Genomic DNA, 144,179 nt, shown 5'->3' on the forward strand with positions numbered 1-144,179 from the left:
TTTGCACAATCTCAAGAGCTCTCCTGACAACTTGAGGGCACGCCTTTAGAATAGGAGTGAATCATCTGCGAACATTTTGGCCAGTAGCTGGTCGTTGCCCGGTAATGCCAGACCTTGAATCTCTCCCCGTGCAACACTGGCTTCAAGCATCGTAATGAGAGGATGCGACCCAATGGCAAAAATCAAGGGGGGCAGGGGACATCCTTGCTTAATAGACCTTTCAACCTCAAAAGAGCCCACAATTATGTCATTAAACAGGAACTCTGATTGGCTGTCAACGCCTAGTGTGCGTATGAGGTGACAAAGGCGAGGCCCAAAGCCCAGAGCTCCCATGACTTCTTCTATATAGGACCATTCTATCCTATCATAGGCTTTGTCGAGGTCCAATTGCAGCAAGATGCATTCTTGCTTGGAGAAGGATGCATACTCTATTCCTATCATTGCTGTTAAGATATTGTCATATATAGATCTCCCTTTAATGAACCCGTGTTGATGGGGAGAGATGATCCGACTCAAGAGGGGGCAAGTCTGAGAGCTATCACCTTGGCAATAATTTTGTATGATATTGACATCATCGTAATGGGACGCCAATGTTTAAGTTGAGAGCAACATCTGTTTGGGGATGGGCTTGATAAGTCTTCTCTTAACACTTGCATCCAACGACTCTTTGGAAATAGCTTGATTGGCCATCTGTGTGGCTGGACCCTTGAGATCATCCCAAAATTCCCTGAAGAATTCAGCCGTCAGCCCATCCCAATCGGGGGACTTTTCATGCCCCCCCACACCGTCAATGTCTTATTTATCATTTCGTCAGCCAACCTAACCATCCATCTTGAATTATTTGAGGTTTCTCCTTGATGTTTTTATCAACTCAATTCAGCTTTTTTGGTGCCTTATCTGTCTTTTGTTTCATTTTGTATTCTCATTGTCTTTTTCTTTTTTGCAAAACTCACAATTGTGAGTGATTATATTATAAAGTCACCAAAATATTACAAATCAGTCACCAAAATATTACAAATCAGTCTCAAGCTCATGTCGAGCCTTGAGAGACAAAGGGTTATATCCAAGCTCAGTTACAAGTACCTACTACTACAAACAACCCAATCCTTTACACTCGATCGGATGGCGAGGTTCGTCCTAAGCCAATTATTCAAGATATACCTTTTACTTACCACATATATTGTTGCCTTGCTTTCTTGTACAATCTCTAAGAAACCACCCACAGAGAGGTTGCTATCAAAGACACGTCAGTTTCTGGCCTTCTAGATATTACCGAGAAAACAAATCTAACAATTTGAGTACAAATTAGAAGTGCAGAGTTTCAAAACTGTTTGCCACCAAGGCACAAATCCCTTTTGAAAAACCCAATACTCCATGTCCTTTGTATCCATTTTCACATCTTTCCTACAAGGACTCTAATAGCTAGGAATTCCACAAAGAGGTGGCAGAGGTCTTCACTAGACGCACCCTACACCCTAAACATCTATCGGGCCCGATACCACGCGCTTGAATCTTGACGCCCGTCGGCAAGGGCCCCCAAAGTACCTTCCATAGAAATATCTTCATAAACTAAGGCCATTGTGGATTCCAAATGTTCTTTGTGATCTCTACCCATCAAGCCTCCGACCGTTGCTTCTTCCACTGCTTGTTAAGCGAGGCAGACCAATTAGTCTCATGGATTAACACATGGTAGATTCCCTTGGTATGGGGTCTAGAAAATCGGCTATTCATGGGCCATTTCCAAGCCTTCCACTCAAAAGTAGATTCACAGATCGGCATCAACACATTGTCTAGGCCTTCTACAACCCTGTTGACTAGTACATTGTCTAGGACTTCTACATCCATGTTGACTAGTATTTTCTCAGTGTCATTGAGTTGAAACTGGGTAGCCACCTAATCCGAGGATTTCCAGCACTTGCTATTTCTATCCCAAAAGTGTCTCAGTCGTTGAAGTCCCTTATTGTTCATCCTTCTTGCAATTTCTCTCCAATAAGGATTTAGTATGACCCCAGCAGCTTTACACAGCCAGGGTGACCAGTGCGAGATGGAGTTCTGGAAGTATCTGGTTAATTCACCCCATTCCAGTGGCCATGTAGCTCTATTGCACTTTTGCACCAGCTCTCAAAGAGATGAGTTGGCTTTCTTTGATATCAAGATTGTGATTGACCCTTCCATCTATGTTGCTCTATAGGTGCCTCACTTGCTTGCATCTATATCTAAGTTTTGTGCACACGCATGATAATAGTGTACAACATCACCTTATCACAACAGCACATAAGTAGATTAGTATGATAAGGTGCACACTACTTGTTCATTACGCTTTCATGTCATTTGTACCTTAAAATGTGATAGAAATGAAAGAAAAATAAGGTTGCTCAGTTGTTTATTTTTGCAATTTTTTTTCCCATTATGCTAAACTGAAGAACGTGGTACAAAAGTTAGGCTATGGCATGAAATCATGAACGTCATTGACCTCTCTCTCCCTCTCTCCCCAAATTACAAAAACATGTTCCTCTTTGAGAGAGCAGACTGTATTCAAACATTTATATGCTTAAACTTATTCCCTTACACACAATCTATACCATAACAATCATTTGGCTTAGCTCATAATCCCTTAAATGTGAGATCAAACATTGAAGCAGTGTAGGAGAGCCTCTTTTTGTATACACATTATGTCCCTTGAAAATTTGAGAGTAGGAGCATCACACAGTACTTACGTGCTCAGCTTTTGAAAATTTGGGAGTAGGAGCATTATAACCTACTTAAGTGCTCAACTTTTGATCACATCAAACTTGGTTTTCTTACATTTTTAGCTCGGACCATGGCCTACATTTCTTTCTCTCCTACAAACTTCATGGATTCAATTTGTCAATTGCCACCATTATATCCATAGTCTTCAAGACCCACAAGTCATCTCCCCTTTCCCATAAAGTTATTTTGTCTTAATTCTCTTTTTATGACTCTACTTGTGGCCATATGCACCAGCACAGATTTTTAAAGGTAATAATAAGAGGATTTGGAAGCGATATTCATCAAATGGACAAGTTGTTTTTATTGCGATTGTGGACACCAATGTTTGTCAAATTTTAGGATAAGCAACACTTGCAATCAATTTCTTTTGAATTTTTTGTAACAACGTTTTGGAAATAGAGATTATTCTCTCTCTCTCTCTCTCTCTCTCTCTCTCTCTCTCTCCTCCCCCCCCCCCCCCGCCCCCCCTTCCTCTTTTTGCACGATTTTTTCGTTGCTCAAGAATATTTGCTCACCATTTGGTAAGACTCAATTTTGTGCAGTCCTTGATTTTTGTGCAATCTCCTTGGAGACACACACACACACACACACACACACACACACACAAAGAGAGAGAGAGAGAGAGAGAGAGAGAGAGAGAGAGAGACACGAATCCAATTGAGAGATTTTTGCAATCTACTTTGATTCCTCCACTACCCGTTATTAGATGGCTTTAAGAAGACCATTGTTTCTATGTCAAGAAACCAATAACAAGATTTTTAGTTTGAAAAATCAAGTTTCCACTATCTTGATTTTTAGCTAAATAAAAAGAAGTGAACTCTATGGCCTTTGCCGCCAAAAACACTTTTCCACACACCCAAGGAAGGACTCTATCTTGGGGGGGGGGAGGCGGGGGGTTGGGGGTATTTTCTACCTAATTTTAGAGCGTTGAGTGTTCTCAACTAAGAATAGTTAGTACATTACAAAGATTATGCTTGTATAATATAATTTAAGTGTTTTCTCTTGTTTCGTTAAAAGAAACCATACATGATAGGATTTACTTTAAAAATTTCCCTTGGGCTTTGCATTTTAATAATACCACACATTATTAAAGCTTGCTATGATTAAAAATAGTTTTTATTCTTTTTTTGAAGATTTTGTTTAAAAAGGGGCCTTTTTTATTGTTAGTTAAACTTGCTAAAAACTAATTGTGGTCATTGATGGAGAAAAAGCTAACTAGAGATATTTATTAAAAGCGCCTTGTGAAACCATGTTCCATCCACTATGTAGAAAGGGTAATATACTTTTATTGGTCGAAATAAAAGTTTGAAGGAATAAATTGGTTAATAGTCGAGTACAATGATGCTAAAGGGTTGACTTGTCACTCTTATTTTGAACAAAAGAAGATAAATATGTAAGTGCTTCCTTTCAACACAAGCAAGCGTGCCTAAAGATATATAATCGTGTATAGTAGCAGTGTTTCTTGTCTTACATCCTCATCCCCACCGCTCCTAGTGGTGTTCGGGAAAGTCATTTTGGATTGCATAAAGCATTCGTAAAAGGTTTTGTTTTGGGAGCAATTGTGGACCATTGGATAAAGCTTGTCGAGTAAGTTTGTACCCATGTCTTTTTAATAGGAATCTTGAAAGATCCCTTGAGCTTAGGAGAAAGGGAAAAGGAGAGGGCAAACTTTTCCTTCGAAAATGACTAAAATACTCCTCTAATTTGTGAAAGTTTTGAAAATACCCCTCAAACCGCATTTTCTTGCGGGAGTGCGAGATTGGAATCGTCGACGACACTGGCCACTTTCGGTTCGCTCGTGGATATGCCATTATCTCTACCACCTCTTTCAATGCCGACAATGGTAATGCCATCATTAAGTTCAATCTCACCATGCCTTTCATCTTTTTGGCAAGAACAACCAGAGTCACTTTCATGAAAGAACAAGGTTAAACAGGAAAAGAAAGGATGCGGTTTGATACGCTCTCTACTGGTTAGGGTTACAATGCGAGGGAGTCAAGGGGGGCTTCAACTCAGCATCACCTCATGGTAGGCTTGGGATCGCCATTGCATGTGCAACAAAGCAAGCATCATTCGTAGTAACAAAATCAGAGCAAGAGGAGCTCGGGTCGCAGACGAGAGAGAGAGAGAGAGAGAGAGAGAGAGAGAGAGAGAGAGAGAGTTGCGCCTTTTTTGTTTTCCCTCATCAGTCGCTTAAGATTTTCCTTTGGATTCGCCTGCCAAGAGCCTCAACACAAAGTTGGGAAGAGCTCAAGGCTCACAGTCTTCTTAATTATCATATTTCTTGTTTGTTAATCAACGCGTTTTTTACCCACCCCCAAGTGCTCGTAAAAAAAAAAAGACCTTAGCTTTGGCTGCAAATAACGATTATTAACTCTTTGAGTTAATAATTGTTGTTTTTGTTCAGCTTTTCTGTTGTTGCAACCCTCTCAAAGGTAGTTAAAGCGGCGGTCTTTGCGTTCTCTGCGATTTACGGGGCCCGTGACTGTCGCTCACCCCTGGTATGACGAATGAAGTTGAAGATATGATTCTGGAAGAGGACATCCTTCAGTTTTCAAAAAGGCTCGGGGAACGGAAAGGGAAAGCGAGAGATGAAACCATTCCTATGGAAGAGGTGATACATGGTGTTACATTGGCAAAGGGCCCGAACATGGGGGAGAACAAAGCTCTGTCGACAAACCGTGCCAGCTACACACAACAGAAAGAAAAAATGGAGGGCCTCACTGGACAAGAGGCTAATTTCGAGGTCATAACCCTCAAGGCATGTGAACCGCAGGGAGCGATCTGTACAAATCAAATCAAGGCAGTTAACTCATTTGCGTCCCTTCGGCTAGGCGTCTCATTTGCAAGCCTCGTGAAGGGTCCTGATTCTAAGGACGACGATAAAGGCAAAACTGAGGAGCAGTAGGTAGTAAATGCTGGGAAAATTTAATGAATGCCAAGCTCCAACTTGAACAAGAGCTCAAAGAGATCAACAGCCAGTTGGAGCACGGCCCGAGCAACAACAAAAGAACTTGTTCACAATCCGAATGCAGTGACTTATTAGAAACCGGGCTAGCGGATAGAGCTTACACTGCGTCAAAGAAATCTCTGCCACATCAGGTGGAAATCGCAAAGGCTGTCACTGTCGCAATTTCACCAGCACTAATAAAAAAACAACTGGCGATTCAAGCGAAACTCACGCTTGTATTTGGATTCAATGGAAGAGTTCCAAACACGTTTGAGCTGACGCAATGGTCCAAGGACCACAAATTCTGGGAAATACAGGAGTAGTTGAAAGCACCGCTTACCTAGCAAGGGTTTTTGTTCGTTAAGATTCAAGGAGGTCTCAGATGTGTCAAAAATCCTTGATAAAGGACCCCTAGTATTTAACAGGACAATTGTGTGTGTAATACCATGGGAACCAGTGTTTGACTCGGCAGAATCCCTTCAAGAGATCCATCCCGTTTGGGTTGAGTTTGCAGGACTGCCGAGCTAGCTTTGGGATAACATTAGGTTGCTCACCAGCCAGTTGGGCACCCCTTGTTCGTTCCCAACAAAAGGGGTCAAGGTAGGTCCTCTAACAGGGTTTGTATAGGATGGAATATTGCCAAGCCACCTCCTAAAAGCATGGTGATCAATGTTGGAGCTAGGCTGGTAACTATTCCTCTAAATTTTGGGACTTACTTTGGTGCATGCTTTGAATGTGACAATTTTGGACACTTTGCCAAAGATTGCCCCACGAAAGCTGTTAAGAAGTGCGTCCCCTTGATGCCGAGCTCTAAAGAAGTGCACGTCAATGAGACCACTGGAGAGGAAACTACTATGGAGGGTATGGAACAACAAAGAAAGAGTAACATAATGGAAAGAGTGGAGGAGGGAAAAGAGGATGGAATGAGAAATAATGCTTCCCCCAATCTGCAGGCCAAGTCCAAGGTAAAACAACACCTCACAATGAAAATCTCCAAGGGCCCATGTAAGGATAACACAATCGTCTTCCAAGCTTCCTCGGCGAAACTGATGGTAGTGTCAACTAGTTCTACTGTACATGTCCCTGGATTGAAAAGGGTCAAAAGAGTGAAGGCTATGGCAAGAGAATCCTCATCATGGAGGGTTATCAGAACCTCAAAAGGAAAAGCCGCCTCCCCCACCGCCGATAAGCTTCAGGGTGGACGGGCGCCCTTCCGGTTCACAATCCTTTCGCAGTGCTCCAAGTTATGGAGCACGGGGTGGCAGGGGAACCCCCTGACTCTCCTACAATCAAAGACACAGAAACTGGGCATGGGTCACATGTAGAGGAATTCGTCCCTCTTTCTCATAGTAATGGAAGTCCTTGTTTTGCAATCATGGAATGTAAAAGGCCTAAAGACCCCAAAGAAACACGGCCTTTTTTGGGATGAAATAAGAAAGAATAAGGACATCAATTTCTGGGCCATCCAAGAACATCATCTGGATGCTCGCAACAAAAGAAAACAGGCAATGGGATCAAAGCTAGCCTTCTACGGAGAAGGAGTGAACGATTTCATTGGTGTTCTCTCTGTTGTGGACAAGAACTTGGAGCCCAAGGTAATACTTAATCACCCCTCTGGGAGACTCCTAGGAATAAGAGTCACCTGGAGAGATCAACTTATAACCATTGTAAACATTTATGGACCAAACAACACCAAGGATAGGGCCAAGTTATGGATGCATCTTAGGGATTTCCCCTTGGAAGGAGAATGGCTTCTAATGGGAGACTTCAATATGATAGAAAAGAGAAAGGATAGAACAGGTACCACCAATCTGCTCTCAGGCTCTGAAAAAAATAAATGGATGGAACTTTGTGAGAAATGGGCTTTGTTGGACTTATGGGAGTTAGGCCCTGGAACAACACGCCCGGCTTCACATACACAAGCCTCCAATATGCCGGTACAGCCTCTCGTCTCGATAGATGCTACTACTCTCATCAAGTTGATTGGATCCCGTCTCTTGTTGAGATGCAAGTTATAACAACAAAAAGCTTTTCAGACCATCTTCCCATACACTTGGAACTCAAGAAGGCCAAGGGGGACGAGAAGACCCCCAATGGAAGTAAAAAGCTTCTGGTGATGGGAGCTCACTTGTTCAGAGACCCATTGTTTAGAAGTCTTGCAATGAAAGCCTTGTGCAAACTCAATAAAGATATCAATCTAGAAAAACCTGGATGCTGGGACCGCTTTGCTTGGAGTATTCAAAAAGTGATCAAAACTTCCGTACCTCGAGTGAAAGGGGCCCGTGAGGACAAAGCAAAGCAGCTCGAGGAGGAGGTTAATCATCTTACTTCAAAAAAAGCCTCTGGTCTTGCCTCCGACAACAACAACAAACGATGGCTTGAAGCTAAAGCCAGTCTTGCGGAGCAACAACTCGAGCAGGTTAAAAGGGCAAGATTGAGATCCAGGGAAATCTTTCTTGAGCCCGAATGCGCTAATCAAGCACATTTCTTTAGATCCTGTAAAATCAAGAAAAATCGAGGCTCAATTCACTCACTCATAGATGAGGAGGGGCGCACCACGCAGGACACGGATGATATGGCCCGAATGATGATGGATCATTTATGTCAAATCATTGGCCAACCTGAGACCAGTTCTCAAGAAGTGGATGCGGCCAGAGCAATTATACTCGAGAGTGTCAAAAAGAAAATTGACCAACCCGAGGCCTCTTGCCTTGAGTTAGCCTTCTCTGAAGAAGAGTGCACGCAAGCATTACAATCACTTGGCAAAGAGAAGTCCCCTGGTTGGGATGGTTTGACCACTGAATTATTCAGAGAGTTTTGGGAATATCTCAAGGGCCCGATCACGTATATGGCTAACCAAGCACTTTTCAAGGGACGGATGGATCCCTCTGTGACAAGAGGGCTCATTAAACCCATCCCAAAACATGTATGTTGTTCTCATGTCAAGCACTGGCGCCCCATCTCAATGATGTCAGTTGCTTATAAAGTCATCACCAAAGCGGTTGCTCTTAGAATGGCTCCCCTACTGGACAGGGTTATCTCTCCCCATCAGCACGAGTTTATTAAGGGAAGGTTGATTTATGACAACATTTTGGCAGCAATGGTTGGCATTGAGTATGCTGCCTTCTCAAAACAGGAATGCATCTTGCTTCAGCTTGATTTAGACAAGGCATATGATAGAATTGTATGGTCTTTCATTGACGATGTCATGAAAACTCTAGGTTTTGGTCTGCGCCTCTGTCGTTTTATACACAATCTGGGTGCAGGTGGTCACTTTGAACTCCTATTCAATGGAAGAATAGTAGGCACCTTTGAAGCCAAAAGATCGATCAAACAAGGTTGTCGCTTGGCCCCACTCCTTTTTGCCGTTGGTTCACACCCCCTCTTAACAATGCTCGAAGCAGCTGCTACACAAGGTGATATTCAAGGATTGGTTTTGCAAGGCAATGACCAACTCCTAGCCAAAATGTTCGCAGATGACTCCCTCCTTTTCCTAAAAGCCTACCCCTAGGTCACCTCAAGAAGGCATTAGAGATCGTGCGCACTTTTGCCGTGGCTTCAGGTTCGAAGTGCAATATTGAGAAGTCAAGACTGATCTCTCTTACGAAAGATGACACATTTGACCCATCAGACTGGTCAAGGGAGGTCGTCACTAAAGGAAAGATGTTTGGACATTTGGTTGCCCCCTTGGGAGTAGATGTTTCTCACAAACAACGATTTCAGTGGGTCTTGGAGAAGGTAAAAAAAAAAAGAAAAGGTGGGAGTTTGTGTTGCTGCCCTTCCCAAGCCGAATAAAAGTGATCAACTCATTCATGCTCCCTTACATTGCCTGCACCAGTCCTCTCCTCAAAATAGCAAGATGCAACTGGAAGGAGTTCTTGAAACCTGTTAAGATATTCTTATGGAAGAACAACACCAAAGTCTCGTCACCATGGCAGTGGGCAAAATGGGAATTGATTGCTCGTCCGACTTCCCAAGGCCGCCTCGGAATCCACAACCCAATCATGCATGTCCAAGCCTTCTGTGCCAAGTTTGTGGTTGCTTTAGCAAAGCAAGATCAAGCCTGGGCTATCATGACCAAGGATATGATTGACAAATCAAAGCTTTGCTCTAAAGGAGGATAGTGGAAAGAGATCAAGATGCACGATAAACTCTTAGCACCTGCATGGGCTACTTTGAAATTGGGGGGGTTAACGAGAGAGCTGGTTCAAAAATGCAACTGTGCCACTACGGTCTTGGAATGGGGGGAACTAACCAGGTACTTTCAGAACTCCACTACGCACTGGTCCATTTGGCTGTCAAACGCAACTGCTGTTAATCTAAACCTTTACTGGAGGGAAATAGCAAGAGAGCTAAACAATAAAGGCCTCCAACGACCAATCCACTTCTGGGATGAAACCAACAAGCACTAGAAATCTTCTGAAGATTTAGTCGATCAACTTCAGCTAAATGGCATGGAGAATATGCTTGTCTGTAGAGTTCTTGAAGGCCTGAACAACGGTCTAATGCCAATTCAAGACTCTACGTTTGAGTGGAAAGCATGGAAATGGCCCAAAGATAGTTCTTTTTTCAAACCCCAAACTAAGATCATATATTAGGAGCTCATGCACAAGGACAACTGGTTTACCCCCTTAAACAAACAGTGGAAGATACGGTGGACAGAAGCTCGGTGGACTAAGGTCACCTTAAACATTTGGAAGCCACAGTGGCCCCACTTCATGAAGGTGTTGGAAGGTGCTTTGGGGAGCCTTGCCAACGGGCGTCAAGATTCAGGCACGAGGTATAGGATTCGATAGATGCTCTGGCTGCTGGGGGGCTAGTGAAGACCTTTCACACCTTTTTATGGAATGTCCAACCATAAGAGGTTTGGCAGGGAAGGTGTGCAAATGGATTCAAAGAACGTGGAAAATTGGTTTCTTCAAGAAGGATCTTTCTCTTGGAGGAAAACGCTTTCGGAGTCCTACCCTTCTTATCAGTACCCAAATTGTTAGATTTTGCTTCTTCTACAATATCTGGAAGGTTAGGAACTGATGTGTCTTAATGAAGTTGCTGTGGCCAGTTTCTCAGTAATTATTCAAGAAAGCAAAGAATTGATATATACAATAAGTAAAGCCTTTATGATTGTAAAGTCTGATGTAATATCCGCCTCTCAAGGCTCGGCCTGGGCTTGAGATTGATCTGTAATTTTTTGTTCTCTTTCTAATACAGTCACTCACAATTGTGAGTTTTGCCAAAAAAAAAAGTTCAATCTCACCGCCTTTTCATTTTCCACCTCGCCCCTTCTCTCTCTCTCTCTCTCTCTCTCTCTCTCTCTCTCTCTCTCTCTCTCTCTCTCGATTTGTTAAAAGCTTCTCTTTCGCTCTCTAGATTGGTCATTCTCTTACTAGAATGTTGTGGTTCTTTCTAGGAAAATTTCCCAAAATACCGCTCCTCACTCTAATTTGTGGAAATCCCAAAATATCCTTCAAATTTCTAAAATTCCCAAAATAATTTCTACCATGGCAAGTTTTGAGCGCAATGCATAAGAGGAGGCAGACAATGCAGGTAGAAGGAGACACAGTGCCAAGGGGAGGTCGGATTCGGTTTCCAACTGCCAGTGAGTGGGGCTAGTTGAATTCAGGCAAGGCAAGTCATAGCACGTGAGACAAGGAGCCAACTAGAGACGAGGAGTGGCCTATTGCTCGAGGTTGGGTTAGGTTTTGAGTGATTGGGAGATTTACACAAGTTTTAGTGCAATTATCGGCGGAAGCTTCAAATTTTGGCCTAAAAACCGAGAGAATTTGAAGTTTTCCCTGCAGAACAATGTTTCTATTAAGGGAAAATCACCAAAATACCCCTCAAATCCTTAATATTTTGTCGTAAATTCCCAAAATTCTCTTGAAATTTTTCAAAATTTCCAAAATACCCCAGGTCGTGAAATTAAAATTCTCCAAAGACAAATAACATGCTAAGCACTAAAAAATGGGTCTCTATTGTGAAAAAGGAATAAAGTTCAAAAAATCTTTGATACAAGGCTCCGAGTGGCGACAGGTGGCCGTATTTTTTGGAGAAAGATCTACCTGTCTTGAGTCTTCTGTCTGTCTGTCTTATGTGTTCTGTCGACAAGGAGTCCATCAACAAGGGGCTCGTGTGCAAGAGGATAGGAATGTGCTGCATCGAGGGGGACAAACCTAGGGGCTAGGGGGTTGGGAGGAGCTTGCAGGTGCTCGAGGCTTGATGCACCCAACAACTCGTTGCAAACTTGTAGAGCAAGGCCTGATGGAGTGAGAAGGGATGGGGTTGAGTGCATGAGGAAGAAGGGATTGCATGGCACCACAAAGAGCATACAATCGGCGATGGGATGTCAGCCTTTGAGAAACTCTTCTCTTGCAAAAAATGAGGAAAGGATCCATCTAGATTCCACTTATTGCAAGGGGACCCATTAGGATTAGTGTCACATACCAACAAACTTTCTTTTTTAAATATATGCACTTTCTTGTAGGCCCTTGATATTTGTGTGCCTCTCTCTTTAAAGAATCACACAAATAATTTACTCTTTCACCTTTTTGGCTCGCTAAAGGCCTTAGTATCCATATGGGTGAAGGTCTTTTAAATTTGTTTGCTCTACATGTGTTCTTTTAAAAATTGAAAAGAATGAAGCTATTTCCTTTCAAATGCTATTTCCCAAAGATACTTTTACTTCTTTTGACATGCTGAAATAGACTAAAGAGCAAAGTATTAAAGAGTCTTCAAGAGTTCAAGAGGAGTTTGATTCATATAAGATCTGAAGTATTGATTCAAAATTTTTTTATACTCACTTATGACGAGTCCTTTTACTTAGGAACTTCACCAAGATTCATTTTATTAATTTATTCAATTGAGTTATTATTATCTATGCTTATCAAATCTATTTTTTTAAATGATAACAATAATATATTCTTTTGTTTTAGTTTTTAACGTGTTTTTTTGTTATTTATATTTTTTTCATTTTATTTTGTTTTCAAATAATAATGTATAATGTGCATCTTTCACCTTATTAATTAAGTAGAGTTTTTTAATGATATATAGACTATTCAAGAATATGGTTGGGTTCATGAGAGCCGATGAAAGACATTAAAAAAGAAATGTGCCTTCACCATAAATTGACACAAAAAGAGATTATACTTCTCTCAATCCATAAAAAAATTAGCAAGCCTTCTCCCCCTCCAAAGAGCAGTTCTATCATCTACTTTTCAACACTAAACGTGGATTGTTGTGATTGAATTGAATCCAACAACTACATACCCAACAAATACATACTCAACAACACTAACACTACACTATAACTCACTGGACGTCAAAATCATACAGAATAAATTTGATAGAGCTACTTACGTCCCTTGTGAATGAAGAGGAAAGAGTGCGACGTTTTTTCCGTCGCCTCTTGTAAATTTAGCTTGTGTATGTATAATGAATAATATAATATATATTTTTATTTCATTTTATTTTGTTTTCAAATAATAATGTGCAATGTACATCTTTCACCTCATTATTTGAGTGGGTCCTTTTTTAATATATAAACCATTTGTGATTATATATGTATAATGGATAATATAATTTTATATTAAAACACAATAAAAATTTAATGTGATTGTAAACACTCATTTAAACTTACTTTTCATAAATCTGATTCCTCTCTTGACTTAGCACTAGGCCTTCGTGCCTCTTCATGTTGTTTTTCTCAATTTGTTACAATGCTTTCAAATGTTTATTTAATCATAATTTTTTATGCTTTTGAAATATATCTTACTTTAAATAGTTCATTGTTAAAATTGTGTTAAAAAACATTATATTTTAGTGTTATACCAAATATTTTAAAATATTAGTTCTTGTTTTGTCTCTCTTCCTCTCTCTAATGGCTCTGCGCTTTTCACATGGAATCTATGGGATCCGATGTCCGTCACCACCTTTTCCAAACAAAAAGTCAAGCTACCACTCCCCTGTTCCCCCGCCCTCCGCGTGTGTCGCCCTTCGTCCTGTCACCGTTCCCCTGCAATCCTTCGGTGGACACCCTTCCAGACCTGCATTGCACACGCACAGAACACTTGCCCTCATCCCACATCGTTGTCTCTCTCAGACAGGGCTGGCAGATGTGAGCTCGAGGTAGGGACGAAGGGGCAGGATCCTACTAGCCGGCATGCTCGTGTAATTTCTCAGCAGCTCTGCCCAACGCAGTCGAGGCTAGTCCAACACGTCTCATAGAAGCTGCCCAACGCAGTCGAGGCTACTCCAACACACACCATCTTCTATCGATTGAAGTATCCTGACCCTGCAAAGCTTTTGAAAGCAGACCAAGACCGCCTCCGACCATAGCTGAGGATCATTTCTTGGCCTTGCTCGGGTACTTCAGCTCCCTTTGCTTCACACACCTACACACACACATCGCCTCGCGCTACGTGTTTGCCTCTGCCAGGTCTCTTCCCATTATCGAACTAACAATATACTCTCTCTCTCTCTCTCTCTCTCTCTCTCTCTCTCTCTCTCTCTCTCTCTCTCTCTCTCTGTGCTCCACGTACCCGCTTCAAAAAAATATCTCTTCATCTCGTCCTCCCTTCCCAGGCTCATAATCCAACCAAAATTTCCAAAATTCCCAAAACACCCCTTCCTTTGAGATTCAAGTTCTCCACAGATAAAACATTTTCTAGCTCTCCATAAGAGGGCTCACTGTCTATCAATACAAGATGCTGAATCTAGAAAGTGAGTTGGTTATGCAGGCTTAGCAGATAAATTGCTTCATTATATTTAGACAAATTGCATGCTAAGCGCGGATCTCAATTGTCAAAAAGGAAAAAAGATTAGAAAATCAGAAGGGTATTTTGTTTGCTAACAAGAGAGAGAAATTTCCAGATGGCACTGCTTGCCTCCCTGCACGTGGAAAGATCTTTACTTATGACAAAAATCTGTTCTTTTTCCTTTTCCCCCAAAGCTAGGTATCTTGCGAGAGTCCCCTCAATGAGACATGCGTGCAAACCTATTAGCCTTGTATAAACCATAGTGAGCTTTCACTTTGTTTTCTAAGTGGTTGATTTTCCTCTTCTTTGTGAAGATACAAACCAGAAATACTAGTAGAAAATTTCAAATTTCAAAATTCCTTTGTTTTTGAAAATTTTCATTTTTTGGTTTTTGAGATTCTTTACAACCTCCTTTTTTTGAGACATTTTGTTGTTGGATCATTTTCAAGTAAATTGAAACAAATTCAATCATGTTCATATTCTAAGTACTTTATTAAATAATCTCAAAATCAGAATAAACTTTCTACCATGAGGCCTTTTATATCCGAATCGTAGCAATGGATTATAGCATTTTATGAAGTATTTCACAAAGGGGATATTCTAGCATTGATCCTTAATTAGTGCATGAAAACTTTCCATGATTAATCTCGGATTGCAATTCAGTGTACAATGTATCTTACCTCACAAGTCACATAAATCAAAACCAAACCCTTAGCATAATTCTTCTTGTTGAAAAAGGGATAACCAAGAGTATAAATGGAGTCTTGCCTCAATCAAAAAATATCTGTTTTGGACTTCTCTTTTAATTGCAGCCAAGAAGTTTTCATATGGAAGATTTGAAAATCTCATGATGGACATAGACTAGGTATAAATTGCCTGAGGTTTGGACAAATAGGGAAACAATGGTTGTTTGGCACATGATGATAATGTTTCTTTGGTACAAAGTTGGGTATCAATTAGATCATAGTATATCTGTCGTGAGGCTACTATGTAGAGGGTATCAAGGTGTTCAAAATTGACCATTTGCTGGCACAGCGTGACAATGGGAGTCATGAGATAAAATTCACATATGCATGAGAGAGAATATGTATATATGCATGTATGTGGCTTAGTGGTAAGGGTGAGGGGTTCTAAGTGCACCTACTATGGTTCAACCCCTAAGACATGCGGGTGTGGGTGAGTGGACGCAATCCCGTAAAACTAGTCGAAGGGAAGCTTTGAAAGGCTTTAAAAAAAAAACTTACCTTAAAAAAAAAAGTAATAACATATTCTTTTGTTTTAGTTTGTTAATAGGTCTCTTTATTTTATTGTTTTTATTTTACTTTTTTTCCATTTTATTTTGCTTTAAAATGCTAATGTGAGTCTTTTACCTTGTTGTTTAAGTGTGACTTTTCATCCTTTTTTTTTGGGGGGGGGTGCAAAACTCACAATTGTGAGTGATTGTATTATGAAGTCACCAATAGATATACAAATCAGCCTTAAGCTCAGGCCTAGCCTTGAGGGACTGAGGGTTACAATCGAGCTTAGTTACAAGTACCTAGTAGTTTACTATTGCGCAGGGCACGCTCGGATGGCGAGGGTTGCCCTAAGCCAACCATCACAAGTATACCTTTTACTTACTACATATATCATCTCCTTGCTTTCTTGTACAATCTCTGAGACACGACAACTTGTGGCCTTCCAGATATTATTGAAGAAACTTGAGTACAAATCAGAAGAGCAGAACTTTGAAATTGTCTACCACCAAGGCACAATTCTCTCTTGAAAAACCCTATCTTCCACGTCCTTTGTATCCATATGCACATCTTTCCTGCAAGGCCTCTACGGGCATTCCATGAAAAGGTTGCCAAGGTCTTCACTAGCCAATCTACACCTTCAACATCTATTAGGTCCGATACCACGCGCTTGAATCTTGATGCATGTTGGCAAGGCTCCCCAAAGTACCTTCCAAAGAAATATCTTCATAAACTGAGGCAATTGTGGATTCCAGATGTTCCTGACCTCTATCCATAGAGCCTCCAACCATTACTTCTTCCACTGCTTGTTTAAAGGGGCGAACCAATCAGCCTCATGAATTAACTTTTGGTAAATACCCTTGCTATGTGGTTTAGCGAATCGGCTACTCATGGGCCATTTTCAAGCTTTCCACTCAAGAGTAGATTCACACATCGGCAAGGTCGAGGCCTTTTGCAACCCTGTTGACAAGTAGCTTCTTAGTGCCATTGAGTTGAAACTCGGCAACCACCTGGTCAACGGGGTTTCCAACAGTTTCTATTTATATCCCAAAAGTGGCTCAGCCATTGAAGTTCTTTATTATTTATCCTTCTTGCAATTTCTCTCCAAAAAGGGTTCAACATAACCCCAACACTTTTAAACAACCAAGGGGACGAGTGCGAGATAGAGTTCTAGAAGTATCTGGTTAATTCACCCCATTCCAGTGCCCTTGTTGCTCTATTGCACTTTTGCACCAGCTCTCCTGTGATGCCACTCATTCTTAAGCTAGCCCACCTCAGGGCTAAAAGTTTGTCGTGCACCTCGATCCCTTTCCATTGACCAAGTTCAGAGCAAAGCTTTGTAAATGATTGGGCTATTTGCAATAGTATGCTCTAGGTAATTGTAACTATGCTCGGATGTAACCCTATGTCCCTCAAGGCTTGACCTAAGCTTGAGACTGATTTACATATCTATTAGTGACTTTATAGTACAATCACTCACAATTTATAGTATAATCGCTCAAAATTGTGAGTTTTGAAAGAAAAAAAAGGATTTGAAGGAGGTCTCTCTATTCTTTCAAAGACATGCATTGGGAAGTAGTTTTCTTTCACCTTTAGAATGATGTAATATCTATAATTCTATACTATATATTATGGAGCTTAAAAAGTTCAAGGAAGGAAAGGGTCTCCACATGTCACTCATTGCTTCACTTCAAAGAGAACTTCACTTCAAAGAGAACCTTGCAAAACATCTAATGTAAACTGTGAAACTAAAGAGGTGAGATTTATAATACAAAAGTAAAGGGTAAGTCTGTAAGAAATGAAAAGCCTTTTGACAGTGTAAACTCAAAGAATTTTTACTCTACATAGATTGCACAAATCCAAATGCACATAGGAAAAAAGGGTAATTTTGGTGGAGGGGACTATGGGCCCTGCTCGTGATGCGATCACGATACTTCTTTCCATATGCTCTTATGCTCTTGTTTGGTAGGGATTCTTTCTCTTTCTCTTTCTCTGTCTCTTTCCCTATCTCTATCTCTTTCTCACTCTATTTCTCTCTCTCTCTCTCCCCTCTCTCTAATTATCTCTCTCTCTTTCTCTATCCCTCTCTCTCTCTCTCTCTCTCTCTCTCTCTCTCTCTCTCTCTCTCTTAATCCATTCCCTAACAAATCTGTCATACACATTCATTTGCAAAACAATTGTACCATACACATTCATTTGCAAACAAAGCTTACATATTACAACAACGTGCAAGAAGATTGCATCTACGTCACTAAGCAACCTACACCAAATGAATGAGGTCTCTCGCTCTCTCTCTCTCTCTCTCTCTCTCTCTCTCTCTCTCTCTCTCGCTTTGTTTCTTTATTTATGCATGTAAATGTGTGTGTGTGTGTATGTGTGTGCGTGTTTATATATATGTGTGTGTGTGTGTGTGTGTGGAGTAGAATACAATAGAGAAAGTTGGAGGGAGAGATGTTTTGTGATTACCTTAAGTTGTAGAAAGGTTTTCCGTTAGGTTGAGCGTCCAAAGACAATCGCGGTAAACCTCCTTCTATGACTCCGTCGCAAACAACCAAAAGTCCTCCTCGAACCCTAACTTATAATGTGTGTGTGCGTGCGTGTTGTTGTGTTTGTGTGAGGGAGAAGGTGGAGAGAGATGGACAAGGGAGAGAGAGAGTGAGGGTGTGGGAGGTGGAGTAGGTAGGAGGGAGTTTGGAGTAGGCATGATGGCAGAGAGGAGGAGGGCAGATTATGTCACAAAAACGCGGCTTACTCTACCCTCCTTCCTTTTTTAGGCGCCAATCATTACTGCGACTATTACCGTCGTTATTACCGCGTCCATTATCGTAGATATTATCGTGCAATGCGGATACAAATGTATTCGAGGTAGCAGAGGAGGGGGGGGGGGGATAAAAACTACCCCCTCTACCCTTAGATATAGTTGTATTGAGCACTCATAGAAAATTGGGTAAGATTTGGATCTTTAAAGTAAAAATTATGGCCAGATTTATAAAGTTAGTCTGTAGACACAAAACTATTGACAAACTGAGCAAAGTTTTATCCGAACTTGGTGAAACTTGGCTAGGGAGCTTAAGTTGAGTTTCTTAACGTGTTTGTATCAACATTTTGGCAAAAAATTGTAAAAAATCCCAGAAGTAAATAATCACAATTATTTACATCTGCTTTAGAATTGAACATTTTTGCACAATTGAGTTGACACGGGGTTAACCGCACCGCACTCTAGCTCACCAGAGGCTAATGATGGCCGGCTCTCGAAGCCGCCCACTGCAAGAACCAACCCCAACCGGAAGCTTAATAGTAATGCAAAATAAAGAAAAAACATTTTTTTCCTCTCTTCCTTGCATGCGCCACCTCCCCTCCCTTGCTCGCGCGTGTGCAGTGGGCGCTGTTCCCCCCTTTCAGTTAGGGGAGAGTTCGAGGCCCTATGATCTAACATTGGATGTGACAGAGCAAGGACCAAAGAGTACATGACTACAACTGCTACATCTTGCACCAAAGGTAAGGTGGCAATTGTCTAAAATGGTAAGTACAAGGCACTCCAAAGCAAAGGTGATCGGAGCAATATCAGGTTGCAACATGGTTGACATCCTTCCAGTCGCGTCGATGTCAACATAAAGGGTAAGAGGGTTGGAAACACCTACATTGACGGTGGCACACAAATCTGTGTGATGAGTGAAGCTATGATGCTTCGGTTAGTGTTCGAGGTTGACCGGCCTTCTCCATGCAAGGCAAAGATGGCGAACAACACAAAAGTAAAATGTGCGGGTGTAGTAAGTGCCGTGAAGGTAAAAGCCTTCAACACTGAGGTAGAAGTAGATATTTTTGTGATGCCAACTAAGGGGGAGGGCTATCAATTGATCTTGAAAAGGCCATGTTTGATGTCCATGAAGGCGAAGAAGGATTGGGGCACCGGTCTTCTACGCATGACTGGTAAGAAGGGGGAAACAATCTACTATGACATGAGGACTGGCAAGCAGAGATAGATAGACCTAGAGACATCAGCAGATGAAACCACTAGTGAGTCTTCCACTTCTGAGGAGGAGACCACCTCCACCGATGAGAGTGACAGCTCCATCGATGTGATGGGCATTGTCATGAAGGATCTACAAAGGGCAACCACAACTGGCGACCCATCACCAGAAGGTCAAAGAAACTGTGAGGAAAATAAATCACCTGGCCTAGGAGAGGGTAGGTTGAAAATTATGCTGTCTATGGAATTAACAAGTGAAAAGAAGGATAAATTTTTGCAAATGTTGATGGGATTCCCTGACCTTTTCATTGACAACTTGAAAGAATCACAGGTATTGCAGTGGTGGAGCATCACATTAAGTTGAAGGAAGGGGTAAAGCCAATTGTGCAAAACTACAATGGTTGGGAGTCATACAAGAAAAGGTGCTCCTTGCCGAGGTAAGGAAGCTACTAGAAGCAAGGTTCATTTACCCTGTGGAAACCTAGAGTGGGTGTCACCGTAGTGGTGACTCCTAAGAAGAATGGTAAGTGGAGGGTCTGCTAGACTACAAACCACTAAATGCAACCACAAAGAGGGGCCATTTCCCTCTCCCTTTCTTGGATGAAATTTTGAATGAAAGAGCTGGTTTTGACTGCTACACAGTATGTAACGGGTATTCCGGCTCTTTTTAAATACGTATAGCCTTTGAAGATCAACTAAAAACCAATTTCATTACACCATGGGGTTGTTTTGCTTATAGAGTTATACCATTTGGTCTCACAAATGCACCTGCCACATTCCAGAGATATGCCACATATGTCTTTCAACTGTTCTTTGGAACATCCATAAGAATGTTCATTGATGATTTTTGTATATATAGCCCTCGCATCTCACTCTTAGAAAAAGTGATTGAGGGTTTAGCAAGGCTGCAAAGCCTAGGAGGGCAATTAAATGTAGACAAGTGCCACATTGGGGAAAGTAGAGTCATTCTTTTAGGCCATGAAATTTCAGCTAAAGGTATCAATGCTGATCCAAGTAAGGTGTCTACACTCATTGCACTTCCTTCACCAACAACCACAGGTCAACTAGTCTCTTTTCTACAAAAGGTGAGGTACTTGAGTAGATTCATACATCTACTATCACAACTTGTTCTATCACTGCAACACCTCACACAACGATCTACTTTCACATGGGACAAGGACAAGGAGAGCGAGCATCACTACAATAAGGTAAAGGAGGTCTTAGCCACCCTACCAACTATCTCACTGCCTAAGTGGGACGAAAAGTTCTATGTCACCTCAAGTGTGGGTGATGACTCCTTGGGGATAGTGATACTCCAAAAGGACACAACAACATCTTCATGAGGCCAGTCTACTTCTCTAATCGCATGATGACAACGGCAGAGAAAGGTTTCACCCATGCGGAACACCTAGTCCTAGCTCTTAGATTTGCAACTACAAAGTTTTGATCATATTTGTTGCCTATGCAACTTGTAATCTTAACCATGGATGAAATGTTTCCCTATGTGGTACAACACATGGATGTTTCTACTAGAATTACTAAATGGCTAATTTGTCTGCAAGAGTTTGACTACACGGTACAGGTGGAAAGCACGAGAAGGGCAAGCTTGGGGGGACTCATGACCTACCAACACTTTGAGAAAAAGATTAAAAAGTCTAGAGGGGAGGGAATTGAACCACTTCTAGAGTCACCGATGATAGAAAGAGGAAACTCTCTCTACTTTAATGGAGCCTACAAGCGAACATCCGACTAATCAACTGCAGAAATAGTGGTCTTTGATGACAAAGGTATCAAGTTATTTTCGCTTGGCCATTTGTTACAATCACATTGGCCATTTGTTACAATCACATTCTAACGATAAAGTTGAGTATGCAGCACTGACAAAGGTATCAAGGTATTTTCGCTTGGCCATTTGTTACAATCACATTCTAACGACAAAGTTGAGTATGCAGCACTGACAAAGGGGTTACAATGGTGCATCTCACAAGGGGTAAAATGCCTTAATGTATTTGGGGATGCTCTACTTTTGGTAAGGCAAGTAAATGGAGCATGGACATGTAAGAATCCTAGCTTGAGGACTCACTTAAGTTGTGTAAAAACTTTGTTGGGTAAGTTTGAAGCGATTCAATTACACCACATTCCAAGGGATCAAAACCATGAAGTTGACACCTTAGCAAGTGAAAGACTGCAAGAAATGGTAAATCTAAAGATCCCTCTATTTCAAGGTAGTGACACCTTACCCAACATAATGTATTTCTTGGAAACCGGGGAATGTCTACCAGATCTGACAAAAGGGCAAAAGCAATGGCTCACCAGGAAGGCCACAAGGTATCAACTTATCAATGATTTTCTGCATTGTAAGGGTAAGGATTAAGTACTCAGGAAGGTCCCTCTCTCTAAAAAAATTTATGAGATAATTTCCAGTTGTCATGATGGTGTTTGTGGCGGTCACTTTGCCCTAGATATAGCAAGCAAGAAAATCTTACAGGATGGTTTTGTATGGCCTAGCCTCAATCGTGATGTACACCACTAGTGTAAGACATGTAAGTTGTGTCAAGAGCCAGCACAACCAGGTCACTCATGCCTGAACCACAGACGCCCATCCTTTCATATGGGCCATTTGAAAAATGGGGTATAGATGCCGTAGGACCATTGCCTAGGGCCAACTCCGAAAAGTTCTATATCATCATGGGAGTCAACTATATGACTAGATGGGCGGAAGCTACAAACTTTACTGGGATCATAGCTGTGGAGGTAGCCAAGTTTGTCTATGAACACATTTGTTGCAGGTTTGGCACACCATTAGAAATCATCTCTGATAGAGGGCCAGGTTTCAGGGCAAACTTGGTAGGGGAGTTAATGCAAAAACTAGGCGTTACAAGGAGGCACCCCACACCATATTACCCTCAACGTAATGGCCTAGTTGAAAAAGTGAATGGAATGATTTGTAAAATCATCACCAAGCAGGTTAATAATCATCCTGGGGATTGGGATAATTATCTACTCCCAGCTTTGTGGGCCTATCAAACCTCATTCTGAACATCTTTAATGGGATTCATCCCATATCATTTGGTATTTGGTAAGGAGGCCATCTTACCTATTGAGGTGCAACTAGCAAGTCTCAGAATAATGGCGAGCCAACTTCAACAACCCAACATGCATTTGAGAGATCACATCCTTGACTTGGAACGACTATAGCTGGATAGAGAGGACGCAATCAATCATTATGCGGCACACAAGTAGAACATAGATGGCTTAGTTTCAATCAACATCTTCGGCACAAAGATTTAAAGAAGGGCATGTTGGTACTCCTCTATGACAATCGCTTCGACACACACAAGGATAAGAAGATACTCTGATGGGAAGGCCATTTTATCATCAGGAAGAAATATGCCAATTGGAGTTACCAGCTCATGGAAGCTGATGGTAAGCTTCATAAGACTAGAGTTAATGGATAGTGGCTTAAACTTTATTTTCTACGATTTGATCAAACTCCACCTATCGACATTCCTGATGGGGATACACCATCAACCTCCACCTCTGATGACAATGACCAAATAAGTGAGTTAGAGGCATAAATGCCCTAACCTTTTGGGGGAGGGCTAATGACACGGGGTTAATTGCACCACAATCTAGCTCACCCAGAGGCTAATAATGGCTGGATTTCAAAGCCACGGCTTCAAGAACCAACCCCAATCGGAAGCTTAATAATAATGCAAAATAAAGAAAAAAACATTTTTTCCTCTCTTCCCTGTAGGCGCCACCTCCCCTCCCTTGCTTGCGTGCGTTCAGTGGGCCGTCGTACCCCCCATGACACCACTCCCCCCCTCTCTCCTCCCTTATCACCATCCCTTCCTCTCCATCTCGTTTGTTTGCAAGCCGCCAAAATATCTTCCTCATCCATTATTCAGCCCTCTCCCTCTCTCACCGACTCCCTCCCCCTCTCCCTCCCTCCTCACTCACACTCTCCCTCTCTCTTCTGTCCTGTGCCAAAATAAGCCCATACGGCGCATAAAAATACATAAATAAATATATCTCTCTCTCCCCCTCCCTCGTTCGTCAACCCGGACGGGGGGGACCATCATGCATGGGTGCATCTCTCTCTCTCTCTCTCTCTCTCTCTCTCTCTCTCTCTCTGCCTTGCCCACATGCTCCCTAACCCACTCCCTCTCTCCCGCTCCCATTGACACGCTCTCCCTCTCTCTCTCTTGTCCTATGTCTGCACCATCCCACAGGGCGCACAACGCAGAAAACTCTCTCACTCTCATTACTTACTTACACACACACACACACACACACACACACACACACACACACACACACACACACACACACACACACACACACACACACACACACACACACACACACACACACACACACACACACACACACACACACACACACACACACACACTCACATTGTTCCCCCCCCCGCACACACACACCCTCACTCCATCTCTCACTCACGCTCTCTCCGTCTCTCGTTCTCTGAGTAATGGGCAAAAAAAAAAACCTCTTATACTCTCGTTCCCACACATAGATTTGCTGACACACTTACCCACATACACACACACACACACACACACACACACACACACACACACACACAATCCCATATACTATAAACACACACACCCACATGCTTTACGCACACACAACAGCTCTTACACACATAAAAATGCACAACTTACACACTCACACACACACCAAACGATCACATGCACATACACAAACAAGCACACGCACACCATACACACACACAAGAAGGAAAAAAACAAAGGAACTCGACATCGACGAAGAACACGACGCGGAACCAGCATCAAATTGAAGATTGACACCGAAGGCATGCCCCAGCCGGCCTCGAAAGTGACGAACGTGTGGCATCTTGGCATCGACAAAACATCGGCGACGGCAGAAGCATACTCCATCCCTTTTCGACGACTTTGCCCCATTGGTAGCACCCTTGTAAAAAAGCCCTTAACTAAGTTACCCTAAGTCTAGCTATGGCCAACACTTGTACATTCAGCTACCCCTACCCCACTCACTATGTCTCATTCCCTCTCTCTCCTCTCCTCACCTTCTCTCTCCTACTCAATAGAATAAGAAGAGGCTCCATTGAAGCACGTCCCGCAATCACATGGCACACTCCACTCTCTCTCACCCCACTTGTAAGAAGGTCACTATATAAGGATGGTGAGCTCTCCACTCAAAAGAAGGAGAACACCAATACAGAGAATCACAACATCACCATAGCCATGACATCATGCACACACTACACAAGCATGATAGACAAGTGGTAGTTTTGGGAAGGTTGGCACTCTAAGCACATGGAATTAGGAGCACTGGATGCTAGCACCATGGAATATGGGTTTAGACACACATCTAATTCATGAGAAATCTTTTGATTAGCCCAAGACGTACCTTGAAGCTCAAGTAGCTTGTAATCTTGTTACAGAACTACATCAATAGAAAGGACCTCTTTGCCATCAAGACCTGTGTGTTTGTATTGCATCATGTGGTAGAAGTCGAGTAAAAGCATTCACTCCTTGGGTGAAAGCTTCTTCTCTATGGAAGCTCTTGGGTCTGGGTTTATAGCTAACTTTCCATGACGATGGTCCAAAAATCCAACGGTCATGACTCAAGGGGACTCCCAGGTGTGGGTAGTATGTTTGTGTGTCGATTTGGGACTTCTCATAATAGGGAATGATGAGAAGAGGGTAGTCTCTCTCTCTCTCTCTCTCTCTCTCTCTCTCTCTCTCTCTCTCTCTCTCTCCACACACACACTCTCTCTCTCATAGTCAGGATTTAGAAGAATGTGGTTTGGGTGTGTTGTTCTAGAGTGACAAGTTTGAGGCTATGATACACGTCCTAGCCGTGCTTATGCTAGGTGGTGCCCCTTTAAAGTTATAGGATAGCACACCTTAGGTGCTACCTCCCCCCCCTGAGATGGTGCTTGGGGATTTCAGGCCATGTGTGGTGTAGAGGCCACCCCACCTGGCACGTCATTTTTGAGCATCAGAGTATACCACAAGGTCAAGCATATCAAGTAGACTCCACAAATAAAATTTGGTAAAATTTGGATCACAAAAGTGAGACTTAAGCCAGATTCTTGAAAACTAAGTCCGTAGACACTAAACAACTGTTGATAACTTGGAAAAATCTTGTTCAATTTTAATAAAACTTGTCCAGAGACTAGCACGAGGTGTTTATATGGCAAAACAAGCCTAAAAAGTGAAAAAAACTAAGAAAAGTAAATAATTAGATTATTTACTTTTGAGCCCAAGAGACAAGATTTTGGACTTTTGAGCTTGTACAATAGAGCAACATAATACTAGGCCATTGGTCAAGTTTGGGTTCCATCGGATCCAAATTAGTACATGTTAGCTCAGTTTTCATGTTGCAGATTATTCCTTTAGCTCTTTGTGAAGGTAGAATCTGAAAGTCTCAATTGCTGACTCACTTAGCTCAGATTGAAGTGATATACAATAGACCAATCACAATAGATAACAAAAATTGTATAGTCTTTAAGAAAATTGCTAACTTGGTCGAAACTGACACAGGAACCAAGTTGCAGGCAAAGAATTGAGAGCTTGACAGGAGTTGCATTCAAGTCAAGTGGAAAAGCGGATAACAATTCAATCCGACGATAAATACTTTATCCAGGGCTTAACAAGTCTATATGAACCTTAGATCTGGTCGTATACTAGCAAATAAAGGCATATTTGGAGAGACCGCTAGTAGGGTATCCACCGAAGAGAGTGTGAATCAAGGTGATCACTTGGGCACTATCTTTGAAGAAGTCTCAGACACTTATTTAGACTCAACATCTGAAATGTCTTCCTATTTGACTCAATCAAGAACCGAAACAACAATGCAATATAAGCACATACTCACCTTTTATAAGACTAATGGACATGGAGCTCATGTTTACTTGGATCCTAATGAGGAGTATGCCATTCGCATTGATGACAATGACATAGAGTTTGAAGAAGAAATCAGAGCAAAAAAAAAAGGAAACATGTATATGGATAAAGAGAGGACTCAGTATATAAAGGTTCAAAATCTTGATGTGATAGACAAATGGGGGTTTGAAGTGAATACCATAATTCCAGATATGGCAGCAAAAGAAGGTCCACCGAATATAGAATTCAAAGGATATGATCAAGTTTGATCTGAAAACTTTGAAACGGCTTAGCATGGATAATCCTAGGATTGGAGTCTATTGTTGGGAGGATAGGAATGTCAAGGATATTTTATGGACCTCTCATGCGAAATCAGGGCAATTAACACCCATGAAGATCATCTATATCTTCAAAATCAAAGATAAAGGTTCAACAAATCTACCAACTTACCTATTTAGGAATTGTTATAACAATAACTTTGTTATGATGAGAAAGTAAACAGACCAAATACCAAGGGTACTCTATAAGAGATTAGATATTGGGCCAAGGACTAGAAACTATTCCAAGAGAGGAACTCCATGAGAACCTACTTCATCACGAAGAAAACTGAGTGACATTAAAGCCAATCTAGGACTACATGAGTCACTATTTCCAACAGATTGGTTTGGCAGGTCCTAAAAGTAAGTGGCCAAACTTGTGCTCTTTTACAAAATACAAAGAGAAAATCTCTTATAAATTAAAAAAAAAGAGCTTTTCTCTAAGTAGTTGAGTAAAAACCAATACTTTCTCTCTCTAGTGGCTGTCAGTTTCTCCCCCCCTCTCTCCTAAAAAGGGGTCCCTTCAAAAACGTGATGATCATTCCCTCCCTCTCTCTCTACTGTACCATCTCTCACTTCACTTTCAGTTTTCCCTCCCAAAAGCTCTGCTTCTCTTTCCTTCCTTTCAGTTTTCCCTCCCAAAAGCTTTGCAGCAGAAGTTTGAACCTTCTTTCCCACCTCAAGCTTACTTCATTCTCCTCAAGCTGAAGTTCTCCATTTCTCCATGAGCCTCACTAAACACCTCTACCTAAAGCTGAAGATCTGCTGCATATTCTTCTACTAGATTATCCCTCTTTCTTTCCTCAATAGGTTTCCTGCTCCTTCTCCATTGCTCTCTCTAGAGAGGATCTACTTTCCTCTCAAGATTTGCAACATTATCTTCCCAATTAAGCCAACAAGCAGGTGGAGCAGTATAGAAGTAAGTGGCATCCTTCGTCTGATGTACCATCAAGAATCTTGCTCGATACAACTGAGAACATGGATGTGCAATCTCTAATCATAAGCGTTTGTCTGCAGGTTGTGCCACTATTCTCCATGGCATCATCGGGTACTCAACGACCTAGGAGTGTCATTGACTCCATGTCATGCAGCAATGTACAAGACGATAGTGGATGTTGGGTGACGATGGAGTTCAAACGATTGATGTGGGTGACAATGCAGCCGAGCTCAAGAGGTGCACACAAGGTCTCAAGGAGACACATGGCTTCTCGAGCACACCATTGGAAGGGAAGGATTATGGAGTTCAAGCAAACCCATGATGGCAAGCGTCTTGCAAGGGTGCAACATGTGTATGTTGCTTCACAACTGAAGCTAGAGATAACAATGGCTCCATCGAGGTTTCCTGCAAACTGTAGTTTCACTCCTCTATCAATTTTTTAGATTGTATATTTTGTATTTGTGTTGTCTATATTGCTTTGATGTCTATAAGGCTTTCATTGCTTGTTCATGTTTGCAGATGTATTCCCATCTGGTTTTGTAGAGTGGGAGCCAATAGAGTCCTTCATAGGAACTTTTGAGGCCATCCATGTTGACCTTGGGAAGCTGCTCTATGCTGGTTGTCCATCCATGGAGCTTGTCTCACGGGGACATTTTTTTATATAACCATGCTTATGTAACGCCTAGGCAAACTGGGTATGGTCATCTTTCTCTAGTTCATCCACCAACCTTGTAGAGTATAAAATGGCCTAAGCCTCATAGTGCCTTGATCACAACAACCAAAGGAGAATCGAGGCGGATGTGTATTCAACAATGAAGTGCACCTACGGTTTCCATAAAGCTTCCCTAACTTGGTTTATGTCCCTTCATGTGTTCGTGTTTATCTTTCGACTGCAGAGTGTTCACAAATGACCAACAATGTGGACTTACAAAGGGAAAAGTGCGATCGACAGTTTCCTTGTAGTTGGATGGCAGACTAAGGTGGTCAACCACCAAGGAGATACAATCAAGTGCTCTGTAGTTGCTGAGAATGTGGTGTGTAGTTACCATATTGCAAAGCACAGCTTGTCAATTGTCTTTCCCTACAGAAGATGGAAGCTGACGAAGGGAGAATGGGAGGCACTAGACTCTGATGTTTCTCCTAGAGAATCAATTTATCTGCAAATATACCTCCACAATAATGCAATGCATGACATCTCGGTGAATAACGACTGGAATGTCATTCACCTTCGTGAGTATCTTAATCTTAGATATACCTTGCCCAATCAATATGTTTTTTTAATAAATGAAAAGGTTGTTCGTTCCAGAAAAGAGAAGAGCTTTCTGTGTGAAAACATTGGTTTTTCGCGATGTATTAATGTAAAAGCTTGTAACTTAAATGATTTTGCTCCCTTTAATACATATGGCGTTTTGAATCTTTGTCTCATTTTTTAATTTGTTCAAGATTAAGTTTGAAATATGCAAGTTTTTTCGTTTCGACCTTGAAGACTTTCAATGTTGGTGTCTTTCAATGCTTGTCGCGTGATTTTGTTTATAACTATAGTTTTAAGTTAATTTGATGTTAATTTTAAGTGCTTTAAAAAAGTGACATTGAGTATAAAAGTCACTTTGTAGGTTTTAAACTTCATTTCTCACATTCACAAGACACAAGCTTCCAGCTCTCTTTCCATCTTCTTTGCGAACAGACCCATGGAAACATCTTCTGATGTACTTCTCACACAATTATAGAAGATAGGACTTGCAGATCGCGCACATGAACTAGTCAGTGTGTTTGAGGAGACGATCGACATGCATGCCACTGCTAACCTTCATGTAGAGGGATTCCAGAGCTTTCTTGACTACATGATGGAGCACATGGAAGAATATGCAATAGTCTTTGAGGGATCCAACATGGCGTGGTTGCCAGTGAATTTTCTCAAACACCTCTATGTGGCTGACAAAAACTTTCGCTATCGCTTGTTGAGGTTTATAAAAGGGCTTACTGAGCGGGACTACAGGATAGAGGATGAGGATGGCCTCATAGACTTGGGCATGGGGTGCATAGGCACCCAATTCATCTCTTGGGACATGGTTCTGGTATTGCTTGTGCTTGAGAGCATGGAGAAGGGAAAATCAAAGGAAAAGGCCGACCAAAAACCTCCTGTAACCATTGTGGAGGAATCAAATGAATTTGTTGAAGAGGTTGATGAGCAGGCTGAAGCATCTATGGAACTTGTCCTCTTGCAAGATCCCAGCTCCACTAAGGAGGAAGGTGGGATGATAGAGGGAGACGAGGTGCAGGAAGAAGCTCTTGACCTCTAAATTCTCACTTTGCATGCAGTGGTGGTGGATGGTCGTCACTTCTTGTTCCTTGATGACATTGCAAAGACACTAGGACTCATAGAAGATGAGTCACTCTCACTGCTCGCTATCTATGTGGGCATGAAAGATCCCAGTGGAAGGCAAGAGAAGGTCAACTTTCAAATTGAATTTGAAGACCAAGGTCTCCCACCAAGCCTCTCATTCCTCCCTAGTGAAAACAAACAAAATTTGGTACAAACACACTTATGGAAATCAAATCATGTGCCTCATTTTATGAAAGCATCCTAAAAAACACTTTTCTTCCACACAAACCGCTGACCATTATGGGCGGTGAAGATCGCTCTAGCATCGACCTTACAAGGAAAACTCTTGAAGACATGGATGAGGAAACTGGGGTATCCACTTTTTAACTTTATCGATAGTAAATTGTTTCCTATAGCAAGTGTTAAACTTGTTTAAAATGTTTTGCAGACCGTATACCATGTTGATAAGTTTGCAATGTGTACTGGAGGTTCACGCAACAATCCTATGGGTAGAGATAGCTCCCTGTGGCACTACCTTGGCCATCTGGGGCCATCCGTTCTTCGAGTTGCACACACAGAGTTCTCCAAGCATGGTTCTGCGGAGCTGCTCAAGTGCAAGGCATTAAGTGCCATCCTTGCTGAAGATTCCCTTACCCTTAATGCTCACAAGAGTATCTTGGTGGATCGAGAGGCCGCATTGTATGCTTTTATAGGAAAGCACCCTGGGTCAGTTCTCTCTCACTGTGCCTTAAGCCTAGGTCAAAGGGTGACAAACCCAGAGGAGATTGTCAAAAATTTTGGTGTCAAGTTGGCCATTCGTCCTATACCAAAATATGTAATTTACAAGAAAACCAACCATTCGCCCTATACAAAAAGATGTAATTTACAAGAAAACCAACCAGCCATGATGTAATATCCAGAGCAATATACAATAATTTTGTCTTCTGTATTTTGTTTGTCACTTCATGTACTTTTTTTTCTATTGCACATATTGGCTAATAAATATTTTTCTTCAACGCGGTCACACCTCCTCGACCATCCAAGCACCCGTCTAACGTGGGACGCCTACCGATGAATATTTTGTGAAACGAAGCCGTTTCGGGTGCGTATAGAGGTCATGGGACGACCAAAAGCTACGAGCGATGACCAACGACGCGGAACGGCGGGCCGCAAAAATATCCTGTGCGCCACGGCGCACATGGGTCAAAACTGCCCCATGCGCACCGTGGCACACAGGGCATTTTTACGGCCCGTTTCGTGTCATTGGTCATCGTCGTGGATTTTGTTCATCCCACGGACTCCGTATGCACCCAAAATGGCTCCATTTCACAAAATATTCATCGGTAGGCATTCCACGTCAGAGGGGTGCTTGGATGGTCGAGGAGGTGAAATCTAACTACTTGATTAATTCAGATACTTCAACAATAGAAAGAACACAATTAACTATTAGAGCTACATCGAATGAGAGAAAATTGATTCGTTTATATTATATCGAAAGATTAAAAATGTGATAAACAGAGGTTACATGGGAAAACTAATTCCTATGGAGGTACCCTTCATTCCTGATATTGAGCGTTAGAGCTAGATCTGTATTTTTTAATGTAACTCGCTTTGCATGTACCATACAAGATACACCATCTTGGAACAACTGCACCAAAATGTCCTCGGCGGCATCCTGTAAAGCCAAAAGAGCTGCATGCTGGATACGTGTAAGTGAACCTGAATATTCATCCATTATTTCTCCTCACCACCAGAGAAAAAGCTGCCTTTGGTATTATCGCCTCCGTGCTCTTTTGATATTTGCGGATCTCGCGTAGAGCAACTGTTCCAGACTTCCATCGCCTTTTCTTCTGCAGTGTTGGCGGTTGTGGAGGAGCCGCTTGTTTGGCCCATTGAGAAGGGTCATTTTTATACTTCTTCCTCCTCTCTTCTTGGGCTTGCTGCTCTTCAGGTGTGAGCTTGTCCTTTTTCTTTTTTGCACATTGTTTTGCTCTTTGAGGAATTTTTGATGGTCTGGAGCTCCCAGCCTTTGCTTGTTGGGCGGCCCGAGCCCTGTCCTCTTCCGCTCTCTTCTCGGCCTTTGCTCATGCTTATAAATTAGCCAAGTGGGCTCTCTCATCCTCGGTTCTATGCCATTCTTCATGATCTCTCTGCCTTCTTTTTTCTTCATGCAATTTCTGTGCTTTTCTATCCACTGCCTCTTTCTTTTCTAACTCTCTCATTCTCTTCCTCCTCTTGGCATCTTGTGCTATCAAAATAGGATCACCGGGTATTACCTTGATCACCCTTTGTTTGATTCACGGAGGAAATTTCCATGGCGTAGTTGCATCTGCTTGAGCTTCAGGTGTTTTCGTTGCTTGATCTCCAGTTGGCTGCCGTTGCTTGATCTTCAGTTGCTGCCGCTGCATGAGCTCCAGGTCCTATTTCTCGTGTTGGTTTGTTAAGAGCTACAAATGCTCCGAGGTCCACTAGAGGTGTGCAATTGCTGTAGTGGTTGGAGATCACCAAAACTCTGGCGCATGGTGTTTTGATCTTTTGTAGTTGAAGGTTGGGGGAGTGGTTGGGTGTTAGGAGCTAGTTCTTGTGGTTGAGGCCGTGGATTTGAAGCGGTGGATTCTGCACGAGGTGCTGGTTGCGGATTTGCAGTGTTATCAATGGCAATGGTGTCATTGTTGTGCGTGGTGGTGTGCTCTTGTGTATCGTCCATGTTGTGCAAGATATGAGTGCGTGTATGTTTGGGCTTGAGAGGATCTTCTAAAATGTGCAAACAAGAAATGAACTTTGAGTTGTGAGTTTTGACTTATATAGTACTTAAACTTTAAAAAAATTTTAAAAACTCAATAAAATCACTAAAAATTAAAAAAGACTCCAAAATAGATGAAACTTGAGCCATGGGACTAATAATTGTCGCCTTTACAAATCACTTTGTATGACAATCATTCATCTCAAGCTAACCAGTTTTTCTATTCTACATTTTAAACTTATTTGTTCTCTTGTCTTTTTTCTCTCTCTCCCTGCTAAAACTCTGTAGAACCAATTGAACATATCGTGAAGGGCATTGCTCTTTTTTCTTCCACCTCCATGTCATGTATTTTTAAAATACACTGCTTTTGCTTGATAGTGTGAATGCTCCATCACTTGGCTGCTCCAAATGCCTAATGAACCATAAATGTTGAGGAAAAAAGCACTATGTCCAAAAAGAACATGCTGAAAAAAAACAAACTTTAGTTTCACATACATATGTATTTTGATTGAAAATATCAATTGTGCAACACACCATGTAATGTGTTATGTGTGTCTCCCCCCAAGCATCCACCATTTGTGCTGTAAAACTATTGATTACAAACTTTAGGGTGGATATCTCATCATAGGTTAGCTTTGCCTTTTCGAGAAGATGAAAAATATCATCAGTAAACTGCCACACACAAGCACGCTTAATTCCTGGGGCTGCTTCATTACCTTTGTAGGTGATAATGTCACACACTTTTTTTCACAACTGAAACTCATTGGGACTTTGGGAGTCTACATAGTTTGAAAGCAAATGCCTAGCTTACACTCACACACATATATATGAACATGAACACACGCATATACGCACACACAAAGAAGGGTGAAAGCATGGTTTGGTGGTACAAAAAAAGGACCTATTTTGCTTCTACTTGGTTGGTACTTCTACATATGTCCACACTTTGGAGGGAACCTTTTTTTTCATCTATTTTAAAGAATGGTAGGAGGAAAATGTGTATGACTTAAACTTTCTGTGAAAGAAAACGTGGGTGGGGCAATAAATAATGCGAGTGGTGTTTTGAAACCGTGCCAAAAGTCCCATCACATTACCGTGCGTTTGTGAGTGGCGCAGTTGCTCAACACATTTTCCAGCTTCCACCTTGCTCTCTTACTACAGCGCCTTCTGCAAACCACTACAGTTGCAGGTAACAAGCTCCCCAGCTACTCACAATCAGGAAGATGAGGACGCCAGTGAGGAAATCAACAGCCAAAGCGTCACCGGACAATGGGAAGAAGAAGAAGAAGAGGACAATGGATGCAAAATCCCCTCAGAACATCGATACCGCAAATACGAGGGCTAGCAAGGGGGCCTCCTTTGTGGAGAGGGAGAAACCTACTGTGTCCGTGGAGACTTCATTTAAGCCTAGGCCTCTTTTTGCCGATGATGAGACTCCACGGTCATCTACAACATCTAAAGGTAGGTGCTATAAGAGCTCTGCGTTTTCTGGTGATTTACCATTTTCTTTTCCATGCATGCAAGCTTCTGCATGTCTTTTATATGATGAGGTCTACATTTGCTTTTTTTGCATGCAGCAAGTACATGTGCATGTTTGGGATTTTCTTAGGAATTTAGGGTTTAGGAAAGTTACAAAGTTACATGGATATGCTGCTCTTTAGATTGCTAACTTGCATGCATGCAAGTGCAAAAAGCAGTATATGTTGTGCATGAGCATAGCACAAAGTTGAAGCTAAGTAGCGCTGTCAGCATAACCAAATTTGGTTAGTACCAAATTTGGTAGTAACCAGTACCAAATTTGATACTAACCACTACCAAATTTGGCTCTGTACACAATTGAATTTTGCAATTGTCACCTGAATGAGATACATTCATTTCATTCCATGTGTTTTGTTTTGCACAACTGAAATGAGGCATATAGGGTGAATAATCAGGTATTTGGACTGCTGGAATGAGGCCATGTCTTTACTTGCGTGTTGTTTCCACATCGTAGGAAAAAACAAGATGGAGGAGTACCCTATCTTGAGAAAGTTCTGCTATATAGCACAAGAGCTTCATGATGAGTATGGATTGAGCATGGAGGGGGTGCTGCCAAAGGATCTTACAGAAGATGACATCCTCGATGACCAGTGGCTCAGTGTATTCAGGAATTCCAGCCAAAAGAAGACAAAGATTTACTTAAATCACGTGCAGCCACGGCTTCAGGATGAATGCAGGTTCCTGTTCCATAAGGTGTACCAAGCCCCACCATCATGTGGGAGATCACTACAAAATTTGCCCTCTGTTTTGCATATGAGAAGTGTCATGGAGCCACAAAGGACCCTGCGGGCCACAGGGTTGCATGGACCAGGTTTGGTGAGAGTGTACTCAACATGTGTTCCTCCCGACCAGGAGGCTTGGAAAAGAAGGTTGAGAATTGGCGAAAGGAAAATGGTGCGTCCCAAGGAGGTCACCCGTCAAATACCAAGAAGCCCCGACTTATGCCAGTCGGTAGTATGCCCCCTACAAAGAAAGTCCCCGTCATGAGGAGAAGACACCTGATGATATTGCAGACCTTGAAGCTATGGTTGGGAGAGTCCCTCGGACATGTGGGGGTAGCCGATAGGCTGAAAGAGCTGACAATGTCTTTGAAGTAGAAGAAGGAAACACTCTTGAGGGCGGAGGGTTCCAATAAACTTGTCAAGCAGATTATGGATGACATCAAGGAATATGAGACCCAGCTGGAAACATTGAGAGAGGCCAACACTGGCGATGACGCAGAAATCAATGTGATAGAAGCTGATTTGGCTGCCAGTCAAAGGATGCTACGCCGATACGAAATCAATGAAGATACATCATTGCTCGACAAGGAGATTCTAGAGCAACAGGTGCTGGTAGTTTTGGGAGTTTTTGGTAGAACTGTTTATGCTTGGATTGGTGGGATTGGTAGTGTTAGGTACCTTTGGTAGAACTGTTTATGCTTGGTTTGGTGGGATTAGTAGTGTTAGGTACCTTTGATAGAACTGTTTATGCTTGGTTTGGTGGGATTGGTAGTGTTAGGTACTTATGGTAGAACTGTTTTTATTCTAGGTAGTTTATGGTTTCCTTCTGTCTTATGGTTTGGTATTTCTGGTACTTTTTGGTAGTTTTGGTACTTTTTGAAAGTGCTGCAAAAGGTGTTATGGTAGTTTTATTATGATAGCTTTGGTAGTTTTGCTAGTTTTGGTACTATTTGAAAGTGCTACAAAAGTGTAATTGGTAGTTTGATTTTGGTAATTTTGGCAGTTTTGGTACTTGAAGGTAGTTTTGGAAAGTGTTTCAAAAAGTGTTTCTTTGGTGGTCTTGGTAGTTTTGGTACTATTTGAAAGTTTGATTTTGGTCGTTTTGGGAGTTTTGGTACTTTTGGTACTTTTAGGTACTATTTGAAAGTGCTACAAAAAGTGGTTTTGTTAGTTTTGGTACTTTTAGGTACTATTTGAAAGTGTTGCAAAAAGTGGCTTTGGTAGTTTGATTTGGTAGTTTTGGTACTTTTAGGTACTATTTGAAAGTGCTGCAAAAAGTGGCTTTGGTACTTTGATTTTGGTAGTTTTGGTACTTTTAGGTACTATTTGAAAGTGCTACAAAAAGCTTGTTTGGTAGTTTGATTTTGGTACTTTTGGTAGTTTTGGTAGTTTTGGTACTTTTAGGTACTATTTGAAAGTGATGCAAAAAGTTTCTTTTGGTAGTTTTGATAAGGTTTGGGTAGTTTAGTTCTGCATTGAGGGTATTTATATGTTTTTGGTGCTATATGATTCCCGAGTTTGGTAGTTTTGGTGGTTTTGGTAGTTTGGGTTCTGTTTGGTAGTACAGTACTTAGAAGTACCAATCTCGGTTTGACTTCTTGGTAGTTTTTGAAACTAATTGGGACTGCTGGTTGTCAACAGGCTGAGTATGACACTCTGGAGAAAATATGGAAGGAAGGTCAAGAGCATACCCTATTTGTGAAGGAGATGTTGTCTGATATCAGGCTTGGAAAGAGGTTCCTGCTATATCCTAGGCCCCACGTTAAGGATTCGGTAAATGTGATCCCGATGTTTGGTATGTGTGTTGCATGCGGTGAGCCCTTGGAGTGCGCACATGTAGTCGGAACCTTCATGCTAGAGTGCCGACACCAGTATCATCCCTTGTGCTTCAGTGCTCTGTTACAAAGTAGGGAATAGTGTGTCAAGCCGGGTTGTAATATGGTAATCTCTGATTTGGCAAAGTCTTGGGCCAGTGGGCTTCAAGTTGTCAAGAGTAAGTATGCGTGCATTTTTGAATACATATGTGCACTTGCAACTCAGTGAGGTTTTCGTACAAGTTAGTATGTGTTGTCTTTCTTTGTGTTTGTAGAGGAGCAGGATGATGCAGTTGCTGACCAACACTCCACAAAGTCGGCTGCAAGTCGAATATGGGACGTGGATGAGGTGACAAGTGAGATATCAGATGTTCTCCATGATTTGAAGCAAGGTAATTCTGTAGGGAAAGACAATGTGACAGGGCAAAGATGTGAGGCAACAGGTGACAGCGAAAGTAAAAGTGAGGAGGAGTCCAAAGATGGTAAAAAAACTAAGGACAAGGAGGAAGATAATGTCCCTGTTGTTGTGGAGCTGGATGCAGAGGAAAGCCAGGATGCTGCCAACATAAAGCTCGATGATGCAACGGCCAAGAAGGGAGAGGAAGAACCCAAAGGGACGGAGGAAGAAGCCACAAAGGGGGGTGTTGGGGAGGGGGTGGAAACCACAAAGGGGAGTGAAGGGGAGGCCAAAGAGGGGTTGAAAGGAAACAAATATTGGAGGGAGGTCGAGGATGAGCAGGAAGAAGTACTTGCGAATGATACTGTTGTGGACAGCACCGACCGGGGCGTTGACTCTACTGCTGCCGATGCTGTTTTGAAGCGGAGAGGTGATTCCCCTTATTCCGCGACCTTGCAGGAACTTTTCGGTTTGCAGAGAAAGAAGCGCAATCGCGCTCGTGATCAATTATCCCGTGCATGCAAACTATAGCCAGTGAGAATCTGTTGTATTCCGCACTATGTGCTTTTTAGTGACTGAGTCAACTTGATTTTTTGGCCTTGAGCTTTATCTGTTCTCTCTATCTAGTTCTGTGTTGGTATGTTACCTTTCGTTACATTACTGTTTCAGTTGTCCTCACTATATGTGCATTAAAGTACCAAATTTGGTACTTTTTGGTACTGTTGAACTTGGGTGCATGCCTATCCACTATTACAGTACCAATTTGGTACTTCTTGAACTTGCTGTTTCGGATAGTCCTTATCACTTGTGCAATACAGAACGAAATTTTCTAGTTTTGGTCCAGTTTTCTGTTTTAGATATGATGTTTGCATTGTGCATTTGTCCCCACTCATTATGTCTGTTGGTGCTGTAGTAAGTTGGTGGCTAGACGAGACACCGACAAGCACATTGCTGCAGCCTAATGTGGCTGCTAGACCCGGGTGGATGATTGTGCTTGATCTTAATGGCCTGCTAATAACCAGCTGCAGTGAAATCCCTGAGGAACTTGAGTGCCTGCCAAAGGAGCACATGCCACAGGTAGTGTTAAGTATGGAGCCTGATTTACCCTTGTAATTTTCTATCGTAAAAGCGCACATTTGTAAGGCCCCCATTATGAGGAGAAGCCATCGTGCGTGAAGGAAAATCACTCACCGGAAACCAAAATTTTGACGGACAAGAATCAGGGGCAATTTTAAAGGCCTCGGGGGCGGAGGCCCCCGATACTTTTTTTTCCGCCGGAATGTTCATTTTCACCGGAATATTATGGCCGGACGGCGGCCAAAAAGTGGTCGGAAAACAACCGGTCGGTTGGCCGGTGGCCGGTAGTCAATGGCCGATGGCCGGTGGTCGGAAGTCAATGGCCGGTGGCCGATGGTCGGAAGTCAATGGCCAGTGGTTGGTGGCCGAATTCAATGGCCGGTGGCTGAATTCAAAAGCAGACTTGTCTTCTCAAGGGCGGCCACGCATGGGCGGATTGGAGGGTCCGATTTGGACTTATTCGCACAAGGGCGGCTACACATGGCTGCCTCTCATAAGAGAGGGCAGCCCTTTTGGCCTATAAAAGGAGGCCATTTATACACACATTTCATAATGTGAAGTTGATGCAACAAGGTGAGTGTGAGGTGGTGAGAGTGAAGCAAGGCGGGAGCTCAATTAAGGGTATAATCCCTTTGTAAACTACTTCTTGTTTTGAAGTACTAAAGCCATTGAGTGGTTGCTTTCCCGTGGACGTAGCCCACATTGGGTGAACCGCGTATATCGTGTGTACTCTCTCTCTCTCTCTACTCTATAATCTCGTGTATATAAATCTGTCTCTCTCCATTAAGTAATCTACTCAATTATCTATTTAGCTACGTCTTTTTCCGCCGGAATATTATGGCCGGACGGCGGCCGAAAAGTGGTCGGAAAACAACCGGTCGGTTGGCCGATGGTCGGAAGTCAATGGCCGATGGCCGGAAGTCAATGGCCGATGGCCGGTGGTCGGAAGTCAATGGCCGGTGGCCGAATTCAAAAGCGGACTTGACTTCTCAAGGGCGGCCACACATGGGCGGATTGGAGGGTCCGATTTGGACTTATTCGCACAAGGGCGGCTACACATGGCTGTCTCTCATAAGAGAGGGCAGCCCTTTTGGCCTATAAAAGGAGGCCATTTATACACACATTTCATAGTGTGAAGTTGATGCAACAAGGTGAGTGTGAGGTGGTGAGAGTGAAGCAAGGCGGGAGCTCCATTAAGGGTATAATCCCTTTGTAAACTACTTTTTGTTTTGAAGTACTAAAGCCATTGAGTGGCTGCTTTCCCGTGGAGGTAGCCCACATTGGGTGAACCACGTATATCGTGTGTACTCTCTCTCTCTCTCTCTCTACTCTATAATCTCGTGTATATAAATCTGTCTCTCTCCATTAAGTAATCTACTCAATTATCTATTTAGCTACGTCTTATTTCCTAACAACTGGTATTAGAGCAAGGTTTGCTCGTAGCTAAATTATCTCAAGGAAAAGGATTCCTTGAATTGAGTGGGAGTTATGGCGGAGGAAGGGAAGCTCAAGATTGAGAAGTTCAACGGCAAAAACTACCAACATTGGAAGATGCAGATTGAAGACTATCTCTACCAGAAGGACCTCTATTTGCCACTAGGCGGTCTTGCGAAGAAGCCCGCAACAATGGCAGATGAAGCATGGATTGTCCTTGATCGAAAGGAAATGGGAACAATCCGGTTAAGCTTGGCGTCAATGGTGGCCTTCAATGTTTCGGAGATGAAGACCACGGAGGACATGATGAAGTCACTTGACAACTTCTATGAGAAACCATCGGCATCCAATAAGGTATTTCTTATGAAGCGCTTGTTCAATCTAAAGATGGCAGAGAATGGTTCAGTTGCAGAACACCTAAATGACTTTAACACAAACATAAGTCAACTTCGATCAGTGAAAATAAATTTCGATGATGAAGTGCGAGCTCTCCTTATACTATCATCTCTACCGGATAGTTGGGACAGCCTTGTGATGGCTGTAAGTAATTCTATCTCTGGCACAAATACTCTTAAGTTTGATGATGCTGTGGGTGTTCTCCTAAGCGAGGAAATGCGAAGGAGAAGTACAGGAGAATCATCAAGTGCTGCACTATCAGTGGAAACAAGAGGAAGGCTTAAGGAGAGGTTCAAAAACCAAAAGGGTCGTGATCGCTCAAGGCGGAGCAAGTCACGCACAAAGTCAGTTCTTGAATGTTGGAACTGCGGCAAGAAGGGCCACGTCAAGAAGGATTGCTGGTCCAAGAAGAAGAAGGAGACAGAGTCTCAAGACAACAAGCCAACATCGGAGGCCAATGTGGCAGGTAAAGTAGAGCAAGATTCTCTAATTCTTTCATTAGACAATGTGTCTAATTCCTGGATAGTAGATTCCGGGGCTTCATTCCATGCGACACCACACAAGCAACATTTCCAAGACTACACCAAAGGTAATTTTGGGTATGTATACTTGGGAGATGATGAAGCTTGTGAGATTGTCGGCAAAGGTACAGTTTCTGTCAAAACTGCTAACGGAAATGAATGGAAGCTTAAAGATGTTAGGCATGTTCCTTCTCTTCGCAAAAATTTGATCTCTATAGGACAATTGGACGATGAAGGTCACAACATTGCATTCGGAAACAAACGGTGGAAGATCTCAAAGGGATCTTTGGTGGTTGCCAAGGGTGAAAAAGTCGGTACACTTTACTTGTGTACTGTTAGCACGCAACCTTCAGCTTGTGCAGCAACTACAGAAGTTGACAGTGCGGTGTGGCAGTACCGACTTGGGCATATGAGTGCCAAAGGAATGCAAATCCTTCAAACAAAGAAGCTTCTACCAGGTCATGAATAATAAGTCCGATGTATTTTCCATATTTGAAAGGTGGAAAGCCTTTGTGGAGAATGAAACAAGTACCAAGGTTAAATGCCTCAGATCCGACAATGGAGGCGAATATTGCAGCCAAGCTTTTGAAAGCTTTTGTGCTAGCAATGGCATTCGGAGGCAAAGGACAACCCCAAGGACACCTCAGCAAAATGGGATTTCGGAAAGGATGAACAAGACAATCATGGAACGAGCACGAAGCATGCGGCTACATGGAGGCCTACTGCTTGAGCTTTGGGCGGAAGCTGTAAGTACGTCTGTGTACTTAATCAATCGGTCACCCTCAACGGCATTGGATGGGGGAGTTCGTGAAGAGGCATGAACAGGTAAACCGGTGAATTATGCATTTGTCAAAGTGTTTGGGTGTGAGGCTTTCATGCACATAGATAGAAGCCTAAGATCAAAGTTAGATGCAAAGTCCAAAAAGTGTTTCTTCATTGGCTATGGAGAAGGAGACTTTGGGTATCACCTATGGAATCCTGAAGATGGTAAAATCTTAAGGAGTAGGGATGTAATTTTTAACGAACAAAATATGTACAAAGATTACTTGGAAAGAAAACAAACAAAAGAAATAGGTGATGAGTACATGGAGCTTGAGGACGGTGAAGACTCAAGGACTGCAAATGGTGACAATGTGCAACAACGTCAACCAAATGAGGAGCCTCAACCTATTCCCCGAAGATCTACAAGAGCAAGTAGACCTCCAGAAAGGTTTGTTCCTTCCTTCAACCATCTCTTGATCTTAGATTCTGGAGAGCCAGAATCATATGAAGAAGCTATGCAACATGAATCCAAAGAAGAATGGACGAAGAGCATGCAAGTGGAGATGGACTCACTACATCGCAACCAAACATGGGAGTTGGTTGAGTTGCCTAAAGGTAAGCGGGCACTTCAAAACAAATGGGTGTACAAGCTAAAGGAAGAAGAAGGTGGGAAGAAAAGGTACAAGTCTAGGCTTGTGGTAAAAGGTTTTTCTCAAAAGAAAGGTATTGACTTCAATGAAATATTTTCTCCTGTTGTAAAAATGAACTCAATTAGGCTTGTCTTAAGCCTTGTGGCTGCTCATGATCTAAATCTCGAGCAAATGGATGTAAATACGGCATTCCCTCACGGTGACTTAGAGGAGGAAATCTACATGCTTCAACCAAAGGGGTATGAAGTAAAAGGTAAGGAGAAAATGGTTTGCAGATTAAAGAAGAGCTTGTATGGTTTAAAGCAAGCATCAAGACAATGGTAGTTGAAGTTTGATCGATGTATGTTGGATCATGGATTCACAAGATGCAACTCGGATCACTGCGTCTACATGGAGAATTTGGGAGATGGGAAATTCATCATCCTAATGTTGTATGTTGATTGCAAGTGCTAACATGTAGGACATCAAAGACCTAAAAGAGGAGCTGTCCAAATCTTTTTCAATGAAAGATTTAGGTGCTGCAAAGAGGATACTTGGTATGAAAATATCAAGGGACAGGACGAAGAAGACAATAAAGCTATCTCAAGAAGATTACATCAAGAAGGTACTAGAAAGGTTTGCAATGCAAAATGCAAAACTAGTTTCTACACCTTTGGCTGGTTATTTTAAACTAACGAAGGATATGTGTCCAAAGACACAAGAGGAGATAGCCTATATGTCTAAAGTTCCATATGCTGCAGCGGTAGGTTCTCTAATGTATGCTATGGTCTGGACAAGGCCAGACATTGCACATGCAGTGGGAGTTGTGAGTAGGTTCATGGACAACTCAGGTAAAGAACATTGGCAAGCTGTGAAGTGGATACTTAGGTATCTAAAAGGGACAACAATAAATGCTTTGTATTTTGGAGGAACTGATATTTTTCTAGAAGGGTATGCTGATGCAGATATAGCAGGTGACAAAGATACTCGAAGGAGCACTACTGGCTATGTGTTCACGGTTGGAGGCACATCAATAAGCTGGGCTTCAAAGCTGCAGAAAGTGGTTTCACTTTCTACCACGGAAGCAGAGTATGTAGCAATGACGGAGGCAAGCAAAGAAATTCTGTGGCTTCACAGATTCTTAGAAGAGCTTGGATTCAAACAAGACAATTGTGTCTTGTACAGTGATAGCCAAAGCGCTATCCATCTTGCGAAGAACTCAGCCTTTCATTCAAGGACAAAGCACATTGAGGTGAGATATCACTTCATACGCACTCTTTTGGAAGAGGGACAACTAAAGCTAGGAAAGGTGCATACAAGTGAAAATCCTGCAGACATGTTTACAAAGGTGGTCAACAAGGAGAAGTTGAGCTTTTGCTCATCTTCAATCGGCATTCAAGGATAAGAAGCCAGAATGGAAAGCAGTCACAGGTTTGGTTTGGAGATCAGTCTCCAAGTGGGAGATTGTTAAGTATGGAGCCTGATTTACCCTTGTAATTTTCTGTGGTAAAAGCGCACATTTGTAAGGCCCCCATTATGAGGAGAAGCCATCGTGCATGAAGGAAAATCACTCACCGGAAACCAAAATTTTCACGGACAAGAATCAGGGGCAACTTTAAAGGCCCTCCGCCCCCGAGACTTTTTTTTTTCGCCGGAATATTCTTTTTTGTCGAAATATTATGGCCGGACGGCGGCCGAAAAGTGGTCGGAAAACAACCGCCCGGTTGGCCGATGGTCGGAAGTCAATGGCCGGTGGCCGAATTCAAAAGCGGACTTGTCTTCTCAAGGGCGGCCACACATGGGCGGATTGGAGGGTCCGATTTGGACTTATTCGCACAAGGGCGGCTACACATGGCTTTCTCTCATAAGAGAGGGCAGCCCTTTTGGCCTATAAAAGGAGGCCATTTATACACACATTTCATAATGTGAAGTTGATGCAACAAGGTGAGTGTGAGGTGGTGAGAGTGAAGCAAGGCGGGAGCTCCATTAAGGGTATAATCCCTTTGTAAACTACTTCTTGTTTTGAAGTACTAAAGCCATTGAGTGGCTGCTTTCCCGTGGACGTAGCCCACATTGGGTGAACCGCGTATATCGTGTGTACTCTCTCTCTCTCTCTACTCTATAATCTCGTGTATATAAATCTGTCTCTCTCCATTAAGTAATCTACTCAATTATCTATTTAGCTACGTCTTATTTCCTAACAGGTAGTCTATCTCCAAAAGGATGTAATTTGTCTTGTAAGGCCGGATGCGGAGCAGTTCATCCTACGGCTTAAACAGAAAGCCAGCCTAGTGTTGTGGTCCTGCAATAGAAGGGAAAAACTGTTACACATGGTGAATGCGTGCTTCCCCAACCATAGAAGGCAAAACTATTTTGCAGGTAAAGCATGCCCGCTTTGAATGTTGCACGACACAAGTTACGCATACCTCTAACCTCATTTTTTGGCATTAGCAGATATTCTCTCCCAAGAGGACTATGAAATATGGCGGCCCCGTATGTTGGAGGTGCCGGTTGTGCCCAAAGACATGGGCGATAAGCCCGTTTTCTTGAAGAAGCTACGGACGCTGTGGGCAAGGCACCCGAAGTACGATGCCAGCAACACTATTCTTGTAGATGATTGTAGATACAAGTCTCTTTAAAATGACTATGAAAACTGTATGGCAATCCGATCATACGATCCGATGGTAGTAGGAACCGATTACCCATTTTACTTGCTGGATTTTGTTTTGCCTTGGTTGCTCGGGTACACTCGCAAAAACCCAGTCTTTGACACTGAAGATAATATTTCTGGGTACATTACTGATTACTTCATACAGATGGAGGGGTACTCCTATAAATTTGATCCCTCGAGGTAGGAGATTGCCATAATCATGTAAATAGTGGAATTTTGTAACCCGATACTATACATAATGGAAAACCACTTTTCTTGTTCAGACTGTCTTGGTATCTTGATCTCTACTGTTGAAACCTCTGACTAATTCTGTTGAAACCTCTTGGAGCTAACCAGGTTGCCCAACATTTTAATTTTTGAGGCAGTTAGCATCTATGTTTGGCATACCTTTCATGTTATCAACATAGTTCTAGACATTGCTCAAGGTGGTCGTATCAAATACGAATAGACAAACTGAAAAATAACAAGAAATAAAGTAAACCATAAGTGATACAACAAGTTCAAGAAGTACCAAATTGGTATTGTAATAGTGGACAGAAGTTCAACAGTACCATAAAGTACCAAATTTGGTACTGTAATAGTGGACAGACGTGTACCCAAGTTCAACAGTACCAAAAAGTAGAGATATAGTGAGGACAACTGAAACAGTAATGTAATGAAAGGTAACATACCAACACAGAACCAGATAGAGCAATAAAGTAAACCATAAGTGATACATCAAGTTCAAGAAGTACCAAATTGGTACTGTAATAGTGGACAGACGTGCACCCAAGTTCAACAGTACCAAAAAGTACCAAATTTGGTACTGTAATAGTGGACAGACGTGCACCCAAGTTCAACAGTACCAAAAAGTACTAAATTTGGTACTGTAATAGTGGACACACGTGCACCCAAGTTCAACAGTACCAAAAAGGACCAAATTTGGTACTTTAATGCACATATAGTGAGGACAACTGAAATAGTAATGTAATGAAAGGTAACATACCAACACAGAACTAGATAGAGAGAACAGATAAATCTCAGGGCCAAAAAATCAAGTTGACTCAGTCACTAAAAATCACATAGTGCGGAATACACTTGGTACTGTTGACTACCAGATTTGGTACTATTGACTACCGGATTTGGTACTATTGACTATCGGATTCAGTTGTTCAATCAGGGCTTCTCATTGCCCTCAAGTAACATGGACGCACCTTCGTCGCTCTCATCATCATGATATGGCATGCTATTGTATATCCTCTCATATACTTCAGTAGACAACTTGTATTGTAAAATTTGACCTAGGGATCCTGCAATAGGCTCCATCAAGAAACGTATGGCCCTAACAAGATGTGAGTAGATCATTACTGAAGATGTGTGATCCAATAGCCGGTATGTATCAGATTTTCCTTCAACTTGGCCATAAAAAAAGCCTTCAACAACCTTCCCTCCTCTAACAATTTTGTTATGCCACTTATCCTTTTGTGCTTTCATCGTTTGGTACAACACTTCTGTGCATTTGATAATGTAGAAGTCTTCGTTTGCCTCAGCTGCTTTCACTGCAAAATTATCCCCTATGGACAACATGCCACTTAACATTTCAGGGCATCCTTCATATAGTGGCATGTTGGAAACTGGGCTCATCGGAATCGATGTTGAATCTCCACCCTCCTCCTCGTCATCTGATTTGTCATCCCTAATTGTATCCCCGGACTCTGGCAATGGTTTGATGCAAATATATTTCCATTCTTCAATGTGCATTCTGTTCCTACATCTTCTCCACAACCCACGCATACACGCATCACAAAAGCATGAAAGTGATCGAAAGCGTATGGCGGTGCGTTTGTCCTGTGAATAGTCATCAGCACAATGAAGTGAGCGGGAACCAATGATGTGCCCATAGTCCCATTGCAGATTGCACTACACTTCATCCGTGCAAATAAGCCAAAAGACTGTTTGCGTATTACACCTCTGAGACTTTTCTCTTGGCTGAAAAGTTGCTTTCAAAAAGTTGACAACATCGGCTGCACACTTCATACGCCAGCCATCTAGTTTCAATTCCTCATGCGTCAAAGTTCTCTTAATGACTGCCCCTGCCCCATCATGCTCACCTTTTCCATGGCCGGATGCAGAGAAGTTATGCATCATGTGCAAGCCTGTCATTTGATAGTACCTGGCCACAAAATAGTAAGTTCTACGGGCCTTGAATTGTGAAGCAGCACCATCTGACCAAATCCAATGTTGTTGCAGAGAATGTCCTCGTTCTTTCAGCCACTTGTCATGCAGCAAGAAACAATGTTGTACAAACAATGTGTCATGCTGCTTGTCATCCGATATGTAGAAGTGTAGCGTCTTCTGTGTACCACCTGCTGCATTTCTTAAATAAGTGATGTGCACAAGTATTGTGACTTGGGTAGACCACCAATGCATTGACTGAATTTCATTCTAAACTTTAAAGGAATAATTCTCTGCAAAGTCAATAACAGATACTACAACGTTGCTAGGAAAATTCTGCAAACAGTCCTTGAATTGTTGGGCTTTCCAGCGGAAAACAAAGTTGTGCCTGATGAAGCCTGTCAAATGGACTAAAAATAGGCTAAGAAAAGTCCCACTTTTCATCTGTTTCACAAAATCAAGTCCTTTCTCTTCTTCTCACTCCCACCTTTGTGAACCTGTCCTGTTCCAACCTCCATGAAAACCTTCATAGACACCTCCTTGCTATCCTCTGCTATCTCATCGAGACAAAATGTCAACCTCCATACTCCACATTGTGAGCAGTCCCCCATCAAGCATTTCTTTGCATGGTATTCACAATTTGGAGGCTTTGGGCACATGATGGATTCCCACATACCGATGATGTGCTGACACACTGCTTGGTTTGCAAAACACGTTCCTCTCTCATCACCTCTACAACAAACGGAGCAAGTGCAAAGGTGACCTTCCCCGTGGTGCCCAAACTTGTTCTACCGCATTTGATTAAGGGCCTCTTTGAAATAGAGCATCTGCATATGAACCACGCAGCAACAAGTATTTTTGTCCTTCAACTTCCGTACAAAGTATGGCTTCAATGCCTCGAAGCATCTAAGAGACACTACCACTGTTGGGGGAGCCTTCTTGAATCTTGGTACAGCTCAACCTATGGCACAAAAACAAAACGATTCAGAAAAAAACCAACTTCATGGTACTGGTAAAATTCCACTACTGCAGTAGTGCCAAAACTGGCTTTAGACAGTTCCGAATATGGTACCGTAGATTTGGTACTATCGGTAGGATTTGGTACTCTATAGATATTATTTGGTACTCTACATATAGGCTTTGGTACTATCAGAAGTGTGGGGTACCCTGTAAATAGACTTTGTTCCTATAGTGGTAGGCTTTGGTACTCTACAGATAGGATCTGGTACTCTTCAGAGAGGATTTGGTACTCTACAGATAGTCTTTGGTGGTATCCGATGAGTTTGGTACTCTACATATAGGCTTTGGTACTATCAGAAGTGTGGGGTCCTATAGTGGTAGCCTTTGGTACTCTACAGATAGGATCTGGTACTCTTCAGAGAGGATTTGGTACTCTACAGATAGTCTTTGGTGGTATCCGATGAGTTTGGTACTCTGTAAATAGACTTTGGTTCTCTATACATATGCATTGGTACTGGATAAATAGGTTTTGGTACTCTGTCGAGAGGGTTTGAAACTCTATGGATAGGCTTTGGCACTTGATCGCTAGGATTTTGTACTCGATATACCGGATTTGGCACTCTATAGATCTGAGTTGGTACTCCATAGATAGGCTTTGGTACTCGATATACCAGATTTGGTACTTTACAAATGTGGTTTGGTACTCCATAGATAGCCTTTGGTACTCGATAGATAGTATTTGGTACTCTACATATAGGCTTTGGTACTATCAGAAGTGTGGGGTACCCTATAAATAGACTTTGGTCCTATAGTGATACGCTTTGGTACTCTACAGAGAATATTTGGTACTCTACAGATAGTCTTTGGTGGTATCCGATGAGTTTGGTACTTTGTAAATAGTTTTTGGTTCTCTATACATAGGCATTGGTACTGGATAAATAGGTATTGGTACTCTATCGAGAGGGTTTGAACTCTATGGATAGGATTTGGCACTCGATAGCTAGGATTTTGTACTCGATATACCGGATTTGGTACTCTATAGATCTGCTTTGGTACTCCATACATAGGCTTTGGTACTCGATACACCGGATTTGGTACTCTACAGATGTGCTTTTGTACTCCATAGATAGCCTTTGGTACTCGATAGATAGGATTTGGTACTCTACATATAGGCTTTCGTACTATCAGAAGTGTGGGGTACCCTGTAAATAGATCCTGGTCCTATAGTGATAGGATTTGGTACTCTACAGAGAGGCTTTGGTGGTATCCGTTGAGTTTGGTACTCTGTAAATAGACTTTGGTTCTCTATACATAGGCATTGGTACTGGATAATTAGGTTTTGGTACTCTATAGAGAGGGTTTTAAACTCTATGGATAGGCTTTGGCACTTGATAGCTAGGATTTGGTACTTTATAGATATTCTTTGGTACTGTAAACACCCTCTGCCGTACAGCAGACTACCAAATTTGGTACTGTCTGGACCAAATAAGCCTTAAGTAGCATCAAACAAGATCCCGGGGCAGTCACTTATCAAAAAACCCCTATATCACGTGTGTTCAAGAGGTAATTAATAATACCTCAATATACATATTATACTTACACCGTGAGCCTATTTAAAAAACCCCCACCCCCCTCTGTATGTATACATTTTTATACATTTTGGACTTTTAATAATCCTCTCCGGTTAACTCACGTGATATCATACACATTCTAAAAAGTGACCGCCCCGGGAACAAGATGTACAATTACTAGAAGATGTTGGTACCTGAGATTCGTCGAGTAGATGTATAGGATGTTTGACGACACTTTTCCTTCCAATTTTCTCATCTTGCATATGTCTTTCTTGTTGGGTGAAACTCTGCTCTCTGATGTCCAAAAGGCATATACCAAATCTCTTGTTTCATTGGTAATAACGGTTCCTCGTGGCAATTGTCTCTCACAAGCACTCAATGGCAACACTTCATCTTCATCTTTATTCTCTAGCCGTGAGCTTGCTGCAGCTATATTCCTTCGATGGATCCCCAGGATACTAGCCATTCTGGATTGGTTTACTGATTGTGAGTTTGAACTATTGTTCAGAATCATTGCCAAAGAGCTTCTCTTTACAAAAAGTTCACTTGCTGAATGAGGGACCTTGATTTGAGTCAAAGTGTTGCGCACACCTGCTACAACAGTGTCTTCGACTTTGCTGAAATTTGATGGTTGCAGCCAGGAAAATGTTTGGTGGTCCAGGAGTTGCTGGAATATTTCCTTCTGCTCATTCTTTGCAATCCCTACTGTTTGCTTGCCCCAACATCGAGCCACCGTTGCAAAAATGTTCTTTCTTGACCCGGCTTCCGGTAATCCAAGAGCAGATGTAGGATGTCTTTCCTTGCTTCTCTGTGCGCGTTTCTTTGCAGCCCAATAATCACGAAGAAAAGTCTGATTACCAGTACATGCAGCTGGAATACTAGTGCTAATGGAATTGATGTGCATCTGCTGAACATTGCTCGGGCCACCTTGTACCTCGTGAAAAGAGAGGAACTGTGCATCACCTTCCATCTCGTCGATAGAGAGGAACTGTGAATCACCTTCTACCTCATTGAAAGAGAGGTCCTGAGCATCACCTTCTATCTCATCGAAAGAAAGGTCCTGAGCATCACCAAGCCAGTAATCTCCTGCGCTACTATCCATTTGCACACAGAGAGAGAGAGAGAGAGAGAGAGAGAGAGAGAGAGAGAGAGAGAGAGAGAGAGAGAGAGAGAGAGAGAGAGAGAGAGAGAGAGAGAGAGAGAGAGAGAGAGAGCTCGAACACAGCAGCTCGGTGGCTAAGGATGGCAAGGAAGGCGAGAAGGTTCAAAATTGAGAGAGACACACAGGGAGAGGAACGTGCGAGGGAGGGAGGGAGAGAGAGAGAGGTGCTGGAGTGAAAGCTCCCAACCGTAACCCCACCCCCTGGCCCCGCCGTCACCCCCCACCTCTTCTTAGGATTGCATGCTTCTAAAGTTAAAAAAACATCCACTTAAAAAAGAAGTTTATTTGCCCTCCCCAACTCCAAAAAAATGCCCATGGTTTTTACACACAAGAATCACCAAGCATATGTTGTGTCAAGGACACTCCTTTTTGTACCACCAAACCATGCTTTGACCCAGAAAATAAAAAAATGAAGGAATCGACGCCAACGAAAAAAAAGAAAAGGAGGCCTCGCCAACACCAAAACAAGAAGTGGCGCCGAAGGCATGCCCCGACCGGCACCAAAAGGAGGTAACACATAGCATCTTGGCTTCTCGCAACAAATACCGATTTTGGTAGCCCTAAACCTCACAACCGACCACCTGAACCATCGACAAAACCCTTGTAAATGTCCTGAACCCCCACTCTTCCCTAATAACCTAGCCATGGCTAGTGGATTGTATAAAAAAAACAAACTCTCCCCCACCCCACTCTTTCCTCTCTCTATCTCTACCTTCTATCTCTCTCTCTCTCTCTCTCTCTCTCTCTCTCTCTCTCTCTCTCTCTCTCTCTTACAAGAGATGCATCTAGACCTTCTACAACGACAAGTGGATATTTGCAAGGACCATTGGGTAAGGACGACCTCTCAAGCCTATATAAAGAGGCCTCCGCTAAGCATAAAGAGACACAAGTGAAGGAGAAATACACTAGCTCCATGCACTCTACATTGTCAACACCACTAATCACATAATGCACCCCAAGCTAAAGAGCTCATGGCATCATGTTGAGTTGCAAGCTTGGGCATGTTAGCGTTGGCAACACCTCTATTTTCCCCATTCTCCACCACACCATGGTTGAGTTACTAGTCACGACCACTCCATGCACATAAGGTAGTCACTACTCTCTCACAAGGCAGCATGAGCACGCTTGGATTGAATGCATCGACACCATGCTAACTTGGGCCACTCTCGATGTTGGTGATTGACGTCATTGGTGGATGCATCGTCTTGATGTTTTCCCTCAACTAACCTTCCCGCTAACTCCAACTTCGCCATGCACCATATGGCGCTCGCATTCCATCATGCATCTCTAGTGCCAAGAGCCAGGTTTGTAACTGTCAAGACCACCATTTGTAAGTATCATCATCGCCAATAAAAGGGTGCAATCTTGTCTTGATCTTTGGGGTCCATTCTCTGTTCTCCTCAGTTTTGTTTTCCCATATTTGCGGGATGTTTCGTCTCTTGTATATCACCTTGCTTGTGCTCCATCATGTGCGGCCTCTACAATCAGTCAGTATGCTCCATTCTGACCTTGTCACAGACCTCCCTCGTGCACACACTCCTAACTGTTGACTAGGCATTTTCTACATGTGGACGTTTCTTGTATCACCATTTCATGTTGGTTACCTAGAGGGCATCTCACTTTTGCTACCCTAGGTCATTTATGTCTACGTCCTAGCCGCACTTATGCTAGGTGGTGCCCCTCTCTACCTATAGGATTACTCCTACCTTGAGATGATGCTTGGGGATGTTCAGGCTATGTCTGGTGTAGAGGCCACCCCATATGGGATGTCATTTCCGGCCATCAGAGCCAAGATTGAAGAACAAGGCAGCATTTGATGGAAAGCATAGATTATGACCACATGCTATCAAAGATGGTGACTGGGTACTTGTCTATGACAATATCTTGGAGAACCAATACTCTGCTATGCGGAAAATGGTGAAACGGTGGTTTGGATCATATGTGGTGCAACATGTTTTTGATAATGCGACATATCAATTATGTGAACTAGATGGTACTATGCTTAAGGTGCCTATTGCATGGAAAAGGATCAAGCTATTCAAGAAGTGAGAAGGCAAGATTGTTCTTGAAGATTCCCATTCAGATCCGCCTCCAGAGGATCATGTTATGTATACATCAGATGATATGTCTGATGATGATTTTAATGAAGCTGATTAAGTGCAATTGGCACAGACCGGAGGCTGTGCACGTTGGGAGGGGGTGAATGTCATGCAGCTCCGCTTCCATGCAAAGAAAGATACCAGAAAAGTGCACGTCAAGTTTGTTTGAAGCTTACATGATTAATGAACAGTGATTAAGGCTTGTTAACAGGTCAAGTTTAATGCTGAATGTATGTCAAATGCGGCTAAAAGGGCCAAAACATGCCTTAATGATGCTTAAAAGTGTTATTATTGAAGTGGGCATGGATGGAATATTGTGACCTAGAGCTGCAGTGCTCGATGTGCTCTATTGGCTTGTCTTTACGGCTCGTTGAATGGAGCTACGGTGAAGAAGTTATGGCAGTTTAAAGTTCAAGTCGATTGCAGATCCGTACCAGATTGGACAACTGCAGCTAAGATGACAGAATTGAAATGAATATATGGGCCTGAAGTGCTCACTCTGAGGAGTGCGTCCGTCTTTTTAGATTAGTGATCGAATTTACGGCTGTCAAGTTATTAACCGTTTAAGATGCACCGGGGGTTGGTTCCGTACCAGTCTGGTCGGCTCGGCCGGAGTGCTATTTGGGAATTTTTGAGGTTTATCCAGGTTTTGGAATGCAATGATTGCGGGAAGTGCCCAACACGGATGCGGTAAGAAGCTTCGGGCTATTTTCAGCAAGCGCGAAGGGAGTGCTCTTAGGCCAAAGCAATCACCTATGCTTGCATCTTGGAGGCGTAATTGTACTAAGAAACTGGTAAGGGCATTAAAATTCTCAATATTGTTAGTCAAGGACTGCTGAAGGAAGTTGTCGTGCTTGGCAATGCTGTGCCTGGCAATGCTTTGCCAATATGAGAGCCAAATGTGATGCCCTTCTAGCCATGGCCAAGGGCCCATTTAACCTAAGGCCGCCCACTATGAAGTGCTAAAGGGACACCCAATACATTTAATTAAAGGGCACTCACCCAATAAGGGAAAAAAGGGTTTTTTTTAGTGTGTAAGCAAAAGAAAACCAAGGAGATCGATGGCGCACAGCAGCAGCCGAGGGCGCAGAGAAGAAAGAAGGAGCTCGTGCTCGCCAGCACGGTCCTCAGATGACTTCGCCGCCGCAGAAGCGAAAACCACTTGGAATCTCCTCGCGCACACGTTTGGTACCGGCGGCACTGATTTTTATGAAGATCAATTTCGACGCCTGCCACATCACCAAGGGGGGTACCCATTAGCGACGTCGCTAATGGGTGCCTAAGCCTTTTTCAGCAAGAGAGAAGCCATGCAAAGTATAAAAAGAAAGAGGGGGCTCTACTTGACTCTCTCTTGTGATTTCTTGGGGCCTCACCTCTTCATTATGGGGAGCTCTCTCTCCGGGAGGATATGCCTAAGCCCTCTAAGCCGAACCTCACCTTCATTAATCAAGCTTAAGCCCAAATTCTTGATATCCTTAAGCCAAGCCAAAGCCTCTAACCTCCATTAGCCATCCTAAACCTACTCTAAGCCCATTAGCCATTCGAATCGGGAAGCAAACCTTCCATAACCCGTACTAATTCTAAGCTAAACCTCCCTAGTGATTCGAATCTCATTGAAACCCAATAATCCTAAACCATTTCTTCTTAATTCTAAGCCGATTCATCCTAATCCTGAACAGATTCATTTCAATCCTAAGCCGTTCTATCATAATCCTAATCCAAAACTTGATAGCTATGGTAATTCTAAGCAGCTCTTATGCAAAACCCTCCCAAAGCCATAGCTGAAGAAAGTTCAGGTTCTCTCTCTCTCTTGACCTCGAAGCAGCAGGAGGGAGCAAAGCAGGTCATTATTGGTTTTCTTGATTAACACCTTGATTAAGCCAGGTTTCATCTTGTAAGGAGCATTAAGCCTCCATTAACGAGTGATTAATCATGGATGCTATTGATTAACTAGTATTAAGCGAATTGATTGTTTTGAGCTCTGTTTCTACTAATTGTGTCTGCTGCACCTCCTTTCCGCACACCTCTCACAGCTAGGGGCCTGGTGCCTTCCCGGCTCACCTTTCGCACATTTATCCCCCGACACCGCGCATGCGCGAGATCACCTTCTTGCCTTCATCATCCAAGATGATGCCGCCATTGAAGTCGACGGAGTAAGACAAGCCCTCTCACAGGTGACGCGTGAACCTGGGTGTCCCGGCAGGGGTCTCTAGCAGCGTGTCGACAGGGGTACGGATGTCAGGTGTCTCCACTAGAGTCTGGGCCACGAATTAGCGAGGAGTGTCGACTGGAGTGACTCCTGGAGAAGTAGCTAGTAGTGTGTAGCAGCTAGGAATGGCCGTCAGTCGTGCAAAACCTGGTGTAGATGGCGATGCCGTGGCTGGTGTGGAGGTGGAGAAAGAAGGGGAGGGTAAAGAGCCTCGTCGAAAACGAGGTGGTGTCGAGGCATCGGTGGTGGAATCCCCACAACAACCGCCACCACCACCACTAGAGCGTCGGTGCCTAGACAAGTGTGAAGATCGTCTCGTCGACACCGAAGCTTCGGAGCACGCTGAATGCTCCGAAGCAGAGGGAGACGTTAAAGGAGTATGAACGCACGATGATGCGCCAGAGCGATGATGCTCCACATACCACTGTCTTTGCTCGGGTGACAAAGAATAAAGAAACTACTCATGATCCATACCTGCATTAAACACAAGAACATTTAAACTTAATATTGAATGAATGGAGAAAAAACATGGACAAGTAGAGAGAGAGAGAGAGAAAGAGAGAGAGGGGACTCATAAAGGGGGAGGAATTCCTGTGTAGAGAGATTTCGTTGAATTTTTGTGAATTTGTAAAAGAATTGCGCTCTGGGTGTGATGGAGACTGAAGCTGCATCACAAAGGTCTGCTCATAGAAGTTGCTTGCCCCACCACTAAATCTAATTGATCGGGTGAAAGAGACGCTGAGAAGCATTAGTAGTGCTTCTTAGTGTCTCTTTCACTAGATCAACTAGATCTAGCGGTGGGATGAGCAACATCTTTATTGAGGAGACCAGCTTCACGATTGTATCTTTAGTCTCTGTTTTTCGAGTGTCGCTCGTAGCAAGCGAGAACCTACTCAACACATAAAGATGTCAACTAGGGATGTCACTGACCCGATTAGGGCATGGAGGCACGCCAAGAGGGTGTCAACCTCTTGTCGAATACCTATGGAATGGTCATCTAAGATCTCTAAGTCCTATGTGTGCGGGAATACCCAAATCTGCCAAGAACCTCCTATGTCACCAAACTAAGCTAAACCTTGGGCTAATGACCTCGGTTTGACACGAAACTCACCGTAGGCAATTTCCTACATGTCCCCAAGCTACCTAGACCCTCAAACCTGAATTCTGCACCCTGGCAGAAAACACGCTTACTGTCTGACAGCAAAATGGAAGTTGTCGGAAACGGTCCTAGATGGTCTCTACAGCTGCATCTAAGGGAGAGCTACCCTACTCTATGGTTGGTTTCACTGAAATCTACCCTAAACTCCCTAAAACTCACCTGTAAGTCCGTAGGTCGATGCTCTTGAAGTAGCGTCTCGTGGCAAATGGTTGGCGTTGAATTGAAGAGCTCGATGAGTTGAACGCGCCTGTGGTCTCGGTTCTGCAATGCGACTCGTGAAGCACAAGATAGCAATCAAAGACGATGCACACACAAAAATAGATAAGCTGCCCGCGCAGAGAGTTTTTCTAACTCATAAAATCCATCCCTACAAAACCCTTCATTTTGACCTTTATACTTAGGTCTTGTGGGAGGAGGGTTTCCCATAGATACATGGCTCAATAATCAATTGTGTGCTTGAGTTGGGAATCAGTACAACTTGGAAGCCCATGGCCCTAGAAGATAAACCCTTTACATTTGAATAGCAAAAATATTACGAGCTCGACTTCAGAGCAGAAAATTAATACAAAAAGGTGGGGATTTGACTTGATGTAGTGGTGGCCGCTATCCACCGTTGCTGAGCTGCAACACTCCCCCCCTCCTAAACCAAGTCGTCCTCGACATGGGGTTGTTGTAGAGTGTGTTAAGCGCTTTGCGTTGTCAGGAGTTTTTTGGAGCAAGGGATTGCGCATATGTACATATACATGCATGGTGCATCAAATAAAGGATTGCCCATTTTCCTTAGCCAGGTGGTTACGTGGGGCCCACACGTGTACAAGTAGGACAGCATGTACATAGTGCATCGATTTTCACTATCACCAGTACCAGTATGTTTTTTCTACAATAATGAGGAGTTTATAGCGTGTAAAACTTCTCGAGGAAGCTATCCGCGGGCCGACGACATGAGGTCAGCAGGTGCGTCAGATGGCATCTAGTGGCGTCAGGAGGGCGAACGAGGTCAATATTTGCACGCGGATGAGGACGGACACAACGTGGGTGTTTTCTTGTGAGAGTTATGCAGAAAGGTCATCATTAGGACCACTTTTTGGGGCCACTTCACGTGGTGGCGAGATGCATTATTGGAAAAAAGTTGAGTGCCAGGTGTGCGAATGATGCAAAAAGGTGACAACTATGCCCTGCGAGGTCAGTTTTTGGCTTGTTCGGGGTCCGTTTGAGGTCATCTAAAAGGCCAAGGGTGCCCAACTAATAAAGCTAAGTGTGGGAACTGAAAAAACAGAGAGAAGACCAGAAAAAACGTGGAGAAGAGAGGAGGAATAGCCGTAGGTGTGTTGTTGCTCATTTTGGAGCTTGTTTTGGCCGTAAACTGCTCATTCGAGGTCGGATTTGAGCACTTTGACATTGTAGACTGAGGTTTTGGGCCGTTCCGGACACGATGGAGCTATCCATTTTGCCAAATTCCTCACCCTTTTTCTGTTGTTTTTACTGTGTAAGTTTCTCCTATGAATGAAGCTTCTTCTCCAATTTGTGATTGTATCTGGCATATTTTACCCATATTGTGTGAGTTGTTTGCCCCATTGGTGTTGGCCCAAGCTCATTTGTATCTAAACATCAGAAATTATCCTCTTTTGAGCTGAGTTTTTTGGGTGTGTCTGTGTGTGTGTGTGTGTCTGTGTGGAGTGGGCAAGTGGATAGTCTCTCTCCTCTCACTCCAGAGGTGTGTTCCCTGTCTCGGCCAGGTGTGTTGTCTAAGCCGAGTGGTGCCCCATAGTGTATGTGTGTATCATTCCAAGAGTGTGTGTCGGGTCGTTATAGAGGCGCTGTGTGTGTTTTCATCCCGCTCACATTCTTTTGGCGCCCCCACGGAGGATCTTCTTTGAGTACCTTCTGCTTCGAGCTTCGAGCTTCGAGCTTTGGGATTACAAGTTACAGCTTGCAGATTACACGTTACAGGTTACAGGTTACAGGGACAGGTACAGGTACAGGTGATTCACACAGGTACAGGTAGCTGGAGTACAGTGATATACTAGCAGTGATGTCACTTGCAGTTGTTGTGGGAATGCATCACTTGGCGCCTATTTGAGCGCATTGTCTGCTGGATTGTACGTTACTTGTGGAAACTGCCATTGTACGCATTTGTGGAGCCATACTTGGTTGTATTTGGCAGTCCCAGCCATTTCTGAGACTTGGTCTGGAAGATAGTCATTTCTGAGACTTGACTATATGCGATTTGCATTAGCCTTCTGTGAGGGTCGATAACGTGAGGTTTTTATTGAGCTGGGGGATTCTCAAATGTGGAGATCCTTTCGGTGATACATGTAGCTGGAGCACCCTTTTTGTGACCTCGCCATAGGCTATGTACTAGTGAGTCCTACTTGATGCTCGGGTTCTATTGTTGACAGTTTATGCATACATAGACAGACTATATTTTGGGTTCCTACTGCTCTACTTCTGGGGAAACTCTGTCGAAATTTTCCCAAGTTATGATGGCTGGTTTTTTGGTATTTTGAGCCATTTATACTGTTATGCTGCTGAAATTTGGGAAAAAATCAGAGGATAAGTCAGGTGTACCTTCTTGGGAGCTTCATGGTTGGCTTTAATGGATGATCAAAATGGCCCTCAGTTCACTCCATTTCATTTAACTCAAAGAATTCAGATTAATGTTCATGTGTCCAGGAAGATCTTTTTCCAGCAGCGCATAGTCTTTATGTTTGGGCCAAGAAGATTGAGAGAGATCTTGGAATGTCCTTTGCCTGTTGTCATTCCGATGATTAACTATGAAAACTCATTTGATGTGCATGTGTTTGTCCTTATCTAAAGCTGAGCTCCATTGAAGTTTCTGGGGATTGGGTAGTGAAAAGTTTTGGGTTCTTGCACGTGTGTTCGAAGGGGTTCTCAAAGCATCATAATTTGGGTAGCCATGGCTTTCTCTTATCCGGAGTTTCATGGAAGAAGTGATGAAGATGTGGAAGAATTTTTGGAAAAGATGGAGGTTGCCTGCATTAGCAACCAGATTCATGACCCTACGCAAATGTTACGCCTTCTCCAAATTTGTTTGAAGAGTGATGCACGAGTTTGGTCTAAAGCATTTGAAGAGGAGTTGCGTGTAGCAGATCCACCTATAATATTGAGTTGGGACAATCTAAGGCATGGATTGGAAGTGGAGTTTGTGAAGATAGAAGATCCTGGCAAAGTGTGGCAAGAAGTACAAGGTTTGGTGCAGAAGGAAGGTGAGCCAGTAGATGCGTACATACGTAAGTTTTCATTGGCATGGGAGCGAATGTGCAAGGCTTTAGCACCACAGGTACCCCCGCCTGACATGATGAAGAAGGACAGGTTCTTGGCTGGTCTTTGGGAGAATATACGTTGGAGAGTGGAGCTAAAGAAGCCTAGGACATATGAGGATGCACTAGAGGTAGCAAGGAACAAAGAGTGGAAGCTGAGGAAAATGAGCCAGTTAGGGGTGGAGTCTTTGCCAATGAGGTCTGAATTTCAGCCTATAGAGTCTTTACAAGGGCGCATGTCAGTGGTTCATCATGAACCAGTGGTTCCTGTTACTACTCAGGTTATGCCAACAGTGGTCACTACAGCAGTGCAAGATGATGGGCTAAGGCAAGACATGAGGCAAATGGTAGATTTGATGAAGAATCTCAGCCTAAACATGCTAGGTCAAGTGGGAAAGAATCAAGGTCGAGGGAGGTTTGCAAATCAGCCAGGAGGTGAAGAAAGGCCTAGGAATGGTGTTGGACAAAGCAATGGTAGGTTTTGGAGGCAGACGCCCACATGTTATAATTGTGGAGAGTTGGGTCACATCAACCCGCAATGTGATAAGCCACCAAGGATGGGGGGAGACATGTATCCATTGCCAAGACAGGTGCTAACTAGGTCAAATGATTATGGCATCGAAATTAAGGGAGACGAAGGAACCAGTGGACTGACCCAGGAGGAAAAGGGAAAGACAAAAGTGCTAAGTGTAGTCACCTTGGAGAAGACATCAAAGCTAGAGGATACATTAGTGATGCCTATTGGGAAGAGGACCACAGAGGATAAGGAAGGAAGAAGTGTCCCAGGTCCTAGTAAGAAGAAAGGAAAGAGCCATGAAGGCGAGGATGTCAAGGCCAAGAGGAAAAGGAGAGCTCGTCGAAAGTTTCATGTTTCAGATTTTCCACTAGGGGATGGGCAATTAAGCTATGACTTGAAGGAGGATCTGACGAGCAGGAAGGCAGATGTTACTTTTGGGCAGCTTATAGAGATGGTGCCTAAGCTAAAGCGACAGTGGAAGAGGATGGTTAACCCAATGGAGAAAGAGCCAGAGAGAGGTTCAGTGAAGGTGTTGGCAATGGACGAGCTACCAGACATTTTTCCAATAGTAGATGTGTGGCATAAAAGGAAAAATTTGGGACAAGGTTATGTGGATGGCGGAGCCCAAATATGCGTCATAACACACTCATGCGTTGAGAAGATGGGTCTCACAGTGGCTGGGGTGTCAGGTTTTCGGATCAGATTGGTAAACCATCAAAAGGTAAAATGCTTGGGTGTTGTAAAGAGCTTAGAAGTGGAGGCATATGATGCAAAGGTAGTGGTTGATTTTCATGTGATGCCAGCAGGGTTGGGAGCATATCCTATTATACTGGGCAGACCATGGTTACATGTAGTGGGAGCCGTTCAAGATTGGTGACATGGTACGATTAGCCTCTATGGAAAGACAGGTACCAAGAAGCTTTATAATATGGACACAAGGAAACGATTAGAGGAGATTTATGAAGATGAGGATGAGTCTAGTGATGAAGACTCTTCCACGGTGACAGATGAGGACAGTGATAGCACTACCAACAGTGATGAGGATGCTGATGTTGCATTTCTTTTGGTGGATAAAGAAATCCAGGAGTGTGGTTTAGTCGCATTTGCGAATGAAGTTGAAGATGAAAGTGAAGGGCCTTATGAAGTGATTGAAGGGTTGATGCAAACCAAGGTTGAGTTGTCAAAGAAGTAGGAATTAATGACGCAAATGATTAGTGGAGACCTCTCAGCTATGGAGAAGGATATATATTTGCATATGCTGGCTAGTTTTCCTGATTTGTTCATTACTTCATATGAAGAGATCAGAGGGTTCAAGGGTGAAGAGATGCATATAGAGCTGAAAGAAGGTGCTAAGCCAGTGCGGCAAAGGCTAAGAAGGATGGGTCAAGAGCAAATGGAAGCCTTGCGGGTAGAGGTGGACAAGTTATTGAAGGCAGGGTTCATAGTTCCAGTGGAGACCACAGAATGGGTGAGTCCAGTTGTAGTCAGTCCAAAGAAGGATGGGAAGTGGAGAATTTGTGTGGATTTTAAACCCTTAAACGCAGCCACTAAGAAGAACCCATATCCTCTTCCATTCATCGATCGGATCTTAGATTCAGTGGCAGGTTATGAGAGGTACAGTGTGTGTGATGGTTTTTCAGGCTATTTTCAATTGAAGATTGCTCTTAAAGACCGCACAAAGACAACTTTTATTACGCCATGGGGCTGCTATTGCTACACAGTATTGCCATTTGGGTTGTCAAATGGACCTTCCTTCTATCAAGAGAGAGCAAATTGGGTGTTGGAACCATTCATTGGTAGTTGTGTTAAAGCTTGTATGGATGACTTCTGTGTCTATAGCAGTAGGGCTGATCACCATGAGAAGCTGCAGATGGTATTGGCTCGATATGATGAATATGGAGGACAACTAAATCCAAAGAAATGTCATCTAGCACAACCAAGGGTGAAGTTATTGGGCCATATGGTGTCAGAAAATGGCATTGAGGCTGATCCAGATAAGGTGAAGTCTATTAATCTTCTTCCATCACCTATGAGTACGAAGCAATTGGCAACCTTTATACACAAAGTGAAGTACATGGCACGGTTTATTCCATTGTCTTCGCAGCTTCTTTATCCATTACAGCAAGTGGCAAAGCATGATCCATTGCAATGGGATGACAAGTGTGAAGAAGTGTTTCAAGAGGTGAAAGAGGTGTTAGGGGGGTTGTCAGCCATGCAGGCTCCTGATTGGGAGAAAGTTTTTTATGTAAATCCATCAGTAGGGGATGATGCCATTGGAGCTATGCTATTGCAAAAGGGGAAGGGAAGCCATTATATGAGGCCAGTGTATTGTGCAAGCCGAGTGAAGTTGGTAGCGGAGAGAAAGTTATCGGAAGTAGAGCTAGTGATGGCCAGTGTAATATTTGCTTGTCGACGATTTCGGCATTACTTGCTACCACGGACTTTTGTTTTCTTGACGAGTTATGCCTTTTTGCCACAATTAATTAATGGTACTAACATGTCAAATGTGGTGAAGAAATGGGTAATTGAGCTACAAGAGTTTGAGTTCTCTTTTCTAGTGGAAGATAGTACAAGGGCTACCCTAGCTGATTTGTTGACCTACAAGGAGAATCCCCTTATTGTTAAGGAAGAGGTGGTGAGAAAGGTAGTTGAAGAAGTGCCACAGATCAGCAATGCACATGTGTTGTTCTTTGATGGTTCATACTGAAAGAGCCACGATGCAGCTTCAGGGGGTATAGCACTTTATGATCCAGAGGGGAAGCTAGTATGCAAGAGAGGGTTCAAATTGGATGCACATAGTAACAATGAGGCTGAATATGCTACATTGGAAGCCGGATTACACATTTGTTTGAAGCATGGGGTTCGAAGGTTGAGCATAAAAGGTGATGCCTTGTTAGTGGTGAAGCAAGTGCTGGGTGTGTGGAAGAGCAAGAACACCTCATTGAAGGAAATGTGCTTCAGAATTAAAGGCCTGTTAAAAAAGTTCGAAGCATGGATCATCAGACACATTGAACGTGCTCTAAATGGAGAGGCACATGAAGCAGCTCAAGGCATGATTGGGGAGCTATTTGTGTTGAGGACCACTTTACCTCTTTATCATGGCCGGGAAATTTTGGCTCAAGAAGAGGAGTTTTTGCTAACAGGAATCATTCCAAAGGAGATTCAGAAGTCTAAGAAATATGGCTTTGTGCGTAGAGCATACAGGTACAAATTGATTGGTGATGTCTTATACATGAAAGGGGCTGATCTCGTGTTGAGACGTGTACCTTGGCGGGAGGAGCTTTACAGAGTGTTGGAAGAGAATCATGAAGGCGCATGTGGTGGCCATTTTGCTCTAAAGATCACCTTGCATAAGATTTTGCAAGAGGGGTATGTATGGACTAGTTTGCACAAGGATGTTCACCATTGGTGTAGGTCTTGCAATAGGTGTCAAGCATTTGGGAAGAGAGTGTTGAAGCCAGAGCTACGAAAAACCATTATGGCGTTTGATGTGTTTGAAAAGTGGGGGATTGATGCAATAGGCCCGTTACCTATCACAAGCAGGGGCAAAAGCTATATCTTGACGGCAGTGGACTATCTCTCTAGATGGGCAGAGGCTATAGCAGTAAAAGAGATCACTGCAAAGGATGTGGCAAAATTTGTGTATGATGAAATATGTTGCAAGTTTGGGGTGCCATTAGAGCTACTTTCAGATAAGGGGCCAGGATTTAGAGCTAAACTGCTAGACTTCTTATGCACAAAGATGAAGATTAGGCACCAGCATACCACTCCTTATTACCCGCAGTGTAATGGCTTAAATTGCTGCTGCTGATCATGAATGATCTAACAGGCTAGGGGATGGTCAAATTATGTCAGGAGTTTTTTGGAGCAAGGGATTGCGCATATGTACATATACATGCATGGTGCATCAAATAAAGGATTGCCCATTTTCCTTAGCCAGGTGGTTACGTGGGGCCCACATGTGTACAGGTAGGACAGCATGTACATAGTGCATCGATTTTCACTATCACCAGTACCAGTATGTTTTTTCTACAATAATGAGGAGTTTATAGCGCGTAAAACTTCTCGAGGAAGCTATCCGCGGGCCGACGACATGAGGTCAGCAGGTGCGTCAGATGGCATCTAGTGGCGTCAGGAGGGCGAACGAGGTCAATATTTGCACGCGGATGAGGACGGACACAACGTGGGTGTTTTCTTGTGAGAGTTATGCAGAAAGGTCATCATTAGGACCACTTTTTGGGGCCACTTCACGTGGTGGCGAGATGCATTATTGGAAAAAAGTTGAGTGCCAGGTGTGCGAATGATGCAAAAAGGTGACAACTATGCCCTGCGAGGTCAGTTTTTGGCTTGTTCGGGGTCCGTTTGAGGTCATCTAAAAGGCCAAGGGTGCCCAACTAATAAAGATAAGTGTGGGAACTGAAAAAACAGAGAGAAGACCAGAAAAAACGTGGAGAAGAGAGGAGGAACAGCCGCAGGTGTGTTTTTGCTCATTTTGGAGCTTGTTTTGGCCGTAAACTGCTCATCCGAGGTCGGATTTGAGCACTTTGACATTGTAGACTGGGGTTTTGGGCCGTTCCGGACGCGATGGCGCTGTCCATTTTGCCAAATTCCTCACCCTTTTTCTACTATTTTTGCTGTGTAAGTTTCTCCTATGAATGAAGCTTCTTCTCCAATTTGTGATTGTATCTGGCATATTTTACCCATATTGTGTGAGTTGTTTGCCCCATTGGTGTTGGCCCAAGCTCATTTGTATCTAAACATCAGAAATTATCCTCTTTTGAGCTGAGTTTTTTGGGTGTGTGTGTGTGTGTGTGTGTGTGTGTTTGTGTGGAGTGGGCAAGTGGATAGTCTCTCTCCTCTCACTCCAGAGGTGTGTTCCCTGTCTCGGCCAGGTGTGTTGTCTAAGCCGAGTGGTGCCCCATAGTGTGTGTGTGTATCATTCCAAGAGTGTGTGTCGGGTCGTTATAGAGGCGCTGTGTGTGTTTTCATCTCGCTCACAGCGTTTGATCTGTCCAATTGAGTGGACATCTTTCTAATCTACGCCCTGGCATAAGCTTAAGGGCCGCTTTGAACTGGGCCTTCTTCTCCTTTTCAATGGCTGATAGTGGGATATTTTGGATCCCATGCTTCAACTCGATGGCTGTATAACTTACATATCTTGCTCTAAGGTCTGCGACTTCGATGTTGAAGATCTTTGAATTATAGGAGAAGAAGCTGGTGTAGAAAGCCTCTTCGAATGTTTGGAGGTAGTAGCTGGGCAAAAACATTAGACAAGAAAAAAATCCATGCAAAATGACTTTATCTGGTTGTCCGGATAGATCATAGTATAGGCTTCTTGTACCCTCCAAAAAACCCAACAAGGGAGTGTCGGTTAACTCCGTCTGGTGGTATACCTGTATACACGTTAGTAGCATCCGACATATTTTCCTTAGTATGCCTGTAGATAGGTCTGGGAGACCTCTGTACATTTCCTCAGCTTCAGTAAATGATCTGATCATATATTCTTCTGTAAGGTAGTCACCTGGCTTAGGAGCTAGCAGTAGTGGATAGTTCATCCAAGTGGGATGCTCCTACTGAAGGTGCTCAAACTCTTGCCATGTGTATACTCGCGAACAGGGGCAGACTGTAGGATCTTCTTTAATGTATCTAGGTGCGTGGACTTGATGGATAAGAAATTCTGGATGCTTCTTAAGCCATCTCTGTCGCCATGTAGGTTCAAGACTTTTCTCCGACACCTGCTGCTCCTCAAGCTTCATTATCTGCTGGGGAGTCAGGTGAGCGACATTTGCAGAGTGTAGTATACACTACTCCCAGCATAGGCTCTTCCAATGATACCTCTCATGGAGGGTCTCCATGCGCTCTCTTAACTGCAGCTCTGCCAATTCATTCAATGTAAGCTCTTTGTCTGCTGCTTCAACTGTAGTAGGCTCTGGCTCTGTAGCAGGTGCAGATATTGGTTTCTCTGGAGGCATCTCTTGCTGTACAGTCCCTTCTGTCTCTAGTGGCCTGGCTTCTTTTCTTCTTGCATTTTCCCTGTAAGCAGACCACCAACTTGAAAGTTTCCAGTGTCTAGTCAGAGTGATGGATAGGAGCTTCAACTGAATCTTTGATGATCATCAAATGCAAGTAATACTCAAAATATATGTATAAAGCATGCTTGCAAGCCCAAAACACTAAAACTGACAATTTAGCAACACCAGACAGTGAGCGTGTTTACTGTCTCCAGTAGGTGTTTTTGGCACTTTGAGGTGACAATGAGTGCATAGGCATGTAATACAATGCATGTGGAGTGTACTCCCCAATTTTGGTGTAATATGGAGCAATATACCATGATATATGGAAAACCCTAGATGGTAGGTGAGCTGTATAAATAGGTAACTTAGTGAAATTTTGATGCATAGTGCTTGTGGTTTCACAAACGTTGTGCAATGAGGCTAAGTACAGCTTTTGATGGGGTGCAAGTGAACTTCTGGGCATTGAGACAGTAAGAGCGCTTACTGTCTCCAGAGTGATATGGGGCTGGTTTTTTGATCTGTAATGCCAGGGTTAGCTGGAAGGCATCATTTGATGATTTTTGATGTGATGACTTTGATAGTGTGATGCTCCTTGGCAACAGTAGGTCCAGAGTTGGCTAGCTGGTGACTGAAATGGCTAAGTGATGGTTTTTTGCATTTTTACTTGGTAGGAGGCTTAGCCAATGTAATCATGGTGATGTATAGGAGCTATCTGGAAACTTTGGTAGTAGTCTGGACATGGGAGACAGTAAGAGCGCTTACTGTCTCTTGAGCTTTTTTTGAACTTTTTGAGAATGTAGCTTTATGGATGGCTCATAGAGGCTCTAAGAAGCAATTGTGGAGCTTGGCTCTCAACTTGGAATTGGGTATCATTGTTTCTTCACCAGGATTGATGTTGGCAGACTGATGAGCTTGGATTTTGGTCTAAGGATGGGGCTTTTGTGATTTTGTGGGTCAAATGCATGTATATTGATGTATTTTGAGGTGCATATGTGCTCAAAGTTGAGAAATTGGCCAAAAATCCCTTAGACACAGTAAGAGCGCTTACTGTGTGGGGGATCACAAGAGTGACATGCAATTGGAGTTTTGTGTTGGGACATTGTAGCTAGGCCCTATACACCCTTTTGGTGTGGTCACTTGTCATTTTTGACATCCACATTGGGTGTGGTGTCTTCCCAGACTCCCAAAGCCATCTGCTGACTCTGTGTTGGTCTCGGCCTTTCGGGTTAGCATATGCCTATGTGGCATTGTTATTAGACCTATCTCTGAGGTCTCTGTGAAGTCCTATAGCCTTTGGTGGTCTCTAGAGTCTGCTGTGTTTTCTACGGGATTGTGCCTTCCCAGCCTTGTGTGTGCTTGTTACGTGCTTGTAAATGAGTCAAAAAAGCATTAAATGACTTGAAAAGTATTCGTACTTACCCCTCATGGTAGCCATGACTGCAATGTGGAAGCAGGTGGAAATATGCTCTCTCAAGCTCTCTTTCACAAGGACAAGTAGCAAATGAGCTTAGAAATGAGGGCTTGGGGTATACATACCTGGAGCTTAGGATGTGCAAGTGCAACCACCCCCATGGTTAGTCCCAACTCACATGTTAGATGACCTACGGATCAAAAATTTTGCGATTTGGACACCGTATGGACAAATTCCATCACTTTTGCACTTTGAGCCTTTCCGCATTAAGAATATGGTTTCCGTCATTTTCCGCAACCTGACCTGTTGACATTGGAAATCCATTCTGAAAATTCCTGCGGGTTTCCTAATATTAGGAAACATTTCTTGTATCTCTGTTTTATTTTTGGCCGCTTATTACTATTTATTAGAAAATAAAAAGAGAAAAATAGCAAAGAAATAGCAAATCACTCCAAAAATTATCCAAAAAATCATAGGATGTCCCGATATCTCGTATTTATTTAAGATAGATAAAAACTAAATTTTGTACATATTTACACACACCTAGGGGTATATATGTGGCAGTTTCCCCTTTTTTACCACTATTCAGGGCAGAAAATGCAAACTTGGTCAAGAAAATTCGCAATAAAACACAAAATAAGTCGAAAAACATTTGAATACACTGACCTATCATTATTTTGGGTCCGCATTTGGAATGCCTCCCCCCCGCCTATCTGGAGTCCTCCCGGACGACATTGTGTCATACTAGTGGTGTTGTGCATGGGTAAAACATTGGTGCCTATGCAAGGCCGTGTAATTAGCCCGATGCATGCATACTCGGTCAGTGCATGGAAAAATTAATGCTATGCAAGATGAGGGTCTTAAGTAGATTGCTTAAGGGCATGTGCTGGCGAGGTTTCCAAGTGGTAGAATGCTTTCAAGAGACTAAGTTTCTCGGACATGGTCAGAACTGGTGGTGGTTTGACCAATGTTGACGTGTTGAGTACCTGTTGATGTTTTTTAGGTTTCCATTGCAACCTGGATGTAGCCGGTTTCGGGTTTGGAATCTTTCGTTTGGGTTGCCATTTATACGAAACGACAGTTTTGGTGGGCTGTTTAGGAACCCAAACTTGTTTATAGTGAATAGGACTTTTGGGTTTGATTTGCCTGGGCGGTGGGTGGGCTCGGGTGTACTGTTTGGATTGTCGAGTAGCTGTGATTTTCGTGTGGTTGCCTTTTGGTAGCGGGGGTTGAGCAACTATTGGCTTGGGTTGCTTGGGCCGCCAGACCTGCTTGGTTTTCTGTATAGGAGTAATGACATTAGCAGGTTTGATTGGAGTCCACCTATATTTGTTGGATGTTGTCGATGCGTTGGGCACTAGTGGTGGCTTTGCTTTCCAGACAAGTTGTTGGCTAGGCTTTGGCGGTGGAGATTGTGGATTTGATTGTTTTGGCCGACAAACTTGATTGTATGTTGGGCGAGGTAACTGTGGAATTCCGGATTTATGTTGAGGCCTTTTTTTGTGTGAGGAAGTGCAGGTTGTGACACTGGTTCTTCAATGCTGACTTGACATGCAGCATCAGCAGTTTCCTTTGGCTGTGATGGTTGTACAGTTGCTGAAACAGGCGCAGGTGGTGGAGGAAGGAATTTCTGATTGTTTTCTTGTAGTTGCTGATGAGGGACCTCCTCCTCGCTTGCAAACAACACTTTGCTGACCTTTCCCTTTGCTTGAAAGTACATTTGGTTACCTGACCAGTGCAAATAAGCGTTGTATCTCCTTTGCCAGGTTGTACCAAATATGATGGGGGAATAATCATCTTGAACATCGCACACATGAAATTGATGAGTGCACAGCAGGCCATTGATATACAAGGGTATCTCCGCCCAGCCTTTGGTTATGATAATTGCATTATTGAAGGCTTCACAGCAGCGAAATTCCGGCACTAACTGAACACCTGTCAGCTAATTAAAGAAACTGTATGTGATGTAGTTGTAATGAGCTCCTGAATCCACTAAGGCATAGGTTGGAACTTTATCCAGGGTCACTTCAATCGGAATGCAAGGATCAACATCTTCATCATCCAGATCAAAAGGAGTAATCTGATACATCCGAGTCCACTTTTGCTTGTTGAATCCATGTTGCTGCTGCTTTCGTTTGAGTTGTCGAAGCCATGCTTCTTCTTGAGCTTCTGTTAAGGCGGTTACGCCGCTAGCAGAAGCTAAATAGCGAGAACTCAACCAACAACAGAATTTGTCAGACGAGGACGAAGCTTGACCTGCAGGCGCATGGAAACAACTAGGTGGGTGTCAAATCACCTACTCGACCTTCTAATGACAATCACTACTAAGGAAATCAAATCTAAGTTCTAAAATACGCAAGTGATTGAAATCCGTACTACGAACGAATGCTATACGAAACAGGATCTAGAATCATTGAATCGATCTCAAACTCAAGGGGAAGTCTATGCACTAGGTAAGAACAACACCCTAAAGACTTGAACTGCAAAATCAACCTATAATCACTCCGTGCGGTAAACGCGTATGAAGACAGGCCGAAAAATACAGGTGACCGAAACTTGACCCCGATGATACTAATGCGTAGCTCTACTCGTTGTGGTTCTATAGATATGCTGCACGCTCTATTCCGACACACGAGCTGGAAGAGAACTCACACCGAAGCTCGTAGGAACTTACCACACATAGAAGCCGATAGCGCGCACTCTTGGTATCAGTGCGTAGCTCTCGCCGTTGCTAACACAATGGCGGTGTCACTTCTCCAATGGCGGCTCCGTAGCTCGCGTAGCAAGTAGATAAGACTCTCTCTCTCTCTCACTCTCTCTCAGACACAATCACGGCGCTCAAAAACTCACTTTGATTAATAATCTGAATCCCCTTGGTTACAAAAACTTTGGCTTATATACCTCAGCCTTGGAGGTGAGAACATCTCTAACTAATTACATCAGCAAGTGAAATTACTTTGGGATTACAAGCTGGAAACTCAATTGAGTCCCGTTACTTAATGAATGGCTCAATTCAAAATCAATGTCGGAAAGACATTTATTACAATCAATGGTTACAAAAATGATGAGTGTGAGCAAAAATGTGGGTGTGATCCTCTGCTGGCTCGCTCAACACTCCCCCCCTCCGCGTTCATGTTGTCCCTGACATGACCTTTATGCTTGGTCAATAAAGTCCTGTCGTCTTGAGCATCTGCAAATGTGATTCGTATTGCAGGTTGCCGATGGTCAAGGTTGGGCCGAATATTTTGCTTTCGTGGGTGAAAAAGCCGGTGTAGAAAGCTTCTTCGAATGTTTTCATGTGGAAGCTAGGCAAAAACATAATCCTCTGGTATAGGAGGTGCAACACTTTTGGAGAAGGCTGCAATGAAAGGTCATACATCATATCAGTCACTGTGTCGGCCGTCGATAGTAGACTCGAGGTCGTGGCTTTATCTAGCGCGAACACTTCAATGCAAGCTAAGGGAGTCCTGCAAATTTTCTTGAGCATCTGACACGAAAGGTCAGAAGAGCCAGTAAAGAGCTTGATGGTGCCCGTTAGGGTTTTCACCATGTAGGCTTTACCTATTCTCTCTCCTGCCTTTGGTCCTGGCATCCTTGGGTAATTAAGCCAATTTGGCTTCTTTTCTGCAATCCTGCCATGCTCTTTCCAGCTTCTGACTCTTGGCACCGGGCAGAAGGTTGCATCCTCCCGAATCTCCTTTGGTGCCTCTACCAAGTAGATGAGGTAGGCTGGGTATTTGTTCAGCCAACCTTTCCTCCATCTAGGCTGCGAATCTACAATCTTCTTTGATTGTTCCTCTTTTGTGATGTCGCCTTCGTAAAGAGCGACATACTGCTCCTCCTCTATTCTCTTTTTCGTTTTTATCACTTCAAACTTCATCAAAGGGAAAGGCAGGCTGGGTTGCATCCACTCTTCATGGAGCACTTTTGTGTCTAATCCCTGAAGTCTAATGGAGATTAGGAGTCTCCTCTCCCATTCCATTTCCGCCTTGGCACTCTCCTCTGTTGACTTTTCTATTTGGTCATGGAGCCTTTGTTCTTCTTCTTCAGAGATTCCTGACGTTGAGGCCACCTCTTGAACTGGGGCTGGATCTTCAATTGTGGTTGCCTCTCCAGTTTCTTGTAGTTCTATGACTGCTCCACCTGATCCTTCTTGTGGTGTCTCTGTCTCTCTTCTTTGTTGCTCTTGTAGATCTTGGAGCTGTTTGCGGAGGGTCTCATTCTCTGTTCTTAGTGTTTGATTTTCTAAAGTGAACCTCTCCTCTGCTGCCAATGATCCCTCCGCAATGTGCAACCTTTGCACTTGCTCTAATCTTAGCTCTCTTTGTAAGCTTCGGACCTGGTCTTTTAGAGCTGGTACAAGAGCTCCCTCTTGTTCGGTTCCTGCTCTGCTAGCTCTAGGGGTAGTCATGAGTCTAGTGATTGTTCTTTCTTGGAGCTCGACTCTTTCCCTTAGCTCAATGAGCTCATCTTTAGCCGCCTCCAAGTCGTCTTCCATCCGCTCCCTTGCTTCCTGTGCACTTGTTACTTCTCTTGAAGCCTCGGCTAGCTGGAGTATCAAGCCATCTCTCTCGTTTTCCGCATCGTAGAGTGATGCTTTATGAATTTCAGATTCAGTCATAGCATCCTCTAATTTCCTCTGCAACTCGGCTTCCCTTTGTTTGGCTATCTCAATCTCCACTTCCTTTGCCTTGGATCTTTCTTTGATCTTGTTGAGCAGTTCATGCACCATGTGCATGTCTTTTTCATCTTCATCTGTCAACTCTAAAGCTTTTTTGGCCACCACCTCCACTGGCTTCGGCTCTTCTAGTACGTTTTGCTCGTCCAGTTTTTCATCACTTTCTTTTGTACTCTTTGTATTTTCCTCTGTCCCTCTCCGATCATCTCGTTTTTGTAGGGTGATCCCATAAACCGCCTCAAGGGCCTCTTCTTCAGTGTACCCTATCGTTACCAGATCCTCATAATCGTTTTTCTTTTGCTGAATTGGATCTATCTCCTTTTCCTTGGTCCCGGCCTCGGGCTTTTCCATACCAGCCGTGTCCATCTCTACTGTGGTCTCTTCCACAATGATTTTCGTCTTCTTCGGGCTGGGTACATCAGTAAAGGAGGGCTGATTGTCCTTAGTCATCTTGGCTTTCCCTTTGTTTGCTTGCCCGTCTTTCTCTTGAGGTTCAGTAGACTCATCTACTTTCTTCTTCCCCTTGTTGTCCTTTTTCTGCTCAGCTTCTAAAAGCTGTACTTCCTCTTCAGTGTATGGCTCGACAGGTTGCTGCTCCAGTATAGCCTCTGACTCCTCATAAGATCTAATATATTGATCAACATGTGGCCTGGCTGAGCTAGTTTCGACTTTAGTGGGGTCTGGAACCCACTTTTCTTCAAAGTCCCCCTTTAGAGCTCTTTCCGCTCTAAACTGCTCCACTAGTCTTTCCATTCTTGCTGCTTTCTGACTTTTGGTTTGCTTGGGAGCAACCTTCTTCTTTGCTTTCTTCATAATCGGCTCATCCACATTCTCTTCAGGTTCTGAAACTATTTCTAGTTTCCTGCGTGCTCTTGTGGACGCCCTCTTGGATACTTCAGGCTGTTCTTCCTCCTCATCGGCTTCTCTAAGCCACTCATTCTGGGAGGGAACCTTTGGCCATTGATCTCTGGCTCCAATAGCTTCATAAGCTATTCTTGTCAGAACTTCAGCTCCTCCTATATACTTTGGCTTCTCGTTGTGCATGGCAATTACTTGCTCGTGGATGTGTTGAGCGTAATTCACCTCTTTTGGCATATTGCTCTTCAATGCCCATGTGATGGTAGTTGCAATGGCATGGGGTGGTGTCGTATACTTTTGCGGTCTTTTACTGCAAATATGGAGAAACTGGTTGTACAATCGGCAAAGGGTTGCCGCTCTTTGGTTTGCCATATCTCCATAAGTTGCATTTTGTTTCTTGGACCCATAAACCTCTATAGCCTCCCTTCTTTCCCTGACAGAGCTCCCTTTGTTGTTCAGCTTCAATGCATCTGCAATGAGCTGTGGAGTGATCTGTACCTCTACTTTCTCTCCATCTATTGCTGTCAATGTGGCTTTCCCATCCTTCTGAATGGAGGTTGCCAACTCATACACTCTTCTTGTATCTACACCTAATGGTCTCGAGGTGAAGAATCTGTGCAAGTCTGCCCTTTCCAGGTACCTGCTGATGTTCTCTGACCTGCTATAATCCACCAATTCTCGTGGGATCATCGGTATATCCACCGCTTGCCCTTGAGGATCTCTGAAATTCCCCTGGTAGATCTTTATTCCCTCTTGTTCCAGTACTGCTTCCTCCACCCAAGTTTTGGTTGGCTTGAGGGTTTCTGTTGGAATGTCAAAGGGTTCCGCTTCTGCAAGAGCATCTTTGATTGTCGGTCTTTTTCTCTTCGTTGTCGATAACTTGGCGGAATCCATGGATCCTGTAACTCGAATTTCAGAAGTTAGCGTCTTTTTAGTACTGAAAGCCGAAATGAAGCTTTTAACTATTCAAATGACTTGAAAATTGAAACATGAGCTATTCAGGGCCTAAGGATGCAGGGTAGGTGAAAAAATATGCAAACTGGGCTCAGAATCATGCTGGAGACATCATACGCGTATGATGTCTTTTGTGTCAAAATGACTTCATATTGGTTGTGCTTGTAGCTGATAGTGTATACATGAGTATCATATGCTTGGATTTGAGTTTGGATCCCATTTGGTCAAGTTTTGGCCAGTTTAGTCCAGATCAGGCTCTTGGCAAAATTTTGAAAGGGAATTGGATTTTATGATCCAAATTGGATAAAACTTGGTGGTTCACCTTCAAATGGCATGTAGATCACTTCTGTTTGGTGGTTGAAGCCCTGAGGTGCCAAAATCACATAGTGAGACATCATACGCATATGATGTCTTTTAGTGTATTTTTGGACCAAATTTCTCTATAAGCTTGGATATGGCTTTAGATAGGCTTATTCAGTGGATTTATGAATTTTGGATAGATTTTGGGCTAAAAATGGCTCTGGAGACATCATACGCGTATGATGTCTTTTTCATCAATTTTTCATGGGATTGATTCTGTGGACTCCCCATGTACTAGTGAAGGACTGTCCCTACTCAAATCTTGGTTTGGACTTGAGTATGTTGAATTTGGGCTAAAATAGGCTTTGGATGAAGGATTTTCCCTCAATTGGGCTAATGGGGTGATCCACTTGACCAAATGGTTCCAAACTTCATATGTAGCATGTATTAGATATATATAATGGATGTATGATGACAAATGAGCAGTTTTGACTCTGTAAGTGCAAATAGACATCATACGCGTATGATGTCTTTTGTGTCAAAATGGTGCTTTTTGGTTCCAGATAGCTTATAGATGTGTTAATCAACAATCCTACAAAGTTTCAATGAGTTTGGAGTTATTTTGACAAAATTAGGACCAAAAATCAATTTTATGGCCTACTTTGCGTCTTTTTGGTTTTCCTTGGGTTTTCTAACTCCAATTCTCATGATACTTGGTTCATAGGATGTGATTAACATGTTGAATGAGGCTATGCACTCAAATGTTGAAATGGATGTGAAATTCATGCTGTGAGACATCATACGCGTATGATGTCTTTTCTTGAAATGTTGGTCTTTTTGTGCAAAGAATGCTTTGTGCTAGTGCCCTAAGCCCTGATAACTAGTTTTCAACTTAAAAAGTCATCAGTTTAGCTAAAAAGCCCCCTTATAGGCATTTCAGTCTCCGAAGTCGTCTTTTTGCCTTGGAGTTGAATTTCTTCAACTTTTCTTCTCGAGAGTTGCATTTCCAGCTCATTGGATATGTTGTGAAGCCACCTATTTGGTTGAACTTGACTTTGGCTCCCCGTTCTCCATCTTTCTCCATTTGGTTGCCCGAAAGCGTCTTTTTCACCATCGGTAAGTGAATCAGCTTTCTTTTGGGTTTTGCTTGCAAACATAAGTCATCCATGTATATTTGAAGCTGCTTGTGAAGTTTCATGTCCTTTGGTCGTCAATTTTAGCCGTTATGCCAAAATGACGCTTTGTGTGTCCGCAGCCGAATCGGTTGTTCCGACCAACTTTTGGTGATCCAAACCCGGAGATACTCCATGGTTGCATTGCCCTCGATGTTGTTAAGCTTCCTGAGAAGTTTTGTGTCGTTTCGACAACTTTTTCCTGTTTGCCTCTTGCTGGCTCTGTTGACCTAGGGTTTTTCAAGTTGTTCTTTCTCGAGCTTTGAGTGTTAGAAACCCATCTTCTATGTTAGGGTAACCCACCTCTAAGTTCTTGCAAGGTTTGGTTAGGCGGTTGTGCCCCTACGTAGCATTCTTCCCCATTCCCCGTCTGCTCTTGTTTCTTGGTTTTGGTCAGTTTTCGCGACAAAAGTTAACGATAAGCATCAAAAGCTTATGGCAACGAGTCTACCTCTCATGTCTGGTGTCCTCTGAGCTCTCGTGGCAGTCGTAGAAGGCGGTAGAAGGTCGGATGCTCCTGTGTGCTCTTTGCTCTCTCCAAGAAGGTAATAGTGGAAATGAGCTTGAAAGTGATGTGAAAAATACTTAACTTCGGGCTTCCCGGATCACTTGTTACCAAATTTGACATGTGCTCCTATCTCGTCGTGAAATGCACTTTAGGATTTGAAATTTCTCAATTTGGACTCCGTTTGACTTATTTCTGAGAAATCTGTGCACTTTGCTAAAATTCTGTCATTTCGGGCTTTCTGCAACTTTTTCAGAATTGTACCCAATTTTTACCATGGGTTGCCCTTGTCATTAGGACCATCACCGTCTATTCTTTTCTTTTTTCCGATCTCATTTCACCTGCTTTTTTATTTTTCTTTTACTTTTATTAAGAAAATAATCTGGCGTTGTTTAGTTTGGTTCGGAAAATCATAAAATCAGACATCCGTTATAGTTTCTTCGTTTCCGCTTGAATTGTCCGTTGAGTCGTTGTCTGCTTCATTTCCCCACTTAGGATGATCGGGAATGTCGTGAAATACCTCCTCTTCATCTTCCTTTTCCAGTGTATCGTTCTTTTCAGTTTCTTTTTCGAGTACAGTTCTCAACATGAAGTACAGAACCACGTCGTACCCGTCCTTGTCGCAAAATTTTGTTGTGGGACCATCCGGAATTGCACAAACATCTAGGGTTGCTAGAATGTGTGTCCATTCTAATGGTTCAAGCATGTCCTCTGGAAAGGGTTCTCCTATATAAGTTTCGTCTTCGATAGCCCTTTCTAAAACACATTCTTCTCGTTTCAGACTTCCACATTTCGAAGCTCCACACATCCATAACTCCTTGGGTTTACCTAACCAAGCTGGAAATTTGGATCCCGCCAAAGTAGCTGAATCAAACTCCTCCACCGGTGTTTGGTTCACATCTTTGTAGCTATGGTCTTTCAGGTTCACACGTGTAGTGGTTTCCATATTTCTCAGGTATATGTGATCGTAGCCCCAATCCTGGACCATTTTCAACTGTCTCATGAATGGTCTTCCCAGTATGATATCATAGTTATTCTCCTTGCCAAAATCGACAATAGCAAAAGTATGTTCGTATTCAATGCCGCAAGAAGTCACTACAACTTTGTCTAATAAACCCATAGGTTTCTCCATGTGTCCATTTGCTAATTGGAGTTTCAGCCTAGTCTTCCTTATTGCTGGTTTCCCCCATTTTTTCCACATTTCTTTTGTAGCAATGGCTACCCTAGCTCCGCTGTCTAGTATTGCCATCGTGTTTACTCCTTGGAATTCAACTGGTAAGGTTGTATTCCCCTCTTCACCTTCGCAATACTCTCCGACCTTGTTTAAGGGTACATGCTTAGAGTTCTTTTGTGGTTTACTCAGCTCTTGTATACCCTCTTGCAGTCTCGATGTTGGGTCTTTTACCCCAAATTTCTCCAAGCATTTTCCTACAGTGATCCACATATGTGGTCTTAACCTCAAAAGCTCAGCTAGAGAGATAGTGCATGTCAATGGTGTTGACAAGATCTCTATCAATCCTTGCGAGTCCATGACTTTTTCTGATGAGATTCTTCGTGAGGGAAGTGCTCTAGTCTCGGATTTTGCTTCATACTCTCCTAAGTATGAAGGTAATGTTGAAGATGATGAAACAGGAAACAGAAGGAAGACAGCAACTCAGAGTAGGAAGAAGATGGAGAAGGAGAAGACACAGAGCTTGTGTACGAGATCTCTGTAGTCTCTCTCTCTGTATTGGAATAATAATTGTGTATACAAACTCAGAGCTACAAAGCTTATATGAAACCCTAAGAGATAAGGTGTCCTTTCACACCAGATGTCCAGGGGGAAAAACCCAGTGGGAGAAAAGTGCCCCTGGTGAAGCGCGTATACACACTAACACTACTACATGTCTACAAATCCCCCCTGTAGTGATAGTGTGAATCCGTACAAGGTAGCAGATCATCATGTGTATGAGAGTAAGCCCAAAGCTTTTCGGAAAGCTTCAAACTTTTCTCGTGATAACGCCTTCGTAAATAGATTTGCAATGTTATCCTGTGTAGGACAGTAAGTTAGTGTGATCTCCCCTGCATGTAGCCTTTCCCTGACATAGTGGTAGTGAACCTCTATGTGCTTTGTTCTTGCATGAAATACTGGATTCCTTGCAACTGCCATAGCACTCTGACTGTCAGTGAAAATGGTAGTGGGTGCCTGTTGACACTCACAAAGATCTGCCAATAACCTGCGTATCCATACACAATCAACTGTTGCCGTGAAAGCTGCCCTGTACTCAGCTTCACAAGTTGATGTAGCCACTGTGGGTTGCTTCTTGCTTAGCCAAGATATACATGCATTTCCCAAGAAAAAACAATTGCCACTTGTGGAATGTCGTGTTTCAAAATCACCAGCCCAATCTGAATCGCTGTAACCAAGAAGCTGCATAGAACTGTGCTTTCCATACATATCCCCCCTTGGAAAGAACATGGCAAGATTAGGGGTACCTGAAAGGTAACGAAGTATGCGCTTCACAGCTTGCCAATGATGCATACCTGGGCTGTGCATAAATCTGGTTGCTTGTGAAACCCCAAATTGAATGTCTGGACGAGTGTTGCCTGCCAAATATATCAAGCAACCAACCGCTGCTGCATAAGTATGTACATCAAAAGTTTCTCCAGCATCATGCATGCTCAACTTTGATCCAGTTTCTACGGGTGTAGAGATTGGCTTACAATTTTGCATACCAAACTTGTCCAAAATTTTATACAAATATTTTGCCTGCAACATGTATATGCCATCCTCTGATTGCACAAACTGAATACCCAAGTAATAATGTAGCAAACCAAGATCAGACATCTCAAAGGTTTTTCTCAAAGCATCTTTAAACGCTTCAATTTCATTTGCATTATTTCCTGTAAGAAGCATATCATCCACATAAAGTGTTAGCATAATGAGAACTCCATCTCTCTTTTTGACATACAAAGTACTTTCTGTTGGACTATTCTGAAATCCCTGGCCAATCAAATAAGTATGTATCTTCTCATACCATGCTCTTGGAGCCTGTTTGAGACCGTACAAAGCTTTACGCAATCTACATACCTTTTGCTCTTGACCTTTTACAACAAAACCACTTGGTTGACTTACATAAACTTCTTCCTGCAAATCACCATTCAAAAAAGCAGTCTTGATATCCAACTGATGCACTTTCCAACCATGATGAGCAGCAATTGCAACTAGTGATCTAACTGTGGACGCACGAGAAGTAGGAGCAAAGGTTTCATCATAATCTATGCCTTTCTGTTGCGCATAGCCTTTTGCCACAAGCCTTGCTTTGTACCTGTCAACAGTACCATCTTGTTTCCTTTTTACCTTAAAAACCCACTTTGTACCAATAGTCTTTTTACCTGTAGGCAAGTCCACTAGATCCCATGTATGATTCTTATGAATAGAATCAATTTCTTGCTGCATAGCATCTTTCCACTGAACACACTCTAAAGCTTGTTCAAATGAATCAGGCTCATCTGCATCACAAAGAGTGCTAAAGCAAGCCAAATCTACTTGCTCTCTGCCAAAAGTAGTACCAGCACGTGTTTTCTGTGGCAACGGTGCATCCAACTTGCTATCCTGCAAAGTTTTCTGAACCCATTTAGGCAAGGTTCTTTCTTCCCTGAGAACTTCTTGCTCTTCACGCACAATTTCCTCTACATCATGAGGTGTCACATGCTGATCAAAAGATTGATCAAGATTATCAACCTGTTGTGATTCTTGATTCTCCACAAAAGAAGGAAGCAAACCTTCAAATACATCATGTGTCTGCATATGAGGTACATCAAAAGCAACCATAGGTTGAGCAGTAGTTTCTGCAAAAATTACATCACGACTTTCAAAAATCTTGTTTGTAGCAGGATTGTAAAGTCTATAACCTTTACTTCCACTACTGTACCCCACAAATATACATTTGATTGCCTTATCATCAAGCTTTCCACGTAACTGCTGAGGGATGTGAGCATAAGCAAGACAACCAAAAACACGAAGATAAATGACTGAAGGTTTTTTGTCATACCAAGCTTCATATGCAGTAATGGTCTTCAAGGAACGAGTAGGACACCTGTTCAAAACATGTGCTGCACAAGCAATTGCCTCCATCCATAGCTTATGAGGCAAACTCTTAGCCTTGAGCATACATCTAGCCGTCTCCATTAAAGACCTGTTCTTCCTTTCTGCAACACCATTCTGTTGTGGTGTGTATGGCATAGTGCATTGGTGTTTAATGCCTTTCTTTCCCAAAAAATCCTTAAATGCACCTAACATGTATTCACCTCCTCGATCGGTACGAAGAGTCTGTACTTTGCAACCTGTTTCATTTTCAACCATGGCGACATAATGTTGAAAAACTGCAAACACGTCTGACTTTGCTTTGAGTGGATACACCCAACAAAACCTGGAAAAGTCATCAATGAAGGTCACAAAATAAAGGCTGTTTCCCAAAGATGGCGTCCTCATAGGACCACATACATCACTGTGTACAAGTTGCAACTTTCGTGTCGCTCTAACTGAACCATCCTGCGAAAATGCAAATCTGTGCATCTTTCCAAGAACGCAACCTTCACATACATGTCTTGGTGGCATCTCCAATAAAGACAAATCATGCACCATATTATGACGTTGTAAAGTCATCAAACTGCCATAACCAACATGCCCAAATCTAGCATGCCACAACTCAGCATCCTGCATGGCCTGAGTCTTTGTTTCTGCAATACATACCTGAATCTGCTTTTCATAACGATCTAGCACAAATAGTCCATTGTCCAGCGTACCTGTAGTGATAAGAGAATAACCATTCTCTCGATCTCGTACAACACATCTGTCATCCTCAAAAATGAACCCGAAGACCATTTTTTGCAAGAGAGGATACAGACAACAAATTCTTCTTGATCCCTGGGAACTTATAAGACATCTGGCAAGCATAAATCTGAACCATCTGAAATGGTAATCAAAATCTTACCAAACCTTTGATTGATAAGAAGCATTATTTGCACATGTCACCTTCTTTCCTGCTGGAGCTGCATCCAATGAACAAAACAAATCCTTCCTTGAAGTAATATGCCTAGATGCACCACTATCAAAGTACCAAATCATTTGTGTCTTGTCAACACTGTAAGCAGAAAAATCTGAACATACTACAAAAGCATAAGAATCCTGCACAAAGTTTGCAGACTCTTCTTTAGCTGTAGAAGAATCACCAGAAGCTGAAACAACCAAACTTGACTCTTTCTTCTTTTCTTTAGCAATTCGCTTTTTACACTCACTAATGTAGTGACCAGGTTTCTTGCAGTGATGATGCTCCCGCGAATAAATTTTCCGAAAACTGCCTGAAAACTGCGATTGCGCGCGCGGATGCGAAAACGCAAGTAGAGGCTCTGGAAATCACCTCGCTCTGATACCAATTGTTGAAGATGATGAAACAGGAAACAGAAGGAAGACAGCAACTCAGAGTAGGAAGAAGATGGAGAAGGAGAAGACACAGAGCTTGTGTACGAGATCTCTGTAGTCTCTCTCTCTGTATTGGAATAATAATTGTGTATACAAACTCAGAGCTACAAAGCTTATATGAAACCCTAAGAGATAAGGTGTCCTTTCACACCAGATGTCCAGGGGGAAAAACCCAGTGGGAGAAAAGTGCCCCTGGTGAAGCGCGTATACACACTAACACTACTACATGTCTACAGGTAAGGTATTCAGTGAATGAGGTTTGCTCTCCATTGTTCTAACAGAGCCCCCATCTCCCCAGTAAGATTGCAGATCCAAGTCCACTTGAGATCCTGCCTCAAACTCCACTATGGGAGGATTCCTGATGTCCTTTTCCCAATTTGTCTGATTAGCTTGGCAACTTAGCTTGTTTGCAAAGTTTGCCTCTCTCACTTGTTTCCAAAATTCATTGTAATCATCATCTCTTCCGTAAGACCTCTGTATGACTGGATGAAAACTCTCTATCTCCTGATCGGTTGTGTTCAACACTATGCGGTCATCCTTGTGTGTATTTTCAAGCTTTTGTGCACTGGGAGTCTTTTCAGCTACCCGTGAAACAATAGTCTCTTCGTGAATTGGGTTTTCCGTTCCACAATTCATTGTTTCTTTTGGTGGTTCTAATAAGGCTTGTGCAGTTTCGATCATTCTCTGGCACATTTCAAGTCTCTGCTTTTCCAATTCCGCGTTTGGGTATGTCATCCACCTCTGTTCTTGTGTTTGGTTGTTCTTTAACCTAGCTTCGTAAGCTCTCATCAGTGCGTCCAATGGTTCGTGTACTTTGTCGACTAGCACTGATCCCCCTGAGCTTAAGCTCGTTGTTTCTTTGATACTCTTTTGTTTCGTTCTTTCCGGGCTCATCTCTCGTTTCCCGTTTTGACTCTCAAGTTTTTCTAATCTATCTTTAGTTCGCTTTAGTTCCTCAGCTAGAATAGTGTCTTCATGTTCTTTTCTCAACTTCATGCGTGCTTTTCTAGATTTCCATGTGTTTTTCTGACTCCGCGGTCCTGGACTAACCATTTCAGTCGCTAACTTTCCATTCTCAGGTTCTCTAGTGGTTTTCTTAGCTTGAGCTCTAGTAACAACTTGCGTTGGTATCAGAGTTTCATTTTCAGACCCACTGCTGGTAGGAATAGTTTCTAGCATATTCAATGTCGTCTTTTGCACTTTGTTTGGATTCTTTGAACAATCCTCAATGAAGTGAGTAACCCCACACTCAGTGCAATAAGCGTTAATTCTAATGATTTCCGTATGTGGGCAAACATTCATCAAGTGGTCACCTCCACACTTGTAACAGGGTCCTAGTGCTGGTCTTGGTCCCATTTAATTCGTCCTTTGTGGATAGGATGGTCTTTGTCCTGTTAACCCTCCATGAGCTATGAACATCAATGTTCTTGCGTCCAAATTGTATATCTCTTCATCAGAAGCACTTGTAATTGTTGGTATTCCAACATTCCCAATCATGCCCCATGGTTCTGGTTGTTTGGGTTCTTCTGGTGGGTAGTACACAGTTGGAGACATGTGTACACCAGATTCTTCATAATAGGCTTGAACATGCACTAGGGCTTGTTCTTCCTGATTCTCTAAGGTTGGTGCATATCTAATGCCTACTGGTCTTGCTCCTGGTAAAGGTGGTTGTTGTCCCAATACCGGTTGTGGTCTTTCTATCCCCATAGGTCCTGGTACATTTCCCGTTGGGTATCGAGGTACTGGATGTACTTGAGGTGGTGCTAATTGAGTAGGAGGTGTATACTGACGCTCCCTTACATACCCTTTGTTGTAATAGCACTCCTCTGTTGGATGGTTTGTCCATTTTTGTTCAATAGCACACCATTTCAGTGTTTTTGGCAATGGTTTTTGGTATGGTGCCATCCTTTTTAGAGCATCTTCTATCATTTGCTCTACATTTGGCATGGTTGTTGTTTGAAAATTCTTTTTAGTGGTAGTCTCGCTCGCTACGGAGGAAGAGCTACTGGATGCGAAATCTGTATCCGCTGACACCTCTCCATAAACCGTACAGTTATCCACTAGGTACAATGCTTCTCTCGTCACTTGCTCGAAACTTGTACAAGCTTTCAAGTGCAAGTCCTTCTTGAGAGTGTCGTTCCTCAGTCCCTCAACAAAGAGAACAGATAGTCTGTCATCTTGTGGTCGTTCACGTACTGGACATCTCTCAATGTATTGTTTGAAGCGAAGTGAAGCTTCCTTCACTTTTTCGTGTTCTCTCTGTTTAAAAGCATATATTTGTGAGACCGTATTGTGCTTAATCCCTCGTTTTGAGAATTCCTCAGCAAACTCTCTTAGAAAATGGTCAATGTCATGGAATCCCCCTATGTTCAGTGGTTGAAACCATGTCAATGCCGTACCTTCTAGAGTAAGACCAAATCCCTCGTATTGTGTATGGAAATCTGTTATCTGCTCAGCTCTTAAGACTTGCTTAAAGAGTGACACATGTGCATACGGATCTCCCGAACCACCATACTTCTTTGGCATACACTTCGCTACTTGAGATGGTCTCATACGTCTATGGTCTGCTACCAATCTCATTGCTCCTGTGTCCCGGCTAAAGCTTTCTCTAGCATCATGGACTCCATGGGTTACCCTTGTCGGTTCCCCTGCCCTGAATCTACTACTAGGAGGTAAATGTGATGGTTCCGCTTCGAACCTTGGACCTGGAGTGGTATATGTGGGGATTGGAACTGCACTACCTCGATTCGTATCCATTGACTCTCTGGAATGTAATGATCCCATTGGTCCGGGCTTCGAGTACTGAGGTTGACTGAAAGAGTCAGCAGCCTGAGTTCTTTGTCCTCCTATCGTCATTGGGTTTTGCCCTCCATTTGTTGGTGCTGGTCTTTGTGAGCTAGAAGTAACATAATACTGATGTAGTGGTCCCCCAAAGTATGTATATCCTTCTAATTCTTTCTTGCCCATTGTTGAGTATTGCCTGCCATACTTGTCATAAGCGGCAATTTTCACTTCCGATCCCTCTGTGTAGGTAAAGACATAAAGTCTTATTTTGGTCTGTCAACTCTCCGGTGTAGGGTTCTTCACATCTATAATAGAGATCTTGCTCCCCATTATTATATTTGTATAGCCCCACATAGATGTTATCAGTGTTGATCCTTGTAGTTTCATTCTCTCTTCTTAACCTCGCATCAGGGAAGTTCATTATTGGTGCTTTCTCCTCAAGTTCTTCATCTACTTTGGCTTTGGTGCCCATCAATCCCCGCTTGTCCACAATGTTAGGGTTTAGGACTACCAAGTACATGGTACCCTCGTCATCTAGATATCTATCTCCACTATAGCTCACAGGCACTAAGTCCTTGAACTCATTAGGTCTATCTTCTATCTTCACACAATAGCGGTCCATTCCATCCTTGTAGATCTTGGCACCTTGCTCATTGTCGTACTGATATTTTATGAACAATAGCTTCATTGTGGCGGAAGGGCTTGATGATCCTGCTGCCATATTTTTTCTGTTGTTCACGTTCAGGTGTTCCAAGTGTTCGGTGAAAACCTCGTAAGATATCCCCGAAGAAGTATCAGAGACACTTCCTTCAAAGATCGGCTCTAATGGTTGCACCCAACTTTGGTTTACACTTCCCTCGGTTGATATGACACTTGCTGGTTCCCCTTGTTTTGGTTGGTTATTCTGGAGGTTCCTGCCCGATCTCAAATTCATCAATTCCCCTAAAGGACTTTAACTTTTCCGTCTCGGCAATTTGTTTTCCCCAAGTTTTTGTGGTCAGAATTGATCCAAACTGATTGATACTTGGTCAATTGTTTAATCTTGTCAGTTGGACAACTTCTGTTTCATCAAGTGAGAATTTTGTTGCAGTTATGCTGAAAAAGACATTATACGCGTATGATGTCTTTTTTCACAGATTTAGACTATTTTGGTTATGCTCACTCTCAGTAGGCCCCTTATGCTCTTTCCACTCACAAAATGCATTTTGAACTCTGTTTGAGCAAGTTATGGCTAATTTAGGCTTTTCTTGGCAATTTTCCGCTTTTGACTTGTTTTTTGGGTCAATTGTGATCCAAATGGGATGAAACTTGAAATATAACCTCTAGACAGCTATTACAATGGATCTGTGTTAGCAAAGTATCAAAATATGTCCAAAATTAGGTCAAAGACATCATACGCGTATGATGTCTTTTTCATCAATTTGGGTCAAAACTTGATATTTATGCTTCCTACAGTGCTTGTAACAATCGTGTCAGGTCAGATATAAAAAATAAGCAGTGGATGTTCCAAAAGACATTATACGCGTATGATGTCTTTTGTCCCAGATTTTGACTATTCTTGGTTTTAAGCCTTCTCCAATGTTTATAATTGAGTTTCAAGTGTTTTTGTCAGGTTTGAATGTAAAAACAAGATCTGAATCCAAAATTTCCTATTCTTTGCGTTTCTTGGACTCCGACTTGTCTTTTCGGGTTTCTTTGAGTGTTAATGCTCTTGTTTTAAGTTGAAATTAGGATATAACCCCCCTTTTGAACACTCTGGTAAAGTCAAAATGTCTGTTTTGGTCTCTGTTTGGTCATTTAGACATCATACGCGTATGATGTCTAAAGTTGCAGATTTCCAGTTTTTTGGCACAGAATCCTTCCTAAAGCTTTCTCAAGTGCTCAGCAACTCCCAGATACACAGAAAATTTCTCTGACTTTTGTTTATTGCAAGTTTCACTACTAACTCGACGGTTTAGTGATCTAACATGCAATCAACCATATCAAGCAAATACTCCAATGATTATTAGCTCTAGATCACGATCAAATGAAGTCCTACCTAAGCTATTCCTAATCATAAAATGGGTTTGGTAATTGTGACTTTAAAGATATCCAATGTCACTCACGAACTAGCAAAGTCTTCTTCTATCAACAACTACTCAACACCAACAAAACAACAAACAAATCTAAGCTAAACTAAAAATACTGTCAACACGGAAGACCCATGAATACCCCACTTCTTAGTATCTCTCGAGATCTTCAGAGTCCACCACTCCTAGATCTTTTCTAACTAAAGTATACAAAGTAGTTTATACGACTGACCTCGTAGGATTAGTCTAAGGTCACCTACTTAGGGCTCTCGTCCCCGGCAGCGGCGCCAAATGTTAAGGCGGTTACGCCACTAGCGGAAGCTAAATAGCGAGAACTCAACCAACAACAGAATTTGTCAGACGAGGACGAAGCTTGACCCGCAAGCGCATGGAAACAACTAGGTGGGTGTCAAATCACCTACTCGACCTTCTAATGACAATCACTACTAAGGAAATCAAATCTAAGTTCTAAAATACGCAAGTGACTGAAATCCGTACTACGAACGAATGCTATACGAAACAGGATCTAGAATCATTGAATCGATCTCAAACTCAAGGGGAAGTCTATGCACTAAGTAAGAACAACACCCTAAAGACTTGAACTGCAAAATCAATCTATAATCACTCCGTGCGGTAAACGCGTATGAAGACAGGCCGAAAAATACAGGTGACCGAAACTTGACCCCGATGGTACTAATGCGTAGCTCTACTTGTTGTGGTTCTATAGATATGCTGCACGCTCTATTCCGACACACGAGCTGGAAGAGAACTCACACCGAAGCTCGTAGGAACTTACCACACATAGAAGCCGATAGCGCGCACTCTTGGTATCAGTGCGTAGCTCTCGCCGTTGCTAACACAATGGCGGTGTCACTTCTCCAATGGCGGCTCCGTAGCTCGCGTAGCAAGTAGATAAGACTCTCTCTCTCTCTCACTCTCTCTCAGACACAGTCACGGTGCTCAAAAACTCACTTTGATTAATAATCTGAATCCCCTTGGTTACAAAAACTTTGGCTTATATACCTAAGCCTTGGAGGTGAGAACATCTCTAACTAATTACATCAGCAAGTGAAATTACTTTGGGATTACAAGCTGGAAACTCAATTGAGTCCCGTTACTTAATGAATGGCTCAATTCAAAATCAATGTAGGAAAGACATTTATTATAATCAATGGTTACAAAAATGATGAGTGTGAGCAAAAATGTGGGTGTGATCCTCTGCTGGCTCGCTCAACAGCTTCTTCTTTGATAAATTTGGCTGTAGCTTTTCGACAACCAGCTACATGCACCCTCTCAAGCATTTCTGGAGTTAGCGGGAGATGATATTTCTTTAACCTACATCCACTAATCCAATTAGGCATCTCCTCTCCCTCTAATGTGGTGTGCGCTCCTTGCCGCACTGTCGAAGCAAGGGACTTGCCGTTACACCGTGTGCGAGCCATAGACGGCTCCAAGAACACAACTAGCTTAACTAGTAAGCTCAAAAGAGGGCAATGGTGTCTCACTCACCGCTCTATGCTCCTGCCATGGAGGATTCCTCGCCGCGATGAAGAAGAAGCTGTAGTCGTGCCGCGCTCAACCGCTTCACCGTCGTCGTGCCTTCGTAATGCTCGATCGCACACACACTCTCCCTCTCTCTCTCTCACACATATACACACACACGAGGAGGTGAAGAAGAAGAAGATGGAGATGGAGATGGAGCAAGAGCACTCTTCTATTGCACAAATGAGAGAATCCGTGAATTTTAGGTTTTGTTGGCTTTTATATGAGCTCACCCCATTTACACTTGGGCGCCCATGCTTAGCCAACTAAACCCTTGAATGTCCCAGTTAGAGTGCGCCTCTCATCGGCGATCACTCTTACCCTTTTCCTATTGGTCCGACAAGCCCGGTACCTAACTCTACCAAATACATAATACACGTCCATCGTAGGTGATGGGGTGTCCGTGAGACGTGAGGGTTAACATGCCCCCCTTCCTGATGTAGATTCCGTCCTCGGAAGCTATTGAGTTGAAGCTCTTTCGTCGAGGTGGAAGAGCATTTGAGATGAATGTCCTTAGCCTTCTTCAGTCACTGCAAAATCAAACAACATTGGCACAATAATTGCATTTTCATAAGTGATTAAAAAGCATATGCAGTTTTAGGTAGACAAATTGATTGGTAAAAGAATTTCAAACAATTTGTCAGCGATGAACATTAAATTGCAATGTAATCAAATGCATAAACAGATGTAAAGGTAAAAAATTAAACAAGTCTGGGGTCGCTAATTTGATGGTCGAAAGGCACTAGAGATCGAATATTAATACCATGGGTAAGCTTATTAATTTTCTGTGGTCAATTAAGTTGTTTAATCGCGAGAGCCAAGTATTCATGTTCGAGGGCTGACTAGAGGCTATATCTAGAAGACCTTGTAGTTAAGCTACCATAAAAGGAATTTCTCATGAAATCATCGCCTGACTGATTACTTTTTCTTTCACCCCCCAAGTCTTTTCACAGTGATTCAATTTTGATGTGTGTGCTTATTTTGTATGCCTTGGGTTTTTTGCTTTTCAAGGAAAAGCGCCCACACTGGAAACCTCTAGGGCTCTAGTACCATAGGCAATACATGTGAGTGAAGTACCAAATCAAGCTGAGATTTCTCTTCCAGCTTAGGATTTTACAGTGTGGCACTTTGATTTTTTGTTTGTTCATTTCCAGCATTTTAATTTTGTAACTTTGGGGGGTCATATAACGCTGATACACCTTTCCAGGCTCATCACACTAGTTAACTCCCTTTATAATACTTAAGCTAAAGGTCAATAGGGTCAAGCCCACTAGAAAGCCCTAGTACATTTCACACAATGCTGCCTAAATCGGATTAAGAACCTAAGTAACCATTGATTATTAGGAAGGCATTCCCCATGGTATTAAGAGAAGATTTCTAACACCTAACTTGGTCAAACTAGTTTGTCGGACTGCTTGATTTTTAAACCTAAACAAGTGATTATGACAAAAAATTACATTGAATTAAATGTTTGATGCTAAGCAAATGCGGTGAATATTAGGCTACCAATCACAATTAAAGCTGACAATCATAGATGCAAAAAAGATAAGGGGCAATGCTAATGGAAAAGAAACACCTGTTTGTGTCGATGGTCGCGCTTGATTTGAAGAGTGAGTCGAGATAAAGATTCCATGAAGGTCCAAATCCTACCAATAGCAACACGCTCCTGTACACACTAGGAAACAAAAGGAATACCTCCAGGAGGCACATTAGTGGAAAAAGGTACCAACACTTATTGAACACAACAAAAAACATAAGGAACCCTAATCTAATTATTTGCACTCCCCCTAGAGAGTCAAGGGAATAGGATATTGTAGAGGTTGTGGGGAAACCCTAAGGCTAAACCCCTATCATCGTCGTCGAGATAAACAAAGTCATCATCCATGAGACCATATGTGCCATCCGTGTAGTCATGTAAATTTTCTTCTTCATCATAGGTGCCCATGTTTACTAAGAAGGTCACTAGACGCCTATAGTCATCTTGGTCAAAAGGGTAGGCTTGTGCAATGGGAGAAACGCTCTCTACTAAGTATGGATCAGACGTGGTCAAGAGACGTATCAGCCATTCTAACTCCTCAAAATTCCTCTCACATGCTAGCGTACCTATCAAATCCCATTTACATGCAAGCACTGGAAAGACCATGTGAAATATTTGTGAAAAGTAATGAGGGTACCTCTCACCCAAGGCAGGAGTGGATGACTCTAGCGTACTAGCCATATCTGTACATGCAAATAGATGATGGTTAGAGTGCAAATATTACAAGGGTCGTGTTCTTGTGCATAATTTGTTTTATGATTTGTGTCATGGCTCTTGCTCTTTTACTTTTTTATCTTGTTTTTGTGAGTATAAGGCTTTATATATACATTCCCTAAGATTGGAGATTAAGAGGTCAGGGAGAAAGGTTGAGAGGGAAGCAAGTGAATAATTGATGTCCACAAACACTCCCCCCTTCCTTGGGTAGATCATACCGTTTGAAATGATGTCATTACCCTTTGAAACCAATTGTTCCAGTTGGTAACATGTGAGGATTTTTGCCAGTAGTTTTCTATTACCCTAGGTGCCTCGTCAAGTTGCAAGGGTGGTAAGGTACTCTCCCAGGATCGAACTTGAAGTGGTTCATCAGGCGATTCTTGAACACTGGGAGGTGTGGATTCTTTTGTAGCTTCATGGAGGTCCACTACTATAGATGGAGGCTGTGTAGAAGCTTTTACCTCTATGGATGTATTACATGAGGAGCTAGAAGCTTCATGGAACTCCCTTCCTGAGCTAGGTGGAATAAATTGGTTTTGCCTTGGAGCCCAAACTAGCTCTGGACTAGGTGTGTAGCATTCTATGATCTTTCCCTTCCCACGGTCTACCATTGGCTTTAGCGTTACACTGTTCGACTCATATGGGTTTGTTGTCGATAGGGAAGGACACATTTTACATTTAGGTACCCAAATTTTCTCATTTCCATCATAGTAGCCTTGGGCTTCTAATAGTTGTTTTGGAATCCATCGTGATTTGGTCTTGACTCTCCTAGGGCGCGCTCTTGGTTTTCCCGGGAACTTTTTTCTTGGAATGGATGGGAGGGTTGAGGTCATTGGAAGTAAGGCCTTGGGGACCCATTGATATGTACTCTTAGGTCGTGCAGGTTGAGTACTTGCAATATTACTGCTTGCTGCAACTACAATTGTTGAAGTGCTAGATTCATGGGTAGCCGGCAAAGACGAGTTAACCACCTTGGCTTGTGAATGTTGGCTATCCTTCAACTTTGCTAGAGTTTGCAACGTAGGTGACTTTGCTTGAATGATAGGGGTAAGAGTCGATGGTCGCGTCGTGACACTACCAGTATCCCAATCAATAGTGCATTTGGTTGCCAACATCCACGTGCGTCCCAGGTTTACGTTGCCTTCCATAGCTTCTGCGGGCATGACTAGAAACCTCTGCACTATGCTTCCATTGTCATAGACAACAGGAGTCTGAAGGACTCCAAGAATAGCAATTTTCTTTTTATTAATGCCCTTGACTTGCATCGTACTTGGGGATAGGGTCGGTTTCCCTAATTGACACCAAACTCCATAGGATAACAATTTGTGTTTAGCTCCCGTATCTAATAAGGCATTGTATAGTACTTTCCCATAGGGGCTATTTAGCTCAATTGGGTATCGTAGGGGTGGCTCAGATTCTAATGAGTCATCATCTGTGTCCTCAAAAAATGCTTGCGTGATTCCCAAATTAGCCTCTTGTTGGTGTCTAAGACGTTGTTGTCGTTCTCGAGCCTCAACTCTTGCTTGGATTTTTTTAAGCTCTGCTTGTTCCTTGGCAGCCTTCTTTTGATGGATGGCTTGCAACTCTTCCTGGCTTAGAGGATCATAATATATTTTGAATTTACTCCCATTAAGGAATCCAATGGTTTCAATTCCATTCAGAGTCTCCCCACGAATGGTACCTTGCGGGGTAATTTCACACACTCGATATGGTCCCTTACCAGCGTATTTCAATTTCTTCTTTTCATTACGTACCCCGTACATAAGAACTTTATCACCAACCTTGATGTCTTTATCCTTTAAATGTCTATCAAACCACTTCTTTCTCCTATCCTTCTCCACTAGATCATTTCGCACAGCTAATTGCCTTTCTTCATCTAGCCTTTCCAGGATATATAATCGCTCCACTAAGGGGTTACCATCCCAACCTTCTTGAGAAGCTACTCGAAGACTAGGAATGACAAACTCCCATGGCATAACTGCTTCTTGGCCATACACCATCTTAAACGGTGTGCAATTAATAGCAACTTTATACGCAGTACGATAAGCCCATAAAGCTGATGTAAGCTTTAGGTCCCAATCAGTGCGATGAGCCTCGACTGTCTTTGTCAAAATGGAGATGAGAGTTTTGTTGGTACTTTCAACTTGGCCATTTGCTTGGGGATAATATGGTGTAGACTTGTGGTGTGATATCATGAAGTTTGATGTGAGTTCTTTTATTACTTCATTTATAAAATGAGTTCCATTGTCACTCACAAGTTCAAAGGGGCATCCAAAACGTGTGATAATGTTCTCAAAGAGGAACCTAGTTGTTGTTTTTGCATCCGCCTTCCGTGTTGCTTTTTCTTCAGACCATTTGGTTACATAGTCGGTAGCCACAATGATATATCGTGATTGCGTGTTACGTGCAACCGGACTAATCGGTCCTAAAAGTCTAAGCCCCATTTTTCAAATGGTTGGGTTACCTTGATGGGATGTAGAGGCATCCTATCACTTCTTTGTGGCTTCTTGAAGCATTGGCATTCATCACATCCCTTTGCAAAAAGTGATGCATCCTTAAACAGAGTGGGCCACCAATAGCCTGACTGTAAGATCTTTCGGGCAGTCAAGTTTCCTGAAAAGTGACCACCAGCTACGCCCATGTGTGCCTCTTGTAGAATATATAAATACTCATCCTCGCGGGCACAGCGTCTAAGAACATCATCTTTTCCTCTCTTATAGAGAGTTCCAGCCAGTAAGCAATAGGGTTTGCATTCCTTGATTAATTTTTGAGCTATATCTTTTCGTAGTTCTTTGGGTGGAAAACCATTAACTAAGAAGTTAACAATCTTTTCACTCCATTCAGGCATTGTCTCAACAATGAACAAAGGAGTATCAGGCAATTCATCATCAACCCCCGTAGGAGCTTCGCCATTAGGGATACGAGATAAATGATCTGCCATGACATGTTTCCTCCTAGGCCTCACAACAACGGTGAAGTCAAACTCAAGAAGAATTAACAACCATCGTGTAATTCGACCTGTGGAACACGGCTTGTTTACCAAATATAGCAATGCTTGATGATCAACATAAAACACAAACTTGGTAGCAAGAAGGTAATAGCGAAATTTCTTTACTGCGTAAATCATGGCTAGACCTTCGGTTCTGTAGTAGTGTAGTTCATCTCGGTATCATTTAATTGGCGACTTGCAAAGATAATAGGGTAGTCCAATTTATGTTCTCCTGGTTGAGTTAGAACACACCCAATAGCAAAATTTGATGCATCAATATGCACATGAAAAGGTACATTCCAATCAGGTGTTTGCAGGATTGGAGCACTTGTTAGGGCCTTCTTTAATAACTCATAAGATTTATGACATTCTTCCGTCCAATGAAACTCGATAAGAAGCTTGTACAATGGACGCGCTATCTCGACAAAGTTTAAAATAAATCTTCGATAATAACCAACATGGCCCATAAATCTTTGAACTCCTTTATAGTTCGTAGGTGGTGGCAAATCGGCAATGGCTTTAATCTTACTCTCATCTGTGGATATCCCGTTCTTGGACACTATATGCCCTAGAATGACTCCGTGCTTAACCCAAAATTGGCATTTGAAAGGGTTCAATGAGATGCGATAAAATCTGCACCTTTCAAATATTTTTCATAGATATAACAAATGCTTCTCCCAAGAAGAATAAACACAAAGGTCGTCTAGGAAAGCTTCACAAAACTCCCTTAGAAATTCTTTAAACGCAGTGTTTATTAATCGTTGGAATGTAGCAGGGGCATTCGTTAAGACAAAAGCCATAACACGAAATGCAAACACTCCAAACTCTGTGATAAAAGCAATTGTGATTTGATTGTAACCAGAGTACCCATCTAAAAAGCTATAAGCTTCCTTGCCCGCAACTCTTTCAAGCACATGTTCTGAATATGCCAAGGGATAATGATCTCTCCTAGTGGCTGCATTAACTTTCTTGAGGTCCACGCACACTCTTAGTTTCCCATTCTTTTTTGGCACAATGACTATTGGAGAAACCCATTCTGAGTGCTCAATAGGGTATATGAATCCACATTGGATAAGTTTTTCAATCTCCTCTTGTACAATTTTGGCGTACTTAGGATTCATTGGATAGGGTCATTGCTGGACAGGTTTAGCAGTGTTGATCATGGGAATTGTATGTTGCACCACAGAAGGTGGAACGCCCTTCATGTCATGATATGTCCAAGCAAAGATATCCTTGTATTCCTTGAGGATCTCCTTAAGTACAGCATCTTCAGTTTCGGTAAGGTCTTGAGCAATAAAGACTGGTTTAGACTCCTCACCTGGTTCTGCTAATTCTATCTCTTTAACTACCGCTGGACCATCATAGACTCCACTGCTTCCATTGGTAGGTATTCGTTGGGCTTTGGCATACACAACCTTTCGCTCCCCCGTGGTATAAGATTTAAAATGTTCAGGAGCCGTATGTAAGTCAGCAGGCTCTTGTCCTGACGGAGACCTTTCTTTTGGTTCTGCCTCCTTTTGTTGTTGTGCTAACTCTCGGTTTTGACGTCTTCTTATAGTTCGACTCAATTTCGGCTCTGTAACCTCCAAATGAGCAAGGTCAATGGGTCGCGGGCTGCACCACATGACACTCTGGAGATGTTCACCCCAATTGTCTACTAGCTTTCGATGAGCATCACATGCCCCTCGATAGCCAAGCCATTCTGCAGTAGATCTTTCCTTGTTTATCCTAGCTCTCACATTTGCTCGATATCGTCGTCTCTTATATGACCTTTGTTTCTTGTTAAGGTTTTGATTCCACTTAAAAGATCAACTCGAATGACAGAGTCTTGGAACTGTAAGTAGACGTGGTTTTTGGACCACTCATGCACCATTTTTGCTTCTCTCATGAATGGACGCCCTAAGATCATCTCAAATGACATAGGATGCTTGGAAAAATCCATAACAATGGAAGTCTGCCTTACCTTGTGTCCCAAGACCTTGATCCTGAGATCCTTAAGCATTCCAATAGGCGTAACAATAGATCCATTAGCCATTTTTACCACTACGCTTGTGGCTTCAAGGTGAGGTCGCCCCATAGACTCCCAACAACTCTTTGTCACCATGCTGACTCCCGCACCACCATCAAGGACTCCCTTTACAGTTAATCCTTTAGTAGTGATTGGCAGAGTAGCATTAGATTCATCACCTTCAAAGTATTGCCCCAACTTGTTAACGGGTACTTCAATTACAGATTCATGTCCCGCTAGGTCAGATGGTGGTGCTAAATGTTCCTCATCATTCATTACCGAGTCAGGTTTGTTCATATGTGCAAACTGTGGTAATCCGGCCTGTAATTCTCCATTGAGGAAGGCTCGAAGAGCTGAGACTAGCTCGGGGTCTTTATATAGTTTGGACATGATGGTGGTTCTAACTTCTGAAGACATGAAATCCATCAATTTGGCAACATTTAATGGCATCTTGTGGGATGTAGGACCCTGACAAGAGAATGGTGAAGATGGAATCTCCACTTCCTCAAGGGGGTCAGGCATTCCCTCACCAAACATTCTCTCTAGTAGGAAAGGTGTGTGTCCACTTTCAGATGTCCTACCCTCACTCTCTTCCCGAATGATACTGGGTATAGCTAACGGCCTGTAGTTCTTGTGAGGTTGAACTTGTGTGGGAAACACTGTGTCCGACATCTGGATATGTTTGGGTTCAGGTTCTAATGTTCGTTGAGTTTCTTCCACCAAACCCCTCAGTTGTTGGACTCGTTCAATTTCCACTGTTGGGTTTGGATAGGTTCCAATATTTCTCTTGCAATCCTCATTTTTTGTCTCTCGTGGCTTATCTTGGGGGTTCGAAACTGGGTAGTTTAACTTTGAATACTCTTTTGGTGCTCGTCGGAATTCCCTCTCGTGATCCTCCTCACTAGCTTTTTCCTTTGTAGTAACAGTTTTGGTCTCCGTGGTCTCTATCGAATCTGAGTCATCCTCAGGGTCATTCATATACACGGGATCCTCTCCTGTCCCTATGTTAGTCTTTGAACTAGGTTTTGAGCTAGAAGCATTAAGGGATTTCTTTCTTCGTGTTTTCTTCTTTCTCGCTCGGCCAATGGATGCAGCATCTCTCTCTTCAAGGATGTAATTTTGCTTTTGGAGCATCGACCGTGTGAGTGCATTCACTGGTGCTATGTTTATAGTTGGTGGTGTCCCATCAACAATCTCTATTATGTTCAATGGTGTGATTTTCGGTGCGTTTGGATTGTTAGGACACTGTGCGATCAAATGATCTATGCCACAACGATTACAAGTGAGTATTGGCATTGCCAATGCACTCCCTTGACTTGTTTGCATTAGTGCGGCATTCTTTTGCATTCTAATGGGGCACTCAGCTACTCGATGTGATCCACCACATTCGTAGCACTGAAGAGGTGGTCTCTTGGTAAAACTATTAATGTTTTGGCCTCTTGCTGCTAGCGTAGTAGCTTGATATACCGGTTTGATTTGTCCCCAATGGTCTTCCATATAGTACATGGGACACTCCTCAAGCATGTCGACTCCATAGGTGATACTAGAGTCTATGTCCTCTTCGCAATCTACATAAGTATTAGATGACTCGCAACCTATTTGGTTCATAGGTGTAACTCTTGGATGAGGGGGTTGCGGTCCTAGCACTGGAGGTGGCAACGGTGTGGTTTGGACCACATTTTGGGTTCTAGGGACCATGTGCTGTAATGGAAACTGTTGCTCCATGGGTGGGGTAGGCATCAATGCAGGAACTCGAGGTGAGTCTGCCCAAGCTATAGGCGGTCTATTTTCCATGATGCGTTTAAGCTTTAGGCAATCCTTCGCTTGATGGCCATACCTACCACACGCGTTACAAGTCCCGTTAAACTTTACTCTGAAAGTAGGGCATTCACTCGTAGTATGTGGGCCCAAGAAAATTGAGCACCATTGTTGCTCCCTTCTTGGATACATATGAGTGTTTTGTGGAGCACGATTACCCCTAAGGCTTTCTTGGATGGCCTTTGTGAGATCTTCCAAAGTCATCTCAGATATCGTTTGCTTTTTCACGATTGGCTTTATCTTCATTGGCTCATGCCCTGATGCTTGCGAGCTACTAGACTTCGGCTCGGCAGACACTCTTTCTCCTGCAATCATTAAATTATCCTCCAATTGGATTGCATTCATAGTGACTGCTTCCCAAGTAGTGATACCTCTAATGACTAGGCCATTATAAATACTTTCATGTCGTAGTCCCCTAATGAATCTATCGAGCAATTGGTTGTTGTTGAATCGCTCGTTTGGATTGCATCGAGAATTCAAATTCTTTAGGCGACTAATGAAGTCTCTCACAGATTCACCTTCTTCTCGTTGGGCTTTCTGGAGCTGAGATGCTACACCCCAAAGTACTCCCTCTTGTATGTATTCTTTTAAGAACAGTCTCCTAAGAGTAGAGTAGATCGTTTTCTCTTCTACTCTTAAGGTTCTATACCAATCTCCAGCCTTTCCGCTTAGGGTCAAACTCAAAGCCTTACACTTATGTAGCTCATTGTGCTCTTCCAAGGAATCGCACACATGTTCAAATACTTCCATATGATTTCTAGCATCTCCGTCTCCACTGAATTTCTGTGTGGGCTTAGCTACTTGAACTGCCTTGCTCCTAGGCTCTCTATCAGGTCCACTACGCATGTTTTCCGTAATAGGGCGATCGATAGTTTGAGCAAATGCTGCCAAATCTCCTATTTGAGCAGGTATAATGGGTGTATGTGCTCCTGGAACCACATGTGAGATGGTAGTTGGCCTTGGCCTTGGCATACGCGCGGCTCTTGGGTCCCAAATTTCGTATGGTGGTGTACCAGACGGTGGTCCAAAGTTTACAGGCATGGCCCTAGGCATAGGGGGTGCCTGATATGGCATGTTATTATTAAATGGCATGGCTCCACTTATATAAGAGCTTGGATAATTCCATTGTGGATTGTAAGCTCTTGGAATAATCGGAGGTGTAGGAGCTACATGAGGCTGAGGTACGACAGGTGCACATGATTGATACATACATATAGGTATAGTTGGGGGCACTGTGCTACTAGGCATCGGCACAGTGTTAACAAATGAACTCCATGGTGTACTTCTTGTCATGCTCACGATTGGGATATGCATGGTAGCCATAGTGTCATTAAGAGAAAGATGAGCTAGATGTGGGAAGGTAAAGCTGCCACTTGTGGGCTCAGATTGTACTGAGGCTCCTGGCGAAACAACATATGGAGGATCAATGGGGCTCACTGAGGGAGTCTCCATTTGTGACAGGGTTGGTTGGTTGGCCTTTCCCGTATCCAAGAATCTCATTAGGCTTGATGAAGGCATGTTGATCCCTCTGTTCTGTCTTTCTAACTCGACAATCCTATGGAGGACATCACAGACTTTCTGTTGTTGCTCATCTATGCTAGTAGCACCCGATGTGGATTGTAGAACATCTAACCAACCCACATGATAGGTGTGTCCTGTGTACCGATCAGTTAAAGCTTCTGCTTGTAGGTCATACTCCCAATTTTTGTTTAGGAATATCCCATCTAGGCCTGGCGTGCTGGAGGTTTCCCTTGAAGTGGAAGCATTATTACTCCCCATAGCTTGCCCCTCCGTGACTGCTACCTTGGGAGCACTGGGTTGCTCGACTGGCATGATTGTTGTCATAGGAGCCTTTGCTTTCAAGGCTCGACTTTGTTCTAGCCCTCGTAGGTTCTCAATTTCCCTCTCCCTTGTTGCTTGCATATAGCGTTCGATCTCTTGCACTTCGGCAAGACTCCTACCATCCGGTAGTAAAACCTCAGAGGGAGATAGTCCTAAAGGATCAGGAGGTGCAGTGGATGGAACATTCACATGCACACTCTCAAGAAGCATAGGGTCCATTTTAGGCATGAATGACGAATTTACTTCCCCACTCCCTTCATTTATTTCATTAACCGCATGTTCGGAGCGAGTAGCTCTACTAAGGGTCTCTTTTAAGCGGCTAAACACGCTGGACCCGGGCCTTGGGCCCATGGCATGCATATCTTGACTTGAACTATCAGGGTTTGGTGTAGGATACCCCTCCATGACTTCGTAGTCAAAGGAAGAATCACTAGACGCGATATGAGGATCTTGGGTCGCGCTACCTTGAGTCCCGGCCGAAGGTCCAGAACCTAGGGTGGATGAATAATGGGTGCCCGTGTAAATGGAGGCACTACCAATATGCTCGTGCTCTAACACTCGTCCAGAGCGTAGGTTCATATGACTTGGATCCCCTAGAAGTGTCAGTGAGGGCCCATGAAGGCTGCTCACCTAGTAGTTTTGGGTGTTTTGCAACCCAAGTCTTTTCTTATTTTTTGATTTTTTGGTCCTTTTTTTCTGACCCAGCTATAGAATAGAACGTATGATAGCTCAAAACGAGCGTCTCGGTCAGAGGTACGTGCCGTGATTTACAGCCGTCCGTTTGGTCACTTTATGTCCTCGGAATCCCTAAAACCGTCAATTTCTAGTAGGGAAGTAGGTCCGAATTAGAAAGTCTAAGGGTGCAAGTGGGAAGAGAAGGGAGGAGAGTGGAGGACTTGCCCCACATGCTCTCATTCCCTCTTGAGGGAGTAGGGTATATATATAAGAGTGAGTCTAGTATATATCATAAGACTGAGGACTGAGGCCTGGGCTTGGGCTTGGGCTTGGGCTTGGGCTTGGGCTTGGGGAACTGATCCCGATCAAAATTTTAGTGTGGCCGCCCAGTCACTCACGCTTAAATATTTTTGTTTTTTTCTTTTTTGTGGCGACGACCGCGCGTGGTTTTGGTGACCCTTTCTTGGCCACACACACTGTCACCTACCTAACCTCCCAGTCAACAGCTTCCTCTTCCTCTTCCTCTTCCTCTTCTTTTCTACTACAAACAACTCATAGGAGAAGCACAAAGTGCCACTTGGGCTTAGTGCAAGGCGATTCCCCGGCAACGGCGCCAAAAATGTGCTCTTCTTGCCGCACTGTCGAAGCAAGGGACTTGCCGTTACACCGTGTGCGAGCCATAGACGGCTCCAAGCACACAACTAGCTTAACTAGTAAGCTCAAAAGAGGGCAATGGTGTGTCACTCACCGCTCTATGCTCCTGCCGTGGAGGATTCCTCGCCGCGATGAAGAAGAAGCTGCATTCGTGCCGTGCTCAACCGCTTCGCCGTCGTCGTGCCTTCGTAATGCTCGATCGCACACACACTCTCCCTCTCTCTCTCTCTCTCTCACACATACACACACACGAGGAGGTGAAGAAGAAGAAGATGGAGATAGAGATGGAGCAAGAGCACTCTTCTATTGCACAAATGAGAGAATCCGTGAATTTTAGGTTTAGTTGGCTTTAATATGAGCTCACCCCATTCACACTTGGGCGCCCATGCTTAGCCAACTAAACCCTTGAATGTCCCAGTTAGAGTGCGCCTCTCATCGGCGATCACTCTTACCCTTTTCCTATAGGTCCGACAAGCCCGGTACCTGACTCTACCAAATACATAATACATGTCCGTCGTAGGTGATGGGGTGTCCGTGAGCCGTGAGGGTTAACATGTGGCAAGTTTGATGGCCCCGCTAGATTATATACCTGTAATCAAATAGGGTCCCATGCCTCGCTTCTTCAATTTCTTGGTTTTTTGTTTGAGTTTGTAGACAAGCACATAATCACCTTTCTGAAATTCTTTCGTTATCAGGTGCTTGTCATGGAACTCCTTCATTCTACGCTTTTGCGCGTAGATGCCTATGACAGCTTTCATTCTTGTTTCATCAAGTTTCTCTAGGTCATCTAGGCGTTGTATGAGCTCATGACCTGTCCATTCGAGTGCTTGTGCCACTCTTAAAGTAGGGATTAGGAATTCCATTGGCAATATTGCATTAAGACCATACACCATATTGTATGGTGTTGTATTCAGGACAGTCTTATAGGCCACTCTATATGCCCAAATTGCAGCGTGCAATTTTTGGTCCCAATCAGTCCTATTGTTATTCACTATTTTTGTGAGCACTGTGCATAAGACTTTGTTTGTGCTCTCCGCTAAGCCATTGGCTTGCGGGTGATATGGAGCTGACTTCTTATGTATGACAAGGAACTCGTCAAGCAAGTATTCAATCACTTCATTGACAAAGTGTGTTCCTCGATCACTGACTATTTCTATGGGTAGCCCATATCTGGTGAAAATTTCTTCATATAGAAACTGAGCGGTGGTGCGTGCATCATTTTTAGTTGTGGCTTTTGCTTCGACCCATTTCGTTAAGTAATCTGTAGCCACAATGATGTATTCAACGTGACTCCTATAGGCCGGTGTGATCGGACCCACGAAATCAATTCCCCATTTGGAAAATGCTCTAGTCCCTAGCATAGGTCTAAGAGGCATATGGTCCTTTCGCATAGGAACTTTTGCATGTTGGTAGTCGTCACATCGCTTGACATACATCGCCGCGTCTTGAAGGAGTGTTGGCCACCATATCCCTGCAAACATAATCAATTGCGCAGTGCGTTCTGCTGAGAAATGACCACCAGCCTGCCCTGCATGTGCTTCCTGTAGGATTGGCAGGTATTCTCTTTCCGATGCACATAGCCTTAATTGATTGTCTTTGTTTCGTTTATACAATTGATTGCCAATCAGTTGATACATTTCTGCTTCCTTTATTATCGCTCGTTCCCTTGTCTTGCTCATTTTCTCGGGAAATGGAGTCCCCTTAAGATAATCGACTATATACTGACTCCATTTAGGTGCTATGGTCACTTGGTATAAGGTGGCATGATCCACCGGTGGTTTGGCTCTGCATCGTGCACATGCTTGAATGTACTTGTGCACATCCTTCTTCATCCGCGGCCAATACACTCCAAGTCGATTCAACTTCCTGGAAGTCTGGTGGAATCCATGATGTATTCCAATGACCTCTATGTGAGCTTCAACCAGATATAGTGGAGTCTCATTTGTCTCAACGCATAATTGGAATATACCGTCAGCATTTTGACAATACAATCTTCCACTAATCAGCTTGAAGTTCTTGCTTTGAAAGACCACATCTGGTGACATCTGTCGTTCAGGCCCTACTGAAACTTGTCCGATAGACAGGATTTGGACGATTTTGTGAGTCCATCGAGGAATCATTTCTATATTGAAAAGGTAAGCGTTAGGCAGATCATCATCAATCCCCATTGGTGGATCTCCGCTTAAGATCGAGACAGATGATCAGCTCGTTGGTGGGTTGTACCTTTTTTAACTACTACAGTGAAGTCAAACTCTAGCAATATGATGAACCATCTGACGATTCTTCCCGTATTGCATGGTTTGTTCACCAAGTAGAGTAGTGCTTGATGATCTACAAAGAAGGTGAAATGATTGGCTAGAAGATAGTGTCTGAAATTCTTTACAGCATATATCATTCCCAAACCTTCTCTTTCAGTGGTGGTATAATTCTTCTCAGCACTATTCAGCTGTCTACTGGCGTAAGATATTGGGAAATCCATATTACCGTCACCAGGTTGAGCTAAGATACAACCAATCTATGTGAACATGGAATTCTTTCGTCCAATCTGGAGCCTTGAGGATAGGAGCCGTGATTAGCACTTCCTTCAGCTTTCTAAAGGATTCCTCACATTCTTCAGTCCATTTGAATTCAGTGATAAGGGCATACAAAGGTCGTGCAATCACAGCATACATGTAGATAAATCTGCGATAGTATCCACAATGGCCCATAAAAGCTTGCACGCCTTTGGCATTTGTAGGTCTGGGTAATTCCATTATGACTTTAATCTTTTCAAGATCTTTGGATATCCCATTTGCTGACACTATGTGCCCTAATATATTCCCTTGTCTAACCATGAATACGCATTTTTCAGGATTCAGGCATATTCTATATGTTCTACACTTCTCAAAGACTTTCTTAAGGTGAACTTCATGTTCATCTCTCGCAAGGGAATGAACACACAGGTCATCCATATAGATTTCCAAGAAATTTCAAAGATACTCCTTGAATGCATGACTCATCAGTCTCTGGAAGGTTGCTGGTGCATTGGTGAGCCCAAATGGCATCACTCTATACGCATATATGCCCCATTCTGTAGCAAAAGCGGTTTTGTGTTGATCTTCTGGCTTGATCCCCAGTTGATTGTAACCAGAGAATCCATCCAGAAAGCTATACTCTCTTTTGCCTGCTACTCTCTCTAACACGTGTTCGGTTATGGGAAGAGGATAGTTATCCCTGATTGTAGCAGCGTTCACTTTCTTAAGATTGACACATACTCGTAACTTGCCATTCTTTTTGGGGACAACCACAATAGGTGACACCCATTCCGTATGTTCAATCTCATAGATGAATTCTGCTTCCATAAGTTTGTCTATCTCTTCCTTTATCTTTCTAGCAAAGGTTTCGTTGTACGTATATGGACGTTGTCTGCTAGGTTTTGCATCGGCTTTTAGGGGAATGGTGTGCTGACAGATAACAGGATCCACACCCTTCAAGTCCTTGTAAGACCAAGCAAAAACATCCCTATACTCCTTAAGGGCATCGATTAATGTTAAATCTTCGTATGGAGTAAGATCTGTGGCAATGTAGGCAGGTTTAGGCTCTTCTCCAGGGTTTGCCAAATCAATTCTCTTAGCTTCTTCAGGACCATCATATGATGTCCCAACTTGTTTCTTCTCTTGAACAGGCTGTTCCAAACATATACGCCTATCCTGAATAGTATATCGCTTGTAGTGGGAAGGAACACTGATTCCATCCTGCACTAAACTGCTTCCTTCTGTGCTATTTGATAGCTCTGTGGTCCATTCTTCGTTGGTGTGCAAGCTTTTCTTGGCTAAATTCTCTCGTTGTCGTTCACGTTGCGCTTTTTTAGCGGAAATATTGCTTTTAGCCTCAGGTTCTTTTTTAGGTGGCTGATTCTTCATTCTTTGTTTTGTTTCTCTGAAATACATCCCGGTTACCCCATCTTTAATGCAGTCTTCAGCCTTGACTAGCATTAAGAATTGTAATTCGCTTTCTAACTCTGGCATTGGGTTGGTTTTCTTGTATCTTCTCTGGATCTTCCTCTTGTAGCGCTGCAGTTTATAGTGGGGTGGTCTAGGTATCGTCAAAGGAATCCTCATTTCATCCTCAGACTCACTATGCTTCCCACTCGAGTGTTCGTCATCTGCATCTTCTATGAAGAGGCACTCTCGTTGGATCCCTTCGTTTTTTGACTTAGTGTCATCTATCGTCTCTTGAGCTGAAGAGCAAGGAGTTAAGTCCCTGATACAGATTTCGTCCTGAATTTTTAAGCATTGGGCTTTCTTCTCTATCTCATCGACTTCATTGACCATTGTAGTCTCCTCATTTCCTTTGTTTATCGTGTGAAGTGCTTTTAGCACGCGTAGGGGGACTAAGTCCAAACCTTCACTATCACAAAACTTTGTGGGAGTGGTCTCGTTAGTGCTTACATCAAGTGTAGCTAAGATCTGCATCCATTCCAAAGGCTCGAAGGCTTCTTCTGGAAATGGCTCTACAATATATGCACCATCCACTACACTTATTTCCAGTTTGCACTCATTTCTATCCAAGCTTCCATTGTCTGAAGCTCCGCACATCCATAGTTGAGGTTTTTCGAACAGAAATGCTTGAATTTCGGTAGCTGCTGTGGCCGAGTCAAAATCCTCCACAGGTGTTCACTGCACATCACGATAAGAGTAATCTTTGAGGTTTATCCTTGTGATGTTGTCCATGTGGCAAAGATATAGGTAGTTGTAGCCCCAGTCTTGTATCATCATGAGCTGGCGCATGAAGGGTCTTCCAAGAAAAACTTCATAGTTATTCCTGTCACCGAAATCAACTACTGCGAACGTATGCTCATATTCTATACCACATGACGTTACGATGATTTTTTCCAATATTCCCAAGGGTCTTTCGACATAACCATCGGCTAATTGTAGCTTCATTCTGGTCTTTCGGAGTGCTGGTTTTCCCCATTTCTTGCAAAGATCTTTTGTGACTATGGCTACACCTGCTCCACTATCCAAAATTGCAATGGTTTTGACGTCATTGAACTCCAGTGGTAGCATCGTGTTGCCTTCCTCACCTTCATAGTAATCTCCAACTTTGTTTACTGGTACAGGTTTGACACTAGCTTTTGTCTTTTGATCGTCACCCAACTCTGCTTCAAGCGTCTCTTGCGAATCCTTTAGACCCAATTTCTCTAAGCATGTGCTCACTTCTTTCCACATATGTGGTCGTATCTTGAGCAGCTCTGCCAGCATCTGACTTGAGTGGACAGCAACTCATGAAGCGCGTTAGAGTCTAAGGTTGGCTTGAACGACTTTCTTTGAGACGGAAGGATCATGATGTCAGACTTGGCTTCATATTCGCCTTGATAAGCAGGGAGTTCCTTAAGATTTTCATCTATGCTCTCTGTCGATTTTTCTGACCCTATGTCTCCATACATCGACCTAGCATCTAGATCGGGCATTTGGCGTTCTACATCAACTTCCTCTAGAGGAGCTGACTCGAGTATCATGCTTCCATCTTTGGCGTTTCTGATTAGCTCCCACAATCTATGAGGCCAATCATCTCTGACTTCAGGTGCCATGGGTGGTTCATTATAGATGGATTTGTTTGTGCTATTTTCCGCGACTCTATGGTCCAACTCTTGTCTTTTGCTCTCTTCTTCAGCCCGCGATTCTTCAATCTTTACTTGTGGATCAGATTTCTCTTCTAGTTCCTTGAAGCTAGCTTCTGGAACATTCACCTCCTCAGGTATATCAGATTTTAGGTCAAATGGAGGTTGTTGACTTATCCTTTCCTCAACTGGCATCGCAAGAGGATTTTCTAATAATGCCTGAGCTGTTTGGATCAATTGTTTGCACATTTCGAACCTCTGTTTCTCCAGCTCCGCATTTGGATAAGTCAGCCATTGATTTGCCTAAGTTTGATACGTTTCTATCCTGGCTTCATAGGCTTTTATTATAGCATCTAAGGGTTCACACACCTTCTCAACCAGGACTGATCCACCTGAACTTAGGCTACTGCTCTTCTTATCTTTCTTTTCCTGGATGTTCGTGTTGTCTATCTTGTTTGGTTTTGCTTCCCCAGAATGAGATGCTACTCCAGAAAGATGTTGTTGCAATTGCTCTTGAGCTTTTGCAAGCTCAACAGATACAGTCTTGTATTTATGATGATTTCTATCTCTCTCATTAGAGCGGATTTTACATCTTTCTACCCTTCGACTAGGAGCTTGACTAGCTCTCTCTTGGCCTTCATCCTTTTTCTCACCTTCTTTCCCCTTAGCTTGGGCTCGTGTAACTTCCTTGATAGGTTGAGTCGCTTCAGTCTCCGATCCACTCGAAGAAGGTATCACTCCAATCTTACTTATGGTCGCTTTTCCTTTATTGTCGGTTTCGTTTGGACAGTCGGTATACAAGTGGGTAATTCCGCATTGATTACACTGAGGTTTGATACTTTGTTCCCCCACTGGACAAGTGTTCATCAAATGATCTCCACCACACCGGCAACATGGTCCCAATGGTCTTGGTGGTTGTTGAGGAGGTTGCGGGGTGAAATTTTGCCTTGGAGGATATGATCTTGGCTTCATTTCTCCCTGCTGATTAGCTATGAACATCAAAGTTCCTTGACCCACAGTCACTCCCTCGTTAGACATCATGGAAGTGTTTGGTTGTGGAATGTAACTGGTGATAGGATTCGACATCCATGGATCATACATCTCCCCCCCTCCTGTACTGAGTTCTACAGTTTGACCACATCCATAGTTCTCGTCTGTGTGGTAGGGCGGTGTAGGCACTAAGGCTCTTTCCTCTATTGGCTGATTTGTATACACGTACCTGACTGCTGCCTGGGCTTCCCCTGGCAGTGGTGGTTGATGTCCAAGGACAGGTTTTTACTCTTTCCAGCCCTGGCTGAACATCCGAATGTCCTGTGGCATATCTAGGTGGTGGTGGTGGTGCCCTATTCATCTTATATGGAGGAATGGCTTGCCCTTGTTGTGGCTGGTACACAGGGTTTGGCTGGTACTGCCTTTCTCTCACATATCCCCTTTGGTGGTAGCATTCTTCCGTCGAATGATTTGTCCACTTTTGTTCTATTTCACACCACTTTTGCTGCCGCAGTCTAGGTTGGTCACATGGCTCAGGTTGCATCACATGACACTGGGTTGTGGGATGACTCCCTCCACAGATGCTACATAAGAGTAATTGTGGATGTCTCACATGTTGAGGTGCCAACGCAGCATTGTTGAAACGCTCAAGGAGTTTGTCTATAAGGGCATCGGTTTCTCCAGCGGTTCGCACAGGGGTTGTTGGTCCGGTGTTCACAACACTGGTAGTCACCCTCGAGTCACTTGACCTGGTATCAGAATCCTTTCGGGATTCTCCATATATATTGCAATTGTTGACCAGGTATACCACTTCTTTGATAACCTCGTCTAAAGTTTGGCATCTTTGTAAATCCTTCTTGAGATTCTCGTCTAGTAACCCTTCTATGAAGAGCAACGCTAGCCTTTCTTGTTGAGGGATCTCCCTAGGAGGACATCTCTCCACATATTGCTTCAATCTCAAGGCGGCTTCCTTTACTTTCTCTTTCTCTTGTTGTTTGAAAGAGTATATTTGTGAGACTGTGTCATGATTTATCCCACGTTTGGTGAATTCTTGGACAAAGTCAGATAAGAGATCCTCTATGTCAGAGAATGAGCTCTTAATTAATGGCTGGAACCAAGTCATAGCAGTAACATCTAAGGTCAATCCAAAGCCCTCATATTGCGTATGGAAGTCATGTACTTGCTCTGCTCTCAGCACTTGTCTAAAGGCAGAAGCATGGGCATATGGATCCCCTGATCCTGTATATTTAGACGGCACGCATTTGGCGACTTGATGCGGCCTTAGGGGTCTGAATCCTACAGTTGGCATCCCAAGTACTTGTGTAGTGTCCCCTGTATGCGCAGTAGTGGTTCTATGCTGTGGCCTAGCTATATTTTGCGTCGTTTGAGTAGCTCTACCTGAGTTTCTATTTGTCTCATTTTGTCGATGAATTCCTCCGGAGAGTTCTTCATCGCGTGGTGGATTCCTTGTTCCCGCTTGGAACAAATATCCACTCATGTTTGGAACTTGTTGAGTGTGGAATTCTGGTTTTTGAATAGGTTCAAAGAAACTAGTCTGACCAGGATTCTGCATAGGTTGCCTCTCTACTTGGATTGGTCTTAGGATGTCATCGTCCATTAAGTTTCTTACTGGGATTGTAGGCGGTGCACTTGCTGCGGGCTTTGCTACTTCAGGGTACACAATGGGTAACCCTAAGTATGTATACCCACTTATCTTTGCAGCAGAGGTCGGCGTGTACTCGTGAACAAACTTGTCTACAATTAAGAATTTGCTTTCATTCAAGAGGTAGACATACAAAGTCTTATCTGGAGTAGCCTCTTTCTCGTTTACATCCTCATTGACATAGTACGCAGCGGTTTCTTCAGGAAAGGCTTTGTAAATTCCCCATCGAGGATTTTCGGACATAAGCCTTCTAGTGGTGAAAGATCTGAACATGGTTCTATTGTTGTTTTCCTCTAGAGGCAGTTTCTCCTCGACCTCATCATCATCTTTCATCTTGGACGCATTTCGTCCCCATTTTTCCGCGACATCAGGGCTTTTGACTATCATGTAGTAAGCACCCTGTTCATCCATATAACCTCCTTTGCCATCATAAGTGGCTAGGACCCTATACTGTAATTCGACTGGATTATCTCCAATCTGAACACAGCTATGGTTCATAGAATCCTTGAAGATTCTGGCATCTTGTCCATTGTTATAGGCATACAACAAGTTTGCTGGAGGTCTCTCATGGTCTTTGGAGGATTCTTCCATAAAGTTAACTCCCTCTTTGAAGTTCACTGATGGTTGTCCCCCTGCCATGGTCTGGTAGTATAGATCTTCTGATGATGTGTCAAAGATGTAATCCTCTAGGATTGGGCCTAAGGATACCTGGGTGGTTTGATTGACACTCTCTTCCATAGAAACTTGACTCACCTGGTCCCTAATTGGTCTATGTCCTGAGGGTACTACAGCTCCTGACCTCAAAAACATGAAACGTGCTTAACCTTGGATGCACTAACCTGGAAAGTTACCTTACTTCCAGCTGGCTGTGCTCTCAGGCTCCTGGTACACCCTGCAAGCAGTTTACACACTTTTACTATCTATTTGAAGTATTTCTCAGTATAGAAACTATATATATACATGCATTCAATGTATAGATTAGGTGGCAAGCCAAATATCACAATTTGGGCACTGGAGACAGTAAGAGCGCTTACTGTCTAGAGGACAGTATTGCACTTTCTGTGCTCACAGGATGTATTTTGACACTCCTAGCAATAGGAACCTCTTACCTGGTCTTATACTCACCTTTTGGAGTCTTCACCTGGGTTGTGGGCTTGTTGGCTTGAGTTATGGTTACTTTTGCAGATTTTGTTGTGTATACCAAGCACTTGACAAGACCAAAACACATCAAATTTGGATTATAACTACACAAACTTGCTTGTTACTGAGCCTACAACATGTGTACATGCTTTCGCTTGGTCAGTTGGCCAAATCTAGGTCTGGAGACAGTAAGAGAGATTACTGTCTGGACTTGCAGATTGCTGCTTTTTTTTTGGTACCTGACACTTGCTATGGTTACTAGAGGTGATTTTAAGTACTTTTGGACACTAATACCAACTTTGTACACCAAGATGGATTTTCTAGGTCTGGAGACAGTAAGAGCGCTTACTGTTTGGACTTGCAGATTGCAGCTTTTTTTTTGATACCTGACACTTGCTGTGGTTACTAGAGGTGATTTTAAGTGCTTTTGGACACTAATACCAACTCTGTACACCAAGATGGCTTTTCTAGGTCACTTTAGTCACTTTACAACACCAAACATACAAACCTTGGGCAAATCCAAAGTAAATTGAACCTTTCACATCCAGAACACTCCACACATGTGTCCTACTTATTCGAACCCTAAAACAACAAAGAAAACACTGAATGGTATCTAAATCCCAAGAAAAAGCAGTTTATAGGTGTGTGTTTTTTTTTTTTGGATGTTTCTGTGCTTGACCTAACATGCACTTTTGGCACACACTAAGCCAAACACGCTTAAGCTACTGAATGCTGAAAACACAACTTTTACACTAAACTACAATGATACTCTAAACTAACAATGACAGTGGCAAGAAACTCACCTATCCTAGACTAACAAAGCCAAGGATACCTCGTCTTTGGCAAAGTAATGAAAGATTCTTTCCGTACAGCCATAACCACACACTAAGGTATCCACTCTAATCTAGGTAGCTCGTCCCCGGCAACGACGCCAATTGTTTTTCGAGTGTCGCTCGTAGCAAGCGAGAACCTACTCAACACATAAAGATGTCAACTATGGACGTCACTGACCCGATTAGGGCATGGAGGCGCGCCAAGAGGGTGTCAACCTCTTGTCGAATACCTATGGAATGGTCATCTAAGATCTCTAAGTCCTGTGTGTGCGGGAATACCCAAATCTGCCAAGAACCTCCTATGTCACGAAACTAAGCTAAACCTTGGGCTAATGACTTCGGTTTGACACGAAACTCACCGTAGGCAATTTCCTACATGTCCCCAAGCTACCTAGACCCTCAAACCTAAATTCTGCACCCTGGCAGAAAACACGCTTACTGTCTGACAGCAAAATGGAAGTTGTCGAAAACGGTCCCAGATGGTCTCTACAGCTGCATCTAAGGGAGAGCTACCCTACTCTATGGTTGGTTTCACTGAAATCTACCCTAAACTCCCTAAAACACACCTGTAAGTCCGTAGGTCGATGCTCATGAAGTAGCGTCTCGTGGAAAATGGTTGGCGTTGAATCGAAGAGCTCGATGAGTTGAACGCGCCTGTGGTCTCGATTCTGCAATGCGACTCGTGCAGCACAAGATAGCAATCAAAGAAGATGCACACACGAAAATAGATAAGCTACCCGCGCAGAGAGTTTTTCTAACTCATAAAATCCATCCCTACAAAACCCTTCATTTTGACCTTTATACTTAGGTCTTGTGGGAGGAGGGTTTCCCATAGATACATGGCTCAATAATCAATTGTGTGCTTGAGTTGGGAATCAGTACAACTTGGAAGCCCATGGCCCCAAAAGATAAACCCTTTACATTTGAATAGCAAAAATATTACGAGCTCGACTTTAGAGAAGAAAATTAATACAAAATGGTGGGGATTTGACTTGATGTAGTGGTGGCTGCTATCCATCGTTGCTGAGCTGCAACAATCTCCATCCCACGCGCAGCGCAATGCTCGTCGTCCGTTTTGCGAATTTGTAAAAGCACTGCAGTCCGAGTACGATGGAGACTGAAGCTACATCGCGAAGGTCTGCTCATAGAAGTTACTTGCCCCACCACTAAATCTAATTGATCGGGTAAAAGAGACGCTGAGAAGCAGTAGTTGTGCTTCTTAGTGTCTCTTTCACCAGATCAACTAGAGCTAGCGGTGAGACGAGCAACATCTATATTGAGTAGACTAGCTTTGGGATTGTACCTTCAGTCTCCATCCCACTCAGAGCACAGTGCGCGTCGTCCCTTTTGTGAATTTGTAAACGCACTGCACTCCGGGTGTTATGGAGACTGAAGCTGCATCACAAAGGTTTTCTCATAGAAGTTGCTTGCCCCACCACTAAATCTAATTGATCGGGTGAAAGAGACACTAAGAAGCAGTAGGAGTGCTTCTTAGTGTCTCTTTCACCAGATCAACTAGATCTAGCGGTGGGACGAGCAACATCTATATTGAACAGACCTGTTTTGCGATTGCAGCTTCAGTCTTCATCCCACTCAGAGCGCAGTGCTCGTTGTCCCTGCTTGTGAGAACATACCGAGATCATACATACCTGGAGTGGACGCAAAGACCATTAAATACAATGACATAATGATGCATATAGACAGAAATGGACAGAAAGCCATGTGAATATAATATACATTATAAAACGGAGCTAAATTGTTCAAATACAATATTTATAGCTTTAAGAGGTCTCTCTGTCATCCTCACAAAGCTTAACATAACTTCCTATATCTATATAGAGCTCTTCGTTTAAACAGATGTCCTCCATTTCATTTTTTAGATCCTCTGCATGCACCCCATAGAGAGTAGCAGCTTGATGCTCATCTGGCACCACCTCAGCGGCTTCAAACTGAGAATCTTCTCCGATCTCCTTCATTGATGCCACTGTGGTTGGCACATGGTAGCCTTCATACGTCCGTGCACTACGAGGGGCTACCTCTATGACGTACCACGAGTTTGATGCAAACTTTGTAGGATGAAATATCACTTGCCAGAGCCTTATAACTTATATGAGAGCTTCCAAGCACATAACTTCTAAAATTGGATGTTAACTATTTACATACTTACTTGTTCATAATGCTCGGGTAGTACGAAAGTGTCTCTTAGGTCAGTCCATTTTTTAGTTGAATCCACCTCAAGAAAACCAGACTCTCCTCTATGCACAGTAGCGTTGTGTCCCTCCATGATTATCTTGAACCATTGCACGTCGAACAAGTCGACAAAAAATCCTCTATAATCGATCCTCAAAATCTCTTGTAGCGTGCCGAAGTAAGTGAGTTCCACCACCACAGGATCTGCATCAGAGGATCGTCGTCGACTAGACTGTTCAAATTTTTCACTGAATCCACAATCTTGAGTAAAATGCTTTTTGTCGATCCGTTCCACCCTAAAATGTCAACCTTTACACCATGCTGCTGTGTATGACTTATACTACAACCAACAAAGATTATGAGTGGCCGTTCAAACATCTAGAAAGTCACTAGTCGTACATTGCAAACATACCTTGGTCGCGCAACCCCAAGAGTACTCCCACTCCTCCTCAATCACTTCTTCACCGCACTGTTGTGCGCTTTTCAATTGGTTGTGCAACCATCTTAAGCTCATGATTGTTGGTAGGCTCTCCAGACCCGTCGGATAGTGCATCGGTGGTGGTCGTCTTCCTCGTCTCCACTCCATTTGTGCCCTTTATCGCTCGTGCTTTGCATCCTCATATTGTGAAATTCACTTTTGCATCACTGGATTGTGAAGCATGCAAAATCGGTTGATTTTAGCCTCTAGATCTTCCATCATTTTCTTCTCAACACCAAGATTGCACATGGCAATCCCAGATATGCGCTCATCATCTATGTTCGCCATAGCGTGTCCCGGGATTTATCAAATCTTTTTAGCCACTCTCCAATGTACACTAGGGACTCTGATACCAGCCAACCTTCTGCCATGTTACCCTCCGGACATGCCTTCTGACGCACATATCCCTCGAGCGTTTTCATGAAACGTTCTAAAAAGAACATTCATATAGAATGTACTGTGCAAGCTATTTCCACCTCATCAACTATGTGAACAAGAAGATGCACCTGAATGGTTAGCATGGTAGTAGAAAAGTGTTTCTCAAACATGCACACAACCTCCACAGCATTTAGTTCGGCGAATGGTATGGAGTCTATGTTGATCTCCTTTTGTGAGATCCATTGCACCAACTTCGCAAGTTTGTAGATTGTGTTACGGACGTCAAGAGACAAACATCCCTCAATGGCCACCCGTAAAATAAAATACAAAACACGTGTAACAATGATATTAAAGTCCACACACAAATTTGTTACACAATTCCCACTATGATATATTCCACTATGAGCATACTCGACACATTTCATGCCAGTCGTGTGACTTCAAACCGGTAAGCTTTCCTTCTTTAGTAAAACACGTTTGGAGTGAGTGCATTATGCCAGTGGGGGTCCGCAAAGATTGAATGGTCTCTTTTACTTTGCGTTCTTGGGCTCCTGTGAAATCTATGGTGCTTTAGGGAGTTTTATCGATCCATCGGATGTTGTCTACGGCCAATATTGCTCCATACGATCCACATTTCTAAGGTCAGATGGTCCCATAGCAGATTACCCACATTCTTGAATATGTTCATTCGATCGAGAAAGTTTGCAGCTGTGCAATCTTCAGGAATCTGTAGCACACCATCCAAAGATTTATTCTCCTCATGCCATGATGCTAGGGCGGTCATGGACTTACATTCGAAGAAATGATTGATGCGAGTAAGCAGAGGAAAATGTCGCAAAACCTTTTGTGGAATTTTTGTTCCATGGAGATCTACTCAATATCTCTCGGAATCACATTTTGGACACTTCTCCATGTCTATGTATTCCCCTCTGAAAAGAATGCAGTCGTTAGGACAAGCGTGGATCGAATTGTAATCCATCCCCAAGTTTCGCAAGATCTTTCTTGCTTCCTCTTTGGAATCTGGCATCACATTATCAGCTGGCAGTATATGCCCTTTGAGCAATCTACACAACGAAAGAAATACGGTACAATTGTGTAAAGATCTATCAAATCATTATACATCTAGAGTTTTTTTATTAAAGTAAACACATTGTAATAGATCACCTGAAAAGCATTGTGACGCTAGTGTCACTCCATCCAAACTTTGTATGCATGTTGAGAAGAACCAAGAGCGTCTTCAATCTAGACACACATGCTCCATCATACAATGGTGTATCGGCTTCACTTTTCATATCATCATAGATAAGCCTTTCTGAATCCATGATCGTCTCGATCATTTCATCGATCTCGGGCTCGAACATTGCCTCGTTGGGAATGTGGTCTGCATTATTATCCCCCGAGCTGTCAGAGGCTACATCTTGTGGCCTCACATATGTTTCTTGACCAAAGCGCCTACGAATACGTCTATTGGGTTGCAAGATTGCTGCCTGTTGGCCAGCGTCAGAGTCCGACGAGTTATAATTGGCAACAACTCGATCTATAGTAGATGGATCAAACTCGCCAAATTCGCGAACGTGCTGCAAAGAAACGTGTCTTGTCTGTCGCACATCATGCTTGCATTGATTACAAGGACATACGATCCTCGTTGAGAGATAGGTGTTTCGGTTGGACGGCTCCACATCCTTGCCACTACTTATAATGAGGGTAAAAACCTTATAACGTGGACAACAAACTTAATCTTCTATTGCATTCTCCGTCTTTTATCTCTCTCTCTCTCTCTCTTTGTTCACACTGTAAACTACTTCACATTCTCTAGTCATGTCCAATCCCGCACACCTCGGTCTACAGGTGCACGGAGATCAGAACCACCGGGTTATAATCTCGTCTTTATTGGCCTATATTTGTGGATACAAGAAATCTACACACCCACGTCTACATGATAGTGCATGTAGTGGACAAAACCCCTTTGCCTCTTCTCTAGCAGTAGCATTTCACAGCATCTTAACATCTTTTCACAATAGATCTTTGTTCGAGGGATTACTTATCACATTAGATGTTGGCCTCCAATCTGAGTATCATGCAGTTGAAAGCTTTCCAGCTTAAGGTCGCGTCCGTAGAGAGGAAGAGAGGGATCCCCGTTTGTCTAACTCTAATTTTTTTATTGTAATCTCAAAGGTAGACTCTAATATAAAAACTCAATCCAAAATCTAATCTTAAATCTAACCTAATTGAACATGTGTTGATTCTCTCCATTGAAGGGTAAAAGACATACCAATGGGGCTACTAGCTGCGTAGATGTGAATGGGCCTCACTTCATAACACTATTTAAAATTTCAAATTCGTCGTTTGCTCTCTCTCTCTCTCTCTCTCTCTCTCTCTCTCTCTCTCTCTCTCTCTCTCTCTCTCTCTCTCTCTCTCTGTGCAGCAGCAGTTGAACATGTAGGTGGAATTGCTGGTCCGCACGGTCCATCGAACATAAATCTAGATCTAATTTAATCTTAAACTCAAAATAAACCTAAATTTAATCTAATCTAGCGTAAATCTAAATCTAACGTAAATAAACCTAAATCTAATCTAACGTAAATCTAACTCAAAATAAACCTAGATCTAATCTAATCTAATCTAACCTAAATGAACCTAAATCTAATCTAACCTAATCTTAAACTCAACATAAACATAAATTTAAATGTAATCTAACCTAAATGTAGATCTTTAAGGTCTCTTGGGATAGTTTCCTATGACATTAAAACTTTCTTCTTCTCGGGTGTGTATGTGTGTGGGTGTGTGTGTGTATGTGCCAATAAAAAGAGAAAAAATGGTATAACCTTTCTATCACCCAAGTATGGTAGATTGGTTATGCCATTTCCCTCTTGAATAATAGGTCTTGAGTTCAACTATCGTCAGCTAGATCTTTAAGGTCTCTTGGGATAGTTTCCTACAACGTTAAAACTCTCTTCTTCTCGGGTGTGTGTGTGTGTGCCAATAAAAAGAGGAAAATGGTATAACCTTTCTATCACCCAAGTGTGGTAGATTGGTTATGCCATTTCCCTCTTGAGTAACAGGTCTTGAGTTCAACTCCTCGTCGGCTAGATCTTTAAGGTCTCTTGGGATAGTTTCCTACGATGTTAAAACTCTCTTCTTCTCGGGTGTGTGTGTGTGCCAATAAAAAGAGGAAAATGGTATAACCTTTCTATCACCCAAGTGTGGTAGATTGGTTATGCCATTTCCCTCTTGAATAACAGGTCTTGAGTTGAACTCCTCATCGGCTAGATCTTTAAGGTCTCTTGAGATAGTTTCGTACGACGTTAAAACTCTCTTCTTCTCGGGTGTGTGTGTGTGTGTGTGTGTGTGTGTGTGGGTGTGTGTGCCAATAAAAAGAGGAAAATGGTATAACCTTTCTATCATCCAAGTGTGATAGATTGGTTATGCCATTTCCCTCTTGAATAACAGGTCCTGCGTTCAACTCCTTGTCGGCTAGATCTTTAAGGTCTCTTGGGATAGTTTCCTACGACGTTAAAACTCTCTTCTTCTTCTTCTTCTTCTTAGTCTCTCTCTCTCTCTCTCTCTCTCTCTCTCTCTCTCTCTCTTTTCCTCTCTCAATGTGTGTGTATATTCATTCTTTGTTTATGCATGTGTGTGTGTGTGTTTTTTTTGTTTATGCATGTGCTCTCTCTCCCTCTCTCTCTCTCAAACACAATGTATGTGTGTGTGTGTGTGTGTGTGAGAGAGAGAGAGAGAGAGAGAGAGAGAGAGAGAGAAAGAGGGGAAGGGAACATGAGAGAGAGGAGAGAGAAGGATCATACCTGGCTCTCCTTCATCTCCTCGTGTATGTGTGTGTGTGCACGTGTGTGGAGAAGAAAGAGAGAGAGAGACGGAGTGCGCGGGTTACCTTTGCTTGCTTGAGAGCCAAAAACTCAGATCTAAGATCTGAGTTTTCGAGCGCTCTTGGTTATTTTTTTATCCCTCTCGGCGTCGCTATGACGGTGCTAAGTTACAAGTAAACTAGCGACGCCCATAGCGACGACCATAGCGACGCCGTGGGTTTTCACTTTTGAGCGTCGGCGGACTGTGAGCGCCGCTAATGTGAATAACCTCTTGTAGTGCGTGCGGGTGGGCTTGCATCTATGAATTTTTTTTCTTGTGATGAGATGATGTAAATGGTTTGAGAAATTCAAAGAGGCTGTTGTGGGTCATGTATGTACACTGCTATTTCATCTGCTACTGATTCAATGTCGCCTCAGGAAACCCACAAAATCAGATGAGCATGCAACGATCCTCGGTTTTGTATCTCGTTCCTTAAAAGATGATGCTTTATTTTGCCCAGGACTTTGCTTGCCCCAAAAATGTGGTTGTTCAAGAAGATGTGCAGACGCTCGTGGAACAACACGGCACACTCAACAAGACAATCTTTCCATGTGTAGGCTCCATTGAATGAATGAGGGATATTTTCGATTACTGTAATTTTGTTCCACCTGCTATCTGTGACTTTGTCCGCTGTAAATGTGAGGAACAGATCAGGTAGGCCCCACAAGTCAACCATTGCGATGAGATCTTTGAGGTTCTTTCGATTCCATGATGGAGTGTCGGGCATTGTCGACGGAAGCTTGTATCTTATAATGTTTCTTACTGCATCTTGGCTAGATGAATTTTTGTGCTTCCTCTTATACACGTCTATGTCATGCTGCAACATTGTTGTGTTTGTAGAATTGGATATCATGATTTCTCTCTTGAGTTGGTACATGATGAGTAGGTATGGATTGTACAAGGTATACACGGAGAACAACATGCTGATCCTCATCCTGATGTAGTCACTGAATCGGGTGTCTCCTTCGTAGTTCTTGCATCCAAATGGGAATAAAAAAGGGAACACAGCTTTTTCTATTGTCACATCTTTGGCCTCTGAGTGGTTAGAAGGCATTCCATTGTACCTGAATATTGTCGTACGCTCAATGAGGTCTGAGCCCTCATGGAGATTTACTGAACCAAAGTCGTGAGAGTTTGTTCTGGTATAGGCCCTTGTTCTTGAGGTGGTGTACGTGTTTTCAAGAATGCACATCTCACATTGCGCTTCTGCTTCCTCCATCAATGCAAAAGTCTTTGTTTCTTAGTGGCTTGTTATGATTGACGTAACAGCGTCTAGTGCCAGCACACACAAAGTGGTTTTTTGTGGGGTTGCTCTGCCACAGTCTTATACATCTTGCTAACTAGATTATGGAGTAAGTTGTAGGCCAAAATGTTTGATAATCACAAGGACGTGAGCTGCTTTGACAGTTGTTGTAGATTTGCCTCTTTTGTCCAACAGATCAGAGGGTCATCAAGAAAGGATCTTTTTTCAAGTATGCTAGATGCTACAGCGTTCATCGTAGAGCTTATGATGTTTAAATAAATGTCAATTATACTCAGGAGTTGAGTGTGAAGCTGGTTGGATTCCAGGATACGCCGGACATAGTCTGGTAGCAGTACTACTACGCTTTTGGTCCTGACGTCTCTGTCGCAGCTGGAGCAACATGACCAATGTATCGATACTCCTTCCTTCTCAGTAGCGTTTAGGAATGTCATGCTAGCTAGACTAACACGGGTATTGTCTAGTATTTTCTTTCCAAGGCGAGCTTTTGAGAATGTGGAAGTTCCGCAACCGGCACAAATTGCAATTTTTTGGATGCAGCGATGCACTGATCTTGCCAATGTCGTGTCAATTCCAGACCACGAACTTGCAGCTGCACTCAGACTCTCTTTCCACTTTTTTCTTGTTTGTTCTTTTGCTATTTGCATCTTTCTTTTTTGAGTGAGTTTGTCCATCACAATGTTTGGGATCTGAAAGCATTAATTACAATATGAAACATCCTATCCATTAGAGTTTCTTAATTGTGGTTTGCTTTTTCAATGATGGAGGAAATGCAGTACGTGCTCGTATGCCAGTGCTCATAAAGAAAAGAAAAAACCATACGCAAGTATGATGGGGAGGTGGCATCATCCTCACCCAAGTTTTATAAACCATAAGGAATGTGCCATTCCTTGGTCACCTTTTTTCACCTCCAGTGTTGGAGGGACACCAATGCTTCTCCTCCGATGTTGGAGGGATACCTTTCCATCATTTGGAATTCGTATATTTATATGTGTTGCATTAGTTTTTATTTAAAATAAAGTAGATATCATTAGGACTTTCATTTTAGTCTCATATACAATGACTTCTACATTTACAACTCGATTGTTCTTGCTTCTTGGACAGGGGGATGGAGTTGCTCTGCTCATATTTGTATGAGACTTGGGTGTGTGAGTAGATATTAAAGTATATCCTGTTATCGAATCCAAAAAAAACTACCGTTGATGGAAAACTAACAAGACATTAGTTTTTTTATAAAATAAATAGCATCCAAAATTTCATATCAATGCTATGTTCAATAATTTCTACATTTATCAGTCGACTGTTCTTGTTACTTGACATAGGATGCAGCAGCCCTGTTATGTTTTTATGAGGCTTGGGTGTGTTAGTACATGCTATACTATATCTTGTTATCGAATCCACTACGTTTAAGCTGTGTCCCATATGCGCGGCCTCTTATGCTACATTGGAGACATGGGCTCGCCTCGTACACGTGATACCTATTAGGTGTGTGTGGGATACTATGTCTCTATTTATATTGTGGGGCTTGAGCCGGGGCGGGTCACTTGTGGGCTCGACCATGTGAGGTGGCCCTTACACACTTTTCCCAGCTTTACACGAGGTACTACCATGTTCAATGCGTAGAGAACAAAATCTATGTGCGTGGTTTTAAGACGGAGGGAGTTTTGATTATGCAAAACCTGAGCCTATACATCATGCACCTCCTTCACATCACACCATTCGCCATCACTCCACTACACAGTACAGACCAGTGCTGTGTAGTAAAAAATTCATCACTCATAAGCCAGAGTCCCCCTACAAATCTTCTCTCTCTCTCTCTCTCTCTCTCTCTCTCTTCCCCCCTCCCCCCCCAAATTCTATTGCCTATGCTTGCACCATAAAGGCTTATGGTCTTAGACAAGACATTGACATGGGGAAGAGAATTCATGAAGCGCTGGGTTGTTTTTGCATGTTCAAAAATAGAACAAGGGTATAGTGCTTTCTTTGAGCACAAGAAACTTAATTACCCCAAACTTTCTTGTTGAAATAGACAAAAGAGCAATTTCCATTTTTTTAAAAACGTACAAATAATTCGCATATTTGACTCTTATTTCCTCTTTCAAATCGCCACAAGGTGATCTCTCTCTCTCTCTCTCTCTCTCTCTCTCTCACACACACACACACACACACACACACACACACACACACACACACACACACACACACACACACGCACCCGTGCACTCACACACACACAACACAGAAGCACACATACATACACAAACAATTTGTACTCTCTCTCTCTCTCTCTCTCTCTCTCTCTCTCTCTCTCTTTCTCTGTTTACACAGATATACATAGTTCCAAACAATTTGTACTTTCTCTCTCTCTAAGACAGCTCTCTCTCTCTCTCTCTCTCTCTCTCTAAGACAGCTCTCTCTCTCTCTCTCTCTCTCTCTCTCTCTCTCTCTCTCTCTCTCTCTCTCTCTCTCTCTCTCTCTCTCTCTCTGGTAGCTTCTCCTTCTAGTTTGTAGTGTAAGCATCTTACACTGAAAATGGTAAAGAGAGCGCTGCCTGCGATCTGCCTCAGCAGCTCATTGCAAACACTTTGCCCAAGCCAGGCTTCAACACTCCTTCACACATATTGCACATGAGCCACAAAGGCCCCATCATTTTTCTTGTCAAGTTCGACTCGACTCATCGCAAAAGAGCTGGCATCTCAATGATAACTGTGTTTTCATCAACGTTGGCAACATCATTTCCTCATACACGAAGTCATTGAATGTATCAAGGATGGTGCTCAATTCTGGTAGAGATATTGCAACAAGGTTTGAATATACCCTTTTACAAGACATTGACATGGATATAAGTATGTATTCTCCATATATATGCCGAATGTGGTGTTGATTGTAGGATATGATCAGCATGGTTGTGGCAAGGAAGCTTTGGGTTCCTTTCACAAGATTCGAAGCAAAGACCTACAAACACTTTGAAAGCCTTCCCTTGGGTGAGAGAATTCATGATGAGAGTGCTAGTCAAGGGTTGTTCAAAAAGTTCAAGATGTCATGCCTGGCACTCTCTTGGCCGATATGTATGCTAGTTGTGGTGTGCTTAAGAAAGCACAAAAAGTGCCTGAAGAGCTTCTTGTACAGAATGTTCTCTTGAAATGAACTGGTTGTAGGATGTGCACAGCAAGAGCAGGGCCAAAAAGCTCTGGACTATTTCCAGTGGATGCAAAGCAAGCTCTCTCTATATCCTCATGTAAGGATGACTTGGAATGACGTCTCTTGGAATGCACTGATCATGGGATACGCACAATAGGAGCAGCTCCAAAAAACCCTACGTTGTTTTTAGTTTCCTATCCAAAGCGTGGACTCTTGGAATGCACTGATTGCAAGATATGCCCCACAGGACAAAGCTCTAGTCTATTTTCAACAGATGCGAAGCAAGGGCCTCTCTCCAGATGCAATCACCTACATATGCATCTTGAAGGCATCTGGCTCTACGCAAGATGTTGATATGGGCACAAAAATTCACAATTGTATTGTTAGTCAGAGGCAGTTGAATAAATATTCCGTGCTTGGCAGTGCCGTGGTTGATATGTATGCCAAATGTGATGTGCTTGAGAAAGCACAAAAAGCGCTTGAGGAGCTTTTTGTCCAGAATCTCGCCTCTTGGAATGCATTGATTGTGGGATGTGCCGAACATCAGAGGAACAAACAAGCTCTAGAATATTTTGAGGTGATGCAAAGCGAGCGCAACTCTCTACATGAAACGAGCACATCTCTCTAGATGCAATCACCTAGGCTTGCATCTTGAAGGCATGTCGCAATTCGAAAGATGCAAAGATGGACAAAAGTCATGGGCTGTTTTGAACAGATGCAAAGCAAGGCCATCTCTCCACTCGGCGAGCACTACCTTGGTCAATATATATGCCAGATGCAGTACGCTTGAGAAAGCACAAGAAGTGCTTATGGAGCTTCATGTCCAGAATGTTGTCCCTTGGAATGCACCGATTGTGGGATGTGCGCAATAAGAGCAGGGCCACAAACCTGTAGGGTAATTTTAGCAAATGCAAAGCAAGCTCTCTCTATATCCTCATGTAAGGATCACTTGAAATGGAATCTCTTGGAATGCACTGCTCGCAGGATACACACAATAGGAGCAGGGTCAGAAAGCTCTAGGAATTTTTCAATTTCCTATCTCAGAGGGTGGGCTCTTGAAATGCATTGATTGCAGGGTTTGTCCCACAATAGAGAGAAGCGAGGTCCTCTCTCTAGATACGATCGCCTACACACGCATCTTGAAGGCATGTGCCTCTAAGAAAGATGTTGATATGGGCACAAAAATTCACAATTATATTGTCAGTCAAAATTTATTGAAAAAAGATGTGCTTGGCACATGAGTATCAAAATTCATGATGTGATTAGCAGGGGCTGTTGATTGCAAGATATGGGCAACATGGATATGGCAAACAAAATATGGTCTTCTTTTACGAGAGGCGAAGTGAGGGATGCTCGCCATACAAAGTCTCTTGAAGTGTTCTTATGGCCCTAGGCTACTTTAAACAAATGCAAAGAGAGGGTTTCTCACATTGAGATTGTTGATAGCGGATTGGTGGTGAAAAATATTGTACTTGGCTGTGCTTTGGTCTACTTGTATGCCAAATGTGGTTCTCTCATGAAAGAAAAAAAAATCTTTTGATGGGCTTTCCCTACGGAATGCCATCACCTCAAACGCATTGATTGCTGGATATGCCCAACTTCATTGTGCTAGGGTAGCTTAGGAAGCAGATGCAAATGGAAGGCTTTTCTCCAAATGCATTATCTATGCTTGCATCTTGAAGGCCAATGGCCTTATGCAAGCCATTGACATGGCTGACAAAATCAATGAGAAGATACCTGGTACGGCGCCGTTGGTGAAGGATGTCATGCTTGGCCATGCTTGGTTGATATGTGTGGTACTGTCATGAAAGCATAAAAAGATGAAATGTTCTTGATTGGAATTCTCTCTGGAATGTCATCACCTGCAAATATGCATGTCGCAAGAAATCTCTTGATTGTTTTTACGGAACCTCTTTCTCCAAATACATTCACCTATGCTTGCACCTTGAAGGCTTGTGGCCTTATGGAAGACTTTCACATGGGTATTAAAATTCACAATGTGATTGCTAGTCAGGGGTTGTTGGGAGTACTATGTCATGCTTGGTGGTGGTTTGATCAATATGTATACCAAATGTGGTGTCCTCACAATAGCACAAAAACTTCTTGAAGGGCTTCCTCCCTGGGATGTCATCTCTTGTAGCGGGTTAAGTGCAAAAGATGTCCAACATTGTTGATGTAAGGAAGTGCATCGATGATAGACATTCAATCGTGCGGTGAGTAAGCAGTATCATTTTTTGATTCTTGATACTGAGAACGTAGTTAATGAACGCACTGAAAATTGCATGTTGTCGTAAGAATGGCACGTTCCCTCGTATAAGAATTGAGAACGACTGTGAAAACTCCCCCATGCAAAGAGACTTGCATATTTTCTTTTCTTTGAAACATAAAAATGGAACAACAAACAATTAATAACATTGACATCTTGTATGATCACAAACATTGATCTTGACAAGACTCTAATCCTCCTTGTGGTTTTTTGCGAGGTACCCTCTGACGCACTACTATCAGTATCCCATTTTTACGAGGTGCACCTTTGAATCACGACGATCGGTATCCCAAACACGCTTTCAAGCAAAAAAATCTAACATGCTTTGATGGAAAATCTATCTCTCTCTCTCTCTCTCTCTCTCTCTCTCTCTCTCTCTCTCTCTCTCTCTCGCTGTGTGTGTGCACGTGCGTGCACTCTATTTTCTCTAAAAAATTGTAACACCCTTTGATGAAAATTTTCTCTCTTTAATTGCACTCACCTATGCTTCCACCTTGAAGGCTTGTGGCCTTATATGAGATCTTCAAACACAACAAAATCTAGGCAACAAGCAATATTTGGAACACAAGTCAAGCATAGACAAGCAAAGCATGATGAGGAGTTAAAAGGAATGGGATTTTCTTTTCTAACTGAGTGATTCCAAGATATATACAACCTACTTGTGGCAAGAAAGCTTTGGGTTGTTTTTACTAGATGCAAAGGAAAGGCTTGTCTCTAATTTCAATCATGTATGCTTCCACCTTAAAGCTTGTGGCCTTATAGGAGATCTTCAAACACAATTTGTTTTCTCGATTTTTAGTTACTAAAATCTAGAGAACAAGAAATATTCAAAACACAAGTTAGCCATAGACAAGTGGAGTGTGATGAGGGGTGAAAGGCAATGGGTTATGCTTTTTAGACCAGACTGATTACAATATATACCCAGCATGGTTGTGGCAAGCCTAGATCTGAGTTGATTTTACCAGGTGTGAAGGGAATGCCTCTCTCTAATTGCAATCACCTATTATTCCACCTCGAAGGCTTGTGGCCTTATGCAAGACCTTTACATGTATGATTTCTTAATTCACGATAAGATTGCTAGCCAGGGGCTATCAGAGCAAGATACCATGCTTGATGGTGCTTTGGTCTATATGTATGTCAAATATGGTGCCGTCACAATAGCACGAGAAGTTTTTGATGGGGATCCTCTCTAGGCTATCATCTCTTTGAGTGATTGTAGGATATGGTCAACCTGGGCTATTTTTGCTAGATGTGAAGGAAAGGATTGTCTCTAATTGAAATCACCTATGCATCCACCTCAAAGTGCAGGAGTCTAGAGGATGCTCACATGCTATTGCAACGGTTGCCAGTAAGAAATGTTGTTACCTAGAGTGCGACAATTGCTGGCTATGCTCTACATAGAAACTTTCCTTGGCTTTCGTTTATTTTTAGAGCATGCTAGATTTAGTGCTCAAGCCAAATGATGTGACTTTTACCAGTTTTTTCTCCGCTTGTAGTTATGTAGGTGCGGTTAAGGAGGCATGATGACATTTCAAGTCCATACGGTAGGACCATAACTTAGAACCTATCTTAGACCACTATAATTATATGGTGGATTTCCTTCGTAAAGTAGGACTTTTAAAGTAGATAGAGGAGCTAATGAAAAGTATACCATTTTTTGGGATATTATCAGATGGACCTCCTTGCTTGCCTCTTGTAATACACATAACAGTGTGACATTAGGAGAACGTTGCTTCGATTGAGTGCTTCAATAAAGGCGGTTGGGAGGCGTTTGTGCAACTGCTTATATATTAATGTATGGCATCGATGCCAGTGTATGCAAGAAAAAGGATGTGTCAAGAATACAAGACATGAGAAGCTTCTCAAAAGTATGGAAAAATGATACTACAAGATTTATGTGAATGGTGTATCACCATCGAGATGAAGATTGTCTGACCTCTTGCCCCTGAGAGACATTTCAAATCAGTAAGTGAGGTGAAGGCTTTTCTTTCGACAAAGTCTGTTGCGCTATTAAGACAAAGTTTTGGGCTAGTCTAAGGGAGCGTATCTCTCCAAACACTTCTTCCAGTTCAGTCAGCTCTTTGAAAGTACGTGACATTACACAATGCCTTGACACAACTGATGAGATTGCAAGATATAGGAGCATATAAGCATCAAGTCGGCAAACTCATCATGATTGTAATGTACTAGAGATGGTACTAATTAAGAAACAAGAAAACTTGCTTTGGTGAAAGGTAACAAGGTCTCTCTCTCTCTCTCTCTCTCTCTCTCTCTCTCTCTCTCTCTCTCTCTCTCTATTTTCTTCTCTAGGGATATATACTCTTGTTGAATCTTCAAATGACACAACCATACCCACACAAATGACAAGAATGCAGACAATAAAGTGAGATTGAATCAAGGAATTAATACAATCTAAAAGGTAAGAACATGTTTAGACATATCAATATTGGGACATGAAAATCGTGGAGCTGTCAAAATAGGATTATGTCAACTCAAGGTAATAGGATTTGTGGAAAACAAAGCCCAAGCCCAAGCTCTCTCTCTCTCTCTCACTGATTTTCTCTTCTAGGTTCTTGTTTTCTCTTACCCTTGGACTCACTTCAACTCAATACAAATGTGGCTAGCGAAGCACTGTAGTTCCTTTTTGACAATCGAGATCCGTTTTTGAGCGCTTAGCATGTAATTTGTCAAATTGCAACAAAAGGCATTATCTCTAAAAATAATGGAGCGATTCAAAGCCTACATAACCAACTCAAGTTCTAGTTTTAGCATCTTGTCTTGATAAACAATCACCTTTCTTATGAAAAGCTACAAATTTAATCTCAGGACCAGGGGTATTTTGGGAATTTTGGAAAAGTTGAAGGGCAGTTTGGGAATTTCCACAAATTAGACGGGTATTACGATAATTTCCCAAAAAAAATCGCAAGGCACTTACAGCATTGCTCCACATCGTCCGCCATCTGGCAAAATTTTCAATTCCCACGGCATTCTTTAAATTCCAGAATGACAAACTAACTAATCTCAATTCTCCTCCTCTCCCAAAAGAGTCTGCGAGCCTTTTGATTTCCATTTGAATTCATTTGCTTTGGTTTCACCTTTAGCATCTTTCTAGATTCTCACTAAACTTATTCGTTCAAAATCATTGATACATTTTTGGGGCTCTCCACCTATTATATATAATAGCTCGTTTTCACTTATATTAGGAGAATCTTTGCAGATTCTGTCACACCTTTCCCATCGATCCCACTTTGCGATGCTCTTATCAAAATTCTTATAGCGAGTCTTGATCGGGCGCACCTCTGAGCTAACCAGTTTGGCCAAGAGCCGCTGCTGCGCCAAGTTTGTAGCCTTGCAAATAAGAAAAAACCAGTCACCCTTGGTCCTCTCCACCCACTACAACGTGCAACAGCAACCTCTTTTCTCCTCCCCTTGCTTGCCTGCGTCACATTCGCTCCCTACGCTGCCAATTCTGTCCCTTCTCTTTTCTTTTTTAACACCCTTTCCTTTTTCCTTTTAAAGTATTACCACTATTTTTTTATTTTATACTAGCCGGTACCCCCTACCTACTACTACCTCTATACTTTTCCGTATTGTAGAGTTGTGGATTTGGATTTTATTAAGGCTTTTGGTTTCAAATAATGGAGTCATCTGTTCATCTCTAAAATATTTTTAATAATTAAAATTTCATAAATATGATCATTAGATCTCAAATCTATTATTTACCTCATTACCTTTCATGAAGAAACAAAAAGAAAAATATTGCCCAAATATCTCCTCCCCCAAGTTTTGTGTTTTCATCATTTGTTGCATGTGTATGCTTGGGCTTAGGCCTTTCAGTTTTTCCCCCATGATTTGTAGCAAATTTTTGATGTGTGACAAGTCTTGAACTTGTTTTGTTTGATTCGAAGGCTGTGGGGCAGGCAGTGCTCTCCGCATTGGGATCAAGATGTGGCATATTTCGATCGGCATGGTGGCTCCGAAGATCAGTGCTTGGAAGGTTCTTGGCTCTCCTCTAAATGCTTGTAAATTCATACCTTAAATTCAAAGAGAAGAAACAGTTTCACATGGAAAGAACTTATGGGTTTGAGTTTGATAAATCTCTCTTACCTTACAGTAAAGAAAATGGTAGCCGAAACCGTCGTAGCCCCATTTTCCACTCATATGAAGTGTCATCTTTGAAAATAAAATATGAATAGTCCAAGCTTATTATAGGTTTTTTTTAATCCCCCCACACCATCAATGTCTAATTTATCGTTTCTTCAGCCAATCTGACCATCCATCCTGTATTTTTTGAGGTTTCTCCTTGATGTTTTTGTCAACTCAATTGAGCTTTTTGGTGCCTTATGTGTCTTTTGTTTTATTTTGCATTCTCCTTTTTTTTTTTTTTTTTTTTGCAAAACTCACAATTGTGAGTGATTGTATTATAAAGTCACCAAAAGATGACAAATCATCCTCAAGCTCAAGCAAAGCCTTGAGAGAGAGAGAGAGAGAGAGAGAGAGAGAGAGGGTTATATGGAGCTCACTTACAAATACCTACTATTACAAACAGCCCAATCCTTTACAACGTAGAGCTCTACCAAATGATGAGGGTCACCCTAAGCCAATCATCCGAGTTATACCTTTTACTTACCATGTATATTTTTGCCTTGCTTTCTTGCACAATCTCTGAGAAACTAGCCTCAGAGAGGTCGTTATCAAAGACACGACAGTTTGTAGCATTACTGAAAAAACAATATCTAACAATTTGAGTGCAAATTAGAAGTGCAAAGTTTCAAAACTGTCTGCCACCAAGACACAAATCCCTCTTGAAAAACCCAATCTTCCACGTCCTTTGTATCCATTTGCACATCTTTCCTACAAGGCCTCTCATAGCCGAGCATTCCACGAAGAGGTGGCCGAGGTCTTCACTAGCCGCCCTGCACCTTGAACATCTATCGGGCCCGATACCACGCGCTTGAATCTTGACGCATGTCGGCAAGGCCCCCAAAGTACCTTCCATAGAAATATCTTCATAAATTGAGGCCATTGTGGATTCCAAATGTTCTTTGTCATCTCTACCCATCAAGCCTCCATCCATTGCTTCTTCCACTGCTTGTTAAGCGGGGCGAACCAATTAGCCTCATGGATTAACATCTGGTAAATGCCCTTGGTATGGGGTTTAGAAATTGACTATTCATGGGCCATTTCCAAGCTTTCTACTGAAAAGTAGATATATAGATCAACATCAGTACATTGTCCAGGCCTTCTACAACCCTGTTGATCAGTAGTTTCTCACTGTCATTGAGTTGAAACTGGGCAGCCACCTGGTCAGAGGATTTTCAGCACTTACTATTTCTATCCTAGAAGTGGCTTAATCATTGAAGTCCCTTATTGTTCATCCTTCTTGTAATTTCTCTCCAATAAGGGTTTAGTACGACCTCAACAGCTTTAGACAGCCAGGGTAACCAGTGTTGTTAACTGAGTTGACGTCAGTTAAAAAAAGCTGCTAAAGACCGAGCCTTACAGATGCACATCAAAGATCAACATGAAGAAGCAGTTACACATTTTTCACATTTCCTCAAAATGGTCATATATTATAAATTTCTGATTTATTTCAATCCATTGTAATATTTTTAATGTGTTATGGGCTCAATGGGAGTTCCAAGCTGTAAAGAACATGTCAGTTAGTGTGCTTAGGTTGTAGGTTCAGTAATAAGTGGTGAAGCCCTAGAGGCCTTGGCCCGGACATTGCATATTTTACCTTAGGTATATAAGACACTGTGTAAAAGAAATTAGGGTTCTCAAGCTCATTTGTTGAGACCACTCTTTGGTGTGAGCTCTCGAGGTGTGTGACTATGGAGTTCTTGAGCTTCTTCTTGCTCATGTGACTTGATTAACACTAATAAATGCTTAATTCTCTTTCACTATGCCTCTCTCATACTTCTTGTGATTGTCAATGAAGTTTTGATTAGCTAGATCGTAACTAATTAGTGGTTAATCTCGCTCTAATCTTGTGTGATTGCCCTCTTTTGCTTGTGTGCGCATGTAGGTTTGATTGAAGTGTGGTGCTCAATAGATCTATGTGTGTGTGCTTGTGATTAGTGTGTTGCATGATGATAGGATTAGTGATGTGTACATCTTGCAGTCATTAGTGTGTGTGATTGGGTTGATTGGAGGTGAAGGCAAGTGGATGTGGAGATTGCCAATCATTGTGGCTTAGCTCCTCCATAGGCCGAGAAGCTTACCTCATAGAGTCACCATACGTGTTGCCATGATTAGCTCACTAATCGTGTGAGTGTTTCCATGCCCTAGCCGGGTAGCTCATCTCTCTAGATTGATAATTTTGTTGGTCATTGGAGCTATGTTACGATGGTACCCCCAACATTTGGCGCCGTTGCTAGGGGACAATGAGCTACGCTAGTGTAATTATGGTATAATTGGATGTGTTTCACTTGTGTGTTTATGATTTTGTGGATTTTGGATGTGTGTGCATGAAGAAATGTGCTCATTTTTTCCTAATTTGTCACCATATCTTGCCAACTGTGTGCCCACACACTTTAATTTCACTAATTTTTTCTAACTTACACACTAATTTCTACTAAAGATTGGAGCTTTCAACCGTTCAAGCGATTTTCATTGGAAAGATAAACAAAGTGGTATTCTCAACCTCCCAAGAATCTAAACATGTGTAGAAATGAGTAGAGATACTATGATGATGCTATGCTAATTAACACCATGTCAATGCTATGTTATGTTATGCTAATTAACACCATGTCAATGATATGTTATGCTATGTTAATCACCACATGTGGATGCTATGTTATGCTATGAAAATTTTTGAAATGTTCATTTTCATGTCGTCGTTATGTCGAATTTTTTAAGATTTGGAGGCGTATGGAATTGACAAGTTCAATTGCTAATTGGTAAATGTACGTTGCTAATTGTGTGCTTAATTGATTTGATTGCATGTTTGAATGGTCAATTGCAGGTGTGTACGCACTAAAATCAAGTGTATGTGCATTCTAATTGAGTGTGTGTGCCTAATTTTAGGTGTATATGCACTATTTTGCCTTTGTTTGTGCACCTAAAAATCAATGTGTGCTTAATGATTTTTCAATTGTGATGATTGATTTGAGTTGTGGTCATGCCTAACTAGAGATTTGTGAATTCAAATTGCAGTTTTGACAAGATTAACCCTTTTGTGTGCGCACTTAAAAATTGATAAAAACTTAGAGATTTGTGAATTCAAATTGCAATTTCCACAAGATTAACCCTTTTGTGTACATACCTAAAAATTGGTAAAAAATGTCAACTATTAGTGTGTGTGTGTGTGTGTGTGTGTGTGTGTGTGTGTGTGTGTGTGTGTGAGCGCCTAAAAAGTGCTTAATGTGCATGATTAATTCAATGTTTGATTGCATATTTGATGTGTGTAATGGTTATTTGCTGTGTTTTTGAGCTCAAAATAGACATTTACACACTCCAAATGCGTCAAATTTTAACCTAATTTTGCCGATTTTAATTGCCTAGTTTGGATTTTATTGATGAAATTATTTGACAATTGAATCAATGTGATTATTGTGATTTGGTTTTTTTTATTTTAAGATAATTTTTGGTAAATTTTTATTGATTTTTGCATTAATTTTTCTTAATTCCATAAAAATTTGATATCTTGCAATCTTTACGAGTTGTTTTGTGTGCGTATTTAGGCATCATTTTGAGCGTATTTGTGCCTTCCTTGGTCGAGTTTTGAGCGTTTCTCTATTTTCGGTTACCGTCGTAGCATAGCTCCATATTGTTAATTTTTGTCGTAATTGACATTTTCAACAAAAACTGCCGTGTTTGACAATCAACAACACAGAGCTATGCTACTATGGTAATTGACAATCAACAACACGATCAGGTCGTTGATTTTGTTGTAATTTATATTTTTAACAAAAACTAGTATTTTTGATGTGTTTATGCGTGTCAAAAATGTTTTATTGTGATTGTCGATGAGTTTCTGAGATTTTTAGAAATTTTCCACAATTTTTTGGATTTTTTAAAGGCAATTTTTTGGATTTCTGGGTGATTTGTAATGTTTTCAGCTAATTTTCGGACTAGATTTGGCTTTTTCGAACATTAAGGATTTTTAAATTGAAAAAGAAGTCGGTTCGACAGACGTTGGCGATTGATCGCGAGCTTGGGTGTATGCTTTGACAAATTTCGACAGTCGTGCGGATTCAACAGTCAAATTTCGACTTCAATGCGAAAATCTGACTCCAACGGCTAGTTCCGGGGAGAACCACCTCTTGTGATCATTAAGGTTTGAATTTTGCCTTTTAGGCGCATAATAAAAAGCCTCTGTCTTTCTTCTTCTCTCTCCTCATCGTCTGCAAAAAAAAGCCGCTAAGGGCTTGGGTCGGTGTTCGGAAAAATGTGTCTCAGCTTAATATCGTGTCGTTTTCTATTTCAAAATTGCCGGTTGAGGACAAGGGAAAAAGGAGAAATTCCGTCCCAAAATAGAAAAAAATAGTGTAAAAACCCAACCAAAAAAACATCCTAATTTTTTGAAATTTCTTTTTGACAAAATCAAGGAAAGGAATTTTGTATGCTGGGAAAAATGATTTTTCCCGAACACTAGCCTGGGTTGTGGACCCCTCTTCTTCTAATCTCTCTCTCTCTCTCTCTCTCTCTCTCTCTCTCTCTCTCTCTCTCTTCGTGACGTGAACCCAACCAATCACCACCCTCACACACACACAACTCGAATTGTACAACCTCTCTCTTATCTCTATCTCTCAACTCTCCTCATCGGATAGATCGTCAAGGTCTCTTGGGATAGTTTCCTACGACATTGAAATAGTCTTCTTCTTCTTCTCCCTCTACCCGTTGTCATGTACTCTTTGTCTCGCACCACGTGGCGACTCACACACACACACTCTCCAACACTCTCTCTCTCTCTCTCTCTCTCTTTGACTTGTGCACGGAGGACCACCGATCCACCCTCTCTCTGCTCTGAGTGCGTAGGCCATCGACACCCACATGCCCGCTCTGGCGCTCTCTATTTTCATGCTCCCCGCGCACACGTGAGCGGTCATCAATGATGACCCTCCGCAATCAGCACTGCAGAACCCCATCCACTTTTGTCTCCATCATCGTCATCACCGTCGGCGGCTGAAGAGTAGGTGAAAGTGTTTGTTTATTGGGAAAATTACCAAAATACCCCTCTAATTTGAGGAAATTCCCAAAATACCCCTCAAATTTCAAAAATTCCCAAAATACCCTTGTATCTATTTTGGTTGGAATGTTCAAGATTTTCTAATCTTCATTCGTTTTTGACAATTGAGATCTATTTTTGAGTGCTCAGCATGTAATTTGTCACCAGTTACCATCGCAAAAAAGGCAATTATGTCTAAAAATAATGAAGCAATTCATCTCCAAAGCTTACGTAAACAACTCAAATTGTAGTTTTAGCATCTTGTACGATAGACAATCACTCTTCCGGTGAAGACCTACAGAAAAATCTATTTTTCGAGAAATTTAGTCTCACAACCAAGGGTATTTTGGGAATTTTGGAAAATTTGAAGGGCATTTTGGGAATTTATGACATAATATCGGGGGCATTTTGGGAATTTTTGAAATTTGAGGGGTATTTTGGGAATTTCCTCAAATTAGAGGGGTATTTTGGTAATTTCCCCTTTATTTTATTTAGTGTTAGTTTTATTTAACAAAACTCAAAAAATAATAATTACAATAATGATAATTTTAAAAAAGAAAATAAATTAAAATTATCCACACAAAAAAAGAGTAACAAAAGCCATAAAGAATCAGAAAAAAAGAGAAAACTCTTAAAAATTCACAAAAAAATAAAACACTTTGTAGCTCATAAGGCAACTTTGTGGATAGGCACTTTCAGCTCATAAGGCAACTTTGTGGATATATAGCACCTAGAAATCCATTCTCATACTCTTCAAATAATTCAAGAAAAATGGTCACTTAACAGAACACAAAAGTGTCCAAGGACATATAAGTGTCCTATTACCATTCTAGTGTTAACACTAGTTTGGTACCAAAAAGGATACTTTAGTGTCCTTTTTTTGCGAATTTACATAAAATGGTACATGAAATCTAGAACATATCTCAAGAAATGCTTTTGCAAACTTATAAAATGTTATTCAAAGTACTCGTAGAAATTATAATCCCTCACTTTTGATCATAACCTCAACAGTAACTACATTCATGAAAAGAACCTACACAAAACAGCATTCAATGTTTCATTAAAACTTGTACTCTAGCGTAAGAAAAAAATGAGCAAGGTACATGCAATAATCCGTGGTAACTACTTATATATGTGTTTGATCTGTTTACAATTTTCATGTGAGAAAAAAATCCTTTGTGACTAGAATTAAATATAGGGTCAAATATGCAACGTTCACAAATTCAATTGACGATCACAAAAAACATTTAGTTCATCTAAATTTACAATGTCGTATGATGCATACATACTAGATCTATGACTCCATTACATAAGGTGATAATTTTTAATGGTTATGCAAGCCGCATTTGGTGATTTATGACGTATCCAAAAACCTGCGCATGTTGTAATTATGATTTTTTGTTTATCAAAGATAAGCCTTAAAATAAAGTCCACTTCTGGATTTTTCCATTCATCTCACTTATTTGTATACAAATACCTCATATGGACACAATTGGGAGATTTATATACACACTTTCATTAGTTTTTCATAGCAATGTTTTTTTTGCAAGAAATTATGCACTATAATTTTTTTTAAATGGGCTTAAATTACAAGATGCCTATGAGTTTGAACCCTTGAAAAATGCTTAGTTGATGGTATTGACCTATAGATACATTATACACCTTAGGTTTTCTCCCATAACCTCATCATGTTAATGAAAGAGACCTTGAAAGACCAAAATTTTCCTCTTTGTCAGCATTTTCAAGATTTTGGTCTTTTGATTATAACAAAAATCTAGTCCCATAACTAGGTTATGAAGCTCAATTTCTTGCTATAATAAGTTTTTTCCTATCCATACAACTTGAAGTCTATGCAAAATCTTATTTTGATGAGAAGTTATATTCAATTTATGAAAATTTTGTTAAAACTGCACTAAATTTCTATGATTTTTCATCTTAGAACTTATCATTATAATGTTAATTTGGTATTAATTTTGGCAAAAGTAAAATTTGGCTATGTTCTTCACCCTCATTGTTGACCTAAGATATGAATGTGACCTCTTAATTTTTTTTTCTAGATTCACCAAATAATTATGACAAGTTGCTAGAAAAACGGGACACTTTATTGTCTCAGGACATTTGAGTGTTCGATTACAGAACTAGTGTTAAATAAGAACCTCATGTCTTTTAGAACTTGGAAAAGATGTGGCCAACCACAGTTGATTATTCTCATGAACTTGTTAGCATATCAGGAAACAAATGAGCAGAATGTTAAGGAATCATCTCCACCACTATTGAAGTAAGTTTACAGAACATTATAACCCAATTCCATGTGGTAACAACAAAAGATGTACGAGATAACATCATATTTGGAATTCCAATGTCCTAGAAGATGTTAGAGATACGGTGTTCAAACATGACGGAGTCATCAAAGAAAACAAAGAATAAAGACCAGGACTGGTCACCTATGGACAACAACACAAAGTCCTCAAGCACAATTAAAATGGAGACTGATATCAAGCACATCTTATTGAAGATGATTCATCTTATTTGAAGATGATTCATCTTCCTCGAACAAAAATTCAAAAGAGCTTAAAGAAAATCAGGAAATAGCAAGTGCAGATCAAATAGAGCAAAGGGCAACCACGACAGCTATTGAGTAGACAATGCCACTAAAGCCAGAAGTTAAGAAGAACGGGGTTGCAGAAAACCAAGAAGTTATAGGAAGTCCAAAGATCCATACATTGCCAGTATCAATTGATATAAGTCAGATTAGAAAACATATTCTTAAGCCACCTTCCATAAAGACACAACTAGATCAAGATGAAACCACAACAAAAGTAGGACATAGATTTTCAATAGAACCAACAATGAGAATAGCTATAGTTCTTAGTAATACAATTAGAGCAAGTGTCAGATGCAATGCTCTACTGGATAAAAATGAAAAGTGCAATATGGTTGTAGACAATATCTAGAGCATTCTAGAGATCAAGTTCAGGAATGGCCAGGTAATAGAGAAATCATGGGTAAGGCTACAAGTCAAGAAGAAACGGTTGCTACTCTTGGCATCCAATAGCATGAAGAGCAAGTAAAGTTGCAGGCGAAGCCTTTAAAGAAAATGCTTGCACATGTCATCCTTGGACATTAGTGGTTAGACCAGCACAAAGCATACAAAGAAGACATAATGCTATTACTTTCTTTTCCAAGAGGTGGCCATCAACATTTATAGGTACCGTTAATGTTAGATTCAGAGTTGCAGAAGTCACAAGAATCAAAGACAAATCTTGCAGACAAAGGTAAAGCCAAAGTGGACCTTCCACCAATTAGCACAAAAGATGTGATAGCATATGCATCTACATCTAAATAAACCTCATGGATCATCTTCTTCAAGCAAGTCAGGCTTTCAAAAATTCAAGTCAATTGCTGACCTAACTGAAACCTCTAAGGAGTCACCCAACAAATCAAAGGTATATCAGGCAAAGTACTCAAGAAATCAAAGGAAAGTCAAGCAAGTATTTGTTTCGAGCGGTTTAGTCAAAGTCAATGATCCGGTTAATATTAAGGACGAAAAAACAACACATAAAGACAAACACATGGGATGGATAGCATCACAATGGAGCTTAAAATAACAAGAGTACTATGGAGGTAACAAACATATATGGGTATCAAACCCGCAGGCTAAAGCATATGAAGTAACATCAAGTCCCTCCCAAGAAAGAAGGCCCACAAGGTATCAACCTCAACACTATCCTAGGATATCTCAGAAGCAGGTATACAACAGAACCACGTCAAAAGATGCTGAAGTCTACCACAACTCTCAAGAGGATACATAACAAAGACGGATCTCAAAGAATCTTCCTCTTGGACAAGGATTCTACACTGGTTATACAAAAATTTGGCTACCAGTCAACCACAAGCCCAACTGCAACTACACTAGACCTGCATGAAGATCTCAAGAACTTAACAAGACCTAGACCGAAGCAGAGTCAACAAAGGAGATACAAAGGTCATCAAGAGATTTGGATTCCTAAGTCTTCCAATGCTCCTAGTCAAAAGCCAAATGACACAGCCAACGGATACCTACAACAAAATCAAAGACTTCTTACAACAAGCCTAATTGGAGAATCAAATAGATAATGAAGTCTTCACAATCAAAGAAGGACAACCCATCCAATGCAAATGCAAATTCAAAGATGATAAAACAGGTGTGGCAAAAGAAATCTTCAATGCCAACTTGTTCCTTCACTAATTCTCTTTTTGAGGATTCAAGCTTGTTACCATATACATGTGGTCATGATTTGTGTGAACACACTAGGACTGCCATTTTTTGCATAACAGGTCCTATACAGTCAATTGCCGGTTGTGCTATATAGCACGTGCTAGTCTCACTCAGTTTCTCCTAATTTCGGGCAGTTTTCACATCAGGTGCTGACATTTTCTATGGCTGACAACAACACAGATGTGTTCAAGATGTTTGTTGTTGAGGACAGGTTGGATGGGGACAATTACCCTATGTGGGCTTACTTGATGCAACATGTTCTTATGTCAAAGGGCGTCTAGAATATTGTGCAGGGCATTGATGTACGTCTTGATTCTGAGGATGTAGGCAATATTGAGGAAGTTGCAGGTCTTGGTGCAAGGATTGCTGTTGTTAGAGTTGTTTTGCCTACGATAGAACAAGCTCGTTGGGATGTAAAGGATGCACATGCTCATGTGTTGATTGCGTTGTCTGTAAAGTGCACCATTACTCCTCACATTCATTTCAACAAAACCTACAAAACAGGCTTGGGATATTCTGGCTGGTCTTTATGCAAGTCGCAATGAGGCAAAAATTGCTTTGTTACATAAATTGCTGGAATCGAAGATTATGCATGAGGAAGATGATATGGACACTTTCCTTGCTAGTGTCAAGGATATCAATGAGAAACTTATTTCTGTAGGTGAAGTCATTTCAAACAATTCCCTTGTGCAGACTATTCTTGATGCCTTGCCAGATTCTTACCAGACTTTTGCTAGCACTTGGAGACTTATGACCCAAGGAAATCCTAAAGTTGTCAAGGTTGATGCATTGTGCACATTGTTGTTGCAAGAGTCACTTTCAAGAAAGAACAGGACTAGATAGTGTGCAATTGAAAAGGCTTGTATTGCTTCTCAAAGAAAGGGTGGTAATAGCAATGCAACCACTTCTTATGCTTCTGCTGCAAGTGGCAAAACTTATGTTCCCAATGCTTCCGCTGGCAGCACTTCGTCTGGAATTTCTAGTGATAAGGGCAAAAAGAAGATGTGTTGCCATTATTGTAAAGCTAATGATCACTTGATCAAGTAGTGTCCTAAGCTGAAGGCCAAAGAGGCTAAGAAGAAATAGGGTGGCTCCACTGCAAATGTTGGTTCCACTACCAATGCAGCCATTGTTGAGTCTTCAGTGAAAGGAGACTATGATGCTGATGTTGATGTATAATGGGCTTTTAGTGCAGAGTGCACTTGCAATCCTGTTGTCCATAATGCATGCATGTCAGTTGCTGCAAATTCACATATATGGTATTTTGACAGTGGTGCTACAAAGCACATTACCTCACATCATGAATTGTTCACCTCTCTCGAGTCTGTCCCTCATGGGAATCCCGGGGAAGTCACCTAATAAAAATGTAACTTATCACGTGAGTTCAACGGAAGGGTATTTAAAGTTCTTGAAACTTACATAAATATATATACAAAAGGGAATTATCTTTTCAAATTTGAAAAAAACTTACAGATTTTAAAAGAAAAGGGTACATTATATTCCTAACAAAATTCACAGATAAGCGGTTTTACAAACATGTCTTGAATGCACGTGATATGGTAGTTTTACACATAGTGAACACCCTGAGATGGGAATTCAGTCACTTGTGCCAACAATGCCTCTTTTCAGGTTCAACGTGTTGAAAAGATTGTGCTTACTATTGTAAATGGAAGTTCTTACACTTGTTGATGCACTATATGTACCTGGGATCAAGAAGAATCATTTGTCTGTATCTGCATTTGCTAGACTTGGACTTGTAGTCAAGTTCGTGGATGAGAGATGTATAATTCATGATCTCAATTTTGGTGATGAAATTGTTGTATCTGGGCTTTTTTGCGGTGGGCTGTATAAGCTCACTTTGTATGACAAGTGTGGAAAATTTTTCCAAATGCAGTTGCAGATTCAAGGGCTGTTTCGGATGCAAAACTGTCGCATGCACGTTTTGGGCATGTGAATTTTGCAAGTTTGCTGCGTTTGCAAAAATATGATATGGTTGCTTCTTTGCCACCTCTTGAAGCACCTGACAAACATGTTTGTGAAGGCTGTATTTTGGGTAATATGCAGCGTTGAAAGTTTCCAAAGGATGGTTCACTTAGGGCCACATGCAGGTTGCAGCGTGTGCATAGTGATGTTTGTGGCCCATGTAAACTCCTTCCTTGGGAAATTACCTTTACTTCGTGACTTTCATTGATGGATTACTCCAAGCATGCATGGGTATTTCTGCTTAACGCGAAGTCATAAGTTTTTATGTGCTTCAAACAAGTTTTGGCTATGACTGAAAATGTATTGAAATGTACTATGGGCACCCTCCGTTCCGATCGAGGAGGGGAGTATATGTCTCATGAATTTAATGCATTTCTGTTTAGTCATGGGATAAAACACCAATGTATAGTGCCTTATACACCTCATCAAAATGGTGTTGCTGAGAGGAAAAACAGGTCACTTACAAAAATGGCACGATGTATGGTCAAAAGTCAAGCTTTTCCGCATTCTTTTCCGCTTGAGGCCATCATGTGTGCCACTTATGTACTTAACAGGTGTCCTACAAAAGCTTTGCAGTGTATTACTCCATACGAAGCAGCCTTGTATTGAGCACATGCGTATTTTTGGCTGTTTGGCATACGCTTTGGTGCCACAAACACAATGCATAAAATTGGATGATAAGTCTATCGAATGTATTTTTGTTGGTTATAGTGTTCAAAGAAAAGGTTAGAGGTTATATCATCCGCAAACAAAGCGTATTTTGGTTTCACAGGATGTAGTGTTTGTGGAAGAATTTGTTCATCCCTTATGTCATGTACTAGAGACAGTAATGTAAGCTCACAGGACATTTATGACACTTTGTTGCTTCTTTTCAGTGATAGAAGTTTGAATGTAAATTCCAATGAGGAAAATGTACATCCTATGGGGATTTTTGAATTGTTACAGATCAGCCTATTACTGATGCAGATGTACATGATGTACTTGATGAGGAAAGGGCTGAAAATGAGCAGGCTAGAGGTATGCCAAAATGGCTGTGCATACATTGCGTGACAGTAAATTGGATGCACCTTTTTCTAGTCGTACTCGTTCAGGCTCTGGCCATGCATCTTATGCAACAGATTTTTATGCTTTGGCTGTGTCTAGCTTACATGATGTTGAGGAACCTTAGTCTTTTGATGAAGCACAGAATTCAAAAAATTGGATGGCTACCATGCAATCAGAATACGATGCACTTATAGAAAATGACAATGGACTTTATGTGATTTTCCTCTTGGAAAAAAGGCCATTGGTACGAAGTGGGTTTACAAGTTGAAACGCAAGCCAGATAGTGAGATCGATTTCCATAAGGCTCGACTTGTTGTTGAAAGGGTTATGCACAGCAAAAAGGCATAGACCATGAAGAAACTTTTTCTCCCACTTATCATATGACTACTGTTTGTTTTCTATGTGCATTGGAAACTCATTTTGGTTGGGATGTACATCAATCAGACATTGTTACTTCTTTCTTGAATGGTGATATATTTGAGGAAGTTTATGTAATGCAGCCTCGCGGTTTTGTCATGGAAGGATAAGAGGACAAAGTGTGCAGATGTAAAGAGGCTTTGTATGGTTTGAAGCAATCTCCTTCTGCTTGGTATGAGAAAGCTAACACTCATTTGGTCAAACGAGGCTTTTGTAACAGTCCAGTAGAAAGCACATTGTATGCAAAGCGTGAGGGTGATGTACTTCTCATTGTGGTTCTTTATGTAGATGATTTGCTAATCATTGGGCCAAATCAGAGACATATTGATGAATTTAAGGCTGATTTGAATGCTAATTCAAGATTAAATATATGAGGTTGTTGCATCATTACTTGGGCATCCAATTTAAGCAGTGTGATGATGGTATTGCCTTGTGTCAAAAGAGTTACATAGAGACATTGCTACCTAAGTTTGGACTTGAGGATTGCAAACCTATTGCCACTCACATGGAAACAGGTTTGGATTGAATTCTACATGATGCCAATGATCCTGCTGATGTCACTCTTTACCAAAATGTTGTTGGCTGCCTCATTTATGTATGCAACACAAGTCCGGATATTCAGTTTGCAGTCTCACAGGTCATCAGATTTATATATAGCCCAAGGTCTAAGCACTGGCAGGTTGTCAAGAGGATTTTCCGCTACCTTAGTGGAACTTTACATCTTGGTTTGTTTTATCCCAAGGGGGGATCATTGCTGCCAGACTTACATGCTTTTTCAGACTCAGATTGGGCTGGTTGTTTTGACATGCAAGTGTCCACAAGTGGTCTTTGTTTCATGCTTGGCAGTTCATGTATATCATGGTTGAGCAAGAATCAACCTACTGTGGCCACTTCTAGTTGTGAGGCTGAGTACAGGGAAGTCTTCAAGCTATGGTTGAGTGTGTATGGCTCAGACGCCTTATGGCTGATTTGGGTGTTGGATAGGACACTGCCAACACTATATACACTGATAGTTAGAGCGCATTGGCAGTTGCGAGGAAACCATTTTTTCATGCTTGCACAAAGCACATTGAGGTGCATTACCACTATGTCAGGGAGAGGCTCGCAGCAGGAGAGATGAGCTTGGCTTATGTGCCAACACACGACAACCTTGCAGATCTTTTCAAAAAGGCATTGTCTCATGTGAGAAGCTCAAAGCTTTCCACCGCAAAGCTTTGGGCTTACTCCCTTTGTGGATTGATCATGTCCTCATGGCATGGCACTTCCCTTTACTCATGTACATCTCTCGTTCACCGCATCACTCTAGGGGGGATTTGTTACCATATACATGTGGTAGTGATGTGTGTGAACACACTAGGACCGCCGGGGCATTTTTTCCTTCTTTAGGAGGTTTTTTCCCCCGTGCATTGTATATACGCCCATCACTCTAAGGCTATCCATCTTTCCATTTCACACTAAGTAATACACTCTATGTTGTGTGCCTTGAGCTTCCTTCATCTTCTCCAAGCTCTGTGTGTTTTCCTGCAACCCTAATTCCAACAAATCTTACTTTTACCTGAAAAAATGTTTTTAGTAAGCACAAGAATGTAAAAATTCAAGTCACGAGGGTGCAAAAAACACTACTTGGCATAGTCAGAGTTGGGTTGTTGAGCCATAAAATGAGAAAATCATTAGTCCCAAAGCTTCAATTCATAATAAACTCTGTGGTAAGAGTCGTAGTTATTAGGCTTACACTCAAGCTGGAAGATTTCATCATATCTAAGTCATGTTGCTCATATTGGATGAGATGAGCATAAGAGTCGAAGTCTATTAACTTACAATTGGTGGAGTGTCGTAGATTTCAACACTCACACATAATGCACAGTAAGATTAGAGCACATATCCTCCACAAAAAAAACCATTCTTAAAGGGATGCCAGGTTGCAAAGCCATGTCATGTGCTTTTATAGCTACACCATCTTTCTGAAGAACCCCTCAAAATCTTTCTTGCACATCATATTGTTTCCCATGCATCTCTGTGCATGCATATATAGGAAGTCCTACCATTGAACAATGTACATTAGACACTCTTTTTTTCTTCCACCTATGCACCTGGAGTGGACTACGGCAGGCAAACCAATGTTCGATCATGCTACCCTCTCATATTTGCTGCTTTTTTAATTCCATATCTATCAGCAAATAATCCCTTGAGTACTTTATTAACATTTTCCATGATAATAATTACTCCAATAATGCACGTATCCCAAAGGAACTTTTTTTCCTTTGGTCATCCAGGTATTAGACCCTAATTTAGAACCTCATCATTCTACTTCTCTTGCACATACTCTTAATAAGTAAACAAAGCCTCGTTGTTATGCTGCTATACAACGAACAAATGTGACATCATCTCTCACATCAAAAACAACTTCGGACCAATGAAGATATTGTATCAAATTGAACCACATCAACAAATTCAACGACAAATGAAGACGGCCAGTCCATAAACAACCAATCAAAAGCCTTCCCTAGCCTCCACGGACACTTTTCAACAGTGCCCGACGGGCACTAAAGTCGGGAGCAAATGTTAATTGAGTCGTGTAAAATAAAAAAAGTTTCGAAAGAGTAAGCCTTACGGATGCACATCGAAGATCAACATGAAGAAGTAGTAAAGATTGGAGCTACACATTTTTCACGTTTTCCCAAAATGATCATCTACTATAAATTCTCAATTTATTTCAAGCCATTGTAATGTTTTTTAATGTGTAACGGGCTCAATGGGAGTTCCAAGCTGTAAAGAACAGGTCAGTTAGTGTGCTAGGTTGCAGATTCAATAAGTGGTGAAGCCCTAAAGGCCTTGGGTGCCCGGACATTGCATATTTTACCCTAGGTATATAAGACACTGTGTAAAACAAATTAGGGTTCTCAAGCTCATTTATTGAGACCACTCTTTCGCGAGAGCTAAGGTGATCCAACATCATCCTAGTCATAATGTCTTGGTCTTGTGTAGCATTCCCATTCTCATCTGTGAGCGAGTGGATAGAGCCATGTCTCTTCTTGATTTTTAGGGCCCTAAAAAATGGGCTTGATTAGCGGCCTCTGGCTGGAGGAAGGTCTCCTTGGATATGGATCTTGCCCTCTTAACCTCCTCAATCTGCTGCTTAGCTAGGTTGGCTTTCGCTTCCAACCCCGTGTTGTGTTCTTCTGTGGAGGCCAGCCTTGAAGCTTTTTTGACAGTCAGACTAGCAACCTCCTCTTCAAGATGCTTCCCATGCTCTTCTCGAGTCTTTTTCACCCAACGGCCTGATCTTTTGATTTCTTTTTGGATACTTCAAGAAAAGAGGTCCCAAGCTTTAGGTTTTTCAAGATTAACATCTTTTTTATGTTTACTCAAATCTTTCTTGGTAATTCTTCTAAATAGAGGGTCCTTAAACAAGTGTTTCCCAGTAGTAGCTTCTTACTTCCCTTGGGGGTCTATCCCTCCCTATTGGCTTTCCTGAGTTTCAATTGCAATAATATATGGTCCTACATACTCTTTGATGGAAGGACCTTCATCTCAATTAGCAACGAGATCCAATCAC

General features: G+C 42.3%; 1 protein-coding gene and 2 pseudogenes across 1 annotated transcript; all 3 read right to left on the minus strand.

The window, feature by feature from the left end:
* Window positions 1–55,459: 55,459 nt before the first annotated feature.
* Window positions 55,460–69,469, minus strand: LOC147443008 (uncharacterized; annotated as a pseudogene).
* A 31,055-nt stretch (window positions 69,470–100,524) lies between these two features.
* On the minus strand, window positions 100,525–102,111 carry LOC147443009 (uncharacterized). Its single transcript, XM_086529464.1, has 2 exons — window positions 101,378–102,111; window positions 100,525–100,921 (listed from the first exon to the last, which is right to left on the minus strand). Exons 1-2 carry the CDS (start codon window positions 102,109–102,111, stop codon window positions 100,525–100,527), a joined length of 1,131 nt encoding a protein of 376 aa, XP_086385590.1.
* A 5,792-nt stretch (window positions 102,112–107,903) lies between these two features.
* Window positions 107,904–108,471, minus strand: LOC147443010 (uncharacterized; annotated as a pseudogene).
* Window positions 108,472–144,179: the final 35,708 nt, after the last annotated feature.

Source organism: Adiantum capillus-veneris, chromosome 14, assembly GCF_014529385.1.
Source record: "Adiantum capillus-veneris isolate H3 chromosome 14, ASM1452938v2, whole genome shotgun sequence".
In the NCBI taxonomy this organism is placed as follows: Eukaryota; Viridiplantae; Streptophyta; class Polypodiopsida; order Polypodiales; family Pteridaceae; genus Adiantum; species Adiantum capillus-veneris.

Excerpts from the sequence above, each read along its gene's own strand:
- LOC147443009 (XM_086529464.1), bottom strand. The coding sequence starts at position 102,111 with ATGGGGATTGATGATGATCTGCCTAACGCTTACCTTTTCAATATAGAA. Across the intron at positions 100,922-101,377 it reads CTCCTTCAAGACGCGGCGAT|GACTGATTGGGACCAAAAAT; the intron begins GTATGTCAAGCG and ends GAATAACAATAG.